The following is a 144,179-nucleotide window of genomic DNA, read 5'->3' as shown; positions in this document are numbered from 1 at the left end:
AACTTCCCATCAGCAGTACAGTACCTGATGTCTTTAAATAATTAATTTTGTTCTGAGAGGAAGGAGATGGGTGTGATCAAAAGCAGAAAACAGCTGAGCCATGTGAGCTAGGCCTGGGGAACTAGAAGGTCACCAAAGAGGGTGGTGAGTCCCCAGCTGGTGGTGATCCCTGCTTGCTGCCTGGCCCTATGTGTTACCTGGCTGCAGCAAACAGGTGAAGAGGAGGCAGGATGATCTGACTCCTACATTAGGGGATGCACAGCATAGTCTTGGCTATATTTTTGATGAGAAGGTTGATCAGCCATGCCATGGCACAACTTTAAGGGCACAGCTTTTTATATTTCTAGGAAATCAGAAGCATTGAGGTCTCCTGTTTTCTTTTACTTCTCTAAGACCAGGCTTTGAAGCTGCTGATGTCTGGATACATGTGGATCCCAGGTGAGCACCTTCTCCAGACCAGCCTGGGGCCGTGGTCCATGCCTGTGGATGCAGCATCCACCCTGCCCCTCTGCAGCTTCACTGTCACACTGTGCATGCCTGCTGCCTCTCCTGCACTGCCCACACCCTGCCAGTCTCGGGCAGGATGTTTAGAGAAAAGATTAGGCAAAGAGTAATCATAGTTCTTTCAAACTGGATGGATAAAATTAGACCTGTATAATTAGTGGTTAGGTGGCTAAAGGAAAGGAGTTTTGTTTGTGAGTGGTCAGCACCTGCCAACATTCAAACTCACAGCCTCAGTATTTGTGTGTTTGCCCTTAGGCACCTCAGCATGAAAACACTCACCCCAGGCTGGACACAGCACTGAGCCTCCCCTGGACCTGGAATCCCTCCTGTGTTTTCCATTTTTACCTGCCACCACTCACCCTATCAAGCCGTACATTTCTGGCAGGAAAACCAGAGCCTCTGCAGGTGGCCAGCTGCCAGGGACATTCATTTTTTCCAGTTAGTGGAAAACAGAGGGTGTTACCTCTACCCATGATTTAAAAACAGCACCAGAGCAGAAACCCATGGAGGACATCCAATATCCTGGTCAACATGCCACTTTTGGAAGCCAGCAGTGCTCTTCTCTGTGCAATAGAAGACACACCTTTCCCCAGGCCTTTTGGAAGAATTCTAGCAATGATGGTTTGAAAAAAGTGGGTGGGGGACCATGGAGCCCCTGAAATGTGACTGTCTTTGGCCCTCTCCAAGCAGAAGTAGGGATGCACCGAGCCCCTTGTGCAGCTGAAATGTTCAACCTGGTGCACTGACTGCCCCAAAAACTGCCCTGAGCTCTCCAACAGCCTAAAGATCTGTGTTCCTGTGCTCTCAGATTATGGTAAAAGATGATCTGGGAAAGCACATGAAATCATGATAGACCTCAAGGCACTCAGGAGACTCCCTTTTTCTTCTCTGATGGACTTCAGGAGTTCTTCCCTGCATTTTCCCCTGACTTTAGCTCTCCTGTTTGGCCCCTTTCTGTTACACAATTTGGCTTTTCAGATATTCCCTTTCAAAGCAGCAGTTTGGAACTGGAATTAAAGAGGGTGGCAAAAAGCCTTTATCAGAGACCTGGCTTTATAAATAAGACAAGTACTTATTTTATTTCACTGTTTAATAACATATTTCTTTTCTGTAGCTGCAGTGCTGAGGAGGCAGAGCAGCAGCAGGTAGGACTGTTGTTAATTCTACATATCACTATAACTTATTAACCCTGAAATGTGTAGAAATGAAATTGCACCTTACTTTAGCATTTATAGCAACATTTGATCAAGCGTAGTTTAAGCCTATATACAATTTCTGACACTAGAGGGAGTACATAATTTATTTTATGAAAATAAAAAAACAAGCCTTGTTTTTTTAATAGAAAATATATCAACAGGGGAAAAGCAAAAATATTCAAGGAGAACTTTATTCTCTCACTTCATGCTATACCCAAAAAAAAAACCAAGCTGAGAAGCTGCCTTATCTAGGGAGGTTATGCAACTGTGTCTGTGAAAGCCAGTGTGGGGCAGATAACCAGCCAGCCTGTGCTCAATTTGTGTGTTTGTGTCTATCGAGTCTGAACACATGGGGTGAGTAACTAACCCACGGGATAACACACACAGGCATCTCTGCCCACAGGTTTCTATCTCTGGTGCTGCTGTATTCCCACTGTTCCCCACAAGCACCGCAGTGCCTGAACAGCTATGATCTCTCTGATGTGTTTATCGTCTCAATATGCCTGGGAGGTAGGGAAGAAGTACTATCCTCTTGTATGGCTAGAAAGTCAGGTGCAGAGAGGGTGAAAGGTGCATCCACAGCCTGGTGGGAGGCTGTGGCAGAAATTAAGACCATGGCCTGTCTGTGCACCCTCGCTCAGGTTCCCAATTCATCTCTGGGTACAGCAGGTTGTTAAGTTACAAGGTGCCTTTGCCTGGCTGTTTCTTCCTGACCACAGCTACAAAAGTTGCCCAGTGAATTCTGTATTGTGTCTTTTGTGTAACTGGATAGACATGTCACTGTGACCCTCTCTCCAGTCCTGGTTAGCAGGAGGTGAGTCAGGCTCAGGCTGACATGGAGACCATGCCCTTTGCAGGGTGCTGTGGGGAGAAAGCAGCTCCCTCACTCCTGTGGGGGTGAGAGGCCATGCAGCACAGCCCCCACTGCTGCTCTGACAGTGGCTCTCACACAGGCTGAAGCAGATCATTCTGTCCTCATACTAAAATAGTCACAAAATTGAGAGGAATATACAAATGCAGTAATTCAGGACAACCTGGATGGTTTTGCAGCCCAGGCATCTTGATTATCATGTGAGACCAGTCTCAGCATGTGACAGTGTCTATATCCATTTACAATGTCAATATCTGATATAGAGATCTCTTAAAGGTCTCTTTATCCTGGGGAGGTTTTCTTTTAAGTGGGAGAAACAAGGTCAGTTCTGAAAATGCTATCACCTTGTTACCACTGTACATGCCAACAACATCTGAGAATCCCTTCTGAAGTCTTCCACTGAGGCCTCCTTCAGCCTGTCTAGCACTGCACTTGTTAAAGCAACAAGTAACTTCAGCAACTCATCCCATTAGGGCTTATTATGCAGTGAAATTGCACTGCTTTTAATAGAAGTTCTAATATCTTTAGCAAAGGGTTTGGATTGTTACGCAGTGGTTTGCAGACAGATATTCAAGTGTAAAATAGTGTAAGGTTTGTAGGTGGCTCTTATCTCCCACCAATCACAGACATCAAACACTAAAGCCATGGCAATGAAACGTGGTCTATCACGCTTTGGCTCATCCACAAACACACATGTCCAGGCTAAGAGAGCTCAGTGAATAAAAGCACCAAAACAGATCTTCTTCCCCTCTCCACATTTTTCTTTCAGAGCAGTTAGTGCTTCCATCCTTGCTAATGTTTGGTTCCTCAGGCTCCAGGGCTTCCTGAGAAACAAAGCTCAGCAGCATTCCACTGCTGGGAAGAACCCTATTTATGCCTAAGATTTAAGGAGCTGAGTCTCACTCCCACAAATGTTTTCTAGAAGCCGGGTAATGATTTGTTACTGAGAAAATGCCCCTTGGGATCCTGAAGAATCCATATAATGCAGTGCAGCTGCATTTGAAGATTTCTTTTGTTTGCATGCACAAAACTTATGGAGAGCTTTGTATGCCTAAGAAAGGCAAGAGCTATGCATGGGGCACCTATCGTTAAGCATCAGGACCTTCCTGTCTCCTTCACTCAGTTATGAAATATTTCTCTTCCTTTCAACTGCTACCCATTGAAAAGAAAGGTTTTTACTCCCTCCTGTGTACATATTCAGAAAGAACAACAAAAAATCGTAAGTAGGTGATAAAACACAGTATTCAGTGTCTACCCAAACACCAGAGCACACAAAGTCTATAATCTCCTGACTTACGTCAAAATTTTATGTGGAATAGAAACCACTGCAACCCAGGAATTCCAATGAAGGAATTGAGGCAGTTAACTCCTCACTGAATTCAGCTTTTTCTGCATCTAAACATCCAAGCCTCATCTGTCAAATGGGGGTGCTCAGCCCGGAGAAGAGATGGCTCTGGGGAGACCTTATAGCACCTTCCAGTACCTAAAGGGGACCTACAAGAAAGCTGGAGAGAGACTTTTTACAAGGGCCTGTAATAAAAGGACAAGGGGGAATGGCTTTAAACTGAGAGTGGATATTAGGAGATTAGATTAGGAGATTAAGATATTAGATATTAGGAAGAAATTCTAGTGTGAGGGTGGTGAAACACTGGAACAGGTCGCCCAGAGAAGCTGTGGATGCCACATCCCTGGAAGTGTCCAAGGCCAGGTTGGATGGGGCTTAGAGCAGCCTAATCTGTGGAAGGTGTCACTGCCCATGGCCAGGGGTTTGAAACTAAGTGACCTTTAAGGTCCCTTCTGAACCAAACCATTCTATGATTCAAACAGGGGAAATATCTCTACATGTTGTGAGAATAGACTTATCAAAAGACTGGGAGACACTTGGGTCAAACAGTATAGAAAGGGTCATGGAAACAAAACCCCATTCTTATTAAGAAGAGGGGCAGAGGATAGAGGAAGGAATAAAAAGCTGCGCAGAGGAATAGAAGGCCTAGACTAGTTTTAGAAAAAGATCGAGCAAATAAAAGCGTGGGAAGAGCCAAAGCCTCAGGGAAAAAGTGGTAAGTTTTTTTGTAAAACTGCATGTACAGAATATCATAATGAAAAATACAGCAGCACTGCCAAGGGACACAGCTGCTTGGGAAGCAGAAGCTGAGCATCCTGCCGGTGAGGAAATAGGACCAGTGTTCCATGTTCCTTATTCAAAGGCAGATATGTTCAGTTTTTACGTGAGGTTAGTACCACATAAGCAGAATTTTGCATGGCTTGATGCATTTTCATATGTGATTAGAAATATGTACAAGTTTGGTGTTCTGAGGCTGTGGTACACCTTTGCTGTGCCCATGAAGGCACATTCATAGCCTCTGTCTAGAAATCTCATATAAGACCACTGCATCTTCCAGCTTCCCCTTGTTGCAGCAGCTTCTCCCAGTGAAGGAGCCTACCTCCCACTTGTATACCTTGCACTGACATCTTCCCCTTAATTATGTTTAGCTATATGCAAATTCATGTGTCCATAGATGTCGTACCTATGTATATGTCTCTCATGGTTCCTGGTTTCGTTAATCTCTTCTAAATTCTTATTATGTTCTGTGCTTAATTCTGCTGATGAAATTGGTATTTTTATTGGCTCATACTGCATTACATGTGTGCACTGACTTTTAAAAAAATCAATTAACTCAAATGGGGGAATTTCAGAATGTTCTAGTCTGTACCACAGCTCAAACAAAGCTGCCAGCCCTGCCAGCAGCTTTCAGTGTTAGAAGTTGAGTAAATGGAATATTTAACTTTTACATTTTCCCCTAGGTACTTGATAGGGAAAGGATATCAATGATCCAAAGATATTCAACAGAGACTGATTCCAGACAGCTGTGGCTCTGCTCACCATGAGAAGTGTAAACATTGAGTGCTTTTCAGACTTGTTGCTGAATTTAGTGCTCACAGGAGGGTTGAACAGTTAGAGCAGTATCGAGTCAGACCCACCGTGGGGAGCATGTAACACCAACTCCTTTCCTGGGTCACTGCTAAAGCACTGCTTCTTGGCTAAGGTGCAACTTGCCTGCTATCCTGGTTGGCACCCTTTCAGTAGAAGAGTACACATAAATTTTAGTGCTTGGAGCACTTAGCATTTAGATTGAAATAGGAGAAAGCAATTTACCTTTGCCTGCTATTGCCACATGGTAAAATTACACTGACCTTGACAGCATCTTTTGTTTGCCTGGAGCACTCTGAATTCAGGGGGACGTTGGCTGCATGATGAACACAAATTAATCGCCATTGTGGTTAAAATGAAACACCTGAATGAAAGCTAAGAGAACATCTTTACCTCTAACTGGATTCCTCAGATCAGACTCACAAATCAAGCTCAGTATCTGAGAAAACCCTGGCTTTCAGATAAGACCATTTCAGATGAAAAAAACCCTCTTACTGGTCATGGGCTGGTCTTTATACAGCATCCAGAAGGACTCTTTTGCTCCAGAGGCAGAACAGCACAGATCTTTTCCTGATATAAAAGCAAAATAAGCCAACATATCCAGTGATGTGTGGAAATCTGTGTTGTAGAAAGCCAATTTCCAGATAAGAATTTCATTTCCTGTAGTCAGGAACTATTCAATAAGAAGTGGGGGTGAAAGAAATGGAAAGAATTAAAATAATTGCATTAAGCTACTTTATTCCTCTCCAGATACCCCATTATCTAATCTTTTGCATTTCTAATAAGCAGTGATCAGGCACCTAGTTTGTCCATGGCTGGTGTTCTATGGAAGAATTTCAACTAAAAAACCATGAAGTAAACCTTCTACCACAAATGCTTTCAAAATGCGATTCAATATGTGTGGCTGTAAAAGTCATTTGGTTTTTACAGAAAGGGATGATGAAAATGTGTGTATCATGCCTGAATTAACCCCCTTACAAATCAAAAATCAACCCACCCAAGTTCTTAGTCAAAGATTTTTGCCTGAAAGCTGATATTTCTAAGTTGCCCTTCTGGTAGAAGGAACAAAAGAAAGCCTGAAGTACCCAGCAGCCTCACCAAGGAAGAAAAGCACAAGCAGACGTTGTCGCCAATAGAATCATGAATGGCAGGAACACTCCTGGTTTCTGTCTTGGTTTGGCAGAACAGGGGTAAAAGCCTGAAGTATGAAGGAGCTTCACCAAGGAAAAAAGCAAGAGCGACTCTTGGAAGATCAGAGAATCATTAAAATTGGAAAAGAATTTTGGGATCATCAAGTCTAGCCATCAACCTAGCACCACCACCATGCTCATCATTAAATTATGTTCTCAGATGTAATATCTGCACGTTCTTTGAACGCTTCCAGGGATGGTGACTCCATCACTTCCCTGGATAGCCTGTTCTAATGATTTACAAACCTTTCCACAAAAATTTTTTTTCTAATATCCAATCTAAACCTCCCCTGACACAGCCTGAGGTAATTTCCTCTCATCCTGTCACTTGTTACCTGGAGAAGAGGCTGACCCCCACCTGGCTACAGCCTCCTTTCAGGTAGTTGTAGAGAGCGACAAGTTCTCCCTTGAACCTTCTCCAGCCACTCCCCATAAGTCTTGTGCTCCAGACCCTTCCCCAGCTCCAGTGCCCTTCTCTGGACACGCTCCAGCCCCTCAATGTCTTTCTTGCAGTGAAAAGGCCCAGAACTGAGCACAGGATTCAAGGTGTGGCCTCACCAGTGCTGAGTACCAGGGGACAATCCCTGCCCTGGTCCTGCTGGCCACACTATTGTTGATACAGGCCAGGATAACACTGGCCTTCTTGGCTACATGGACACTGCTGGCTCTTGTTCAGCTGCTGTCAACCAGCACCCCCAGATCCATTTCCTCCAGGCAGCTTTCCAGCCACTCTGCCCCCAGCCTGTAGCACTGCTTGGGGCTGTTGTGACTCAAGTGCAGGACTTGGCACTTTGAGATACTGCTGTGTTTTTGCTATTCAGGGAAAGAGAAGAATGCACACACTTTTCTCTCTGAAAGAACGATTTTCTTCTTTCCAGTCATTTAGAACTATGAATGCACTCCTAAGGAGGGGAAATGAAAGGAACATTAAATCTAAAGAGTGATTTAAGAAAAACATAACTTTCAGAAGGACAATTTTGGCATTACTAAGTTTATAACAGGCTTTTAAATGTAAGAATGGTTGATGAGAAGTTCTCCCTTCTCACTTTCTGAAGAGATGTAAAGGAGGTGTACTGTGAAAAGAAAAACCTCAGGAAGTTAGAGTCAGGTCAACATACAACCTGTTAAACTTGCATGAGCTTAAAGTTGTAGGTTTCCCCCATCATTTGAAGGAAAGGAGCAATTTTTAACTGAAACTCTGAACAGAGTTTGTATCTCATATGTTGTTTCATTTTTTTTTACACGCAAAACCTTAACTTTTCAACCAAGTAAAAAACAAAAAGAAATAACTGTTTTGTGGGTTTGTACTCTCAGAGTTTAATGAAATGTTTCACATTTCCATTGTGAGCCTATATTCCCTCACAAAACAAATGCAACTTTTTAGTTAAAAAAAAATACTGTTAAAATACAGACCCTTTAACATCACCACCACTTCCAGCAGCATCCACTGCTCTCTCCTTGGCTAAGGAAACCCCCGTCTAGGAGACTGTCTTCAACCTTAAGAGCAAGAACTCTTCTGCCCCCTCTGCCAGGCTTCTAGGAAGAAGAAAGGTAAACAGCTACCTCTGATCCATGGGACACGAAGGGATAGGAAGCTGCTATGGGTTCACAGAAATCAGTTCTGCTGTCACAAAGCCTCTTACTCAGCCCACTTGATTACTAACATGAAAAGAGAATGCTGCAACAGAAGAGAGTTCAAGAATACTTAGCTCAGGAGCCGGCTGCCATAATGGTTATTATTTAGCCTTTTGCAGGATGATTGCAGTTGATCACCTGCCCACAAATGTGAGGGAACGTAAATCTGGAATTTGTGAATTCATCTGTTGTGTTTTGACAGGAGAGACTCTTTTGGCAGACAGTTAGTGGAAATAAACTCTCTCTCCAGGGCTCAGAGCCATGTTGCAAGTGCTGGAGAGTATTTATGCCCTCTCATCCACTCTTTTCAGAGAGGCTGCAGTTCAACCAGCTGCAGGGCTCTGAATCAGAAGCATTGCTTAGCAAGAGGGAAAAGTCCATCCACCTGACAGACAGAACTGCCAAATGTTTTTTTGTTCTGAGAAATTTTGGGCATAGGCTCTTTGCAGGTACTTTAGGAGGGTGTAGAAACAAAACCTCAGTAATTGATGTTAGATCAATTCTAATCCTTGATGCCATCAGTTTTGTTTCTTTCATGGGAAGATTCCATCCTTTTGCAGAAAGAAAAACCAACATAAAAACTAAAGCACTTTTCAGTTTAATTAAATCTGTGATTACTGAGCTACATCCTTAGTACCACAGAGCAGTATCACTGATGAGGGAACATCAAAAGCTTGCCAAGCTTAGGTCAATTAGATAAGTACCCCAAGCACAGCTGCTAATCTGAATCACTTCATAACTAGTTTTAACCACTTGAGACTGAAAATGAAGCTCAGTATTTCATACAAACAGGCATTCCCATGTGATTTACCATACTTTTTTCTTCCAGGAAGAAAGGAAATTCCCTCTTCAGTATCTGTTTCCATTAAAATATGAATAATACCTTAAAAAATAAGAGAGAGAAAGGTTTGGTTCAATTTAAGTTTAAGTTTTAAATAAACTCTCTGTAGGGTGTGGAGCTCTGATATCCTCAGGAGTTGTTACAGTAAGATATAAGATAGTGCCAATAAAGAACTTCAAGTATTTGAACTGCACTCTCTATAAGCCCAAAGAGAAACAGAGTGGGAAGGTGGAGTGGATTCAAAAGGCTAAGACTGGGACTGGCCTAGCTGACCTTAAAACAAGATATCTAAGGAAAATTTCTAACGGTGGAGTTTGAGTAGTTGGTCTGGGCCCCTTAAAGGGGCTTAAGCCTGTATGCAAACATTATCTGTTACTGTTTTAAATCTTCTGATGGGATGAGCACACTGTGGATTGGTGTGTGACCAGTGGGCTGGCTTTCAAGGCTTAATGCTTGCCAGCAGCCTCTGGGTGAGGCCAGTTCAGCTTGCTGTAAGGAAAGGTTTCTTTACACTTGACAACAGTATGTTATTCCTGGGTTTTATTACATGTTTATCTTCCAGGCTCAGTAACCCCTGAGTGGACTCGTTGTGTCCCTGGGTGAGAAGGACCACCCTGCACTCCTACACATGTTAACTGCTGGCAGAAGAGAGGGACCCCCCAAGCCATCACCCACCTGGAGGAAGCTGCCAGCAGATCACAGCATCAGGCAGGGGGCTGGGGAAAGGAAAGACTGGGGAAGCGCATAGGCAGTGTTCTCCAGGCAGGCTTTGACATTTCAGCGACTCTACAGAGCAGCTGCCTCCTTCTTTTTGTTGTGCTTGCCCAACAGAGCTGCATCTCTCTCTCGTCTGGCTTAATACCCAGAGCCATCCTTTCTGTGTGGCAGTGGGAGAGTCAGACAGGGATGGAGGTGCAGTTGTGTGAACCTGTGTGTATGGTGCAGGTTACAGTCCTGCTGGTGGGGGAGCTCACACAGGAACACCCAGCCTAGCCTGGGACTAAACACCCTGACTGCACTTGACAGCACAAAAGCACACAAATGATCACACCCACTCAAGAGCCAAAAACTGAGCTAGCTCTGGATCGTCTTTCTGTAGAATGCCTAGTGAAGAGTAAGAGCAGGATGAACATACATGGCATTTCCTCCAGATACCCAAAATTGTAATTCTTCAATTTCAAGCTATTTTCTGTTAGGATCTTCCTGGGATAGATGTGTTTTTTGTATTCAGTAGCTTCCAAAGGCTTTCCCACCTGTGAGTGTCTCCAGTGTTCTCTGAACTTGTAAATGGCTCCTCATAGCTCTGCATTAACATCACTCCCCCCACCCCTTGTACTGGAGAAGACAGACAGTGACTGGTTTCTGAGCATCCTCACCACACTCTTCATACTGTAGACTGCTTTCAATGAATTGTGCCTCTTCCAGACTGGAACCTTCTGTCCTGGTAAAGGACAGAACTGCCTACACTGCCTACACTGAAGCTTTCTGTATCTAATCAGATATTGAAACTGATTGTACTTTTTACTTTCCCCTGAACCTTCTTTGGCTTTTGGGTCTTCTCATTTATGAGATGAGAAGACCCAAACTCCACAGACTAATCATAACATGGGTGAGTCATGAGTTTGCACACTAGCATAATGTTCTTCCTTCTTTTATTCTTTATTTCTATCCTACTATGCCCTAATACCTTATTCGAGGTTGGGTTTTTTGACCATTACTGAGTGCTGAGCTGGCATATTCATGGATCTGCACAATAGGTCCCAAGGTCTTGCTCCTGACTGCTGATGGTCATCTCACTGCATGCCATTTTGGCTGTGAAACTAGGATTGCTTTTTCTCCCCTATGTATCCCTTTATATTGATCTACTCTGCATCACATTTACCATGTTATTGTCTTGTCACTAACTCTCATTAAAGTACTACTAAAGCCTTACTCTTAAAATCAGCCCTTGTCCTTAACAGTATAAATATTTTGCTGTTGTTAACAAACTCTCCCCTCTGTTCACTACCTTTTTCAGGTTGCTTGTGAACACCCAGATAGCAAGGGCTGCAGTACACAGCACTGCATAATTATTCTGGTCCCCTCCTCTGCTTACTATCTTTTAAATATCTTTTTATTATGCCATGATTTTCTTTCTCATGATAGGGAAGTCCTTGGACTCCCTTAAAAGCCTGTAGTGGAGAATCAAGGAACAAGTTTGCTGAAAGCATTTAGATATCCAAGTAGACCGTATCAACTGAATTGCTCTTATCTGTATGTGCATTGATCTCATCAAACAACTCCAATCTGCAAAAATGGAAAAGGTCATGCTGACTCTTTCCAAGTAAATCAAATTTATTGAAGTGTCAATGAATTTTGTTCTTCATTACATTTTCTACTAATTTGCTTAGTGCAGATTTCAGATTTCCAAGTCTGTTCTTTCTCACATCTCCCCTGGAACCTTTGCTAAAAAAAGTTGGCCAGGCGTTTGATATTTGATAACAACTCTTTGGATATCAAGGGAGTTTTAAGCATAGAGTTATAATCTGCTACTAGTCATTTAGTCATTTCATCCCTGAGGTGTGTTGAAACTCCTGGGTGACATCATCTGGGTTTTGGCAACCTGTTGCTCTTCATTTTGTTTCAGTGTTCCCAGACCTGGTTCCTGGGTACAGCTATTTCAGACACACTTGCTAATGGAGTCACCCCATTCCTAAAAAGTTTCTGATGTGAGAATCTACTCTTCTACAGTGAATAAGGTGATGCAAAGGATTCATTTAGTTTCTCTAATGGCTTTATTTTCTCCGAGTGCTTCCTTCAAACTCTGGTAATCAATCGGCTCCACTGATTTTCTGGCAAGCTTCCTGATCCTGATGTTCAGGAAAAAGAGATTTATTGCTAGTTTTGATTCCTTTTGCTAGAAACTCATCAAACCCCTTTTTGGCTGTCAAATTGTCATTGTACATGTAATCTTCCAGAGTGTCTGTTACTTTCTAATTTATTCATTTGGATCCAACTTTAGCTGTTTGAAGGATTTGCAGTTATTCTTCTAATAACCTCCCTTATCTCGCTGTTTTCAGTTACCATGTACTGGCCATTTTCAAGCCTACTTGATGAATAATGTGCACTGGCCTTGTGCTTTCAGCACAGCATCCTTTAGCAGACTTCATGTCTTCAGGAAATAATTAATTTTCTTTGTTGTCCCATTTTGTTTCTTTTAAACAAAATTCCTCATTTACATAAGTTTCTCCTCCAAGCCAACTCCATAACTGCCTGTTTTCTGATCAATATCCTTAAGCAGTTCCTCCATGCAATAGTTATTGACTGTTCCATATTACATTCTTGCACAATATCTGGACCATTTGCATATAAATTATTGAAATCTGGTGTTTGTTACTGCCTTTCCTGCCTCTCCGGCATCTTGGAATCCCCCCGTACTCTGCAGCTGGTGTCAACATCCTGGTCACAGAGGCAGTATCATACACAATGTTCTTCCCCAGCTATAGTAACACCATATTAGGTTTGTAATTTCAATCCCCACAGATTTTGTGTTTCATACTGATGGGGTAATTTGTTAATTTTATTGATTCTAGCATGGCCTACTCCATATGCTGAATATTTGGTGTTACGATATCCCACTTACCATTCTCTTCCCACAAGTATTTCTGATGCCTGTTATGTTGATGCCTTCACTTAGACCACACATGCCTGTTCTTTAACCTTATTTCTTAACCAGGCATTAAATGTTCTGTCTTTCTGCCTCTCTTTCCCTGGCAGCACGTGGCTACCAGGAGCATTTCAGAGACAGCTATCACAGAAAACCTGATTGTCAGCACCTCAGAGCTTCAGCTTCACCTCTAGCACCTCTCATCACCTCTCTCCCACTCTCCCTTCTCCTTGCCCTTCCTTTCCTACAGTACTGCTATCCACATGGACCTCAACCATCTGGTGCTCTGCTGCACTTCTTAGGAGCTGGTCAAGGCTCCTCAAGTCCTCTCCTTTTCCACTGGATGCTACGTCCACACAGATGCTGTGGTTCTCTAAACAGGTTTCCTTGTCTGGATGATCCGACTGACCTTCCCTGGCTTTGTCCAAGCACTGTGTTGCACATCCTGTGACCACAGGTTGCGGGTGCTCTTTGTACAGCATTCCAACAGCTGCAGAAATAAATGGAGCCAAGTGCATCCCAGGTCGGAAACTTAGCTGCACCTGGGGCACTTTCAGGAGCCTGCAGGTGCTTCAGTGTGGATCTGTCAGTGGAGAACCTCGCTAACAACACAACTGGGTAGCTCTGACCCCTGAGGGGCTATTTGGGTGTAGAAAATTAAGCAGCTGCACAGGAATTTGCAGGATTTGGGTCTGGACGTGTGAATTTAAGGCAAGGCTTTGCCTTTCTCTCTTCTGTTAATTAAGCAGAACAACTCCAGCAGCTCAAATAAACATGTGGGCTTTTAATAAAATGCACAATTACAGAGCTGATTATTGGGATGCTAGCAAATACCATGTAAATCTTTTCAAACATTTCTCTGACTCAGTATTTTTTCCCTCATTCAGTTTTCCCTGGCAGAGGGATGGGATGTCTAGGCAGGCTGATCATAACGGAAACATTACTAAGAGAGACTGAATGCTTTGTGTAAATTTTTGTATGCAAACTCTGTGTAGAAGGGGGAGAGAGACATAAGGAAGTAGTAGTCAGTTTTGTTAGCACCTTTGCTCTATCTTACATGGAGCTGCTCATACTGGTAACATGTGAAATCAGTTTTAAACACGAGCTACCAGGCGAGTTGTTGATCCTGAAAGCTGTCGTAATTTGTGTTCGTTTAATTAGCTCAGCGTTGGTGTTGTGCTGTGTACGCTGCTGACCAAGCCACGTAATCTCCTCCGTAGGTGTGCCGTAGCACTCCTAAGTCCTGTGATGAGATTGTGCAGAAAGCATTAACCTTCTTTGTCTGACCCTTTTATTTGCACTCCCCCCGGCTTTCATTCATCTCCACTGCTAGATCAATTAAAAAAGGAGGGAAAAAAGCATTTCCATTGGCTAGTCCGCTGGCACATGTGTCTGAAGTGAGAATAAATGCTTAGAAATGCACAAGAGCTCAAATACCCTGAGTTACGTTTTAAAGACAGTGTTCAGGGTTTAGCAGCCTGATTCCCACTGACATTAATGGAAGGCATGAGGCTAAATCATAGTGCGTTGCTTTCAGATCTGACCCCAGAAGACATTTCCTGATGGGAAGGGGCATACCCTGAGAAATAAAAGTTTACAAAACCAGAGAGCTGAAATAATTGGAAAAAAACTAGGAGACAGAGGTGCGAAACTGAATGAATTACGATTCTGATAAGCTTGCGTGTAAGCAATAAATCCCTAAGACGAGAGAAGAAAAGAGGGAGTTTAATCACAGAGGCAACGTTTATGTATTTTTACTCAGTGGAAAATGTTATAGGTTTGACCTCATTTTCATTTACCAGATCCAAAGATGCTGATGTCCTCTGACAGCGAACACTGAGTGACAGCTCGCAGAGCCTACAAACTGCAGGGCACACAACTTCCCAGCAGGTGGCTTGGGCAGAGCAAACCAGGCTCGGGCTTTGGGGAAAAGGAACTTAAAACAGCTACGAAAGAGTATCAGACAGTTCATTCATGGCTTATTGATGCCACAGATCTTAGTTACGTTTCACTGTCTGAGGCATAAAGCGAAAGATCTTTCCCAACCCTGAGTCCTGACTCAATATTCCATGATGGTTCAGTTTAAAGTATTAGGACTCTTTGTCTTTTATGATTTTGAGTCAGCAGTGTGATGCCATTCTACATAGCTGGGCATATAGTCTGCAAGGTTTGGAAGATGAATTTGGCCTCCACTTGGGGATTGGTGAGCAGGAATGGATCCCACGGAGATAACAGGCAGCAGAGGCTGGATTTTTGTGGCATGCAGCTCAGCGAAATGCAAGGCATTAGCACACACCCACTGTAGGAGATCTCATGAGCTGACACGAGGACAGTTCTTTGAGGCTGACAGTAACATTTTCAAATTGCTGTTGGAAATTATTAGCTCAAGTTTCTCAAGTTCCTTAACTTCTGCTCCTGTGTCACTTGGGAAGTTTTTAAATAGAACGCCTTAGGTTTAGGGAGACAGCCTGATGGAAGAGTGAGACAGTCAAAGCAAGCAGGAGATTGGTTTTTCAAAACAAACACAACATCCTTTCTTCCCTCTCTTCTTCCCACACAGTTTTCTGAAATACTATATTGTTTTGATAATTTGTAATTTACAGCAAACCACAAGAAACATTGCCAGCATAAAGCAAGCGAAATCCTAGGATTCAAAATACGAGCAAGTCACCATAAAAGTGATGGAGCCAAGAAGAAAAATTGTATTTTGGAAAAGTAACAAAAGAATAATGAAGACCAGACCCAGACTGCTAACATTTGTGACACTGGCTTACAAAGAAAAAGTATCATCAACTGTAAAAGTCAGGAAGCCAGCAAGAAGTATCCAGAGAAGGATGTACAGAAGATTCCTCGAAATGGTAGAGTTTCTCTCTTCCAGCCAGAATAACAAATGTGACAATTTCCAGCAATCCTGAAATCCTGAAACACCCCAGCAATCCTGGGAAAGAGCAGTGCCTTGTATGAGCGCCGCATCAGAGCGAAGGCTGCATGACACGAAGTGGGCAAAATGCCTGCTAGATCATGAAACAAACAGTTGTTGCAGAGTTGAATGGTATGAGCAGGAAAATGAAGCTGTTTGATGAGCTTCCTCTTCAGCAAGGACCCATGCCACCCTGTCCTTCTCTGGTTATGTGCTTAGGTGGGAACACAGACAGGGTTTATCCATGGTTTCACCTGACACAAGCACTGAGCCTCAAGGACAATGTTGCTCACACTTAAAGCAGAATGTCTCTCATCAACTGTGGGAATGTTTAGTAGAATATCCTTTTAAGCTTCAGCCACACAGGCTTGATCATTATAATTATAATGGAATGGCTGTGGATCCTGCTCTATGTTTAGTAGTCAGAATAAGGGCATTAATGTTTTAGACAAAGATAGGATCTAATTTCTCTTCCCAGAGTGGCTCATCATTCCTCTCAACTGAGCAACCATAACATTCATATTCATATACTACATTTCTTCTCCAAAACACTGCCCTTGGTCTTGCTTATTTCTGTGTGAAAATTGCTTGCAGTCTCCTAACAGCGCCCCAAAATTTCCTACCCTAATTGCAAGTGTGATCTGGAAAGAAGCACTGCCACAGCAAATGTAAACAGGGTCAAGGCAGAGCTGAAAAGCAAAAGTAACGTACCTAATCAAAAGGGAGACCTTTCTGGTCATAAGCTGTTTGTGGAGGCTCTGCCAAATCCAAGAGCAGTGTCTGATTTGACCTCTTATGTTAACAGCCTTAGCATTTCCAGCCTTTTTCTGACACTTGTCTCTGGTACATCTGCTGTAAGTGGTTATCTATTTAAATGAGCATTTTTTACTTGGAGTGGATTTGGTTTTGTTCTTATATAAAAAAAGTAGCTCTTTCAAAACAACCAGGAAAAAACTCAGGAAAAAACCTCTGTGTGGCAGGAGTCCCAAAATTCATCTCTGAAAACACACAGAGCTGCACTCTTTTGAAAGTGCCAGTTCTGTGAAATCCTTGGCAGTCCCTGCAGGGCACCAAGTGCCCTCAGTTCTCAGGATAGTACTTGCAATTTAAAGCTGCTCAGGAGGCTGCAGGATCAAGCTACTAGTGCTAAAAAATATGCCCCGCTTCTTGCCCATGCACATACCCAATATGTCAATGCTGCAGTCATTAAAGAATTACATGCTCTCACAGAAGGCATGATCTTATATCCTTGGGATTAAAGCTGGTGCTTAGCCTTTTTTTTTCAAACAGAAAGATAAAACACATCCATAATAAAACAGATTAGCAGAGAAAATACGGAGTTTCTAAAATAAGTGACAACGTAAAGCAACAAGGGAGCAGTGCAGAGCTCACTGGTGGTTTCTCTGCTTCTACAGTGACACCAACCGAGAAATTGCATCTGGTGATGACATCTGTGTATGTTCAGTGGTTATTTATTCCACTGAAGAAAAATTAGCTGTGTAGTCACTCTGAAAACTCTTTCTTATAGAGCGGGAAGATGTTGCCTTGCTTTCGAGGGATGAAGAACTCAATATTGCAGGGGCTGAGTGACCTCCTTCCTCCATGAGTTTACCTGATGCCAGCCGAGGATGCTTAGCACATCACAGAAATGCATTTCGCTTCCAGGCAGTGAAATTCTGACTCTTTGGAAATTAATGGGAGTTCTGCCATCAATCTGGGTAAGATTTCTACCTATGTCTGTAAAACAGATCTGTCTGCTGTCTGCATACGTATTCTTTGACACTCTGCTGGCCTTGGCCACTGTCACGGTGTGGATAAAACCACAGGTCATGTCTTGGACATTACTGTATTTTATAATGATAACAAAGAACTCTTCTTTTTCTAGGACGTCCTATAAAATATAAACATGCAACAAGCCCAAGCTCATCTTCCATTCACAACCCCCTCTGAAGTGTGGAAAAATGGGGAGGAGAATGTTTGTGATGATTTAGGCATCTGCTGGCCAGCTCTGATGTGCCTTGCAGAAGGATTGGCCCAGCTGTAGAAGGGATCACATCCATCTGAATATGTATAAACGTAAACAGTGCTCAGAAGCTACTGCCCAGTTTCATATCCTGCCGTCCCCCTTCCACATATTGAATTAGTGCATTTATAATGGCATTGCTGTTCATTTAATAAATTTAAATTTCAATTACAGACCACTAACAATTAGTCATACAGACTAGATATGACAGATGGGCCTCATCCATGGTTAATTACACTAAAAAATGTTATGTGAGTCTATTTTTAAAATACTATCATTCTAATAACCTTGCTGCATGCAAATAGCTGAGAAGTTCGTAATATATTAACGAGAAATTTGGCTTCCTGATAATATTGCAATTTGCACAGAGTATGAAGTTTATATTATAAAAGGGTTCATTATTGTTTCCTATTATCTGGGGTTCTTCAGGAAAAATCGTGGAAGTGTTTGTGTAAAGACATGTAGCACAGCGTGATAATTTGGTTAGTCTTATTTCTCTACATGGGCTTGATTTAAAACATCAAACCAGAAAATGTATCCAAGATAGACAAATACTTGCATGGAACATGGCAAGGGTGTGCCTGAATCATGTAAGGGGTTTTACGTTTGCCTTTGACTCCCTTGGATATCTGATATTTTAAAATTCAGCCTTGAATGGACAGACATTAAAAATATATCTGGTGATGAAAACAAAGGCTCCTCCCTCCCTTCCTCACAGCATGAAATGAGTATGTTGTATATGTTGTTCTCTTTGAAATGCTCATGTAGACTCATGTGAAGTACGTAAATGGAGGATTTTATATTCCTTCAAAAGGACTTCAACTAAGATTTAGATATTCAATAGTATTTGTATACTCTGTCTATATTTTTAAGCCTCTGAGACTCCCATCTAGTTCAAACAGAGTAGGGAAAGTATCACCAAAATGTTATATAGAGGAGCATGTTTGAATGGCATTAGACTTCTGATTTCTACTTTCATGTCCTTTCATCCCTATTCACAAGTGCTTCTTTTTGTAGCTGGCTAGCAAACTGAATTATAATGCCATGCTATGAGGAATGATCCTCACAGAAAGCAATCTATCTCTGAAAAAAGCACCTTTTCAAAAAAGAGATTTATTTGCTTTTCATTACACAACTTCAGGAAAAGAATCCTGTATTAATGAAGACAAAAAGGAAGGAGAAAGTCTTTTTGAGGAACGCCAATGAGAAAATCAGGAAAGAGCATATCAGATAACACAAAACTACCTGAGAGAACCACTGACCTTGAAAGATTTAAGTTACAATCAGAAAAATTAAGGAGAAAGGCCAATTTTAATCTGAAATGTAAAAATAACCTAATTCAATTGGACCCTATGTTTCATATTTCTGGCACAAATCTTTGTCCTTTTCATTTTTTTTTACCAGTCACTCTAAACCTTTAGTATCTGGAGAGCCAGTTTGTCACTGATAGTTTCTGATGGCTATGAAAGATGAAATATATATGGAATACAAATATCAGACCAGAACTTCAGACTTATAATATATATAGCACTTCTGCAACTCCAGAGTAATAGCAAGGGCCATAAAGCAATTTAAATGATCTCCTGAGGAGCCTTTCCATCCCGGCAGGACCCTGGGTGACAGCTCCCGCCACAGAGCTGCTGGGTGAGGAGGAGGCAGCACGATGCAAATGTTACTCCAGGTCAGTGATCCCTTGCTGTCCAACAGCCCCCTTAGGTGTGACCACAGTTGAGGCTGTTCCTGGAGCCGCTGTCTTGATGATATCCCTTGGGAATATCAAAAGAAAGGAATAAAGAGGCAGTGGAAAGTCCCTCTCTCTTTTCTCTCTCTTGCATCTGGTACTGTGCCGAGTGCAGCTTAGCTGCAGGGGTGGTGACAGGCCAGCGTGTGTAACCCTATTCAGAAAAAATCATGGTTGGTAATTCTGTTAAATCACTTTATCCCTGAGTAAAGCAAACATCAGAGCAGATTTTTGTATTCTTATTTTTACAGTTTTCTTGCTTGGCTGACAAAATAAATAAAATTTATATGCCTGTCTGTCCATCGGAGTCTATGTGGGTTTTCATGTTTAAGCTGGCTGCATTCCCTAGAGTAAATGCCATGTTGCCATTAATCTCTATGTGATGATGTGCACTAAAAACAGTGTCTGTGTATGTGGCAAGAGAAGAGCTGCATACCACTCTGGAATTACATGCTGAATTCACTCATTTGCATGGCTTGCAAAAACCTCTGTTTCAGGACAGGGGAAAAAAAGCAGTGTATGAAGGGAGCTCCAGGAGTGTTTCCAGGGCAATGTTTAACCCATTATTTGCTCCAAATCCCTCAGAAATTCTTCATTCTGCGTCAGCGGAAGAATCTGTGCTGTCACATTACTGATTGCAGATTTTAGCAAGTTTGAACTGGGTCTCCATGGTCGAAGGTTAATGTTGAGGCAGCTCAGGGCTGATCTGGGGCTGACACGCTCCAGTTAGCTGGAGATCCAGTGCTGTGCCGAGGTCTTGGTAAACAGCTGTCAGCCAGTTCACAGGGCAGAAATCATCGGTCTCACTGCAAAGGGCAGAAAACACCCAGCTAAGGGGTCAGCTGCTTCTGGTTCCTCGACACCTCTTGGCTAACCCAGGTTCTGAGAAGGGCTCCTTTTTGCCATCTGAAATCCTATATTCCATATCCAACCTTGAGAAATGCTTGCCTGCTTGCACTCTGTTTGATGACAGACACCATGGACCAGCTGTCCTTGCCTGGGAGGAGGCCCTCATGCCCAGGAAGCCAGTGAGGTTGGGATGCCCTGTGTGCTGGGGTCCCTGTCACCCTGTGGGTCACCTGGGGTTCTGTGATGCTGCATAGGTGATCTGAGGAAATCCCAGGGGCTCCACACTGCAATTGTTACTCTCATGTCTTGGTGCAGAGTTTGGAGCGATTTCACATTATTCTAAATGTTCAAGTTCCTGTTACCATTATCCAGTGTACTGATTTGTGCATGATAAATTAGCCAATCCACGAAATACTGACTTGCACCTAAAAAGTAAGATGACAAAATGACTGAGGAGGAAATCATTGTAATGCTCTTGAGCAGTGCTAAATTGGTGATAACAGGTAAAATACTTGCTTCAGCTTGCAGTTATAAGAGAGACAGAAAGCAGTGCTACATACATGTTTGAAGTCTGAAAAAGTGGTGAAACACAAAGTTTATTTTCTAGTTTCAATCCAAATACACCAGCATGAAAGATGATACAGAACTCATGGTGCTTTTTGCTGCAGACCATTGTTATTCCTGTGGGCGAGATATGGGAGATATATGATATTTATATAATTTTAAACTATGGACTCTCCCTCAGCCTGTATCCTGTGGGGCTGCAAGATGGATCTTTTAAGGGATTCTTCTTTCACAATTCTCCTCTGTCTTTCTAGTCTTCCTCGCAGTACAACCCTGTGGGGAGCACACAACCCAACTCAGGGATTTTTTCTGTGGCAGCTCTGCAGAAGCAAAGAGGAGGCCCTGGGAGAGTTAATTCTGTGTCAAGCAGCATTAGCTGTAGCTCTGATTTCCAGTCGGAAATCCCTGGGGTTGGCTGAGGACAGTGCTACAGACAAGAGTTGGTCTCCTTATCCCTCTCCCGCCTCACTGATTACCCCAGGCCCACTGAAATACTTTGGGGCATCTTCTTTTTTATCCAGATGATGGAGGGACAGTGCTATGGAGGAATTGTGGTCCTGCAATTGCCCCTAGATTATGTCAGGCTTTCATCCCTCCCACTCAAAGTCAGAGGGAACAGCTTAATACTGAGACTCGTAGTACAGTACTTGTGGAAAAGAAATTACTTTTTTTTCTTCCACATACTTTTTCTAGTTGTCATGGTTTAACCCAAGCTGGCAACTAAACATCACACGACTCACTCACTCCCCCTTCCCAGTGGGATGGGGCAAAGACTCAGAAGAGTTAATGTGAGGAAACCCTTGGGTGGAGATAAAGACAATTTAATGGGACAGACTGAAAGAGAATAATAATAATAATGATAATAATGGTGATAATGATGATCATCATAGTAATTATAATAATAATGATGGTGATGATGATGATTATGATGATGGCAACAATAACAACAACAACATCAGAATAGTTAGGTTATACGAAACAAGTGATGCACAGTGCTATTGCTCACCGCCCACGGACTGATTCCCCGCTAGTTCCTGAGCAGAGGTCCCTGACCTACAGCTTGTATGCTAAGCATGTTGTCATACAGTATGGAATATCCCTTTGGCCAGTTTGGGTTGGATCTCCCAGCTGTGTCCCCTTCCAACCTCTTGTCTCCTCTCAGTGACAGAGTATGAGAAGCTGAAAAGTCCTTGACTTAGTATAAACACCACTTAGCAACAACTGAAACCATCAGTGTGTCATCAACATTATTTTCATACTAAATTCCAGACACTATACCAGCTACTAGGAAGAAACTTAACTCTATCCCAGCCAAAACCAGAACACTAATATTTCTTTGGGTTTTGTCAACATTATTAAATATATTGATATGTGCAACAATTGGAACACAAACGTTTCCCTGTATGAAGCTTTGTATCTGGTACCACATGAATGGAATGTCCCTCCTTCCCATGAAGCTGCACGGCTGCATTAAAGCTTTTCCTCCTGCAGCTCTCTTCTGTTAAAATAGGGACTCCTAAAGAACTATTCCAGCTGAAAAAACCCAAACAATATTTGCCACAGAAGCAGACAGGAATACAGCCATTTCTCTGCAGTCTGCACTGGGGAAGCTGCAGGGCTTTCCAAGCCCCTTCTCTGACCCAGCCTCCAAGAGTTTTGCCACTTTGAGAGCCTGAAGCTCTTGAAGCTCTCATTCACTGATGACAAAAGACATTTCATGGTCACCTGATAACCTTGTTTTTATATGCACATTGCTTTTAAAAGTGATTGACAGTTCAAGCTCAATCCAATGTTTCTAACAGCAGCCTCTTATGATTACTCTAACCACTCTGTTAAATCCCAGGCTTTTCTTAAATCCTGGGAATTGACAGCAATCTAAATACATGAATATTAACCTCGGGTCACTAGGGCTTAAGTTTTTGCAATGCACAAGTCTTGCATTAATGCATTGTTAATTTTACTGATAAATGGCAGCAAAACAATCTGATTCTGTTTCATTGTAGTTTTTATTCTTCTGGTTGGATATGGAACTTACACAGTACAAAAAATACCATTTATGACACTAGTTTTATTATTGCAAAGTGGAGCACCCCTATGTCCTAAAAATATGGTGTCTTGTGTGCAGTAGGAATTTCTCTACAGAAATTAATCTTTTTTTTCTGAGAAAAAATGGCCACATCCTCTGCTGGATTAACTCTGGTGGAGTCATATAGTGAGGAAACTGCTAACATTTTTCTTCTGAAGGTCATTATCCCCCCAGACCACAGAAATGCAATTTCAGACACTCATTCCTTCTGTTGTGCCAAGAATGGGCAATGGTTTTGAACCACAGTGATCAATGAGGTAAAATTTATGAGATATTCAAAACAGTCTCTGAAGCTCTGAAGTTCTCACATATATATATCTGTTTAACAAGAAACATTTTCTATCTCTCACGACAGGAATACAAAATGATTGAAGTAAACACTGCAGTTTTGATTTTATTATCAAATTAATTGGGAAATTGCTATTTTTCATTCCTTCACAGTTATCTTGTGTAGATAGGGAAGTTTTCAATGTGATATTTTATTTCCTCCTATAGTAAAGTCTGTTTCTGAGTTATCTCAGCAATATCCAATTCTATGGGAAAGATTTGTGATCTACATTGGTGGCACAAACAGAGCTCGGTAGTGTTTATTTCTTGCTATCTGCTAGAAATGGACAATTAAGTTGCCCTGACAATACCCAGGCGCTTCTTTTCAGGAGCAGAAAATTGTGCTCTTCCCAGGAACTACTCAGTTTACCTTTCATCAAATGAGAAGGATTTTCACTTTCATTCTCTATTTTAAAATTCACACAGGATTTATCCTGCAAATGTCAGGTGCTTGATAACAAAAGCACATATTTACTCTGAAGCCAGAAGCAGCTCATATTTTACGTAAGACTTGGAATTTCAAGGAAACTGTGGTTGCTCTTTGACTGAGCTGTAAGTCAACCGGTTAGTAGTAGTGTTTATATTTGTAAACAGTTTGGTATTTCCAGTAATTTATTTTGATCCTGGCTGTGTGTACATGAGAAGTATCACTGACTAAAGTCAGAGATTATGTGTCATGTTTTTCAGATTTCTTTCTTCTGGGTGATGAGAGGAGCATACCTGGTTGTGCCCTCTTGAGTAGCACTTTAAGTTTTGTACCTTACTGCACTGGCATCATGCCCTCCTAGCTGGTGATCAGGTCACTTGCTAATGTGCTCATTTGATTTGGCAGATGTAAAAAAAATCCTGAATAAACAGTTAAAGCAAATGTTGTCAAAAGCAGCCTCTGACCTTGGGGTATAGAGCAGGTGAGTGTGAGTTTGGGAACATGAGTATCTGGAGAAACTGCTCTTTAGGCACTGGAGCACAGGCAGTTGGAATCTCCACCACAACTTCTTGCTATCTCCATAGGTGCAGCTTGAACTAAACAATCCCTCTGTCTACTACCAACTGTTGATAAAAATATATTAGTGAGAGTTGAATCAGGACCACAACACCATCCAGACTTGTTCAGCTGTGGATACAGATTCCAGAGTCTCAGTGTCAAGCTGACATTACTCATATGCACACTCTCACACACCTTCTTGTTAACAGAAGCTAGGAAGAAATATTCTATATGATTATATATTCAATTGCATATAAGATGCCATTCATCAGCTGGCTGACTCATTGTCTTTGTTTCAAAATCCTTGCTTGCACTCTGCTACTGCTATTGGGGTATTGTCAACAAACTCAATTAAAACTTCAGATTTGACATACACTCTTACTTCCTCATTAAAATACTTTCCTTGATAGGAATGTAAACTTAAATGAAATTTCAAAGAGATTTACAGAGTTCTTAAGGTTTTATTTAACAGCTTAAACTAATAACTTGTGTACGAATCTCCATTTCTCTTTAGATAATTACAATTGTTTGAATAAAAATAATAAATAGAGCATAAGTCTACTATCACCAAAATGAATTTCATTAGCATGTTCAGTATTTACTGGAAATTTGGGTTTCATTAACATTAAATGATAAAAACTCTCTTGCTAGTTAGAGTTAGGTCCATGTTCTTTGAGGCGCTGATCACCTTTTTTGAAGTGCTGAGGGCTCTGACGTTCTGAAATTATTCAGCAGTAGAAGCACACCGCCCACAATGCACTTAGACTTTTAGTTAAAAAAAATGCTTTTAAATTAAATGTAGAGCCACCCTCAACTTTCTATTTAGAATTTGACTTGGGGCTCTTAGTGGGTTTGCACATTGCTGTGAATGTAGCCAAATGACTCTATTAATGAATTTAATTCTATTTATGATTCTTGTACATATAAACTGTAAATTAAATTATTTACATCTTCATACACTTTTCAGTATAGAACTGTTTTTTAAGGTCCCTGAACTATCACACCAGGAAATAAGACCAGTTCTACCAGCTACACAGCATGCAACACCAGTCTGATTCAACTGAGATCAGAGAAAGACATTTAGCAGCAAGCTGCGTTGTTCCTTTCTCTAGTGAATCGTGCAGTGAATTGGCGTGTTTCTAGGCATGCATTGAAAGAGGCATATTTTAAACATTGTAGCCTGGTGGTGAGAGTGCTAAGGAGTGTGATATTACTTAAATCTATCTGTGATTAGGAAAAAAAGTGAAATTTTGCTAGAGGTCTCCTGGGTACCTTTTGTTCTGCAAACTTAAATCATTGCGTAAGAGTCCAGATCTGTGAGTTCTTCTGCTTCACTCAAATCCTGCACAGTGATTTTAACGGCCTTGATACAGATCATCAAACCCTTTCACAAAGACTAATGTGCTCAAAAAACAGACATGTTACAGATATTTGCATGTTATGCCCTCACTAGTAGAATAATTTTAAACATATTGTTTGTAATGATTAAACTGTTAAACTTAATGTTTGCATTGGGTTATCTGGTGAAAGTCAGTGATGTCCACAAATGGCAAATACATGCAAATATCCATGTTTGGTATGAGAAATGGGGGAATACTGCAGCAGTCAAATCAAAAGCAGATAACCTCCAGCTATATCACTGGTGAATCCTGATTTCACTGAAGTCAGTAGCAAAACTCCCATTGCTCTCACCAGAGACAGCACTTTAGTGACCCTGCTGTAATAGCAAATTCATGTAGCACAGGGATCAAGCATTTGAAAATAACATGGAGTGTCAGAGCAATCTTCTGAAACAGGCTGATTAAAATCAGGCAGATCGGTATATTCTCTGCCTCTTAAATCAGTCTGATTTTAATCAGCTGCTTTTGGGAGTTGTTCTGAGGATCTTTTTGTACATGTGTAAATGCTTTGCAGACTTCAGCCCCTACACCAAAGACAGTGAAACACAATGAGTTTTATAGAGGCAGAAGAATAATACTACTCCTCTATTGACTTTGGGAGAAAGAGAAATGACAATTTATGGAAAAAAATGTAAGAATGTTTAATAGCCACATAGCATATCAGCTGAAAAATGTGATCCTGGCAGCACTGGATGATTTTCAGCTTTATTTTACTTCTTATTTCAGTGTAAGAATTAAAACTAATTTAAGTCCATAAACTCAAGCAGCATAAAAATGTAATTTGAATAGAACAGTTTATACTAATAAGACTTCTTTGTTTGAACTAACAGAAGAGGTACAGGAGGTAGCACATTTTTAGAAGCTAAGCCAGCCACATTCCCCTTACAATAGAGTGGGCAGGAATCTCTCAAAGATCAGTGGTAGAGCAAGCACAAACAAACAAATACTTGTAAAGGAAACAGACAGAGCATCCAAAATAGAAAGAATGCTGTTGTTCTCTACAGGAGTGTTTTCACTCTTATCTGTACTACATAACCAACCTAAAACTATTCAGCTAGCAAATAGTCAGAGCTTTAGAGGGACTTGGATGGCTTAGGGGATTGCTTTTGGGATACAGAAGCTTTCATCTCTACGTCATTGCTTCTGGCTTTCATCCAAAGGGGGTAGTGATCAAAAGCTGCTGTATGATGAGCCCTTCAATACTCTGCATGAAAGAGGCGGAGGGCATCGTGTCTGCTAACCTGCACCCCCAGTCCCCAGCTGAGACCCCTGTCAGCCCTTGCTTGTGACACAGGCTTGGGGTCACCAGGGACCTGGGGTTCCTGTCCCCACCACCTCTCCACTAAGGATTTTTGCAGCCCTGCTAAAGAGAGCTGCATCCACAGGGTTCATGGCACAGGAGTACTGCAGGAGGGTGTGCACCACCACACTGCATCGCTGCCAGCCCCAGTCTGGTAAGGGTAGGAGGAAAAACATCCAGAAACATGTCCAGATGGATGGGGCTTCAGGCAGCAATGTGCAGGGCTTCAGGCAGCAGTGTGTGGAAGGCTGTCCTTCCTCTCACAAGTGCAAGCAATAGCATCAGTTTCACTTCTCATTAGGCAGAAATTGCAAAGAGGGAAGGGGAGGAGAGGGGACACAAACCATTCGGGTTAATACTAGTGCTAACTGCAGTTACGGCTGAACTCCTGGCAGCCCTCAGGAATGGGGTTCTTGGATGACATGGTAGGTTTCAGAGGCTATGCAATATTTTCTAAATCAGATATAATATTCTCAGCTTTTTTTTTCTTGTGTCAGAAAAGAGATTTGAAAGAGCAGACCTACCTGCTAACTTCTTCAGGCTGTGTGGAAATAAAACTTTGCTTGGGAAGAGAATGCAAAAATTTGAAGGAACGGGCTGGGCTGGACAAGGAAATTGAGTTACTCTGATCAAAAGAGAAGTGAAACTCCTGGTGTGATCACCCAGAAAACTTACTGCTGGCAACTGTGAAATTGGTGCTATATCAATAGACATCAGAGACACAAATACACGGTTTTAAAAGGAGTTACTATTTTAAGTACCAGAAAGTCTTGGGGAAAAAAAAAAAAAGGTGCAGGTTTTAGTCACATATCTTCAAAGCTGTAAATCATCATTGTTTACATGTGTTAAAAAAATAGTTCTCAGAATTATGATCTTATGAAATGACAGAAATGTTTGGTATTAATTACCTCATGAAGGAGATGTAATTTATGCTAATGAAATCTACCATGTATGCATGCATTTGTTACAGGCTGTCACCCACTAATACGGATGAACAAGAAGTGGAAGAGAAAAATCACCTGAATTACTGCCACTTAATAGGTACAAGAATTCCATGCAGGCCAATGGTTTTTAAGTCTCACATGGAATTCATATGACTGATGAAACTGATGTATGGGAAGAAGACAGTTCCTTCTTGACTAGAAAAGTGTGTGAGGACACACTGCCTCTGAGGATTATGAGACAGAAAAACAGAGCAGGAGTTAACTGTAAGAGCTGGAAGGGAGTCATGCAAAATAGCAACTTTCAGGTGGCAGATGCTTCCCTCTCCCAGTCAGAAAACACAGTGTTGAGGGATGTGCTTGTATCAGACATGGAACTAAAATTGTAGCATCCCCAGGGCGTCAGGCAGCTGCACAAACCCAGCTCCTTCATTTGTGCCCTTGCTCCTGCTGTATGTACCTCAGAGCCTCAGCAATGCGTTTGCAGTGTGCGCCTGGCTTGCAAGACCACATCATCCACTACATTTTACCTGTCAAATAGGGCGTGTTGCTTCTCTTCCCATGACATTTTAGCTCTTCTGGAAAGGGCAGAGTGGTGGCAAGAACTTGGCTCTTCACCTTTACAAGCTGGTGTGCGCACATAATCACTTGACTCAAGGAGCTGAGACTTTGGGAAAAGCACCAAATGTTTATGTGCCCTGAGATAAAACTGTGAGATTCAGCAATGCTGTTTGGAGTGCCAGGAGCTGGTGGGTTGGGCACAACTAGGTTTCTATTGACGTAGATTAGTGTAATTAAGATGACAAGTCTGATACAGCCCCAAATTTAAGCTTCTAACCCAGAACACCCTCAAACCCCTTGTGACATTATGCTGAGGAAAGGGGAGTATGGAGCCGCTGGGCCGGCTCCAAGAGGAGTTCTCCTGGGAGCCAGATTTGTGGCAGAGCCAATGTACACAGAGCAACGTACAGGAGTGAAATCAGCCTCATGGTTTTGCTTGGATATCCTCCTGACAGGATGAAAGCGCATTGCTTTTCAGACACCAATGGCTTTTGGTGCTCCAGTTAAAAATTTTCGTATGAAAACAGCAGATGGAAATGAATGATTGTCATCAAATGGCACAGTCATAGGTGGGAATTAGTCACAGGCCTTCAGAGTGGCTTTGGGAAGTGCCTCTGATCAGGACAAGGCTCTCTGCTGCAGGTCCTGTCCAGGGGGCTCAGGAACAGTTTAGCATCAAAGAGCTCTGCTTGGAGTAGAGCTGTATAGCTCTTGAATTATAAATGCATTAAAAATACCAAGCATTTTTCAGAGTCATATTTCAAAATTTTTCAATCTATCAGCAGAGTAGAAGAGGTGAAGAAAGATTTTGCAAGTTGTAGGGTAAAACAGAGCAGAGAGTAATAAAATACTACTTGTAAACGAGCCCAGTTGGAAAGAGAGGCTCTTTATGACAGTTTGCTGAGGCTGTAGTGTTTTGCAAAACTGTGTGATAAACTCCAAATAGCTTCTCCGCAAATCTCTGGAGGCAGAACTGAGCTAAGGCTGGCTGCTGTTGCTGCCACAGCTTTCAATGAATGAGCTCAAAATGGACCCTCTAGTGATAGCTCTGTCAAAGAATAACAATCAGATGCTCTCAACAACAACAGCTTCAACATATATATTTTTGTAAGTATAAATGAACCTTAATGTGCTGGCTTCAAACAAAATGAAATGCTCAAAGTTTTTAAGATGTGTGGTTGGACTGTGAACAAAATAAAAACGTGCTGCATTTCCCCCTATGTTTAGACTGCAAAGCACGATTCTCACTAGAATTGTGATGAGAACAGAATACAAAAATAGTTGGTGTTGGTGGGGAAAAGACTAGAAAGGTAGCTCTGCCATCACCTTCAGAAGGAAAATGTCAGGGGACTCACCATCACCCAACAGTTCAGGTGCACTGACTCAGAAAGGGAGGGCCTGAATGATTTTGCAAGCTCATAGCTTTGGGAAGCAGAACAAAAATCATGTTATGGGGGACACCCTTTGGACTTCAGAAATTATTAGTCTAGAAATGGGTTTAATCTGAGTCAAATTAAGTCAAATTATTACCTCATTATATTATCAATGTCTCTACAAATACCTGATTTCATAGCACCACTAAAATCTGCATTTGGAGATTGCACTGTGTCTTCTTTCCCAGCAGAATAAACCGGGAACATCTGCCTCTGCAAAGCACGAGGAGCTTTTCAACAATGGCATGTGGTGCAGGTAAGGGGAATCTTCACACCGAGTTATGTTGAGTAAAATAAGGGTTGTACTGCGAGTGACAGTCAGTTTTGCCTGTGTGACTGTCCAGAGGACTGCCCTGCCACCAAAGCACTGGGAGCGCTCTCACAGCCACTATGCAAGAGTTAACATTTCTGTGGTGGAGGCAAGGTGTCCTTTTTGGATTCTGCTCAGGTGTAGCTGCTTGTGCTGTCTCAAGGAGCTACTGCTATTGCCAAAGGAAAATTAAAACAAATCTGGCTTGGCTAATAAAAGGCTATGAGTATTAATGGCTTTTCCTCAAATTGCCAGGAAGTTTCAATCTCTGATGTGATAAAGATAGATTATGTACAGACTGGTCTTATCATGCTATTTTTAAATTTTGATATGCTAGAAATTGCAGTCATTTGCCCCAGTCTTTTGGCAGGGGGTGTAAGAGTCACAGTAAGAACGTGAAGAGAGGAAAGAACAATTCTTCGGCATTAAGGCTATTAGTTTGGACAGTAATAAAAACAACACCACTTTACAGACCCAGGTCTCAGAAGTGCTCAACATTCACGGATCAGTAAAATCAATAGCCTCTACTCAGGATTACTTAAATCTAGAGCTTACCAATATCCAGTGCAATTTAATACCGGTTACCTATCAGCTTTTAATGATTGTATGTATTTTGACAAAACTGCTAAGATATGTTGTTACAAATAAGAAATTCCTAACTGTGCTACACAGTGAAAAATAATCCACCCATACAAGGAAAATTATATTAACAAATGCTGCTAAGAGCAAACATATTTACAAACCAAAGCTGAGCAACAAATACATATACCAGATGTTACTGAGATATAGATAGTCTGAATTGCTCAGCTAAAGGAGCTGAAATTCTGCAGAGGACTTTTTTTAGAGCATGTATTTCATGATGGATATCCTAGTTCTTGAGCAAGTTGTCATGGAAGTCGGAACACAGCAGTTTTGAAGTTGTCTGTAAGATTCAGTGGTAAATAAAACTTCAACAACTCCAGATAAATTTTCTCCTTCTTCTTCCACATTTGTAGGTAAGAAAGACTCTTCAGCCATACAGATAATAAAATGGAAATGTTGGAAGGCACTTCCACCGTCAAATAACCACTTTCATCAAGAGGCAGGATTTTCTGTGAAGTGACAGAGGAAGGCCCTTCTTCCCCATTTTTCAGTCCAAGACTAACTGGCTGTTTCCCTTACCCCCTTATCTTTTCTACAGATCCCATGTTTCACAGCAGTTGAGGTAGCTGGAAGGTGCAACCCACACAGTCATTTACATTTATTGTTGCTGCACTTTCACTCCCTGACATTCCCTGCTTACCTACAGTTGTCAGCAATTTTGTCTCATCCTCTGCCTCCAGCTTGGAGGAAGCATCCTGGTTTCCTGGCAGGAAAATCCAATCACCAAAGCAAGCCCAAGCTTTGCCCTCACAGTCCATCCAGTTCCACCAAGCTCAAGGCATTTGGCTCTGGAGGCTCAGCTCTGAAGTGGCACAATCATTTGCAGGGGTATTTTGTTGCCTGTATCAGGCAACTTCTATAAATCCTCCTTGGTCAGCTTTCCTTCTCATGGGCTGTTTCTGAGACTATCTCAATACTTCTTGTTGATGTTTCTTTCAATTCTTCGATAACCAAAATGAAAAATACCGCTTTTTATTAGAAACAGTCAAATCGGAGAAAGTGAGTCCCCAGACAATTCCTGCAGCATGGAAGGTGTTTTTTCTGAGACAGGAAGTGTTACTTCAGACCAGCATAAATGCTTTGCATGTGCTCAGCAGCTGGGAGCCTGCTGATCTGTCCCTCGACATTGTACATTTCAGTGAACATGCACAACTCTTCCAGGCTTTTCACTTAACCAGAAAACAACTAAAATTGTAAATTTTTATAATGGTGTTCCACATGAGCTGGCAATGAGTCAGCATCAGTTTGTCTAGATCAGCAATACATCCAGACCCCTTGTTTTTTTGTCCTCTGATAGATTTTACCTTGCATCAAATGTTGTCTTGTTATATTTAAAAGTCCTATCAAAGCAAGTAGTGATATTTCTCACAGAAAAGACCTGGTTTTTACTTATGAGGGGAAGGTCTGTTAATAGGATAAGTTCACAACTATTTCTACTGTTCTCCTTTGGCAAATCAATGAAATTCAGTATATTTGCAGAATGCTCCTGGCATGAATCAAGCACCACTCCAGCAAGACAGGCATTCCTGGGGATGTCCCTTCCCTGCTCAGCAGAGATTGGCCGCAAAAAGTCACTGCCCCCTGATCACTGGGAGGCAGAGCATGGAGATAGGGAAGGTGGAAAGTGCAGCAGGTGCTGTGGAGCTGATACAAGTTAACCAGTGGAGTTATAACAACCCTTGAGAGTGGCTATGAAAAGCTGGATTGAAAAGAGGATCACTTGTAAAAACTGGGACAAGGCTGATATTGGCAGACACAGGAACGTGTTATTTAAGAACAGAGCTGTCAAGGAAGTCAGTTGGCAGCTTTCTTCTCTGACCCTCCTGCACAAATACAGAGGTGGTTTTGGATGACTTGCCAGCTAGGTAATAAAAGCTGTCACTATTAAAAATACACTAATATTCCTGCTGTATCTTATCATAAGATGTTTCTTCAAGGATTCAGCAGATTCTGCCAGAACAGAAATACACCAAAAGAGCAGAGGATCTCAGTGTTGGTAATTTGATACCCTTGAGCTGCAGAGGTGTGAGGGTGGAGAAGTGAGGTTGTACTGACATCATAACCAAATTCTGAAGGAGTTGGGTTGTTTCTTACCCAGCTCTCACCACTACTGACTGCCAGCCTTAGTGGGGAGAGCAGCTCAGCAGGGAGTGACTCAGCCATGCTGCTTGGAGCAGCGAGCACAGGGGCTCAAGTTCACTGTGCCAATTGGCTTCATACAGTTGTGTCCACACTGCAGTGCCTTTGGGCTCAGCTTTCTTCAGGCCCACATCAAGTGTGCCGCTTCCCATGCCCCTTTGCACTACCACAAAGGTATTTGAGGTCATTTGTCTCCTGATTTATCTGCACCATACACTTCTAGTCAGCCTTCAGTATGCTCAAGTGAGTTCTCTGCATTGCATTCACTCTGCAAACACGTTGCATGTTACCGGTTGCCACTGCTGCTGACACGACATGTGATACTACGCCAGGACTCAGGATAGTTTTCTCTCTGCCTGACACTTCCACCAGCAGCTGTTAGAGTCCTGCAAGGAAAGGGGAGACTGTGGTGTGGAGTATGTCTCCATAGGTCAATGTTAGAGGGTACTTCATGCATACATTGTAGTCTCTACATTCTCAAGCATTGCTTTTTTCCAGATACCTCAACCATCTCTTGCCCCACCTGCTCCTAATTTCTCTTTCAGAGTCAACCATTCCCCTGAGACTGTATCACATGAAGTCTGCCTTCTTAAGCAGCTGTCCCACCTTCCATGCTCCCTTGCCCAGTATAATATATACTGGGCTTTACAGTCCTCCATATGTCCTGTCCTAAACCTTAAAAAAACATTTCCATGTCATGGAGAGCTACTGCAGTCTGGCAGTTTCCTTCTCCCTGTGCCCTACAGCTGGACAGGCTTTTCTTTCCACTCTGAGGTACCCCTGTAATGTAAGTGCAAGCTCCCAGGCGTGGACCCTGCATGTAGTCATCAGAAATCCAATAAAAGCAGATTGCACGACACCCCAGCTGGTGGCTGGGATAAATTGTAAGAAAACCTTTAAGAATCCAGATAGCATTCAGCTTCAACAGGCTGAATATATTTATTCCTTTAGGACCATTATAAAATATGGCTAGTCTTGGCTTCCAGTAAGAACACAAGTAATTAGGAAATCTAGTGCCCGTAGGTACATTACATGCCAGCAGAGAAAGCGGCAGCAGCAGCAAGATGTAACCAGTGGAGGCTAACTAGGCTCTCTCAGCAGTCCAGAGAATATAATGAATCACTGTGTGTTTGGAGCCAATATAGATCAGCCCCTGGAACTGATATAGATCAGCCCTTTCCACCCAGGCGTCCAGGAAACACATTTAATTTTTTGGCCAAATTTAGCACAAAATACATTCTGGTTTATAGCAGAACAACTTGATTAATAGAATGTAAGGAAGTGCTCTTCCTCCTCCTCCCCAACACACCCATGCAGACAGCACTCCAAAATACATTCCTTGAGGTTTCTTATCTTCAAGTAGATGTCATTCTGAAGTGAACATGTCAGGCATTCTCATCCTCCTGAGCAAAGCAAGAGATGGCTGGCTGTCACATTTATATCTCCAGGAGTTCAGTTTACAATTCAAACACTCAAACAAACAGCCTCACTACATTACAGCAATGTTGTTAGTAAGACTGGGAGGACCTATAGCCCTGTCAAGCTGTACCTACCCTGGAATTGCTTCCCATATTTCCATGTGTGCTCTTCCATGCACTGCCTGCCTGAAGAAAAGCTGGGCAAAGGCAGATGGGGGGATGATTTTGTGTCTTTGCACTTGCTGCTTTTACTCCTTAGGGAGGTAGCTGAGGCAGGAGAGCATCCAGCAGGTAAGTGCAGGAGACAGACAGGGGAATACAGTTGTCAGACTGTGGCTACGGGTGCTCCTGGGAGGCTTCTCTCCCAAATGCTAATCTGCCATCTCCATTCCCTGAGGTCTGATGAGCTCAAAACTCACAGCTGTATTCTCATTGCTGTTTTGTGCCTCAGGAAAGCAAGTTGTAATTCTCTGGAAGTATCAGTGGTAAATCTGCCCCATTACTTCCATTTACTCTGGTCTTCCTGATGCTTCTCAGCTGGTACAGCTCAGAAATGCCATCTCATCAGAGCTCTGCCAGCAGAAGCGGGGAGAGGGACTGTGAGCACAAGCACCGAGCCTGGCAAAGAGCACACTCTGTAACAGATGACTATGGGTTCTTTTACTTTGATGATCATCATAATACATTTTATTTATATGGCACCTATTTGCATGGCAATAGGAGCAATATGTGTGTTTCAGTGAAATGAGACATGACAGCAAACAGATTAAAAACTACGATTCATCTTGAAATGAGGGAAAACAATCAAATGAATCACAGAGCCCAGCAATGGCAAATCATTCTTAAAAGAGCGTAATAGCAAAACAAATGAAAAAGACAGTGTACAGCGCTTTTTTCCTTGTCTGATGGCAAATACTGAGTGACATTGCCAAGCCTATTCAGAAACAGAGCCCAGTTTACCATTAAATTTCATGGAAACCCCTAAAGAGGGAATTATGTAAGTAGAACTTCAGTTGTGCATTAGCTATGTGCTAACCCCAGTATACACATGGGTTTGGACCCTTGCAAAAACTATTACCTTCTAATCCTTGCATTGTTCATCACGTCGCAAGAATAAGGAAATGTGTTTTCCCAAACTTTAAGCCCCTTCAAATTGAATGGATTTAAAATTGAAAAATAATAGAACAGACCCTATTAATATTCAAACTCCATTTTCTCATATGGAATTCTTCAGCTTCCTCAGCCCTAATTAGTTTTTCTGAGGCTGTCAGTTGTAGGCAATATCAACTCTCTAGTCATCTCTTCTGCCTTCTCCTCCCATGTCCTCACCCATATTCATTATTCCTATTCTCCTCATGCCAGAGCATCAAGCCTTCTCCATGTGCATTTCTCCTAATGACTTATCTTCCTGTAAGGCACCAAAAAATGATACAGCAGTCTATGTACAAATGAAAGAATCTTAATACAGGACATGGAAGAATCTGATTTTTTTTCCAGTGGGAGGGTCATGCATCTAATGCCCCATAAGATGCTGGCTGGGTTGCAGAACCAGAGCAAGAGAAACTCTTCATTCATTCATTCAAATTTCTAACAATTTGACTTCAGCTGCTCTGTGCTGATCACTTCAGAAGAAAACTAGGCTTTTCCCTAGAATCTGGATTTTAGACTTGTATGTTCCTACTTATTATGTTTGTCTACTGAGAAAGCTCTTCCCTACTTATTATGATACATAAATATTTCAATAAGCAGTGGAGTATAGGACTAGATGTCCTCCTGGCAAGTGACTGGATCTGCCACACAGAAAAGAGCAGCAGATAGAGAAACATTTCTGTCAATTTAGAAAAGACATTTTACAACTCAAATTAGCAAGGCTGCCCTTTCCTGGGCTTGTAAATGTACACATCTGGATGTCATGAAAATGTATTAACACATGGCCAGCTTTTTACCCTGTTAGCAGCTGTCCAGCTATGGTTTAATCATGCTGCATTAAGCTGATGGAAAAACTCTCCTGACTTTGTGTGTCAAAATGTTTAGTTCTGATTTTAGTGTATATTCTCCAATTCCTTAGAGAGAAGAGAAAATATCAGCATGATTCAGGATATTTTAGGAAAACAATGCAAGTGCCTTAAGCCCCTGGGTACCCTCTGTTCCTTCTCACTCCACTACTGTTAAATTAGGTTCTGACATAACAATCAATGGAAAGATGTGGGAGCCAATAAATAATGTGTGTAATTAAGCTGAGGCATTGAAATGTCTGTCTCTCCTGAACTTGGCCCAGAGAGTGGGAGGCTGTGCTCTGTGATAAGCACTGTGCTCTGTGATAAACACCTGAGCTCCTAAAGTCAGTGTGGGGGCAGAGATGGCTTGCTAGGAAAGGATTAGCAGCAGTAAACAGAGAGCAGGAAGGCACCTGATGGGAAATGCTCTGGCCACGCACAAGTCTTTCTCACCACGTACATGCATCCCTTGCCCAGATGTCTCTGGCTGTTTTATGGTGACATGAGCAGCACTTGGTATCTTCCCTTAAAGCAAGAGAGAGGCACCAGGAGGAAAACAATTTGTGGAGAGGAAAGTCTCAGTTGAAAGAACCCAGCTAAAGAAGCTCACTGGAAACTGTTGTTGATGGAAGTTCTCAGGATGTAGGAATGGTCACTTTCAGCAAAACTGAATCAAAGCCCTGAGCTCAGGGGTGCAGTCATAGAGCTGTCAGCTGGTACCTACTCCCTCAGGGGCACAGAATGATGTATTGTTGTCTGCAGATGTTTGTAAGGACCAGGGACCTGCAAAATGTCAAATGCAAATAGATGTTTGCAGTGCTCCTGCACAAACATGACTGCAGTGCTTCTCCCTCTCCAGCCCTACGAGCACAGTGCTGCTGCCATCTTATCTGGGAAGAATACTCTGGTGCAATCACCTTTGTTCCAGCATTTTGCAAACCCAGTAGACCCATTTCCTGACAATGTTCAGCAGACCCCCAGTTTGGAAAATATTGTTGAAGAATCCTGTAAGAAATATGGTGTGACTAAGGTGGAATCTTAGTTTAAGCATTCTGTTTTGTGACTTTTTTCAAGCATTTTCCAGCATAAAAGCTCTCACCATCTGCCTGTAAGCTCCTGCTGAGCCTCAAAGGGCTGTGCTTTGAGGTGTCTTTCAGTAAGGAGCTGCCGGGTTAAAGCAAGGGTTAACTGTTTAAAAGATCAACTTAAGCAAGACACAATTCAAGCTAACCTAATGATCATGCCTGGGTCAACACCATCATATGTAGTAGGGCTGAAGAAGCAAAAGGAAGAGCATAGTGTATGGAGATATTTATAACTCTTCTTTTTGACTGACATTAATTAACTTGCCAACTGGACTAGCTCACAATGAATCAACATCCTGCAGAATTGCAATGTTCCACCCAAAGTGGGAATATACTTTGCTACTGAGCTGTCAAACACATATTTATAAAACACCATGATGCTGGAAAGTGGTTCTGCAGTGTGAAGCAGTGCAGATATGAGCTATACATCTCAGCTGCAGTATCCTTTTTTTTTTTAAGTAACTTGGTTATGTTTACATTGACCACTTTTTACCTTTGTATTTGTCCTTCAAAAAGTAGTAAGACACAAAAAAGCCCACATATTAGAAAAAAATGTGAGGGTCATCTCGGTGCATGTGTTTGTCACAGTAATGCTATTTGGTGCTACTGAAATGTATAGAGGATAAGTAATGTTACTACACAAATTTACATACTAGGGAATTAAAAGATAATGTTTTGACCACAAGAAGCATTCTATATTTTCCTATTAAAACAACAGAAACCTTTTGAAAAACTTTAACACGTAATTTGAAAATAAAATATAGGCATTGTCCATTCTGTACTTTGCCCATCTTCTATTACCTGCCAGAATCTACACACATACTTGTTTTATTGGAATGTCTGTCTTAATCATCAGTATTTTGATTCCTGAAAGAGAGCAGCCAATTGTATGTTATTAAGATTCAGATTATTTTGGAATGAGCAAGATAATTACAGGCCAATCCTGCCTTCAGTTTCCTATCATAATTAAAAAGTGCTAATTCTGATTTCCATCAATGCAAAGCAGTTTAAAAAATTCTGGAGTAAAGTACTTCTTAAATAGGAAAGATTTTTTCAGAGACGATATATTTTACATATAATATTTCTGGTAGAAATTAATTTCCTGATCCTGAAAAATGGATGGAGTTTGAATCTCCTACCGAATTTAATGAAAGGTGATGGAAATTTTGTGACTGTGATTCTGTGAGTCTGTGGGTTAGGCCACTAGCAGAATTAGAAGGGGGACACAGGCTGTAGAAGCTTTTGGATGCTGTTCATTTCATCATCTACCTTGAATATTGCCAGTTTCCAAGACTTCATAACAGTTGTTGTAAAATCAGACGGATCAGAACCATGTTTTGGCTGCCAAAGTTATTGGTGAAATTTGATAAAAAAAATTTGAAACACAGTAAAAACTATTGCATATTATTAACAAAAAAAGGCAAGAAACAGATAATGTCCATGCGCCATGTTCTTCATGTCTCTAAAGCTGCTAAGTACTCTTCTCTCCCTCTTAGGGTAGCTTTAGCTCTCTAGAGTATAAATGAAGCATCCTCTTGCTGAGAACAGTGTACTATTTTGTCAGTTAATAACATCTGTAAACACCCACATTTAATGACAACTGCAATTCATTTTCAGCTTCAAAACAGAATTTGTGATTTTCACTGTGAGAACAATGACAAGAATGTGAAGACGATGAAAAATGCAATCTATTTTGCCCATACATTTTTAATAAATGAAGCACATATTACAGTGAGCTATTTTTAAAGCTTTTTTGTCTGTGATGTTAAAGTGTGTAGGTACAAAATCCATCAAGATAATACATTAATGTTTAACAGTTAGCACATCAAACTCTGTTCTGAATAAACAGAGATGCTCTTTTACTAACTAGATTCTATTCTTTCCAACATTTCTTTAGACTGTCAGAGCTTATTTACTTCACTCTATTTTTGAAGCACTAATGTAATCTTTTTTTAATGCACTAGAAAACTCAAAAGCCTTGCCATACTTTTAAGTTATCACAGCATACAAGTTTGGGATAATTTATTGTTATATGCTCATTAAGATCTGATAAAGTACTAGACACAAATATAAACATGTAAAAGTTTATACACTAAACCAAAAAAATATGTGTTGAGACCAATAGAGTAATGGGCACATTTAGAACATTTCTAAATTAATCTGTTCTGGCTTAATAACTAGTTTTTCCCTTCTTTCCAGTGTCTGCAGCACTTAATTCTGAGCAGCGTAATTCTGATCTCTGGTAAGACTGACGGAATCATGACTGGATGAGGAAACCTCAACGTTTGGGTTGAAACTGCTGCCATTGTTAGATATCCACAGAGAGGACACTTGAGATACTTGACAAACTTTGTGAGGTGTTAATTGGCAATTGTCCTTAGTTCAGCCCCTTCTGAAGAAGAGCCAAAGAGCTCAGGGAGAAGGCCTTGCAGGAATTAGTCTTTGAAGCAGCAGAAGCTCTTGGTGAGAAGTGCATCAGCTGGCTCAGCTGACTCAACTGCACCGAGAGCAACTCTGTTACTTATTTCCTACCATCTTGGAAGAACGAGAATACCTCAATGGCAAAGCTCCATGGAAAGTCTGGAGACAGCTTACCCATCCACCTGTCTATCCAAATGCCTCTCTATCCCTAGCTAATGGCTGAAGTATTTATGTGCTAGTCTAGCTGGTTTATTATGGGAGGCAGAGGTTGCAATGATAGTTGTTCAGATGCCAACAAGTAGGCATATGAAGTCCATCAGATGATATAAAGTATGTAAGACATCTGTGTAGAAATGACAGTGAAGATGAAGGAAGATCTAGAAGAGTCTGGCACCTTCTGGAGAGACAGCTGGACACCACGCAGGCTGCCTGCAGTCAAAAATGTCTTTTAGGCAACAGATTCCTACCTCGCATGACTCACAACTTTCCATGAAGCTCTGTGTCATCAGGGACAAATGCCACAATTTGCCGGTTCTCCCGACATGTATGGAACACAGCGCTCTCATCCACTTTTTAGGTCAAAAGCAGTCGATATGTTCTCAGTGAAATGCAGCTTGTTTCACTCCGTAATATACTGCAGAAAGACACAAGATGCCATGTTTTAATGACCTATTAAAATGCACCTACTGTGCTTTAAAAAGCTTCAGTTTGGGAAACTTTAGCTACCCAAAACTGTACTAATAGTCAAGTAATACATGCTTTACTGTGTGCTGTTCCTATAGTAATTTGGTTCTGTAATATTTATCAGTAAACATCCATTTTAATGAAATCTATTTCAATGAGTTCATACCCCTATTTATGGAAAAAATAGATTGCTATAGAAGGAGAGGGCTTCTAGTGCACTCTATAAAGATATTTTAAAGCTGTTATTTTAATATAGTACCCTGGAAATGTAAGTGATAATCACAAATCCTATTTGCTGGGCTAAGATTTCTGTTAAATAGAAATCAAACTCAAGTATTTAGTTTAGTTGATTGCAAATTTGCACTCGGTGATTAATACAGCACTAAAAAGGTAGGATTTTCTCAACATTCCTTTTCCCTTATAAAGAGGCAAAAAGGTCATGCCACAGAAGATAAATGTATAAAACCATATGCTCCCTTCTGCTTTTCTGAGTGGAAGAGAGCAGACAGCTGCATACTGTGGCAAGAGGATGGATCCCCAGTAGGGACTGACAGCTCTGTGTTGGCTTTTGGTTCAACACAGAAACACTTCTCTTACCCTGGAAGGGCTAATTTATGCCATATTCCCTATGATGATCCCTTTCTTTCTAAGGTTGGTCTTACTCCTGAGACTGTTGTGAAGGGCACAGCAAAGGGCTGTGTTTGCTCTAAGTGGCAGAGGTCAGCCTTCACCATTGGGGAATGTGAACTTTGGGTGGATTCAAACTTCTAAAAATTTATTTCAATTTTTTCAAGAGCTGATACCTGCATTTGGGGTTTGGTATTGTAATTGTAACTGATTTTGACATTGACTGCTTTGCATTTAATAAAATGCAATTAATTTCCAGCTTGAGGAACGAGCATATTAGATGTCACACAACCTCCACTGCTGGCCTTACCAGTAGCAGTGTGTGTAAACATGAGCTCTTGCACAATGGCACTGGTGATTTGAGAGTGGATGCATCTGTAGAATGGTTGTACCTGGCCCTGCTGTAAGTCACTTTTGCCCTGCCTTTGAGCCCTGTCTTGCATTCTTCAGACACAGATAGGAATCTAGATAAGACATAAATTCAGAAACCTGAATCAACAATCAGATTGAGACTAGAAGAAATCACACGGCCTTGTGACCTGGCCAAATTCTGTGTACACCCCCTTCAAAAATTCAGCCTAGAGCTGAATACTTTCTTTACTTCTTGTCTTAATTTTTTTTTCTGAAACAGCTGTGCACTCTTCAATATCAATGGCATGTCCTCTTTCCTTCTCCCTTCCCCCCTCCAGATTCCAGTGTTTGACTAATAGACAAATAGACAGTGTCTGCAGAACATGTATGAGTTTATAAAGTAATTTGGTCCCTAGTAGGTTGAAGTCCAATACACTACTAGGTTGCAGGTAGCTACCACTACTATTTACCTTTGTTCTGAGTAATCTTATGCCCAGGAAACTACTGCTACCAGCTTCCAATTTTGATAGAAGACTTATTTAATTTTTGTTTGGTTTGGGGTTTTTTCTTTAATGAAAAGAAGCCAGATAGGAAAGAACTGCTGTTAAAAATCCCTAGCAGTCTGTTAACAGAAAGAAAAAGGATTTTTTACCCTTCTCTGATAGGACTAACTCAGCTGTGTATTCCAGGTATTGCTGCTTCTAAATTTTGCTTTAAAAAAGAGTCCTGAATGTCACATAATTTGATTTTTAGTAAAATAGTAAAGAAGTAGAGAAGCAGCCCTGTGATGTGTACACAGCTTTTGAAAGGCATAATAATGCTCCAGAACACCTAGGAGAGGGTCTACTAAAATCTGAAGTCAAAACAAAAATGAGGACTCCATATGTAATGTTGCTAAAACCAAGAAATCATAATTTACTATTTTTGCTAGTTTTATTCATAGAAGTGCCTAGGGGCCAACAAGAAGTGGAATTTTAAAAGATTAGGCACTGTTCAGACACAGAATGGAGATAATCCTTCCTTTATGGATCTTAAAAGTAACTAGATGAGTCTGAAAAGAAGGAAAAGGGTATATAGTTGATAAATACTGTAAAAAGGATAGTACTTTTATATATTACAGCTTGTTTTAAATATATATTTATTTTGTATAGAAGAACATAGAAGATAGTTTAATTATCCAGTGCAATGTAAAACACTGCACAAATACAATTTCCATTTGGTCTATAATTATTCTCTATAAATGACAGAAAACTAGGAATGCAAAGGACCAAACAGTCAAACAGTCCCTGTCCCTATTCTCAAGGCAAGATGAACCGTACCTTTGAGAGTCTGAAGGTTCTCAAAGACTGATGATGATGGAAATTCTGCTATATTTCCTAGGTAATGTGCAAAACCAATATCTTGCATGAGACAGTTTAGTCAACGAACAGAAATTCAGCCATGCCAACAGCCCTGTGTCCTGTGAGAAACATAAAGTAACTAGCCTGTACCTCCCCTTTAGCAGATGCTGCCCCAAATTAGTCAGCTTGCTCTCAGTTGCCTCCCCTGGCAGAAATTTGTCTGAGGCAAAGGAAATGAGAGTTTTGTGTGTAGCTCCCACAGACAGATTTGTATTGTATAACTCCATACATCTGTATTGTAACCATCCCCATTCACCAAAAGAAACCTCTTGCACAAAGAGGTTCAGGAGGCCATATTTTCCTTTGGCTTTTCAAAATGCACTCCACAGCAAAAATGGTGTTTTGACTGGACATAAAACTCTGAACAAAAGGATATCATTAGTCCTACAAGCCAACTTTTCTCAAATGATAAGCAATTTTGTGAAAGAAATTAACTGCAGGAACAAAAAGTACGAATTTGGGGTCTGTTCAGACTATGCAGAATAAGTAACTAGTCTTTAAATGGAGATATTTTGTTACATGTGCCTGCAGTAAATTATTTTTTTTTGAGCCTGGTTTGCTGTAGTGGCCATAATTAGATTTCTTTCAAATACTTTTAAGACTTTTGGGATGGGCTCAATTCTTAAAATTACATATTATAGTCTTACAAGTATTTGAAAATTAAAGAGGAAAAGGAAGTTATGTAAGATCAATACTGGCGGAATAATTCCTGAGCTACTCTTCCCATGGTATGGTATTTGTTATAAGAATTTGATCCGTAAATATGGTTGTTAGTAAAATGAGTCCTTTCTAAAAAGTAAAATACCTAATCAGCAGTTATTTTTCTCTTTGTTCTCCTTTCCAATCCATGTGCCTTTTAAAACCACCTCATATTTTGTCTTCAGTACTTGGTCTTTATTTCCTCACTCAGACAGCAAAATGTCTTCTGATGCTCTGTCATCTTTTCCAGACTGACTTGTGGGTTTCTTTAAATGAATTTTCTATGGCAGATAGCAGGAAACAGGCAGCAGTGCTTCCTACTGACACTGTTTATCTTCTACTAGATTTTCACTGGGGATTCAATTTTTTTGCTGGCATTCCATTGAGCTGGAGACATGAATGGCAATGTATTTTGCCTTGAGAAGATTTACAGGCAAAGAGCTTGGGGAAGGAGCTGTCTTTTGTAGCCAGAGCTACAACAACAATTTAGGGAAGAGGACCTTGCAGTAGAAGCTGCTAATTTAAAGTTCATTTCTCTGTTGTAAGGGATGGTTCTTCCTGCCCTCAGCTGAGTATTAATTTGGCCTTGAAGCATGAGGATACACAACCTCTCTGGCAACACTTTCTGAAAGGAGAACACTGCTAGGAAATGAGCTGAGCCTACTCATGTAGGCTGCTGAGCTGTGGCTTTTCTGATATGCTTAGGTTCACAAATGATTTGATTCCCTGGAGTTTATTTGAAGTTTTTAATTAAAATTCTCTCCATTGGTACTCTGATTTTATTGAATGTGACAAAGATTTCTTGGGACTTGATTTTTCTTTAAACTACAGTCCCTTTACAGTCATCACATAGTGTAAAAGAATTTTTAAGTGTGTGTAAATGACATCATTTTAGCAATGTAAAGGAAACCTTTGGGAAAACGAGAATGTCTGTATTCTGTTTTTCTGGAATTTCATCTTTGTGTGCCTGGACTGAAGACAAGACAGTGAAATAGGAGAATTTCTACATTTTCTTTCAAGAAATTACTTTCAGATATGAGTATCTTGTCAAGACATCTCATAAGCATTATTGTCACTATCTTGTAATTCTTCTCTTTCACTTTGAGGTCCCCCTTCTCTGGGAAGGAGGTTATGGAAAGGGTAAAAATTAGGACATTTTTTGGTAGCCAAAAAAGACTCTAAATATGCAAGCTTTCTTCCTAGAGCAGAGCAACCAAAAGTTCACAGCTGGTGAGGCCAGGAGGAGAGCAAACAATGGGGAGCATGGAACTACAGCCGGCTTGTTACTGCACAGCTGGGCAGTTGTGGCTTGGATTCTGGTCCACGCTCCCAGTATAATTTAAGCTTTATCATTGTATTGAATAAACCATACATATTAGAACTTTATTCCCTGTAGATACAGTTCCTGTGAACTCATTGAGTAACTGTGTAATTGAGTAATTCAGCTAAGAAGGGAACCCAGGGGGTCTCTAGTTCAAGATGGTCCTGATGGTCCAAGAAAGCATAACTGGGAGAGCATACCATGCTGCTCCAGACTTTATCCATCTGAGTCTTGAAAACCTCCAAGTATGGAGAATGTATGACGTATTTTGGCAAACACTTCTACTGCTTCCTGTTATGAAACAGGTTTTCTTTATCTACAGACTGAATTTCTCTTGGTTTCATTTATATCTATTTTTTCTTATCCTTCAGTCATGCACCACTGAGGAGCCTGGCTCCATCGCCCCAGTAATCTCCTTGTAGGCACTGCCAGACTAGTGTTATGTCCCTCTCAAAGCCATTCCTTCTCCAGACTGAACAAGCCCAGTTCTCTCAACTTTTCCCCACTGACCAAGTGCTCTAGCCTCCAACAATCTTGGTGGCCCTCTGCTGAACTCAGTTCACTTTATTCAGTGTATTTCCTGTAGTGGGGGACCCAAAACTGGGGGCAGTATTTATACGTAGTCTAACAAAAGTAATGGGGCACTAATATACTGACTTCCCTCTATAATAATAAAGCCTTGGTTTCTGTTGATCTTTTTTTTCTGCCAGAGGACACCCCTGGCTCATGTTCAGCTTGCTGTCTATCAACACCCCCTGGGCTTTTTCAGAACAGCTGCTGCCCAGCCACGCAGACACTCTTCCCCCCAGCCTGAATCAGTGCAAGGAGTTGGTCTACCTCTGGTGCAGGACTTGGCATTTGTCCATGCTGAATTTCATGAGGTTTGTGTTGGCCCATTCCTTCAGCATGCAAAGGTCTTCCTGGTGGGCAGCCCTCCCCACCAGCATTTTAACTGTATCCCAACCTGCTCTCATGTGTAAATCCATTGAGCAACCATCACTTTGTCATCTCCTCCAGGTCATTGCTAATGATGCAAAACAGGACATGTTCCAGGACAGACTCATGTGGTGCTCCACTCGTTACTCTTGCTACTGTCCTCATGGTCCATTGCCCTGACCATCCAATCCATCTGATTGTCTGGTCATCCAGACTGAAACCTCTGAACTTGGGTAAAAGGGCATAGTCAGACCCAGCATCAGAAACCTTGGTATAGTCTGTCAAGGGTCTTTTCTGCTTTGCTTAAGTCTTGACATCCACACATCCAGCCACAGAAATATTTTCAGGCTGGTTAGACATGATTTACTCTTTGTAAATCCATACTGACTGTTTTCAGTCATCTTCTCCATATGTTTAGAAATGTGTTCCGAGAGGACTTGCTCCAGGACTTTCCCAGGAACCTGAATGAGTCTGGCCCTTCTGTAGTTTCCCAAATCATCCTGTTGGCCTTTTCTGAAGATGGGTGCAAATTTGCCTTTCTTCTGTTGTCAAGGGCCTTCTTTGATCTCTATTATTTTACAAACATTGCCGAGAGCAGCCTTGTAAAGACACCAGCCAGCCCACTCAGCTCTTTCAGGTTTAAACCATCTGGGTTGCATGAGCTGAGTTCTTGCAAGTAATCCCTGTCATGATTTTCTGATCTACTGCTGGTACTTCTCTTCCCCCTTGCATGGAAACCTGGGAGACCTTGCTAGTGAAGAATGGAGGAAAAAAGGCATTGAGCACCTAAAACAGCTGTGTCTGTCGTCACTAAATCACCCCACCTCTTTAGCAACAGAATATTTTCATGGTTCAGCTCTATGGATTTTTTGTGCCTAGCTGTATTCAGGAGGATACTGTAGACAGTAGATCTTTTAGTGAACTTGTTACTGAGACTCAAGGAGTAAACAAAAAATTTGTTTTTTATTCAATTCCATTTAGCTGAAGCTTCTACAGCTCATGGCCACACAGTCTAGTGAAAGAAAGGGGTTGGATATGATTTATATAAGACAGATAAGCACTTTTGCACCTGTGAAGAAGTCTTGAAATGGTCTTTATATAATCTCTTCTTACATTTTTAGATTTTCTTGTCATTTAGCCCAAATTTCAAGATGGGGATGAGGTTGTGTTTTGGTGGTTTTTTTCCCTGCTCTGAACAGTGTGTGGGCTGAGAGTTGAGGATGCATATAGGTTGTGCACAGGGAAAAAGTATAGGTCACCTGAAAATAATTAGCACTTTTAAAATAACTGTGTTTGAGGTACAGCTCATAAAAAGAGACTTGTTTTCACAATATGGGTTTTTAAAGAATGTTGTTCTGCTGTCATGTTTCCTCCATCTTGTAAGGAAAAACCCCACTAACTCATAAAGAGTATCACATTCACATAAAGAACATAAATTTTGCAGAAAAAATAGCTAAATATTTTCAATTGCATCAAATATAATTTCTCTGATGCACATATTGATGGAAAATAAAATACAAGTATACACACAGAACACCTACAACAATATGTTCAGGCAATTAAAAAGAATATGAATGGTGCTTCCCAAACTAAATATTCCAAAAACATGTCATTTCAGATCCTAGCTAAGAGCTCATCATTTGGGACTCTCTTTTTGCCTCCACTGCTGCAAAGATGCAAATTCTGTAACATTACTGACCTAATGAGAGGGAAATGCGCACTTTCAACCTCCAACGGCTAATCAATGCAATTCCCGTGTCCAGTCAGTGACAGCTATTTTTGAATTGGGCTAGCAGGCACAGGTGGAAGAGTTTTTGATGGATTTCAGACAGTAATGCACATAGGTAATCATGTTCTAGGTTTTTTGTTTTGTTTTGTTTTGTTTTGTTTTTTAAAAACCCAAGAATTGTAATTCTAAAATTCTGACAAGTATAGAGAAGCAGAAGTGGTACAAGAAAATAATGGTCTTTTCTCTGTTGGGCCAAGTATAGCCTCTGTTCTCAGATAATGGCAAAAGCTTGCTGCTTTAGAAGGCTGCACCTCTGCTCCCCAATAATAACCTTGCTAATTGTATAGTGTTGTATACAGTGGAAAGATTTTTCCTGATCCCGCAGGGAACAAGGGCTGTGAAGCATGAGATTTGATTAGCCTTATTATCTTAGCTTGCCCAGTTACCAATGTTGTAAGCTGCCATGAAATTATCCACCCCTTTTAAAAATAAAGCCATACTATTTGTCTTCATTATCTCCTTCTATGGAGTTGAATTCCACACGCAAACAGACCTCAGTGATGAAAATAGCACAGGAATTACACATGTAGACTTTTAACTCTGTAGGTACTGTTCCCTTTTATTCTTTCATACTACCTTTCCATGTAAATCAACATTCTCGTAAATATTGTGGGTTTGATCACTCGGTCCTGAAGGAAAACTGGTTTTATTTTACCGTCTATATTTGTAATTATCTATGTTATCTCTTAATGAGTTGCTCTGGAGCAACTCATAGCTAGGAAAATGGCGTGATTTCTTAGAAATTTTGCTGTATTTGCTGGATCTTTTTTTAAAATGTTCAATGTTGTCTTTTGTACAGAAATGAAATCAAACTACACACCAAAAATAAATTAAAATAATAATAATGATAATTAAAAATCCCCTAGCTGATTTCTTTGGCACAAAGAACTTAGTAAAACATATCTTGGATGATATGTCAATGGATACATAAGTAAGTTATCATCATAAGATCTCCAAATAGTGATAAACACAGCAAGGATACTGACACTTCATTGTCGTAATTTTTTCAGGTCATAAAGACAACATATTTTAGGGGTTATCAAATAAAGAAGTAGTCTAAAGTTCCATCTGACTTAAGACTGATCATGATAAATGATTATACAAATTAGACATGGGTTAACGAAAGTGCGTGGAACACTGGACTTGCTGAGTAGGCCAGCAATCAGCTTAAAACCTCCTTTAAAAAAAATACTCCATCCCAAAGTCCTTCATTCAACACAAGTTTGCCACAACAAGTATGGAAAGCAGAACTAACTCAAAGAAGTACCTCCTCTGGTACAACTGATCAGTGGGTACAACTGATCATTTTGTCATTAAAATAGCCATCAGAACAGTGACAGAGAATTCAGAATTCAGACCCAGAATTCTGCAGAGAATAAGATAAAGAAAATTTTGGCACAGTTCACACCAGCCAGTAGATAATTTCTCCACTATTGTGGCACTGCTGGTGGTAATTACAGGTTTTGTTTTCCATGTGTACACCCAGAACTGTAATGGGACTGAAAACCACATCCTCCTTTCCACATTCTGTATACTGGAATGTCTGCTACTCTAATTCCTCTAACATCAGGGTAGGAGTCCTAGCACAACCAGAAGACCCTGGAGAACGACCTCTACCTTGTTACTTGTAGCATCAGCATAGAACTGTCACAACGTCAGCCACCCTTGTCCCTGCAGTTTTAGAGAAAGGAGCAGAAGACTGTAGTGAAAGCACTCAAGTGAGATCTGTATCATCAAAGGCTGAGTTCAAAGCTCTGTAGAGTCATAAACTCCAGTTCTAGTGAATGTGAATCCATCAGCCCAAAAGTATGAGGGCTGGGGCTGCCCTACGTACAGTCCTTATGTTGCTTGAATCCTGTGGCTAGACAGAGACTGAGATAATCCCTGGCATAAAGCAAATCGGTTTTGGCACTCTTCTAACTTATGCGTGGCTGACCATGATCACTAGCCAGAAATTGCTGGGACATAAGTCAGCCCTGGCCAGGTCCTGTCTTCTCTGCCACAAACTGGGAACAGGGTGAGGCTTGGCTAAAGCACAGTAATTACCCATTAAATGGATAAAAGAGATTTACAGTCGTTTTTTTGCACTGCGGGAATGGTTCAAAGCTCTCAGATAGAACAGCACCAGCAGGGTCCTAAGGACCATCCTTGGATGGGGGATTTCTGCTATGAGCAGCATGGGAACGTAAGTAGCAAAAAGCCCAAAGGATATGATAATTCCTGACAGAGGGTAAACATCAGTTTTTAAGTTCTTCTCTAATACAATACACCTCTATTTCTTCCTTGACCCTAATGGATCAAACTGATTAAATAGTGGGCAAAAAATGGTGTGTGAGCATTTGGGACACATTCTCTAGAGGGCTTTAATAGCCAAATAGCAGCTGCAGAGGCCAGAATGGAAGACATTCAAAAGACTGTGGAGCAGTCAAAGTACTTCGTGTTCAGATATTTCTGTTGCAGCCAAAAGTGCGCTCTTGTGTTTCACAGGTTTGGATTCAAGCTTTGAGCTGAACTGTAATAAGGAACCTCTAAGTTTTTCAGTGAAGCAATTTTCTTTCATTGGCCACGCAGGTAAAGTCAGGATATCATGAAAGATGTCAGCGTAAATTGCTACAACCCTTTGTCCTTAACAGAATAATGTTTAGTTTTCAGAAATGCAGAAACTGTAAGAGAAGAAGTCAACAAGATGTTGAAATACAGGATGAGAAGGCATTTATGCATTTTGCGGCTCTGGTTCAGAAGGTTTTCCACTAGAACATCACAAAAAATAAACAAAGGGCAAAGGAGAGAAAACGATCTAAAGTTATTTTTTGGGGAGTGAGGATTTTTTATGCCTGTCAGTTTTTCCATAGTAGCTGCAGGGGTTCAAACACCGAAAGGGTGGTATAGGTCATTATGTTGCTTAGAATCCCTCATGCCATTTTAAGTTTCCTTTCAGTTTAACAAGAAAAAGATAACTGCTTGTGAAGCAATTTACCAAGAATATGTTCAATTTGGACTTTTTTACTGAGAAATTGCAGGAGGGCTGTAAACGCTTTGGACCTGTGGATGTATAATTCTGCATGCCTATGATGCTCTCAGCACAGGGTAGCTACTGTAATTTGAAGAGTTAGTAAAAATAATTCCTAAAGGAATTTTACATGCTGTTTTTCTAAGATGAGGTGCACAGGATCTCATTTACTTGATGCAACTTTATTGGACAATCTGAGAGAGGTTTTTCACCTGCTGGCTGCCGTTCCACAGTTTATGTAATTATGCCCATCATAAATATCAGCTGCTTTTTCGGATATTTTTGGTGGCATAGAAATCAGTTTAGTTGTTATCTGGTAGGAAAGCAGAATCTGAACCCGTTAAAATGAAAATGGGTAACTAGTGGATTTTCTGTTAGAACTCTGCCCTCACGTAACTCTGGCTTTCCCTTTTCCTCAATGGCTCCCAAAGAAAAAGCCAGTGTGAATTGCAGACAGCTTGTTGTGAAGGGTTACCTTATGTCACACGGGGCTACCAGGTATTCTTAAATCAGCATAATTATGCAGATTGCAGTTAAACTGTATGCTTGCATTCAAAAATTTCCAGGAAAGTCGGTATGAAGAGGGAAAAGTGAATGAAAACAAGCTGAGTAATGATGGATTGTTTTGGATATGAGCATTTCGTTTCTGGGGCAAATTTTGCCCTTAGGTGAAAACAAAAAAAATCCAGCTTTAGTTAGTGAGAATTCTGCATGCAGGACTGACCACGTGCAAACAAATTTCCCTCTTGGACAAAAGTCCAAGAGTATCCAAAGGTGAGAGCCTCCCCTGAAACAAAAAGCGAGAGCTGCTGTACCATGACTGTTCAAAACACATGGAATGTTTAAAGTGACCAGAAGTATGGGGAAATCGCTTTCCCAGTGTTATTTCCATTTAGGTGGTCTTGCAGGTTATTAGCATCAAGGGAAACTCCCCGCTTTTCCTCTCCCCTGTGAAATGTGTGACTTCTCTGCTAGCATTTCTCGCACTCGGCGACTGAGCAGGCAGCGCCACGTGTCCCCTCCGGACTCGGACCGGGGAGAGCCCGAACCCCGTCCGGGAGCACCGGTGAGGGCACGGCGACAGGACACGGGCACGCTCGGACACGGGCACGCTCGGACACGGGCACGCTCGCTCCCTCCTCACTCGCCAGCGCTCAGCGCACTCGGCGGCCCTCACACACGCGTGCTTTGACACGAACACACGCGTGTCCCCACACGGCCCCGCGCCTCCCCCGCCCGCCTCACAGCCACGCGCTCACACACACGCACCCGCACCCTGTGACGCGCAGTCACACACGCGCACGCTGAGACACGCGCAGTCACGCGCACTCCCGCGCGCTCGGTGTCTCACACTCCCGACCCCTCTCGCCCCCTCACCCGCACACGGCGGGAGAGGGGGCGAGGCAAAGGCGCGCGCGCTCCCTCCGGCCGGGAGCCAGGGAGGCGCTCGCGCGCCACTGCCGCGGAGGCTGCGCGCGCGCGCGCGCTCGCCGGGGGTGGGCGGGGCAGAGGAGCGGCGGCGGGAGCGCGTGCCACAGCCACGCCGGCGGCGCGCGCCGAGGCGGGCGCAGAGCGGCGGCGGCACCTCCGGCTCGCGGCGTCCCTCCGGCAGCCCCGCGCGCCCGGGATCGTCCATGGGGCCGAGCGGCGCCCGCTGAGGGAGGAGGGGACGGGGAGCGGCGGGAGTCGGTGCCGGCCGGTGAGTTCCCGTACCGGCGGGGAGGTCGCGTGCTCGGGCGGGGAGGGAGGGAGGGAGGGAGGGTTCGCCCGCCCGGCTGCTCCCTTCTCCCGTCCCTCCGAGCCGGCGGGGAAATGGTGGTGGGAGGCGGGGTCCCTTAGCCATCCCGGCCGATCCCCTTGACCCGGCGGCGGGAGCGGAGGCGCCCCGTGTGCGTGTGGCGTGAGGCGGGAAGAGACGTCCGCAGGTAGCGGGGCCGGGCCGGCCTGCAGGGGAGCGAACATGGCAGCGCCGGAGTCCGGGAAGAGGGATTTTTGCCCCCAGAGCGGGGATTAACCCTCCTCCTCCCGCCTCCGGATGCGTCCCTGGGAGACTCGCGCTTCATCTGCCGCTCCGGATTATCCACCCGCCCACCCTTCTTCCCCCACCCCCTTTCCCGGTATTTTCTCTCCTCCTGGAGATTATCAGGTTTCCCGCCCCTCCCTCTCCGGGATCCTCCGCCTCCCCCCTCCGAGGGGATTATCTCCCCCCTTCTCTGCCGGATTATCCCCCCAGTTCGCTGTCCCTGTCCCTCCCTCCGCGTTTATGCTCCTCCGCAGCCTCGCCTCTCGGGGATTACCTCCTCTCCCTTTGGGGTGATTCCTCCTCTCTTGATCTTTGTCCCGGCCTTTCCCTGCCTATTTTCTACCCGAGGAAGTCAGCCCTCCCCTTCCGTCTGCCTCTGACTGGGGAAAGGGGTGAAAATGTGGTTGTGATCGGGTGGGCAGGAGTTTCCAGCAGTGCTGTCATCTCCTCGGCCGTTGTACGAGTACTACAGGCAAGTGGATGTACGTGGAGGAGAGGTACAACCAGGGATGGATGTGCGGAGCTTGTACCAGAGTTCATTCAGCCTGTGGCGTTGTGCTCCGCATGCGGGAAAATATCTGCACCCTTCCTGCGATGTTACATCTGATGGAGATGGAGGAGAGCCCACCTGGATCAGTGCTTTATAAAACGTGCATGGCTGGGTGGTAGAGACTGCATGGAAAAAAAGCCAGCGAGCCTTTGAGTTTCTTTGGGGAAGGTGCAATGTACAGTAGTAGCTTTAAGTGGGAAGGTGCTTGGATGACATTGCTGCTGTCCGGCGGTCAAAGCTGGCTTGGATAGCTTCTGTCTTGGCTTGCAAGGCAGCTGGCTTAGGCTGTTGATCAGTGTTGAGGAGGAAGCAGACAGGTATCTTTTGCTGAAGCTCTGATGCTGATGTGTCAGCTTCAGACTGTCAACTTGCTGGCAGAGGAAAAATGTGTGTGTTCCTAAAACATAGAGGGAACGTTTATCCCATGTATTTGGCTCCTGTGTAGGTTTGACCAGTCTGTTCTCCTAACACCTGGTCTCCCTGCACATGGGTTTGCTGGAGGAGAGTTGCAGATCTTCTGGCCATCTTGCGGCACAAGGCTCAGGATTAAATCCATTAAACTTCTCTCACTTGGCTTTGAGAGGAGGAGAGGCTGCTAGAAATTGTACAGAGACTGAGCAGCTATAAATAGATGTCGGACTAGAGGAGGCTTTGAAATCTTAGCATGTTGCTTCTGAACAGATAGTGTCTGTTAAACTGGTGGGGTTGACACTAGCATCATAATGTTTCCTTTTATTTCTGCTGAGGTGGTTGGCTTTTAACACTTTGACATGTGGTTGGACCATACAGCATCTGCCAAAAAATTCTTTTTAAAAAGGACACAGAGAAAATTCTCATTTAAATAAAGTGCTGACAATTGGAGTCTAGTTTGAGCTCATTTAAATGTGATTTTTAAAGGACCCTTGAGAGAAATCTTTAGTTTTTTCTTCCCTCCCTTGAAATGTTTGGAACTGATGATCTTGTGTCTTTAATTTGTTCTCAAAGTATTGCACTAGATAGATTACCTGAGATCTATGTTGCTGTGAAAAATCTGCAGTTCTGAGGTATGGTATCACAATGCTGGTAGCATTGCTGGGTTTTTATTTTGTTCTTTAGGTTTTGGAGTTTTTGCTTGTTTGTTTGTTTTTTTAATGGAATCTTTGACATCTAACCAAAAGGGTGTATATTCAGTTTCCTTGAATTCAGGGTGCTTGCATTTGTTTTAGATCTTATGGATCACTGCTCTTTCAGCTTGTCTTGTTGAGAACTAATTAATATGGAAATTATTGACAAATATACTGTACTAGCTCTGTGGAATGGTATCTGTTCTGCTGCTCTATTAGTGGGCTAACTGCATACTCTAAGTCTTTAAAATTATTGCAAAGCTGTTGCAACATACGTGCAGTTGGACCTTTTTTGAAATACCTCTTTTTTGTGCCTTTTTTTTTCTTTAAAAAATAGTGGAAGCTGTTAAATCATGATGGTTGGTTTTTTTTTTTAATAAAAGAAAAATAAGAAAGGGAGTAATGAAAATATGCCTGGATAATATGAAAGAGTTTTAACAAAGGCTAATAGAGAGGATGAATATCTGCAAGAACCCTGACTTTCAGGACATTTCTTATTTAGATCATAAAATTTTAATCTGATCTTTTTTTTCCTTTTTCTGAATTTGTGTATATGTAAACCTCAGGGAGGTAGAAAGGAATGGAAATCTTGGCAGTATGACTTCCTAGTTGTGGCATTTTTAGTTGGTATTTAACCATAGTAAAAGCAGGGAAACCAAGTAATCTATCAAATAATTTGGCTTCATTTTGAGCTGTTAAGGATGTGATCAGAGCATTATCCTCAACACTGGGTATCTTTGGTCAGCATCAAGCTCCAGTTTGCTATTAGGTCCATGTGTTGGGTATTTCTCTGTGCAGAGACAGGGGTCAGTGATCTGGAGAAAACTTCAGAGTACCAAAATGACAAGCAAAAGACTCTTTAGTATGAGTCTCTTTGTACAGTGACTCATTCTGAATCCTTGTGTTGTTCTAAATGTATTTGTTTGTAGAAATTGTAGTTTGAATGCCATTTTCTAAAAGTTCAGTGTCCTGCTTTAAACCCATACTTTCTGCCAAGTGATTTAAAGTTCTCATTGGGTGTGACTGTCTCAGGCTTGTGAGTGCCCTTTGATCCTCTGTGCAGATCACTGGTCAGTGAATCTTTTCTCATGCTGTAGAAAAAGTGGGAAGAATTTCTTTTTACTTAAGAGACAGGTATGCACCTGGGATTGTGACAGTCTCCATGCAGATGTGGAAGGAATAATAGTCTCAAGACATGAAAGGATGAAAAGCTTACATATATTAAAATAAAACGCCCTGTCGTATTCTGTGTTTAAGCTAAAAATGGGTAAAACCTGGATGAGTTGGCCTTGCACATGTGGTAAAAACCTGACTTTTTAGAAGCATCCTGCAACTGGAGGGGTACAGACACTATTGGACTTAATTGTGTGGAAATATGACACAGAATATGATGGCAGGGTTAAGAGCAAGTCGGTGAGAGGGAGAAGTGGTTTTACTGTCCCCCCCACAAGAGAGGAAGCTCATAAAGGGTGCTGGAGAAGAGAAAGTTTAGTTCAGTGTGACGTGAGAGGCTGAAATACAGATGTGGTCACAAATACTGTTAGAGGGCTTTTATGATGCCATGGTCGTTATAAGCATCTGCAGTTGGATCTCAGGCTATACTACAGCAAAACTAGCACAACAAAGCATGGCGATGATAACGTACTATCCTGTGGCTTAAAATTGCTTTTTTTCAGAATAAAGCAGGCATGAATTATGTAGTTATGGCTGATGTCATTCTTAGAAGAATAATGGAGACCAAAAAAAAGATAAAAAGAGAGATTAGGACAGGGGTTTTTCCATATATAAACATTTACTTCCCTATTTTGGGTTACTTAGAGCCTTTGAAGTTACAGTAATTTCACAACTCATGTTAAATAATAACAATAAAAATTGAAAAATGGGATGTTATCTACTCTTACCATCATGTTTTAATTATTTTCAAGGTCTGTGGCTTAAAAGAAAAAAGTGTTTCATACTACAAATGTTTCATATTAGCAACCATTCTTTGGGTTTTACACATCAGTTATTTAAAGAACTTATTCTAGTGTCCAGGTCTCATGAAACCATGGTGGAAATGAGAAAGATACTGAAATCAGGTGGCATTTCAGATTTACTAGCAACAAATGTTACTTAATAAATTATATATACATGTTTTTTAAGAGTATTGACTAGTTTTACATTCTGACAAGCAGCTGTTTGAGAGTAGGGACTCCGTGAAATCCATGCTTACTGCAGAGAATGAGAGTTTCTATAAACTTGTTTTTGGGGCAGGGGGACATGAAACATGATGACACATGAGACACACAAATTCTTTGTATCTTACACAAAAAGATTGCTCCTCATGCAGCTTCTCATTACCCAAATCCCAAAGGATCAAATTACTGGTTCAGTTAAATTCATTTTTCCAGTAGGTGGAGACACAACTGTTGATTTCAAATAAGCTTAAGCCTTTACATTTTGATTGCAAACATTTCGTCAGGATACTGTTGAAATAATGAAAATTAGGATGCTAGAAGGAGTTTAAATTTTTATTTTAAGGTAGATTACTTCAGCCTCTTTTATTGAAAGAGTTCTGGCATTCAAATATTGCTTCTGTAGTAAAGAGTGGCTACTCAAATAGTTTGGGTTTAATTTTCTAATTATCTCCACCGACTGGTCAAATATGCATTAATGAAAAGTTTAAGTGATACCTTTTAAAATATCCAAACACAGGATGGAGGAAAGTAGACTGAGGATAAGTAGACTGAGGGTAAAAAGACTGGGTAAAGTTTTTTCTTAACACTAGTAATGCAAGGTAGGGGACCCCTCAAGTAAATCAGCAGGGGCATAAAAGAAAGAGGAATCAGCCATTTTGACTGTGTTATTCCATTCCTTGATAATTTTTTTTAAAAAATATTTTATTCCATGTTCATTCATTAGTTGTTCAGAGATCTGACTGCAGGTATCATGTCAGAGGTTTTGTATATAAAACATGTCAGCAACTTTTTATGTGATGTTGATTTATTTTTTTAACAAGTCAGTGGGCCAGTTGGTAAGTCAGCCTTTACGTATCTTATTAAAATTCCACCCCATGCCTTTCCTGATCCTCTGTTGAAGTTTACAGAAGTTGTTTTGGCAAGATGAAACTGCTTATGCAGCAGAAGTTCTCAAACTGGGAAGACAAACTGTATTCTAGTGAATTAAGTGAGAGAAAAGTTTGTTTCTCCTTTGCAAGCCATTCTGGCTTACTGTACTGTGAGCTGTTGTGCTGAAGCAAAGGACAGGGTTGCTGGACAGAAATTGCTTGAACATTATTAAGTTTGCTGTAGTCATACTGCTGCTTACAGCTTCTCATGCATTCTTCAGATCATTAGAAGGAGGTGTAATTAACAATTGAAAGTTCAGTTTACGCATTCTTTGGTAAAGAACATGCAGACAAGGGAGAAGTTGGTAAATGAAACTTAATGTTCATGGAGTGTGTGACAGTAGGGCATTCAGTCATCTGAATTCAAATCAGGCAGACAGTCCCTCTTCCCAGATCTACTGGCATGTCTCTGCTGCTTACAGTAGATTTGGTACGGAACAGCAAAATGCGATGAGCAGTGCTTGATTCGATCACTTCTGACCAGTGAAGCTCCTTTATACAGATTAAATCTTTGTAGTATTTTAGCAACTTCTAGGAGCTTGTTGCTTGATGTAGTTGGCATTTGCCTTATGTGATCCTCCCTGAGGACAAACTCTGGGTGTACACTGCTATGTGTGGTATTTAAAGCAGTGTTCAACTGAGGCTTATTTATCAAGTGAAACACTGGTTTCAGCTCTGTGAATTTTGTTTCATTCTTTCATAGCTTTATGTGGAGTGGCCCACTTGCTGCTGGATAAAATTCAACCTTGGTGTGATCCTGTTGTGTGAGAGAAGTTGTCCATCATTAGCTCTGCAATAATCTCACAGGTGTCTTGTCTCAAGAGGGATCAAATGGACACACTACCTTTGAGTCATTGTGCTTTGGGAAGCAAGATAAACTGGTAACCAGTGTTGCTGGGTTTTAATAAGCACTTCTGTAACATTACCTGGTCACAGAGATGTAATGACTGTGCTTGAATTGCTCTGACTGACGGTTGAGAACCCTCACATCTGCTTTGAGTTCCCATTGCTGGGGGGGAGAAACGTTTGGGCAGTTTTGAGGACAGGCCATAAATACACGAAGAGAAAGAAGTATGAGAGCACTGAAGAGTTGGCACTTGAAATGTTTTTTGAGTTTGACACATAATTTGATAGGAAAAAAAATCCATCCATGCATCCGTCTGTCCTTGTGTCTGCCACGCTCACACCACTGGCTCCCAACGGGTAAGTCTTAGGGATCCAGACATTGTTAGAAATTGGGCTATTGGTATGGGAGATTAAGTGGGTGTGTACACTGGTGAGAAGGTAAGAGGCTTTGTATGTTGTTAAAAAGGTGCAGAAAAGCGATTTTTATTGAATGATTTCCAAGTTCGAGTGCGGAGTCCGAACGTGCCGGGTCTGCTCGGAAAGGTGGCTCAAGCGCGCTCTCCAGTGGCCACACCGGGACAGCGGCGCTGGGATGGGCTCGGGGCCGTCGGGGCCACGGCTCCGGGTGAGTGACAGAAGCCAGCTCCAGTCGTGCGGATGCCTGCTTGCTTAGCTGAGTACACTGATAAATAAGCTGGTGCTTCTTAACAAATAAGTAGCTAAATTTGTTAAAAAAAAAAAAATCCGCTGTTGCCAAAAATTGATTCAGTTAGAAATCTTGCTCTTGTAGTTGGATCAAAAAATGACTCTCCCATCCAGCAGTCTGTTAGCTGGGGAGATTGGTGCAATCTCTGTTGGGACTGTTTGTACTGTCCCCTGGAACAGGCAGGTTTACTGCTGAACAGAATTTATTAGCTATGAATTGAAGCGTGCACATTTAACTGTGTCAAATCTTGGCAAATAGCTCTGCAAACAGCACAGACTAACTAAACAGCAGCAGAAAGAAATGTGTAGTTCTTACCAAGTTTACCACACAGTTCTCAGTCTTACATCAGATTCCATGCTGTTCAGGAAGCACTGGGGGCCTTTAGAAGGAAGAACTTTGTTGGTACTAATGAATAGGAAATGGAAAAGAGAAGGGCAGACTGTTCAGCAGGTGGATTCCTCATAAAGTGGAAGGTCTCAAGGCGCATTGTTGTAATTTGGGATTTCTGAGATAACTGAATGCTTCATAGATTATTTCAAGTTTCTGGTATTGTTTTACTTTGTCTCTTTTTAACTGTTCAAACCTTGAGCTTCTGGCTTCTGGTAGAGTTCTCTTTTGTAGACAAGACCTAAGTTAGGCCTTGTTGACCACACACCTTGTTTCTCCAAAAACTACAACTGTTTTGAGAGTTTTGTATGACAGTGAGGCTGTCAGAATGGTACTGTTAGGTGTTGCTGTTAATTGGAGTTGTTGCACTAAGACACTTTAAGTATGAGCTTGTAAGAATATAGTGTTTGGTTGGTAATTTTATTAGTAAGGTACTAGCAAAAAACCTACATAGAGGAACATCCAGGGAAACCATTAAGAATTCTTTCTTTAGAATTTTAAGAATTAGTCTAATTACAAATTTGGCAAGAAATGCTTGTGTAATTAGTTTCAGAACAGTCTACTACTTAGCTTCGAATGTATGGGCCCTATAGGGAAAAGTGCAACTGTATGTCCATTCATATGTGACATCTGGTGTGATACAGTTTTACTAGTTACACTTACCTGTTTACCACTTCTGATAAAGGCCATTACACAGAATATGTACTTTTGTGCACAAAGCTCTTTCCTCACTATGGATGTCATGATAAAGCTTTTACACATTTCAAATAATAATAAAAAAATAAAATCCCTTGGGCTTCTGTACCCTAGGCATAAATGATTTTACTTTACAAATATAATTACTGCACTTCCAGGAGGTAATCTCTCTGGACAGCCATAGATGAGTTTGAATTAGATTACTCTGTTTTTTCCTCCAGGGTGAGTTAATACATTGAGTTTTATTTTTCTGTAATTACTTCAAAATTTAGATCACTTTTAATGCTTACTATTCTTCCTTATAACTAGACTGGGAAAGCTAAGAATACTTGCATTTGAAAGGTTAACATGAACTTTTTTTCACCCATAACTTTATTTCTGTCAGGTAGGTATCTGTTCTGCTCCTCAACTTCATACATCTCATGCTGTATTCAGTTAGTCTCAGTTGTAGAGTTTCTTAATTTGGAAATACTGGAAATATTTCCTTAATAAGCAGAGAGTAGGCACACTAAATCTTCCGACTGTGACATTTAACCAAGTCTAGCTAGAGCAATGTTTTTGTTAAATCTGTATTTCCAGAATTCTGGGTTTGAAAGCTTTCCACTAGTTTGGCAGTAAGCTTCATGAATAAAGCAAGTTACTACTTTTACCGCTGTTACAAAATCCTTGGACAGAAAGCCAGTCAGTGTGAAATAAACAGAGGAGCAGAGTTAGTCAGGGGAGACAGTCAGGAAAATGTTTTTCCTGGTTTTTTTCATGAACTTCAGCAGGAAGGGCAAATCTGTGGATAGATGATTGTGAACCACGATGGGATGCATATGCATTTATATAAATGACCTGTTTGTGTTTGGATTTCACTTACTTTAAGAAGCAGCAATGCGCTTAAGCACTAGATGAGAGAAGACTACGGAGATGAATTTGTAAATTAACTTTATAATAATACAGTTCTGTTTTGAAGTAGAAGGAAATCTTTGGTGTTTTGAGATCTCAGAATATGACTTCCTGTTTGTGTTGAATACAGGATATCTGTAGAGGCAGTCACTTTAGTTCTGTAGTTGGCATCTGGTATCAAAGTGCAGGAGTATTATGTACTAATGCAAAACTAAATACAATGTTAAAGGGTAAAACTTGTTACTTGTGTTGCATATGAAGTCCTACAGCCTAGGTGTGTAACACGTAAGTCTGTTGCAAACCTGAAAGTACTTTGGTCCCCTTTAATATAGCAGGTTTTCAAATATTAAGAACTGTCATTGGGTCAGACTGAAGGTCCATCTAACTCCTTTTTCTAACATGCAGTGCAGCTTCTGAAACCATGCCGAATCTATCAGGAGCTCCTGTTAATATTATCTCTGGGCAGATTTTCAAGAAGATAGAAGACATGGATGTCTCCTGATGAGAAGAAGCTGGGGCCAGAAAATTTCGTGTCTGGATAGCCTTAAATTCAGTTCCAGATAGGGAAAAAAGAGCATAATGTGGTCCCCAAGTGCCTAGATGTCATTATCCAAAAACCGGTGAAGAATTCATTGTGCTAATGTGCAACAGCGGCAGAATCCAAAATTTAATGCATTGTCCATGACTAAAATAACATCTTATGTAATTGCCCTGGGCCTGCAAATTAGCAGTTTCCAAAAAGATCTGATAGCTTTGCAGAGGGGATTGAAAAATAAGGCAGCAGAATGACTGATAATGCTAAAGACATAAGACTTGAAGGTCTCCAGGAAGTCCATCCCTTAGTAGAGAATAGATTATGCATTTGCCACTCTTCTTTCCCTGCTCTTCTGCAAGTCTTTAGGGAGCCAGTATAAATGCAAGAGGATGACCTGAAATACCAGGCACAGGTTAGCAGCTGTGGGTGTGGCTACCTGTAAGAAAAAGATTCCTACTTCCTAATATTGCACTGAAGAAAGACCCTGCATCAGGAACTTTCTCTTGTTTGATGTGGTCTTTATGTTAGGATATTACCCATTTGAACTGAACAGGGTTATTCCTGTAATTGTTCCAATTCAGTAATGGATTGGAAGTCACAATCTGTCTTTTAAACGCCCTTTAAAAATACGTATATTTCACTTTGTTTGTATGTGTGCACATGACTGCATACATATATGGAAACATACAGAAAAAGAAGGAATTTTTAATAAAGTGTAGTATTTTTTATATATGTGTGTTAAGATGTGTGTGGGTATATATATACACATACATTTGTATCTTAAAAAAAAGAATGCTTATCTGTAAACAGAAAGCCCAGCATCCATAAACTGTCTAGGAAAGCATAAAAACAAAGTAAGCATACATGACATTTTCCCTAGGTAATCTCACAGAATCTGGCTAATGTTTAAGCTGAAGATTTTTTGAATTAAATTAGGTTGTGGATTGTTTATGTAATTTGTATTGGTTGCTTCTACTGTTCAGAATGCTTCTATTTCAAAACTGGTCTCAACTTCTTAATGGACCAGTATTCATATATAAATTGCTACTGTGCACTGGAGATCTGTTTGATTAAACATGAGAAACTCTTATCCTTGGATTGGATTACTGTTTAGTTTCTTTAAATAATTGATAATGGATTTTTGCTGAAGTGCTTGATAACTGAGATGTGATATGTGCAGCATTGTAGCCTTCTGTGAAGATTGAGCCCAGTACTAGTTCTTGTTTTGGCAACAGAGCTGGTGGCAAGTTTGCAGCAGATTAATGATTACCCATATCTTAGCATGTCAGACTGACCAGGATACCCACAGGTTGTTCTTTGGTGGGCCATTGCTCCGTTCTGCCTAATGATATGTCCAGGTGAAACAGCAGAAATAGATGTTTAGCCTCCAAACACTGGAGCTATGCCTGTTTATTTACCTGCTCTCCAGAAATCTGACTGCTGCTATGTGACATGTTCCATCTGATCCTGTCTTCCACAGAGGCACTCTGTATGAAGTGGACCCTAGCCTTGGCCAAGATCTTGGTGTGGCTTTAAAGGTTCTTCTGCCTTCAGTATGGGGTTTTGATAAACGCAGAAAGATAAAGTGTGTTGGGATTAAAGGAAGAACATTCTAATAGCTTGAATTTTGGGTTGTTGAGTCGTTTGAACTTACATGTCTGTGCTGGTAACAGGTGGTTGTCTGGAGCTAAAGGGAAGACTTCTTGACTAGCAATAGAAATGCTCTTTCAAGTTAGTCTGACAGTATGGTATCCTGTGCCTGAAAGCAAGTTCAACTATCTGTGGAAATGCACAGATAATAAGGAAACATCACTGTCTCAATTGCTGTGATTAAAAAACATCCTTCCTAACATCCCTCACATTGTCCTGTATCTATACCCAGAATTGGGAACAACTGGCTCATCTTTCTCTCACTCACTTCAGTCCTTCTACAGGTAGTTCTTTGTATTCTGTATCACTTGGAAAACACTTCCAATTTTACAGCAATAAGCAATGACTTTAAAACTTCTAGGTTCAGTCTTCTGATGTAAGGAAGAAGGATGGAGTCAGGAGTTCGAGATCAGCCTGTGTTAACAATGAACTGGAGACGTGTTTTCAAGTGAAATCATCTTGATACAAGATCTTAAAATCCCAGCAGTGATTTCCATACAGAATAAAGGCTTAGTGTTATAGAAATAGTTTCTACAACCTGTTGGAAATGTGGTGTCAGGGATTCAGAGAGATGGAAAGAGCTCTTCCCCTTTACTTTCCAGTCTATTATCTTCTCACTTGTTGATAGAAGTCACAGTTCTCATGTTTGATCCTTTCATCAGTCGGTTAAAGAGACAATGAAGAGGCAATGCCCCAATACAGTTCTCTAAAAAGATTTTTAAAAAACACCTTTTTAAGGTGACTTTCCTATTATCTTTTAATAGGAAGTGTAATCATTGACAAACCCCTAGTCGACCTGAGTAGAATGTGGAAGCTCTGAGGCTTGACAGCAGCTGGGAAGTGTATAAAAAAATAAGAGCAGTTCCATTACCAAGAACTTGACCTATTTTATAGGTGCTCTTTCTTTTTGGGACAAGAGATTTCGATAGTGGTAGGTAAAACAAATAATTATGGGTTGATTTTTTTTTAGGTATTTAGTTAAGAAATAATGCAACAGAAATGAAACAGAAATAACACAACATATGTGGAGTTCAGAAAAAATTGACTGACCTTTCTTATCCCAAGTTGCATCAAGAGGGCAGGTCTTCCCCTAATTATTGGTACATCTTGCTCAGAGAAGTGACAAAGGTTTATATAACTTCTAAATTTGATCGTCTCATCCCTTGAAAGTGGGGCTTGACCAGACTTGTGTTTCCTCTTGCTGAAGAAATAGATCCTTTGGGAAAAAAATTGAGAAAGTGCAGCATGAATATGCTTCTTGTATAGAAATAGGAGAAAAAAAGGGAGTAAAATTTACCAGCTGTACATTGGATATTGTCTTTCCAAGTGATGCCCAAAAATACTCTTGTACATCTGAAGATGTTGAATGCATCATAAATCTCAGCTAATATTATCTAGAATTGCTCTACTTAGTTATCTGTGACCAAAATTAGAATCCTTCTAAAGCTTCTGTTACGTAGCTTTTAGAGTTCATTGACAGCTTCTGAGTGAATTAAAAGGATGAAGAAAGGCAAAAGAAGTGAAGAGTCATAAGGACTTGAGATCTTGGCCATCCTATTTTAAATTGGAATTTGAACATGAAAGATCTCTGAATGTCTATAGCACAGGTTGCTTTTATTCAAATTACTCATTGTTCTTTCACAGCTAACCTGCCATTTTGGTTTTAGTCTCTACTCTGATTCTTAAGCATTTGGTTGTACTTAGGAAACAGGAGGAGTACTTTCTCGTGTGAACAGAAATAGGCAGTGAATAGAAAGATAGTGGAAAAAATCTTGAGTCTATATGAACCTAATGGATTAATCAAGAGTTATACTGTGTGACATTTCACAGTTTGTACTTAAGGAAATATATGCAAATACCTCTTGTCAGCCTGTTTTGAGGGGATCTGAACATGTAAACCTCTGAATGAGTCTTTCATTCAAGTAGGTCACTTCCTTCCTGTTCTTTTTTTTTTCTGACATAATTCCCAAACCAACTTTAACAGATGCATTAACTTTGAAATCCCTGGGAATGGTTACCTGCTTGCAGCTGAACTTACACTTAAATCCTTTTCAGTAATATTTTAGCGAATTCTACTTCTCTGGTACGTTGTCTAACCAACTTTTTTAAACATAGCAGGCTGAAAGAGGAGCACAGTGAGAGACTCAGCGTTGGGAACCTCCCTCTCTTTCCCATCAGTCAGGAAGCATAGTGTCATCTTCCAGGCAGAAGTGCCAGTATGTGTACATGAAGACAGGTGGAGCAGGTGACAGTTCCATTTAAACACTGCCCCTTCTAGCATGGTGTCAGCACTATGCGGTAGTGCTAGACTGTGTACAAAAATGACAGGAGGTGTGGTTTCCTGGGCCATCAGCTGGAATATGTAAGACATTTCATGTTTTTTCCTTTTTCGTACTGAGCTGCTCCTTTTGCTGTATCTAGGTTTTCTAAGTTCATCTTAATGTGTTGCCTACTTTCCAGCCTTTTTTTTTCCCCTTTTATTCAATAAATTTTCAAATAATTATTAAATAGGTGTTCAGGACTTTCAGCTCTTGAACAAAATTTTATATCTGTGTTGGAGAGATGCCCAGCTTCTCTGTGTATGGTAGGGTATTTGGCTAAATGATTTGAACACTGATTTTGGGGTATGTGCGCAGGCCTGTGTTCTGATGACTGGTAAGATGACTGCAAAAAAACCCATGAGAGATAATCTGACACTAAGATCTTGAATTTGTGCATCTTGGTGGTGATTAAACTCACTGAAATATATTTACCCTCCCAAAATATAATCCAACAAAAGCCTTCAAATGGTTAAAGTCAGTGAGTTTTTATAGAGGATTATTTGTACAAGGTGTTGGGAGGGCTGTGTCCGTGAATTTGTTTAGGATGCTGTTACGTTATGTGTGTGTCTTTTATGGAATCTATTTTCCTTCCTCAGAAGTCATAGGACACTGTGTGTTGCATGGCTTTGGTCTGCTGTTAGCATAGTAGATTCAAGTAAAGATGTTTGGCAAAAGCAAGAATGTCTGGGATGCAGTTGCAGTGGTACTTCCATGCTTCAAATTTATGGTGGAGCCTTGCAGCTCTGCTGCACTAAGCAGATTTGTGCTGTGCTGTAAATGTCTCATTTTGTCAGTCTTTGCATTGTTTTTCTGTATCTGTCATACAGAAAAATCTGTATCCACCTGTTCTTGGAAAGCCCTGTAACTGAAGAGCAAGGCTGGTAAAATTACTATATGATTTATTCATTTTACAAAGTCTTGAACTTAAGATTGTCTTCTTCCTAATTTAAAATGAGAGATCTGATGTGTGCACATACAGCACTGTGTAAGTATTTCTTTCTGTCAAAAAGGTACCTGAACCCATTCAGGGTATCTCTCTGGAACAAGAACTGCCTGCAGAGTGATGGACTTTAAAGAATTAGGAAAACTGATGAACAGTGTAAGTCTTTGGTAAAAATCCTTTACAGTATCCTGTTGTTATTCAGCATGGATGAGAATCTTTTTCTGTTCATGTTTTAAGTTTCTGGTTGGCGCATGAGACCAGGAAATTACAGGGCTTCTTGGTGTCCTCTTGTCAAACAGGTTTTAACTTGTTTGACATGCTAGCAATTCATTTATTAAGCACAGGAAGAGCACATGTGAAATTTATGTAACTGCATAGTGAGTTTCAAGTACTTAGGGTGTATATAAAAGAATTATCATGGGACTATTTAATTCTCTACCCTTCAGCCATAATTTAATCTTATGTTGAGCCAATGTAATGCATGCCTGATTGAATCTTTATCCTTCATAGCCCTTGATGTCCATTGTTCTGGACAGAGGCATGGTAATTAATTTGTGAAAAGAATTTTTCAATACAGAGACTTGGCTTCTCTTTTAAGTACTGGCAGGAGCTCATTCAAAGCAGTCTCTCCAGTATTAAAAAACAAGTGTTGATTCCTTCTGTGTGAAAGTTGGCTTGTCTGGGTCTGAAAACTTAAGCTGAGAAGTGATGTGGTATTTAAATCCTGACACTGTTTGGAAAAACAGAATCTCTGCCAGATTTTCTGCAGCTGAGAAAGCTTCTTTCATGTTTCAAATACTTCAGTCATTGAACACAAATTCCTTTTTACAGGATCAAATGTGATTGCTATAACCATGGCAAGTTACTGTAGAGGAATACTCGGTGCCATCTGTAAGCTTGATTTATGGAAAGGATATTAATGAAAATAAAAAGGTCCCTTTCCAAGCAATATGGTGTTAGTACAGCTGAGGTTTCTTCCAAACTGAGTATTCCAAAGGAAGTTTTGACACAAAGATCTGATGTTTCTAATGGATCTCTCAATGTGCAGACTAATGCCAGTAGGTTGGACCAGCAATCCAGCAAGTGCTTACCAGGCTGCTGGGCTTATGCCTTTTTTAGTGTGCCACTGGATCTGCCCAGGGACAGGTGTTCAGGAGTCTACCTGCATGTGGTTTACTTTATTAGACCTGTTTCTTCACGCTGTTTTCCCCTCCTGACTGGACCAAAAAGCAAGCTGAAGTCCAGCATGTGTCCTTGCAGTCCTGCAGTCCTTACAACTTTGCACGCATGTGTAGCTGACTCTTAGGATGGATGTAGCTGAAGTATCAGGATCTGTTGACTTAGGGAAGTGCAAGTCTGGGCTGCTTAAAAGTATCAGCTGCTCTTTGAGTAGAGACAGTCAACCAGGTTCTGTCCTGAGTCTAGGACTTTTTCTATACCACATGACAAGTGGAATATGTGCAGGTCTCCTGGGAGCCATATTAACAGGCAGGGTTTCTGAGAAGTTGAAACAGAATTAAGATTCCATTTGGGTGTTGAGCATGTCTTCAAGAAAAGTGTAGTGAAAAGTGAAAGAAATGGAGCTGATTGTTTGAAAAATAACGTAACAGGTTGATTTCCTTTCTGCAAACAGGAGTTTATACTTCTGAAAAGGCATTCTTAGACTATGTTTTGTTTCAGATCTTTCAAAATCCTGAGGAAGAATGGGACCATTTAACTTCAATGTCAAGTTTGTATGAGACAATGACTACTCACTCTATCTATTTCTTACTACCTTGTGTGCTCTCTAACCTGTCTGCTGAAATAGGACTTGTTTTTTTTTTAATGACATTCCTAAGTACTGGCAACAATGTGGTTTTGAGCTTGTAACGCCCAGGAAGTTATAGAAAAATACATCATTGCCCTTTCAAGTTTTCTTGGGAGCTTGAAGGTAATTTCATGTTAAATTATTCCACAATCTTAAAACTAGTTGTGTCTGAAGAACCAATTTATCCGTAGGAGGTTACACTGTTCTCTTTTATATTGTTCTCAGGCCCAATATTCTTCAGGGAAAGAGGAATTTAATGGGGAGTAAAATAAGCAGAAACAACCATGGATGGGACTGACTGCTCTGAGAACTCCTTTGGCATGATGAGACAGTCCTCTCAACTGCCATGCTGAAGGTGGTTGGCAAAGCAATTACTCTCTTCCAGGTCAGAACCTGGACTTCATAAAACCTTCTTGTGGAAAAGCTGAAACACGGAACTATTATTTATCTGTTGTGGTGAAATTCCAAGGCTGGGGACAGAGACTCATGGTCCCCAACCTACCATTTCTCATTGTACATGGGAGGACTTCAGTAGGCTATTTTGGGAATCCTCTCCAGATCTTTTCTGTGGATGGCATTAGAAGTGGTTCTGGCTACTGATAGCCAGGTAACTGGGCCTCAAAAATTGTGCAAATCTGAGAGGTTTTATAGTCAAAACCCAACAAGGTTCTTGCTTGCACTAGTATCTTTCTTCTCCCACCTTGTTTCTCTGAGACCCCTAAGCAGTGTGGGAAACAACAGAACAAAGGACTTGAGTGAAAACTAAGATGTGTATGAGGATGTGTATGAACTGCTTTTAAGAAACACCAATTGCAGTTTGAAGTCGAGAAAGACATTATCTTAGAACTTTATTTTTCCCCCCCTCTGTTGACTTTATCACGGCTCAGATGCAGTCAAAAAGCCAAGTTCCATCATGATCTTATTTTTATAAGAAAAGCCATTATAAAAGAGATGATGTCATATCAGTAAAAGTTGTAGTTTCAAACATCACTACTTTCATATTTAGAGCCATTTGCCTGTCTCAGAAAATGATGAAAAGCCTCAACAGACATTATTCTTCCCTGAGTTTTGCAGTGGTTTGAACTGTTCAACAAGAAAAGTTCGGCTGTCTTTGCATTTGCTAGTGCTTCTTTTGAAAAAAAAAAAAAACAAACCAAAAAACCCCCCAAAACCAAAACAAAAAACCCCCACAAAAAATCAACAACAAAAAAACCAAAACAAAAAAACCCACCCCAAACCCCTTGAATTGAAAAATGTGCAAAATTTACTTAAAAGTTCTTTGGTTTTGCTTTAGTTGGAGTGATGGGATATGTGACTGAGAATTCAGAAGTTCTTAGCAAAACTGAACGAAACCCAACTTGGTTTTCTGAGTAAATGGAGTAGAAAATTTCAAATATGTCAGGATGCATCACATACAGTTTTGGAGATACCCTTTGCTGTTTCACTGCCTGTGCCCACCTTACACAACACAGAACACTGTCATTCAGGGTTTACAGCAGTAACTTGGAAATGGACTTTAAAGTGAAAGTGGCAAACATTGAAAGAGTGCATTCAAAGCGGGAGTTTCCTTAAAAACATGAAGTTATTAATCCAAGCTGCCCCAAGACCACTAGAAATAAATTTTTCCTGATGTTACTGTGCCTAGATATTCTTAAATTGAAATTAGATTTCCCACTTTTCATTAAACGTTTGCAATCATAAATAAATCCTGATAACATAATGTGGGGAAGTAGTCCAGGAGGTAAAACACAACTAAGGGCAGTGTGACTTACTCCGTAAAGTTTTTCGGTTCCCTTCAAAATACAAGTGTCAAGCTGATCTTTTTATTCCTTTTCCAGGGTTCTTGGACATACCCTTCAAAGGACTAAAGGAACATATCTGTTGAGGCTAATGAATAGGCAATTGTGTAAATCTTGGCTGCATTGAACTGAAAGAAAGGTTTAGAATAGTCTCTTCACTAGGGAAGTGACAGAGGTGTATTTTGAGGATTCCTGAAGGTCAAGTAAGCTTTTAACATGCTGTGTTTTGCCATCTCTTTATTAGAGCACAAAGGTTTTATGTGGTATTTTTTGCTATTTAGAAACATAAGCAGTGTTATTTGGCAAACAAATTTGGAAAAGACTTTTTCTATCCACTACATCACTTCTAACATTCCAACTGTGTTTTGGAAATTTTCTTTGTGGGTAAAGCTTTAGCTGTGTCCTTAAAATAAGTAAGAACTATATCATGTGACAAAGGTAGTGAAGTAAACATATTTTTATTTTCTTGTTGCAAGTCACCCTGAGCTAGAATATCATTAATTTAGTGAATTGCTTTTACTGCTTCCTAATAAGTTTGTTTGGGCAGAAATGAGGGGTGTGTGCATGAGAGAGATTAGTTTAGTGGAAGTAGGAGCATTAGAGTTTAGGGATGAACTTCTAGTGAAATTTTTGGAAAATGTACTAGGTGATCACGTAAAATTGAAAACTGAGGTCCTGGGACTGAGATAATTTCATTTAAATGTTATAAATTTTGCAGATTCACTCTTGTCCTAAATTTTTTGCCTTCAGGCTGGGATGCAGTAGAAAATTAAGTGAAATTAAGTAGACTCTGAATTAACTGAACACATCCCTATGGAAGCATTTCGTGGTGGGTCTTTTCCTTTCTATAGAAAAATGGGCTAGATATAATAATAGTGTAATTGAATATATTTTTCCTTTTTTATTAAAGAATATGTTGACATAGTCTAAATACATTCTAAAATGCTTTAACTTACTTTGTGCTCCAAAAAGCTGTCTTACTTTTCTGTTTTCTGCATATAATTTTATTGAGCAATTTTCAAATGCTTGTGTAGCATCTATAGTGGAACCTCAAAATATTTTTAGGCCTGCATTGGTACAGCTCTAATTTAAATACTCAAGTGTTTTAGCTTGGAAGGGATAATTCAATAAATACTTCATGGTAGCAGAGGCCTGAAACAGTGCATGCATGAAATGTTAGCATATGGGTGTGATTGTTTAAAGGGCAGAGGTGTAGTTTTTTAAGTGGCTGCATCATAATGGAGCAATCAGATTTTGAAAGTGCTGTGTTTGGATGCTTTCATTTGGAAACGCATTCTGCTGTTGTTATAAAATAACTCTGAGAATGTATTATGATACAGCCTTATTTCACTTGATATCAAAACTCTTCATCATAAAATTCTTAATTGTTAGAATTCCTCAGTGTCTCCTACACTTGAAGATGTAAAAGGAAGTAGTGTTAAAAGCGACAGTAGTATCTGGATGATATGTGGTTTCTGGTGGATTTCCTTGTCTAAGCATTTTCACTAAAGCAAAAGAGAACCAAAAACAAAGTGCCAAAAACTAATTTGAAACCTAGAGTAATAGCAGTGGATAAAATATGTAGTGTTTTCACTAAAGAAAGAGGACTCTTTGTTCAGTTATAGATTTAAATTTTGGAGGAGGATGAGGTTTAAAGTGATCCTTTGTACTGTTTTGTGACAGACCAGTAGACTGAGCTGACAGTATGACGTAACTGTAAGAAGGTCAAAATAGATCTCATTATCTCTCCATATCAGTGGAGAGGGAAGTATTAATGGTGTCGTGCAAGGCACTCACGAGACTCTCATCCGATTTATTTTCCACAGTTCTGACTGACTGTATTGAAAAAAGGTGCAGACTGGAAGAGATACATGGGAGTTATGCCAAGCTTGCTTCTTTCCCAGTCAATATAGGAGAGGAGAAGCCTTCTGAAGGGCAGAAAATTGCCCTCTTTGTCTTAGAATAATGAAAACTGAGACATTGTTTGCTAGATGTAAAAAAATTGGGTTAAGAACAGGGACCAGAAAGAATTGGTTAAGCTAGATTTCCTGTCAGCCAAGATTAAGGAAATGCCCAGGTATCTGAAGTGTGGAATGTTTTTAATGATATCCTCCTGATATTCTGTTGAGGGATCAGGTGCCTTCAGATAAAGGATGCAGACAGCCCTGAGATGCAAATTGCAGTGGAACCAACATCATCTCTGGTGATCAGATTCATCATGGGTCTCTGGAGGTGCAGTGTTGTTACTTTGCCACACAGTGGAATATCTAATTTTGTTTATTAAAAATACCTTGTCTTTTTTGCAGATGTGCACAAAGCATGCTACAGAACAGCTCTGTAACTATTGTTCTGAACCATGACATTTACACTGACAGTAGAGTATGTAACAATCCTTGTGAATTTTAGCTTTCTTCTTTGAGAAAATCCCTATCCAGTGTTCCTAGATGAAAGTGCAAATGGTTAAAAAAGATGTTGATGGCTGAGCTTGGACCAGTTGCTGCTGGGGTGCCTGGTCTCTGAAGTGGGGCACAACATGCAGCTTGCCTTATCCACTATAGCAGTGTTGATTTGAGCCCAGCAACAGGATGCAAGCATGTAACACTTGGACTGGAAGTCTGCTTTCCCTTTGGAAGGGTGTTCATTATTTTCCCTTCAGGTCTATTCTTTTTACTTGTGTAAAGAAGGGATTTAATTGAGGAAGAAATCTTAATTGATTTCCAGCTGCCCTTAGGCTGAATTTGAGAATGGGATAAAACTATAGATGGTTCTGTGTGGCTTCCCCTCAAGTGTTTCACCAAGAAAAGTGGTACAGTAAACCAATTCTTGCATTTGTTTGGGTTTGTTTGTTTGTTACACATAACGTGTTCCTGTGGTATATAACTGTGATCTTTACTTATGTTAGCATTTTTTCAGTCCTGTTTTCTTCAGGCTCTGTTGTACTGCAACAGATAAATAATACTGAGTCCTGTGGCAGAAAAGCAGGTACAAAGCTTTGATTCATTTGGAAGAGTGCACATTAGAGAAAGCAATACTTCAAAAGGTGCACTTAGGTTGTTGCATCTCTTTTATTGGCATTTTAGACTTCATAAAAAACTGGCATTGCTTACCAGAGGTACTGCAGAGAACGCAAGTTTCATCCAGCTACTGTTTGCAAAATACCCGGGAGAATGATGGATGTGTGCAGTAAGCTCAGCCTATTGTATAAATTGAGTGCAGTGCAGGATATGTTCTGAAACTTTGTTGACTTTCTGCTGTAACTTTTGAGTTTAAAGTAGTATCTTAGACTGCCTATTCACTGAATGTTTTGTCTTAATTTTAAAATCTGTTTTAATATATTCTCCAGTACCTGAACTACTAAAATAGTTGAAGAACTAAGGGTAGTACAGTCTTTCTTCACCAAAATTGAAATTTCTCCTGGGGCATGTCCTAGTATTCATTTAGAGTACAGTAGTCTTTACGTGACATTAGTATATACTTTCCTAACACCTGTAGCTGAAAGGTAAGAACACACACAAAAAAAAATTAAAAATTCAGCCTTTTAAAAAACTTCTGGTTGACTTGCTTGTACATGCTCTGGTTTGTGCTGTATAGTGCTTGAAGAATTTTTTTCTGTGTACTTGTCTGGAGTGTGCTTGTATGTCCTTCTTCAGTTAATCATTTCTGTGCCTGAATCTTGCATCATTCTTCCTCTAATTAAAAAAGGTCAGAAAACTTGGTAATACCTAACACCTATATAGGCTTATCTTTAAAGCATCAAGCTTAGTGAGCATCAAGTTTAAGTTAATCGCCTATTTTTCTTTGCAATCCTTTAAGAAAGAGAAGTATGCCTTAATACTAGATTTTAGTGTATCTGTTTTCAATATCTTACTGGTGGTCATGATATATGTTTTTAAATAAGATTTAACCTTTTAATTCTGCTGGTTTTGGAGTTTTGATGTTTTGTTCCCTTTTTATCTTTGCTGAGATAATTTTTAAATAGTGCTTTTTTTTCCAAAAGATGCAGCTGTGAGGTCCATCTGTTCAGAAAATTTGTGCTTCATCTTTTTTTAGACAAACTTCACAGCCTGAAAGAAGCATGTCTGCAGTGTTCGAGCTGGGAAAGAGTTGTTGGCTCTTCCCTATAGCTTTCATGACCTTCACAGTCATGAAAAATGAGCATGTAAGACATGGTTGAGCCAGGTTTGATAAGGCTAGGGACTGCTTGAGCTTCTATTTATAGGTATGCTAAAATAGCTCCATCTTGGCTTGCCAGTAGACTTACAGAAAATGAAGTAAAGAAAATTAATAAACTTTTCTAAGCATTTATGTTATTTCTTTTCAACATGCAGAAATTCAGTGGGCAGAATTTGGATATCCAGAGGAACATTCATTCTTATCAATTAGACTTTTCCATCTTCCTTTAAAAATTCATTGCCATAGGTGTTTCTGCAGTCAGTAAAGTGTTCATGCTGCGGACAACACCTTTCTTCATTAAGTAATCTTACTGTCTTTTTAGAGGAGGTCTGCTGGGTTTACTGCTTGAGTAAGGGGTTGCGTTTAGAAAAGGTGGCTGAGTATGTTACAATGGAATGCTGCCCAGGAATGTCTGAGTTAAGGTGGCTGTCCAGGGCTGTAGCTGCACTGGCCCAGCACTCCCTGCTTGGCAGTGTCTGTCAAATAAGAGGTGCAAAGTGTTTGGGTGGTTGTTTAAAGGCCCAAGTGTCATTGCACCCTGCTACGGTCAGCAGCATGTGTGGAGTAGGTGACTGATTTGTAGAGGAGCAGGGGGCTGAACTGCAGAGCTCCATCATTCAGAGCTTGCTGCTCTGGAGCTGTGGCTGAGAGTGATCCTGCTCAGTGCCTGCAGCTGCTGGCTCTGAAAACACAAACATGATGTTGTATGTGCTCACTGCATAGTGCTATCCCAGAGACTTTCGTCTTGAAATATGGCTTCTGAAACTTACTCTACCAGTAGTAAGACAGCTTTGTCAGTCTTTCATATATTCTTGGTCAATAGCCTGTTTATGAATGAACTTGTGAAATATTCTCAGAATGTGAACTTGTTCCTAGGTACTCCTTTTCTCTGTTCTAGACTGCCAAAACTGCTATAATTTGTGACTGGGGAGAGAAGTGGCCAACACAAAATAACTTTTTTTTTTCCTTTGCCTTATATTTAAGCGTATTGATCATTAATTAAAAACATGAACACAAATGGGAAAAAATTACAGAGTTGTCATTGGTTAAGGGCTGGCGAAGTTACAAATTAATCTTCTTTTGTCTGAGCTTATTGTGTGTCTTGTGAAAGCTTTCCATATGTCCCTCTTGAAAAGGTTTTAAATTACACAAGAAATTATTTCTGAAGTTTATGTATGTGACAAGACTTTAATCTAACTTTCTAGACTTTGTATGGAGCACCTGCCTTGCCAGTAGTCCTTGAGGTATTTATTATAACTTCCTATCCAGATGAGTAGGCCATGTGGAAATAAATATGCATGTTTATTTAAATATATTATACATAATTTTCTTTTCATTCCTGTTATTTTGTAAGCTTGGAGACTAATAAAATGAAACCAAGCTAAAAAAATCTGTGCGAGGTATTCACTCTGAAAAGGTTTAATTTTCCCCAGTGAGTGACACATTTGTCTTCTGTCTGCAAATCTGGAAAATTTATTTAAATGTATGCTTCCTCTTTCCTCTACATAGAATTAATGTAGACAAGAATTAGGCACTGAAAGAAAGAATAAAATCAAATTTGGTAGAAGAGTCACAGCTGAGAGCTTGGTGAAAACCTGTCTTTTTCTTAAAATTACAAGAAGAAAAGAGTTATCGGGGTATCTTTTACTTCTGTTTGGTCTGAATTTACTATTGTAAGGTACAGTGTGTAGATTAAACCTTTGAAGCATCCTTTGGTTGTCTGAAGAACTCTGTGGGAATTAGGAGGATTTAATTCTGGTTAGTAAATTGTGCATTAGGAAGTGGGATTTCTGTGTTCCCACACCTCAGGATGCGTGCTGTTTGCCACAGAGATCAATTAACATCTCTTTCCCCCTTTTCCCTTTTTGAAATGGGATTCAAATGGCAAACTAGTTTCCATGAATGTAGGGTCATATGTATAGTAGGATTAAATTGTTCAGTTCATGTACACAGCAGACCAGTGTGTTCCTGCTGAGTCTTGCTTCAGGCTTTAAACTTGGCTGCAGTTATGAAGATGTCCTTTGAAAATTGACTGTGGAAATTAATTCTGTGTGTATTCCCTGTCACGAAAGCCGGGGGCTGGAGTGAAGAGTGGCCTGTTGTAATCTCATTTTCTCTTAGGAGTCCCAGCTCAGACTCAGTTCTGTTGTCACTTTTTCCTAAGAATCCCTTTATTTTAACACTTTGCCTCAACTGAGAGTCTGTTTCTGTTGCCCAGTTCCTCCTGGTGTGTCTGAAGGCTGTTGTCTGTGTGTGTTTCTTGTGATATGTGCGTGTTCCTAGGTGGTTTTGTTAACCACTGTAGTCAGCCATGCCTATCTCATGGTGTCCTCACAAAAGCAAATCCTTATGTGTTGTAATGAGAGTTTAAAGTTTTTCCCAGATGGGTCTTTGAATATAGAAACAGGCTTGCCTTCAGAGAGAGAGAGGGAGGTGAATAGTAGAGCTCTCAAAGTCAGTATATTCTTATTATTTTCTTGTAAAAGATGGGACAAGAGTGGGAAGAGAGACCCAATTAGTTTTCCACTGAAGGAAAAGCACGAATTTCCTTTTCATTGTACACCAAAGTACTCAACAATAAGGAGCACTTCTGACAACCTGGTTTATGCAGTTTATTCATGTAGTCCTTAGTTCTTCAGTATGCCTGACTTAAATGTAAGTTCTGCAGGGCTTTCTACCCCACAGTGAGTAACTTCTGTCAACATTTCAAGGGCAGATTCACCACAAAAGAGATGTGCGGCTCAAAAGGCAATTTTTGATGGGATATTTAGATGTGGTAGTGTTAAAACTCCTCAGTTCCATCTGTTTCTTGCTTGGTAGGACCTGATCTTTTAAGTAAAACTTTCCTGCATAAGTACTTTCATCTTCAGCTTTCATTCCCGCTGCTCAGGAACAAGGTAAGATACTTTTCTAAAAGTGCTAAGGTGGCTTTACCCCAGGAAAGGAAAAAGTGAAATTGTTTAAAAGAGTGCTACTTGAAGTTCCATGTGTGTCTACATTATTCTGAAAGATCAGTGTAATTAAGCCTGGAAACAAAGTATCTCCTGTTGTTTGTTGTCTAATAGAATATTTCTTCCCTAGAAATGAATAAACAAAAGCCTGTTGAATAGATACAGAAGAAGAGGTTCTATAATACATTTCCCAAAGTGTCTTCCCCTCCTCCCACCTCTGCCCTTAAATAGTCTTTTGAGAAATCAAATTGCTTGAAAGTACATGTATGAATATCTAAGGCATATATAGTCAGTATATTGCTTAGACTTTCAAAGCTATTTTCACATGTGAGCAAATATCAGTGTTTCACATTAAACAGGAGCTATATTTGAAAGTGTCCCATGACTTGTAAAACACACGTAAGACACTGAGATTAAAATGCTTTGTCTAGTCCATCAAAAACGTACCCATGTATTTGTGGTCTATTCTTTTTAAATAAACCAGCAGACATAGTTCCTGTTGGAAGATGCTCTTGATGATTTTTTGGCAAATAACATTTGATCATGTTCCGAATTTTTTGCCAGGTGAGTGTAAAGCAGTGAAACACGGTGAAGCATATAAATGTTCCTCTGACTACCATGTGCTGGGTAACAGGTGCAAAGACTGTTGAAGCTTAAACTTTCGCTCATGCTAAAATTTTTTTGCTTAACATTGTAACTGGTTAAAATAAAGGTACTTAAAGGTATTATTTTTTAAGTAGTTCTGATGCTAGATGTCTGTGAAACCTTTATTAAATAAAATATTAATTTGAAAATTAATACTGTCTACTTGCACAAAGTTTGAAAGACATTCTTCTGAAGCTTAACACTGCCCTTAACAGTTTCTCATTGATGATAAAGTTTCTGTGTAGGGACTGTATTTTTTAATTTGATCTAAGGCAGAGTTCTGAAAGGCTTAAGTAAGAAACAGGATATTTTAATGGAGATAATATGAAGAATGTCTTTATTCTAGATGTTTTTGTCATCATCAAGTGCTGGAATTGTAGCTGTTAGTTGAGATGCATACTTTGACATGAAGGAAGCTTTACATTTTCTCTGATTATTTATAGGAGCAAAAGTGCTAACCTGAAATCCCTTGAAAAGAATTTACATAACTGTTAAAAATGTAAAGAAAGCTTATATTCTAACACTTGAGTTATTATGCAGCACCTATGATGTAATTGTCCAGAAACATCTGTCCGCTTCTCCAGATATTGCAGCTTGCATGACTACATTAAAAGCCATGAGTCTGAAACTGGGAATTGAGTAAATGTGAAAGAAGGCAATTTCATCTGCAGCTGAAGTAGTCAGGAGGCCCTGGAACTAGGACATACTTAGTCTGGGGCAGTTGTGGACTGTTTACATGGTGTAATTTCGTGACTTTACATAATTTGTGATTGCTGGCAGCACTTTGTCTGTTACAAAGTAGAAATAATACTGCTTCAAAATCTGAAAGCATAAAGTGTCATTTCCCTCCTACTCGTGGTTTCACAGAAAATTCACTTTTTTCAAAACAAAGAGTGTAGTTAAAACATTTAAAATAATGCAGGGCTTTTGACATGCACTGCTGTAGTTAAAATATGGCACATGAGTTGATTTGCTTGTTGAAAAGTCAGTTCCACTTAAAGAATGGCCAGAAATTTTTTTCTTGGGATGGAATTTTCTAGGAAGAATTGAAATCAGAAAGTAGGTGTTGAGAAATGCAGTTTGTTCTGTTACTGTGCAGTGTTTCATAATAGCTTTCATTATAAAGCAGTGAGGAAAGTTAAGGGTAAATTCCTGTGTGGGAGAAGGGGCATATAGGCTTTTCTAATTCTTTTGATATATACCACTCTGCAATATGCAGAGCCTTACAAAACACTGTGGTTATTCCAAGGCTTCTCAGCTTACTGGGGATCTCAAGAGGAGATTTTGTTAGTACACCTGGACGTGTGTCTATTTAAGCATGCATATATAACTTGGCAGGAGTTAAAAGAATACAGTTAAGAACAGGAACAAACTCTCTTCACTCACCTTGATGAGACCAGAGACCGGGATGGTGGCATTTTCTGACATTTTCTTGGGCAGCATTGTTCACTCTCAGCCAAGAGCAGTTCTCTCAGCAAGTCTGAGGGTCCTGGGCAGGCATGATGCATTTCTCGTTGTAGGATGTAATTCCCACTGCAGTGTGTTATGGAACCGGGTTGGTCTTCGCATCTGCACCATGTGCACTTAATCCCAGAGTGCAGTGGGTCAGGTCTGGCTGTAAAGGACTGCTGGGGATGTGAGTGTCCCTGTGCTAAGAGCTGCCTTGGAAGCAAATTTTTGGTTTAAAAAAATTGGTTTGGAACTATGTGTTCATTTTAAAAACAGTGAATCTGCCTCTACAAGCATTGTAAAACTTGTGGGTGTATGTAAAACTTGTATGTATGAGGGCTGGAAACTTCTGAAAAAGATGAAAAGAAAAGAGTACTGAATGAGTTGCTTTTATTGTGTTTGGAAGATTATGCATACCTTGTACATAAAAAACTTGTTTGTTTTTTCAATCCTTAGCAGCAAATCTTGATAGGAATGTGCTGGGCATGGTTTTAATTGCTTACAACCTTTATTCCATTTTTCAGGCACACACACAAAAAAAGCTTCTTTTCTGTTCTGTCCTCTTGCTCTCAGTAGATGTATTTGACTGTGTAACATCTCTAAAGTTAACATTGTGGTGTTCCCCAAAGCTTTTGCTCCTTATGGAAGCCTGTTTTGGTCAGTACTTACTTTATGTTTTTGTTTTGTCAGCAGCCATGCAGCAGGTCTTAGACAACCTTACTGATCTGCCGACATCGACAGGCGCTGAAGAAATAGACCTGATTTTTCTTAAAGGAATTATGGAAAACCCTATCGTAAGATCACTTGCTAAGGTATTTAAATTTGCTGCTTTGAGTAGAATCGGGAAATGTTTTACATTATTGTGTGGACATTGAGTATGGATTGAGGTAATAACAGCATGTTATTGGCACATCTTATTAAAAGTCTTGAAAGCCAGCTCGAAGGTGAAGATTTAGTAGAGTGTAATTTCTGTGCACTCTGGTTAATTGTTACATAGAGGAATCTAGAGGAAGAATAAAATTCAGAGACTACAGAAATAATGTGGTTACATTATTTATGAAGAAAAAATTAAAATACTTGAAATTAGAAGCAGTTGATTTTAATGTAGTCTTGTAACCACTGTTGTGTGCAAAAACCATATGCCTTCTGACTTTCAGTGTTTTTGCCAGAGATGAAAAGTGAGAGCAGTAACCTTCATTACCCCATGGTATAAACAAGTTTTCTTTTCGTCTTTAGCTCAAAACTACTTTCTTATATGCCCAGGAAAATATTCTCTCCATGCTCTTTCCTGGATCTCAAGAGTAATGCCATTAGCTTTGATTGTCAGCTCTCTAAAACATGGATTATCCTAAGTTTTTGTTCTTGGGTTACAAAAATCTTTTATGTATAGGTGGTAGCAATCAATTATAAATATGTAAGGTGATATTTGCAAAAAAATCTTTGGACTCTGTAAATAAAATGTTGCTGGTCTTACCAGTAGGAAATGCAGTCAAATATAGTACATCACTTATATTTGTTCTTAATCTTCTTCATAAAAATAAGCTGCTTTCATGAGGAAAACCCAGTTAAATACAGCTGTCTCTTTAATAGGAATAGACATCTGAAAGCAGTGCCCTTTGGGCAGGTGTGAAATCCTCTGTAAAGCTAAAGGATTGTTGTTCAGGGATTTTGTTCAGTATAAAAATCTGCAAAGGAAAACTTCTCATGAGAATTCATATGAGAATTTACTTCTGTTTAGCTGTTCAAAAAATTGTTAAGTTGAAGACATGGCATAGTAATAAACTTAGAAGTAATGGAAATGTCTCATCTGCTGGTGAGATGACTGCAGAGGGAAGGACTTGTGTACTAGATTTACTAGAGTAAGTAAAAGCTTTTTTTTACTGATGATGGAAACAATGTTAAGTATCTGCTGCATAGGCCATCTTTAATATTCATCATGAAGAAAATGTTCATGGCAAAGCCTTTTTTTCTTATCAAGAATTTGTGCTTTGATGGCCAATTACAATTAGGTGGAATTTAGTGACTAGCAGATGTAAAAAAAAGTGCTGTAATGGAAACAGATTCTTAACTGTGTACCCATGCTTTGTCTAGAATGCTTAAAGGTTTTAATTGTGTTCACATGGCATGACTGCACTCATATTTCTTTGTAATTATTTTGGAAAAATCCTCAGTCTTAACCAGCAGTGCTAAATAAGGATAAGATAAAAACACATTTGGTGAAGTGTATGTAGTTCACATATATATCTTATTTGTCCCTAAAAATACATAAACTTGCTTTTCTATTAGAAGAGCTGGTTTTACCAGAATTAGCAGTTCTCTGAGATGGTTACATTATTTAAACAGAATCATTTCAAAGCAGGCCAGAAATGCAAAAACTTTTTCATTTTCCTTTATTCACCACTTACTAAAGACTAATCATTATGTAAAGTATGCCAAAAAGAACAAAAAGAAACTTAGGGAAAGGTGCTGCAAGCCACACAAACTTATTTTCTCCTTTCGGTCCTTAAATAAATGAAGGCAAACAATAAGCATAGTAGTTAAATTATAGTATTTTACAGTGCAAAGTTTCGCTGATGTTTTAAAACTGGGTTACGTTAATTTCACACTTTTCCTGTATAAAGGCAACAAGGTAGAAATTACAGTTTTATTTGGGATAGGATTCTTTCACTGAACCTTTTCACTTTTCAGTAGGTGGTAGAGGAAGGGAGAACTAACTATTACCATTGTAAAATGTTTTTTCCTGTCACTGATGTTTATAGACTCATAGAGTAGTTTTGGTTGGAATGGACCTTTAAAGGTCACCTTGTCTAACCCCCTTGCAATGAGGAGGGACATCTTCAACTAGATCAGGTTGCTCAGGGCCCCATCCAGCCTGACTTTGATTGTTTCCAGGGGTGGAGTGTCTACAACCTTTCTGGGCAACCTATTTCAGTGTTTCACCACACCCATCCTAAAACCTTTTTTCCTTATATCTAGTCTCAATCTACTGTCTTTTAGTTTAAAATCATTATGCCCTGTCCTATCGCTAAAAGCCCTACTAAAAAGTTTGTTCCCATCTTTCTTGTAAGCCCCCTTTAAGTATTGAAAGATTGCTGTAAGGTCTTCCCAGAGTCTTCTCTCTCCCAGACTTAACACCCCCAATTCCATATCTTTCCTGTGCTGATGTTTGTGTTCAATCCTAACTAGTCTTCAGAATTATTATGCTTTTTGGAAAATAGTTGTTGAACTTGGAACATGCATGAATTCTCCTCAGTTTTGCTACTGAACTGTAGTATCAAAATTCTCTTCTTCTGGATTGTTAACTATTCTTTCAGACCTCAAAACTTTATCTTCTTTCTGCTGTCACACTACTGCTTTTAGCATTGTAGTACAGCCTACAGCAGACCAGGTGAATACCCAACCCAGGCCAAGGAAACATCTTGGGAGTAATCTATGAGCGTTTAGTCCAGTATTTAAGATGTCAGATTGTTGGAGGTAAAAGCCTTATATTTGAACATTTGGCGAGTATGATACAATACTGAATGCACAGAGAGGCCCAATTCAGTATCAATGATTTATTGATATTTATTTATTTATTTATTTCTGAAATGTTGACGTGAAATTAAAAAAAGAATTGCAATATCTAAATTAGGTATTCTTGTTTGTTTGTTTGTTTTTAACCTTATTCATACCATTCAATATCCTGCTACTCCTCAACATATTACAGGATCAGAGATTTTTCACTGATAAAACTTTCTGTTCCCCAGTATATACACGGCCTTGATTTTTGGCGTGAAGGGTAAGGATGTTTGTATTTAGATTATATCATTCAGTGTTAGTGGTGGTATTTTAAAAACAACGAATGAGAAAAAAGGTAACCCATATTCACTAATCTTACAAAGGTTTTGCAGTTGGATTATGTTTAAAATCTAAGGACTCTTAGATTTGTGTTTTTACTTGCTGTAAAAGAAGTAAACTTTAAAAGAAGGATATTGTTTACTGTATGCATTATGTACAAAATAGCATTCCCTTATTAAGGAAAATGTGTGTAGGTGCCGAGCTTCCTATAACTTTGTAATCACAGTTGTTTGGTTTGTGTGTGTTGGTGTTGGAGAATGTTTGAAATGCCTTTATGTTAAATTTGCCTTTCCAGAGTTTGGTCATCAGTCCTGCAGAAATAGCATTTTATAGTTATGAAGTACAATGTAATACTCAGATGATTTCAGGAAGCAAGGTTTTCTGCTTTTAGCAAAATTTTGTTTTATTGTCTGTTTTAAAGCACTAATAAAGAGAGTAGAAGTGCTCACATACCTTCAAATTATATCTATGGGAAGCATATATAGATGACTCTGAATTTTACCTATTATATATTTGTTTTTATATGCCAAAGAAATTGCTCTTTTGTAAATTTCTTGTTGCTACAGTGTTGAAACTAACTTCCAGTTGAGAATCTGAGTTATTTTTGGCCTCCTCTTATTCCTTAATTGTATGATAGAGCACTGTCTGTAATAAACAAGTGACATCTTCAGAGATGCTTCTCTTTCTGCTCAAAGTATGTACCTTTCAATGAATTTCAGTATCTGCAGAGTTCAGGAAAGGATTATGTCTGCAGGAGTAGCTCTAGAAATAGATTAAATGTTATCAAAGAATCACGGGATGGTTGAGTCTGGAAGGGACCTGTGGAGGGCATCTAGTTCAACTCTCCCTGCTCAAGCTGGGCCACTTGGAGGTGGTTGCCAAGGACCACATCTAGATAGCTTTTGAGTATCTCCAAGGAGGGGGACTCCCATCTTCTCTGGGTGACCTGTGCCAGTGCTCATTCACCCTCACACTGGAAGAAGTGTTTCGTGATGTTCAGACAGAGCTTCCTGTGTTTCATGTTATGCCCACTGCCTCCTGTCCTGTCACCAGCCAGGAAACCAGTCACCACTGGAAACAGGCCGTCTCTGTCCTCTTTGCATAGTACACTTTTTATACACATTGATGAGAATGCCAGGAGCCTTCTCTTTTCCAGGCAGAACAGTCCCAGGTCAATCAGCCTTTCCTCATATGTGAAGTGCTCCAGACCCTTCATCATGTTTGTGGCCCTCACTGGGCTCTTTCCAGTAGTGTTCCAGGTGCGGCCTCACTAGTGCTAAGTAACACTCACTCTTCTAGTAACACTTTTAATGCAGCCCAGGATACTGTTAGCTGCCTTTGACTCTGACTTTTCTTTAGCATTTCCTTCAGTTATGCAGATTTTTCTGTAGAACGTGCTGTTCAAAAGGTGTTTGAATGGGAGGAGTCTGAGGTAAATGTTTTTCTTGAAGACTCTGGAAAGATCCCATAGTTCCTTTTTTGCCCTTCTTCTAGAAAGTGTACTTGTCCAGGATTCTGAAGAAGGAAAGGTCCTGAGGTGCTGTACTGTTGATAGAGCAGTGTTTGATGTGTACAGCATAGAGGAGGTGCAGACTTAAAGCTTCTCTGGCATGTGTTGCTTATAAAGTTTTTTGGGTCATGTAGTTGAGCATGCAAAATCCTTCAGCAGTTAAATCAGATTATCCTATATACAATTTTTCTGGCTTTCCTGCTGAAGATTGCGCTGAAAAATTACTTTAAATGCTTATAAATTTGAACCACTTGAAACTTATTTACATTATAGTCTCATATATTTAATCTTACAGGCTCATGAACGACTGGAAGATTCTAAACTTGAGGCTGTCAGTGACAACAACCTGGAGCTGGTGAATGAAATTCTTGAAGACATCAGTCCCTTAGTAAATAAGGATGAAAATATTGCAGAATTGGTTGGAATACTCAAGGAGCCTCATTTTCAGGTACCACCTTTTTACTGTATGTTACCAGCTTACTGTATCAGTGTCCACGTACGGATCTAGGAATAATAATGAAACAAAACCTGAACTATAGCAAACTGTAATATGTGGGATTTTACTCCAAATGAAAGGTAAAGCAGAACGTGGGGTTACATACAAATAAGTATGATTTTATTCTTTGATATCATTTCAAAAATACCTTTACTCACTGTATTAAATTCTGCTGCAGTTTCTGTTATAAATCTTGGACAAGCTTTTACTTCCTATATGACTGGAGTTTCCACAACAATTCTCTGAAGGTGGCTTGATGAAGGCAGATGAAGGCTTGCTTCATCTGTAACATTTCCAGATGATCTCAGTTCCTGATCAGGAGCATGGTGCATTTCAGTTCAGCTGTTGGAATTTGTACTTGCGTGCAAGACGTACAGTTTGCAGAGTGAATGAACGTGATTCTTTTGTGATCTGATCTGCACTGCAGCTGAAGCTGAGACTCTGCATCCCTCTCACTGTTGCTCTGCTTAAATGAAGTGTTGACATACGCTTGTCGAAAGCAGATGTTTTTCCATTTTGCTGTTTCTATGAGCAGCTTCTGTACTGAGCCTTGAAGATCAAGGTTTGAAAATCCTTGGTAGATTCTGGCCTTTCTAGGCAGGGTTCAGTGGACTTCACTACTTAGCTGAAGGTATCCTGTAGAAGAACATAAACAACCTTTTGCCACAGTATAAGTGGGCTTCTTTTGGCAGATGGGTATGGAGTCATAGGCATTTCAGGGGTAGATGAGTTTAAACACACTTTTTTCCCAAGTTTTCCATTACATGTTATACAAACGTAGCAGTGAGTTTAACATGGATAAACACTGGAAATGCTGTATTGTGGCCTGTTGGAAGAGGGATCACTTCAAGAACTCAGCTTTTGGGGCAGTAGCTCTTCTGAGTACTGACAGTTCCTCTGCCTCTCCTGTGTTGGCCTCCCTTACTTGTCCAGAAAGGCATCATAACTAAGTGATCAAAAACTATGATTCAGAGACTTACTGATGCATAAACCTGCAAATCAATCTTTGATCCTGTAGAAGATATTGGGACTTTAAAAGGACCGGATGAGTTTGGAGGAATTGGTAGTTAAAATGCAAAAGGATTAGAAGTGGGGGCAGCTGGTGCCGTGACAGACCTGACAATGATCCACTGTGTTAGATAGAGAAAATAAAGCTGAAAGTCAGGACGATGAATCAAAAGATGAAAAGGACATAACAATTGAAGTGCTGCTCTTTGAAAGGCATGGTAGCAATCATCTCTGGAGGGAGATGGCAAAGGCCAGAGAGAAGCTTGGGCAAAGGATCTTTGGGGTGGAAACTGGAAATGGCCTGTAGGAGGCTAGATCAAGAATTTTATTTTGGGTGAATAGCCAGTACTAAGGCAAACCCACCATTTATTCCTGTTCAGTGGTCAGATCTACAGAGAGGCAGAATGCGTTGCTGGTGTCAGATACTTCATTAGTTCAGGCTTAAGCAACTTAAACATGTAATTTAAAAGTTCCAAAATAGATGGTAAACTAGAATGTCAGTATTCATGCTCTTTCTTTTACCTTTTTTGTTGCTTGATATATAAGGAGCAGACATGAAACTGCATATATGCTACCTTAACTTCACAGTTTTGCTCTGTGAATTAGTGCTTCCTAACTGCATATTAGGTAAATTTAGCAAACATCTCTTCTGTTTTCCTTCCCTGTCCCAGCAGTAGGCATCTAGGGAAGACTGTAAGTCTAGAACAAGCCAACAGTGATACCTTCCAAAACATGTTGTGAAGATTTAGTGATTTTTTGCTCAGACTTCTGAGTGAGAAGTAGTATCATCCACCTGTAGTTCTATTCCATGAGCTTTTTCAGTTGTTTTTTGAACCTGTGTGAAAATCTATCATTCACAGCATCCCCCATCTGAGTGGAGACTCTGCTCTTTTGGTTTTGAGACTGTCTCCTGTCAATTTCACTTAATATACCTGTCCTCTTATGTAGGAAGAAAGTGAACATTTTTTCTTAATCAGCTTTTCCATGTTACTTGTGGTAAGAGAGACCTCATTGTGTCTGTCTGTGTCAAGTAAATAAAATGAAGCAAAGCTGTATATAGCATGGATTTATGAAGTGGTGTCTTAATTTCTATTGCATTTCTTACTTATGGCCTAAGAGTTCCTAGTATTTGGTTTGCCTATTTAACAGCTGGTGAATAGAATAGAACAGAACAGTTCAGTTAGAAGGGACCTACAGGGATCACTCTCTCCAACTGCCTGACCAGTTCAGAGCTGACTGAAAATTAGAGCCTGTTATTAAGGATGTTGTCCAAACGCCTGTTAAACACTGACAGACGTGTTTAGGAGCCAATTCCAGTGTCTGACCACCCTTTCAGTAAAGAAGAGGTACCTCTAGGCTTAATGAGTGTAGAGGTGGATTGTTTGTTAGGCTCGGTTTGGTTTTGTATTATTTACATTTCCCAGATACCATTTCTGAGTCTCTCAGTTAGCATATTAAACTAGGATTATGTTTTCCCTTGCAGTCTGTGTTGAATTTCATTTGCCTTGTTCTCAGTCTGTTGCTCATGAGGTGCCTCTGAAGGTTACAGTCAGTTCTTTTAGTCCTTGAATAGTTCATCAGCATCAGCAAACTCAGTAGTTTCACTTCTCATCCCTATTTCCTAGGTCATTTATCTGACATGTCAGTGTATTGACAGGTGTAGAACTGAGCCCAGATGCCTGTGGAAATCACCTGATAATGTGAATTCTGAAAACAAATAATACTGTATTCCTGGCACCAATTATCTGTCTTTTAACCAATATTTTCTTCTTCTTGAAAGCCTTACTGCTTATCCTGTTGTAGTTTTGTTTCTTTAAAAGACTTCTACCAAAGGCCTTATGGAAATTGATCTATATGAACAACTCTTAACTGCCTTGTTGCCACGCTTGGTGACCCTTCGAAGGAATCTGACTAGATTTGAGAAGCCTTACTTCCTTATTAAAGCATGTTGATGCTTTCCCGTGATCTGTTTTGTCCAGTCATTCTGGGTTTTGTGGAAACTTCTAATTTGTTTAGTGTCAGCATCACACTTACTGTTTTGCAGTTTTTTGACTCTTCCTTGGAGCTCAGTTTAAAAATTCATGTCATGATTTTTGCAGGCTGCTTCTTTCCCCATAGTGTTGGGTGAGTCATGAGCGTGTAAGAAAAATACAGTGCAACTTTGCTGCAAAACCTGGATTGCACAAAAAGGACAAAATAGTGTGAAAGGAAGAGAATAGAGATGGTTAAGACAGTTAAATGCTACCCTGGAGAATGAGCCTATTCATCACTCTGTCAGAACTAGAATTCATTTTTAAAGAATGTCTGAAGAAGCTTTAACTTGTATTTTTAAAATTTATTTTCTAAGTGCCTGTTGGAGGCATTCAGTCTCATTTGCAGAAACAATGAGAAGTTTTGGCTGCTGCATACAGGTAAAAGTGCCCATCTACTTGCTTCATTGAAGTGTATCTGTTGGGATTCAATTCTGAAGCCTAAAATTAGGGAGAATTTTCAGCCCTTAATTTTGTGCTTCCATTACCCCTGTGGAGGCAAGCAACAAAATCATTGCTTCTGCTTTTTACCCTCTTTAGTTTTAACTTTTCAGAGGTCAAAGTGTGAAAGTTCTAATGAGTTTCACAGTATTGATGGCTGCCCAGTAGGTCAGTATGTGTTGGAGAGCCAGCTGGCAGAGGCAGTGCATGGAAAAGCCTGTAGCAAATCTTACCAGACAGTAGCTGGAGAGCAGAGCACAGAAGTGGTAAGAGAGGTTGCCTTGAGGGAAGAAGAAACAGTTAAAAATTTTCACACTGTTGGAGTGGTTAAACATGCAGAAGAATCACTTCTGCTTCTTCTTCTTCAATGGAAGAGCTTGTTCTGTTACTTTCACCTGTCCAAGAATTAGCCAAAGCATTCATCCTAAATAGATTCTGCTGGCAATAAAATACTTAATCTGAAAAGCAGCCAGTATTGTCTTATAATAGTCAGGTTTGTAAGGGCTAATCATACCTTTAAAAGGTTTCATTTAGAAAAAGTGATCTTAAGTTCCATTCTAGACAGGTATTAATAAATAGGGTTATTTTCCCCACATACTCCTGTGTTCTTACCACCCCTCCTGATTTTTCTGAGGTCATAAATGATTTCCTCACTTTTCCAGAAGAGCCTTTAAAATGTGTTCTTTTCACATGACCATTAGGAGCCTCTAGTCCATTTATTAAGTTCTAATATTTAAACAATGTTATCAGGAAAGACTAGCACACATTTAGTGCATAAAGAGGAAAGGAAATATTTTAAGTACTTCCAGGCCCAAAGTGTTAGGAAAGGAGTCCTGAATTCCAGATTATAAGTCATTCTGCTCTTCTGTATTCCCTCCCACCACAGCCCCCAGTTTGTAATATAATTGTTCCTTTGGATCAGAATTGGGGAAATAGTTATTACATTATTTAGGGCAATGCTTCATAACATGTGCTTAGAAGTTTTTTAGGAAAAACAAATGTTGAGTTTGATGGTGGCTTCAGCACTGTAGAGAGCCTTTAATGTTTCATGTTTCTCTGTTTACTGAATTTTTAATTACATTTTAAATTATTTTTTTACCTGTCAAATATATGCAGCCTCAGAAAACTACTGTAAAGAGGTCAATATCTTCTAAGTTTATGGATTGTTTTTTGATAGTATCTTACATGAAGAGATCATAGTGTCTGTCACAGGACTGTTTATCCATTGTATGTTATCTCTTCTGCTTTGTAGGAGTTCTTCAAAATGCCTTATATTCTGTCAATATTGTCATTTTTTCATGAGAACCTTTCTGCAGCTATCCAGTCTTGGATAGTCAGCTGATCCTGACTGGAGGAAATTACAGGAGGAAATTTTGTATGGAGGAAACTTTGAACCATTTTATGACTGTTGATCAGTCCATGTTGTTTTGCAGACTTTGGCGGTGGTTTTATAAGTGTTCCAGCACCAGTATGGAAAGGTCAGATTCCAGCGGAGCTCTGGAGTTGCAGGAGCACAGGATATCACTTTTTCCAATATCACAAGAAAGAAACAAGTTCATGCAACTGAATTTCTCAGCTCACTCAGCCATGTTCCCGAAATAAGAAGGAACTTAGTGACATAAAATGTTGGCGAGTAGTCCGGCAGTGGTACAGACACATGGTCCCCGTTGCCAGGTGCCTGTGCTTAAGTGTTCTTCAGAACTGTAGGTCATGACCTGGCTAGCTGGAAACAGGCTCATAAAACTGGAACATATTCTTGAGTTTCAGAAGTGAGAGTTAGGTGTGGGACAGGAATAAGTTAACTGCCTTAAGGAAACCAATGAACTACTTTTCTCAAAGAAACCACTTTATAGTTGTGGGCAGCAGTGTACAGTTCCTCATAGTCCTTCTGCGACTCAGGCATTGTGTAAATAGCAGGAAAAAAGATCCTGTGATTGAGAGATGGTTAAGTAGTAGTTGTATGAATTCATGCTTGTCAATAAAACTGAGTGATTAAAAAGGATCAGAATGTGGAATGGGATCAGATTTAAGAACTGAAGAATTTTACAGAGCGTGTTAATTTGAAAAGGATGACACAGACTCTTATCTTAGTAGGCTTTTTTGACTGTGGATCAAGTTATAATCTGTAAATTGCATTACTGTTAATGGGCAGGGAGATGTACAGGCAGCTGTGTGAGGCTCTGCCACAAGGCTCCATGAGAAGTATAGTGGGTTGTGGTCAGAAACTTCAGAGACAATTTGTTCTAGTGTGTGACCAGAAGAAAACTGGAAGTTTCATACCGCTGTATCTACCTGACTTTATGAGTGTTAATCTGTTAAAATGTGTAGCTGATGCAAATCAGTTTCATTTTGGAAATGCAGAAAGATCCAAAAATATGTTGCTTGCAAACATTGGCAGAGAGATCTATTCTCCTGGTTTCTGGATTGGATGTGTCTTGGATAGAGAAGAATTAGAAATTGCTACCATCTGACAGCTGCTTGATTTAAATAAATGATTGTTTTTCCTATTTAATTTGATTTGGTTTGTGTCCACAGTATCAGAGCAGCCACAATAAGCAGCTGTCTTTACAGTCTTAATGGAAGGGGCAAAATCGGTGAATTAATACTTCCTTCTAACCTCAAGTTGAAATATCAGCAGGTTTGTTGTGTAATGGGCAGATGAAAATGACTGTTCAGGTGTGTGACACTTTGAGCTGAGCTTAGCATGCTGAGCTTAGCACTAACCCCTAATGTGGCTGCACAGCCTTTAGCTTAGAGGTGGCTTACAGAAGGATGGAGCAGACTGCATAGCAAATCATTGCTGTTACCTGCTCGCCTGCTCTGCTTTCTGGTAGTTTGCTGTCTTCTTCAGGCATTTGCATGTCAGTATCAGCGACAGTCCCCATGGTGTCTTCTCTTTTTAGCTACTTCCATGACACCATCAGCAATCTGGTTTAAGACCATATCTGACCAGTCACGGTTTGAAACAAAGCTGTGTAGTTGGAGGCCCAGTAGGTATCTCCTCTGCTTGCTACTTCTCCTCTCTGTATCTGTCAGTGTGACTCCTTGTGCTGTAGGATGCTTTATCTTGGACTATGATGGCTATAGGGTGTCCCTTTTCCTCTCATAGAATCACAGAATTGTTTGGGTTGGAAGGGACCTTAAAGATCATCTTGTTTCAGATCCCCCACCACAGGCAGGGACACCTTACACTAGAAGGTGGCAGAAAGACAGAAAGTCCCCACTGTTTTAATGCACAAGTTTGCTCTTGGTTTACCTGTATGTATTGTCTTATATCTTAAGAAAAATTTGTCTTTTATGAGAAAATCATGCCTAAATTGCATTGTCTTCCAAACATGATTATATTCGTTTGGATCTCCTCCTTCCACCTTGTATTTATGTCTCTGGACTGGTGAAAACAGCGCTAACTCTGAGGTCTGAGCTCTTGTCTTCCAGAAAGTAAATTCTGTCAGCTTGGATTCATTTGGTGCTAGAATTCTTCCTTGGCTTTATGCAAGCAGGAAGCACTCATTCTGCAGATGGCTAGAAATCCTTGCATACCTGTCATTATCCAAATTACTGTAGAGGAAAATTTTATTGCATTAAACACAAGTATCTAATGATGAGTTGTCTTCATTTTTTGCAGTGGGTTGTTCGTTTACTGTAACCATTTGCTCAGATACTGTCTCATTAGGTGAAAGACTATTTTAGGTACTCCTTTTTCTGTCTTCTTCCCTTGTAACATCACACATTCCTCCGCAATTGAATTACATTTCTCCTATATTTCCTTAAAAACCAGCATTTTTATTTACAAGACAGCATATTTGCTAAGGCAGTGGGCTTATCAGTTCATGTGAGCACTTGTATGTCTATTTTTGCTTTATTTCATGTGAAGTTAAGAGTATTATGATGTGGTCCCAAAAGGACAGATTCAGTGTTTATTCAGCACTAAATCCTTTCACAAATGGTTATTTCATGATTTTAAAAAATACTTTTTCTGTTCCTTTGCAGTCACTCTTGGAAGCACATGATATTGTGGCTTCAAAATGTTACGATTCCCCTCCTTCTAGCCCTGAAGTCAATAACTCTTCAGTGAACAACCAGGTTGTTCCGGTAGATGCTATTCGTATCCTTGGAATTCACAAAAGAGCAGGAGAGCCACTGGTAAGTAATTGGGGATGAATGTGTCTTTACTATAAAGTGCTAGTGAAAATGTTTGCATGTACCCCATTTCTTGCATTATGTTTTATTTCCATTATGTTGTCTAATTTAATGGGTGATAAGCTCAGTACTGAGAGGTTGAAGTAAGAAGATACTTTCATGTACTCCATCCCACTCTCTCCAAGAAGTAATGGGACAGTGAATAGGCAGTCACTGGGCTAGCATAATTGATTAACACAACATCTGTTTGGGCCTGATATGAGATGACAGGATTGCATGCAATCAGGAACAACACAGTCATTTTTTAGTCATATGAAAACCTTGTCTGAAAGCACTGCTGTGTCACCTGATGCTTCTCTGTATGGGGAGCTCTTACACTGTAGTAGCTGTGACTGACTGTTTTCTTTGGAGGAGGTATCATTTTGGAATATCCCACAGCTGAGTATTGGTGCTTGAGATAATGGTAAAACGAAACTGACATTCAAACAGTGGTAAACTGGGTGTCATTACCTCTTTCAGGGTGTCACATTTAGAGTTGAGAACAACGATCTGGTAATAGCCCGAATTCTTCATGGAGGAATGATAGATCGGCAAGGTCTTCTGCATGTAGGTGACGTCATTAAAGAGGTGAACGGCCATGAGGTTGGAAACAATCCAAAAGAATTGCAGGAACTGCTGAAAAACATCAGTGGAAGTGTCACTTTGAAGATTCTCCCCAGCTACAGAGACACTGTCATTCCTCAACAGGTCAGTAGCACATTTCTGATCATTCTGTGAAAAGAACTTCTGCGTAGTACTTCATTGTATATTCTGGATTAGACATATTTTGTTTATTTTGTGAATATAATGTTAGGATGAAAACTAAAATGTAGATACCTGTATTTTGCTTCAATTACATTTTAGAAATGGGTTTATTCACCTAATACGCCTGCCTAAGAAACTCGAATTAGTGTCTAAAATTGTTAAGCATTTGTATGCTACATACAAAGCACATTTCTTTGACCTCAAGTGACCTCTGATAACCTGACAACAATCACACTACATGCAGTGAACTGTGCATGTTTATGACATGGTTGGTGTCCAAATAATCTGTTTCATAGAATTCAGAAACATACTAAATTCAACAGATGAGCTTGAACTTACTGACTTCAGTGGGAACTTGGATGGTGGCTATTCCTATCCTTTTGTTGTTGCTGTAAGCTGTCAGTTTCTCCATGGCAGAAGTAACTTCTTGAGCTAAATCAGTGCCTTTGAAACACCGTGTAAGGTGCTCCTTCAGGTAGCGGGTCTTATACCTGTGACTATAACAGGCAGTGCTTCCAGTGAGTGGAGGCTGAGGGAATGTGCTCTATTGAGACAGGTGCAGTGCTTCTTCTGCTCCCCAGCCTGGTACAAAGAGAGTCAAAGATGTTTTCAGTTCAGTCATACAACCTACTGTTTCTTCCCCTGTATGAAATTTGAGTCTTAAGCAGTTGCATATCCCGTTACTTTTAAAACATTGAGTTCATGGCAAAAATAGTTAAGATTCCACAGGCCTTAAACACAGTGCTCACATTCCAAGAATTTTTTGTGTTTTTAAGTAATTAAAAGTCAGAATTCTAATTGAGTTGTATACACTGAAATACAAAAATGAGCGTTTTGTAATGCACTGTCCAAATGGAACAGATTTTTTTATTTTTATCATGAAGCTACTTCAGCCAGGGTTTACACTGCTGATTATTCTGTCCCAGTTGGTGTATAACTTCTTTCCCTCTAGATTGTATTTTACATGCCAAATGCAGCTTGGATCATGTCAAGCTTTTTATGCTGTAGGTAAAGACATTACTTCAGTTTGACAGACAGATTAGTCAGAATGTATTTTATAATGCTTAAGCTTTGTTAATTTTTACACATTTCAGGTTTTTGTGAAGTGTCATTTTGATTATAATCCATATAATGACAACCTCATCCCATGCAAAGAAGCAGGTTTGAAATTTTCTAAAGGAGAAATTCTTCAGATTGTAAACCGGGAAGATCCGAATTGGTGGCAGGTTGGTAAAAAGATTAAAAGAAGTAAAATAAAAAACTGAAAAGCATCAGTAGTTGCCTTAATAATAAACTCTTTAAATTATGATCTACTATCATTTTACAGTAGATACATGAAAAATATATTTACACTGCAATCCAATTTCAAGCTAATAGAAAGATATGCAGTTGAAACACTAAATTGTATACGTAACGCTCATTTTACTCTCAGTGCTGTTTATTTGTCTTTGTTCTTGTATCATAAGCCTGGACATTCCCAAATCAGTTTGAGGTGGACAATTTCTAGCAAAAAAGTCTTAAGTTGACTATAATTGTGGTAAGCCTTCCCTGATGGCAACTGTGGAAGAAGTGGACCCCTTCCTGAGTGCTCAAAGTTGAGGAGAGGGAAATTAACCTTGTGGATTTGAATAGAATAGCTCTTTGGAGAGGCTGTATGTTTTATTTCTACAGTGGTGGTCAGTGTCTGTGAGCTGTATCATGCATGCTCACAGTCACAGTGTTTGGCACTATTTCAAATATTAACAGTTCATCCTGGTTTAAGGTGGCATTTCTACATTCAGTCCTTCAGTAGAAATGTAATCCAGTGCTTATGCTATGTTTATTTTTTCCAAGACACTATACACAGAATTAAACATTATCAGTGCCTTTGAAAATGGGACAAGTGAACCTTTAAGACAGTTTTCTCAACCGAAATCCTCAAAACTGGTGAAGAGTTTGGCATTATTAATTTCCCTTTCTACCCCTGTGTTGCTCACCCTTTGCAAGGTAACAAGCAGAAGAGAGCCAGACACTGCCTGAGAACAAGATACATGACTTCTTTAAAAGCAACAAAAATATTCCAATATACATCAACAGCTGCTGAATTTTGTTGCTTCTCAGTGACAGTAATAACAGAAAGAAAGACAATAAAAAGTGTCGGGAAGGCTGAAAATTTATTGCTGCCAACTTAATTAGTTTCAGAAGTAGACACTCCAGAACTCCAGAGGAGTTTGATGTTTAGCTCCCATGCTGACTTCTGTATTGCTTTTCAAACTCTCTAGTTGTAACTTGTGGGAGTCCAGGAGAAATAAATCTTCAACACTCAATCTGGCAAAATTGAAATGTGTTAAATCAGTATAGTGTATTGCTATGCAGATCATGCCCCAGGAAAGAAAAGTTTAGTTCCTCATGCTTTCTAGAAATGCTAGACTGTTAATGAAAACTTCATACTGTAAAAAATCAGTTAGTCATAGATAAAAGTATAGAAGTTGAAAAGCAAACATCTCCTGTTAGCAAAAGAAGGATTTATTGCAAGCAAAAGATTTATGGAGAATTACACACTTCATAACTGTGTTTACGTGTGCTAAGCTTGCTGAAAATTGAGCTTGCCATTAAATTATTTTATAGAGAATTTTAGCCAAATTTTCATTACTAGGAATACTTCAGTTACTAAGATTTTAAATCTGTAGTTGCTTAGTGCAAAAAGCTTGAAGGCAGGATTAGGATGTGTTAACGGCATTCACTGGGAAATGACAGTTAATAAGCTGCACTGGAACCTGTTTGGAGCAGCTCAAGAATGTAAAATAAGTATACTGTATACTAGAAAACCTTGAGTTTTGTCACCTGAGCCTTCAATGTCTGGAGCCAGAGAATTCCACTTTGGAATTTTATGCCCAAGTTTTATGGCTATGGGACCTTACCAATGTAATGGCAACTAGTAATGAAACTTGGATTTATTTTATTTTTCTGAATTTTAATACTCAATGGCAAGACACACTATTATTGTAAAGGAGAATTTTAATATTTACATCTGACTTTGAATTTCTAAGTATCAGCAGTAAATGTATAAACACTCACCAGTGAGAAACTGGCAGTGAGGAAGTCAGTAACACCATGTTGATGAGAAAAATGCTTCTCACAGGTTAATTATAATCATTTGTATTGGTTTTTTTCCCCAGGCTAGTCATGTCAAAGAAGGAGGAAGTGCAGGTCTAATTCCTAGCCAGTTCCTGGAAGAGAAGAGAAAGGCTTTTGTTAGGAGGGACTGGGACAACTCAGGTGAGATTGAGTGAATTTCAGGAGTAGATTTTGCTCTGACTCCATTTTTTTTTTGCTTTTCCTGCCTTCATAAATAATAGAAAAACTGCTGTGTGAGATTATACAGATTATTGTGAAAAGCTGAATATTGTATTTTGGCTTTGGCTGAAGGACAAAGGGTGAAGTCTCTGTTTAGTGTTCAAAGATACATGAATCATTTTTGCCACCTGCTGATGAAAAGCTGAATGAGGTGGAACAGGCATTGTGCACTTTTTAAAATTTTTTTTTTCTATAGTATGGACTAAAAGTTAATAAGCTAAACATGAATTTTACTGCTGCCTTCTCCAAAGCTTTCTAGAAAAATACTTTTTTCTCTGTATGCAGTTCTTCCAGTACTATTTGATGGCCATGTAAATAGATGTAATATCTTGCCCTAGGATATATACAATTCTAGAGTAGTCCTTATAAATTTAATTAATCTAAAAATTCATATATTCATGTAAATAAGCTTTGGAATTTAACAGAAATTGTGAGTTCATTTAGTTTTTTATTTCTAGGGCCTTTCTGTGGAACAATAAGCAGCAAAAAAAAGAAAAAGATGATGTATCTCACTACAAGAAATGCAGGTATCTCTTAATATTACATGAAAGTCGAAGTTCTTTATGTTTCAAAACTCTCAGAGTCTAGTGTATCCAGAGGTAAAGATTTGCAGTAAAATATTTGATTATAAGTTTGATAGATCAGATAGTTTTTATCATTTAAAAGCAATAGTGACCAGTGCCGACGTGGTTGTGCTGAGTACATCATTTGGTGTGTGGAAATCAGATTAAAACTGGGTGTTAAGAAAAATGAAATGTTTGTTGCCAGTGGGGTGAGGGGATGTGATTTTTCCCTTCTGTTCAGCATTGGTGAGGCCACATCTAAGTGTACTGGGCACCTCCCTAGTGCAAGAGAGATGTGGACATACAAAGGTGTTAAAGGGACTGGAGCATCTCACCCATGAGAAAAAGCTAAGACAGCTGGGAATGTTCAATCTGGAGAAGAGGAGGCTCAGGACAGGTCTCATCAATGTGTACAAATACCTGAAGGGAGGGTGCAAAGAGTTTGGAGCTGGGTGGGCTCTTTGGAGAGTAGCCCAGTGACAGGGCAAGAGCCGAGCAACACAGGAGGCTCTGTCTGAACACCAGAAAACGCCTTTTCCACTGTGAGGGCGACTGAGCACTAGCACGGGTTTTCCAGAGAGGCTGTGGAGTTGTCCTCCTTGGAGATACTCAACAATGTCTGGATGTGGTCCTGGGCATTGGGGTGGACCAGATGCCTTCCAGAGGTACCTTCCAACCTCAACCATCCCATGATTCTGTGAAAGCTCACTAATTGTTAGTCACAGTTTTCTCCTTCTGATCAAACACAGACTTTCTCCTTCAAAGTAAAAGTGAGAATCTGACCTTATGCTGTAATGGAGGGATAACTATTCTATTCCCAAACCAATTCAAAGCAAGAAGTCTTGTATCAGACTTACTGCCCTCTGAGTACTGTTTATATTCACATGGGATCTGTTGATAAATAGCAGGACTACTTAATTTTTTTTCTTACAGCACTGAGTGTATATTAAAGTGTTTTTGTACATTTCTCAATGTAGAATTTGATCGCCATGAAATCCAGATATATGAGGAAGTAGCCAAAATGCCTCCTTTTCAGAGGAAAACACTGGTCTTGATTGGGGCCCAAGGAGTGGGGCGAAGGAGTTTGAAGAACAGGTTTATTGTATTGAATCCTACTAGATTTGGAACTACAGTGCCATGTAAGTTGTCAGCATTCCTGTCATAATACCATACTTTGAGTCTGATTAACTGGAAAGTACCTGATGTTTATCCTAGTGATTTGGTGTAGGAGTGATTTCGTCAGAGCATAAAAATTATAGAGTGGGAAAACAAAAGGCTCTTCCTGTTTTCAGACAACTGAACTAACATATGACCATGAAAATATTTGTAACTAGCACTTAAATGATGCTGCAGAAAACAGTTTTTGTCTGCACAATATTTCAGTCTGTGGGTTTCTTCGTTGTCAGTCACCGTCCATTACTGAGGGGATTCCATAAGTTCCCAGTAGCCTTCTGTAATGAACAGCCAGTGGAGTTTCTCAGGTCTGCCTTGTAGTTTTCCACCTGTGGACTAGGCATTATAAATTGTTGCTTTTGTATTAAAAATGTAGGGAAAAGCAACAAACTTCCAGTAAAACTGAAGTAAGTGTTTGTGATCTCCAAGATTTGTATAACTGTCTGATGTTTTAATATATCTAGCCTTAAGCACATGGTCTTTCATATTTTCCCCTATAAACAGCAGAAAAAAGCTGCCTTTACCTAAGTATGTTTTCTTGCCTTTCTTTCTGATACTTTGCTCATTCACCTTTGTTTTTGTAACTCCTCCCTCCTGTTAGACTGCTGACCAGAGAAGCCCACTCTAGCTACGTTATTATTCTCCTGCCATGTGCTTTTCAGAATTTCAAAGCCAGCCTGTTCCCTTCTGTTTCCAGGGGGCAAGGAATAGATCTGATAGTAATGGGAGGAAGGACAGGTCTGAAAGATGAATTGTGCAAGATGAGAGAACCAGTCTCTTTCATTTGCTAAATCTCTAGCATCAAAACTGGCCAGGACATTTAGAACTGGGTTGTGGACCTGATAATGAGGTTGACTTCTCAGTGTTACTTTTTTAAAGAAATCTTCTCCTGGGAATTTCATTATTTTATATTGGCAAAATAGTAAGAGACCTTTTATTTCTTCTAAAATTCTTATTCTATTTCAAAAAAAACTTCAGAATTACTTATTTCTCTAAAATGCTATATAGACGCTTGAATATATATATATAAGTAATGCAACACAGTGTTAAAATGCTTTTACTTGGAGTTCTTGCACATTCTTTAAAGGTATAAAAGTAAACTTTTCCCAATCTGATAGTCTAATCATGCACATGCAATACCCAGTTTACTGTATAAAGAATCTCTTCTCTAGTTCAGATTTTAAGTGGGATAATCAGTAAACTTAGTTGGTCTCAGTGTCTTTGATTAGAAGGGAGTTCTCCCAGTTATTCACAAACAAATTTGTGTAGGATGTGTTTTAGGAGGTGGGAAATGGGTAAAATAGATCCGCTGTGCTACGGGGAGAAGCATGTTCTTGGTGTTGAGTTCTAATCCACCACATTGCTGTGGTGCCATGGTTTTTCTTCAGAGTGGACAACTGAACTGTTAAATCATCTCCTACCTGTAAAATGTTAAAGCTCACTCTCCAAAATTCATTGCAAACTGATGTATGATTTTTAAAAATGTGTTGTATTAAGCAGTATAGTTTTAATCTTTCCGTAGAATCTTGACTAAAACTAGATGTTCTAGAAATATATTTATTCTTAACCACTTCAGATAATTGTTTTTCTTGGAACTTGTGTTTTCTATAATATTGAAGTGGATAGGAATTACTGGAAGGGGAAGATTGCTTTTCACTTGTATCACCAAGTTGCACCAAGCGATGACACAAGTATTGGTGTCAATGCAAAGGAATGCATTGACTGTTAGGTTTAATATGTTCTAGAGTTCAAATCTAATTAACTGTAAGTAGCAGGTAGTTAATATGGTGATAGGATAGCAAAGTCAATAATAATATGATATTATATTTTATTTTATTCTTTTAAAATTTTATTTTTACTTTCTTGTTTAAGTAATGTCTGCACTGCACAGTGTAGCCAACACCCAAGACAGCTGATAATGATTTACTTAAGTACTGGCTTTAATCTTTCTACAGGGAATTTACCCTGATTTAAAAGGGAAGTTGTCCTGGAAAGCAGCATTAGCTGGCCTCCACTAAGATTCTGCTACGGTGGCTGGGCTGCTTCTGATATTTAAGCTAACTTTCTTTATAGCTAGCTCAGGTAATTTTACCCTGAATAACAGGGCAAATACAGAGAGCAAAAGTTTTGGGGGTGGGATGGGGCTGATCTTGTTGTACTCAGCTATTTTCAGAAGTACATTTGGCATTTGAGAGTTAAACGTCCACTTGATTTCCAAGTCACTTAAATAAATATTTTATTAAGTAGATAATTAAAAAGATGACATAAATGAGTATTGTATATGGTGTGAAGGAGTAAGACAAAGGAAATAGGCAAATGGGTGGGTAAGCAACATACAGGAAGGAATATAAATAAAGGGAACAGGAGGGGCCATGCTCAGTTTTAAAATTTATCTGGAATAATGAATAAACCTGTACATGGAGCAATTACAGTTGTATAATGTGTATTATGGTCTCCCTAACTTAATAGGCAGTCCAGTCTCATAATTATATTCCAAATATAGAAAGCAGACATTCAATTTATATTTTACGTTTTTTGTTTAGTTACTTCACGAAAGCCAAGGGATGATGAAAAAGATGGGCAAGCATACAGATTTGTGTCACGAGGCGAAATGGAGACAGATATTAAAGCTGGCAGATACTTAGAGCATGGAGAGTATGAAGGAAACCTTTATGGCACCAAAATTGATTCCATCCTTGAAGTTGTTCAGACAGGAAGGACCTGCATCTTGGACGTAAATCCACAGGTATATGATTTATAATGTTACACTACAAGTGTGGGAGTATAGTGCTGAAGAGGTGAAGAGATATGCCTTCAAATTTGAAGGCTTCTTATCTGGTTTCAAGGTTATGGTTACCTACTGGATTCTTGTGTTTGTGGCACTTACTTGGAATGAGTTAGAAAGATGGAAAAAAACCAGCTTAAATTCTGCATGAAAGAGGAGTCTTGCAGAGTAGTAAATAATCTTTTTAGTCAAAGAAAGAATGATGCTGAGCATTTCAAAAGGCAATGTAGGAATTTCTAAAATAGAAATAAGAATCTTCACTTATGTGTTCCTGCCCATTTTATCAGGTGAGTTTTGTGGTGTCCCTTAAGTAATGGGGAGATGTGGTGAGTCATTCCCAAACTTTGGTGTTTTTTTTTTTCTTCTTCTCTGCTTCTAGGCCCTGAAAATACTGAGGACTTCAGAATTCATGCCCTATGTGGTGTTTATTGCTGCTCCAGAGTTGGAGACTTTGCGAGCTATGCACAAGGCTGTGGTAGATGCTGGAATTACAACCAAACTTCTCACTGTAAGCAGATCATTTCTTACTTAGTTTGCTTTGAACAAGATGTTCTTAGATTTTTAAAAAATTCTTTACCTTTCATTTTAGATGGAATTTGTTCTGAAATTAATGCCTCTAAGAAAAGTTAGGCAAGACTTCTGCTGATTACCTAACAGAAGTTAATCAAATACTATGTATAAGGAAGATTGCTTCTTTCTTAAAAATAGACCCTTACAGAGAAATGTTGATTACAAAAATGACTTGTAATGTGTACTTTGGGAAGTGTCACCTTTGATTATTTGCAGCAAATGGTAGATATTTCAGAATGGCAGAAATTGTTCTTTTATGCAGATGTCTTCCCTTGACTTTCCCATCTCCCTCCCCACCCAAATTTTTGTTCCAGTTTGTCTTGTAATACATGTGTGTTTTAAAATGGAATCTGTAATGCTTGGGAAAGATATTGCAGCTTGTGTCAAAAAAAAAGAAAAGAAAACCCCCGCTAACCAACAAACCAACCAAAAAAAACCCCAAACCAAAAGACAAAACCAACCAAGAGTGCAGGTAGTCCTTGTTTTCACTGCTGCAGCAGCACATGCTGCACTGAGAATGGCTTAGAGCTGCCAGAATAGGAAGTGTTGAACAGCTTCCCCTGAAGTTCCTTGGATTTGTCATATAAAGTGAAGTGGCATGTTTTGTTCATTAGATCTTCCCTCCCTTTCTGAGACACAGTGTGTAGCAGAGGGAAATGAGACATTTCCTCCAATGCAGCAAATTATAGATATTCTGTATGGGCATGAACTTTCCCAGCTGCAGGAGCAAAGCAAAAAAAACCAGATTGAGCAGTTCAATTTCCCCAACGGAGAAAAGCCATGTTTTCCTGATGGCTCATAACAATAGCATTGCAGCTTAGTAGGAACATCTTGAAAAAATGCTGACAGGGCATTCAAAGCTATAAAATGGGTGGGTGGGTTAGTATTTCCACTAAATGAGTATGTGATTTTTAGTCATGGATTCTGGTTTATTATGCATTCTAGTATATCTGTGGATGCTCAACCATTCCTCTTTCCTGCCCCAATGAACCCTGAATTTTGTGGTGCATATACAAGAAGGCAAGGTTAAAACTGTCCAGACAAGTATAAAAATAATTTCCTGCACTTCCTAATATTTGATTCCCTAAGGGACATCCTTTCCTCTATATTACTTTTTATGAATAATAAAGAGCATCATTAAATTTCAAATATGCATTTATGCGTCTTTACGGATTCTGAATCGCATCCATGCAGGTATAAAGAGTATGACTTGCTATTTCACATTCTTGTGCTTCCTGAACAAATGAAAAATAAATGTCATTTAAAGTATTATGGTTTGCTTGTTAGTGGATCTGGCTGTATTATTTCTAGCATCCTAACACATTCCATTACAAAAATTCTGGCTCTTGTGGTCATACATTTACTTGTCTCCTTCATTCACTGTGAAGAAAAGGCCATTGACAAACCTAGTTTTTCATTTCGGCTTTTATATTGACAGCTGTATCAGGACTTGAAAATATTGAAATAAATACTGTAAAGGGGGACAAATCTCATAACTGCTTACAAAAAAATTGCTGTTGTGCAAAAATGGAGAGGAATTTTAAAACAATGTAGGACTAGCAAAACACAAAAACGTGCTCAGACACCCTTTATAAAGGTTTCATAATGTAGGAATACAAATTTCCTGCATATTTTTCAGCTCATGTCAGGACTACAGTAATGCAGCAGTAGTTTACAAATGAGGGACTGGTGTCAGGTGAGCAAGGCTGAAATGTTGTCTCTAAGAGCCGTAAGGTATTCTAGAGCTGTGTTCTGCTAGAAATTGTCTTTCATTTCGTACTAATTTAAAATGTTGGATTTTTGGTGCCTTCTGTGGAAATAAAAGGGGCACAAATAAATTTACAAAACTGATTGACTCAGTCATTCCTCAAGTATTAATTTTGCTCTGATTGTATCATCAATTGCCCTACAGTGATTGACTGCTCATTGTGCACACCAGCCCAAGTTCACCTGCTTCTATTGATTCTCTTCAAAATTGCAAGATTTGCTTGCCATATTTAACATTATTGACACAGCTCCAAACTTTTTTAGCCCTTTCAACGTGTTTTAGCTAAATTTCTGTGTGAATTTACTATAAATGAAAACCTTCCTTATTTTTAAAATATATTCAGTATCTAGCTTTAAACAGTCAGTTGCAGTACGTACCGAAGGGATTTTCTGCATCTATAAGGATTTGCCAAGTCTTATCTTCAGATCTTTAGTAACATTTAGATTCACTAATCCTTAAAAATCTCTTCCACAGGACACTGATCTGAAAAAAACAGTGGATGAGAGTGCCCGGATCCAGCGAGCCTACAACCACTACTTTGACCTGACCATTGTAAATGACAACCTGGACAAAGCCTTCGAGAAGCTGCAGACGGCCATCGAGAGACTGAGGCTGGAGCCGCAGTGGGTCCCCATCAGCTGGGTCTATTGAGGGGTTCCAGTGGGAGCTTAAGTAACAAATAAAGCCAATGGCAGCAAATGTGATGTGTAGATACTGATGATAACCTACAGCACCTGTGCATTTTTACTCTGTGTATATTCAAAAGTACACTGTTCTGAATTTTTATAAAAATGTTGAAGAGAAAGTGTACTTAAATATGTAATTTATTTTAATTTTTCTAACTTTTTACAGATAACCTTTCTATTCATATCACATGAAGGAAATGCGTTTAAGCATTTTTCTATGTTTTGATTTAGTACCTTTGCCTTTTTCATCTAAGAAACTTTCATTCACTTCAACATTTACATCTTGGTCTTACATTTTCACTGTGATTAAAAAAAGGATACTTGAAACAATTTTTGTAAAATTTGTTTAATGTCAGTGTTTGACTGATCAAAAGTCTATAGCTCTTACTAGGAAAGAACACTAATTTCTTCGTTTTTTTTTCTTCTTTAAAAACTAATTTCATGGGAGCAGAATTTTAAATATTAAAAGCAGTAACAAAAACACAGGTCCGTTGCTCCAGCTTTCAGCTTCATGTTGGTGCATTCCTGATGTTTCACAAGTTCTTGATATCTCTTGATTTAGGTAACTTTTGTGTAGGTTCCCTTATATCTGTCTCCTAAAATAATACAGAGCAATACCTTGCAAGCTGCTTATTAGGCTTTCTTAGGAGCCAACCTGTTAGCCCATTACAGTTGAAGTACTGACATTAGAAAGTCATGCGCAAGGTAATTCAGTGCAATTTGAATAATGGTGAAGTAGCTTGAGAGAGAACCTGACAATGTGGAGCCTTGTAGGTGACACTTAATGCTTAGGACTATTTGTTCATGCTTGTGAAAACACATTGCTTTTAAAAAAAAAAAAAAAAAGGCATTTTCTTTTCTTAGGACATTGTTCTGTGTGTGTATAGTGATCTGTGGCTTCATTTCCTGTGACGTCTAGCTGGGTTCTAAATTATCTTTTAAATATTCGTGTGTGATCAACTGCTGTATTTTATGAGTGTTGTGTAATGGCATTTCTGTGCTTTTCCTTACATTGTTTTTAATTGCATTTTTCATTAGCTAGCTTGTGAATTGGAAGCTTACTGCTAAAAAGCAATGTTGTTTATAAGTTTTTTGGTTTGCAATGTATTTCCTTTTTAGTGACAATTTTCCCCTCAGTAGGCTCATTGATATAATTCGTATTAGGTTCAGGTTGATTGATCAAAACTTAAGCTGATGTAAATTTCTGCTTAATGAGAACAGAAGGAAAATACAGCTTGTTGCTCAGATGAGCTCTTTTTGTGACCATGTTTTAAATGACACTGTCAGCTGTTGTATATAGTCACATTCCCCATCACATTCTGGGTTAGGTGTCTAAACTGAAGTCATCTGTTTAATTCCTCTTCCATCTGGTGACAGGCACCTGGCTTCTGGATTCTTTTTCAACACCAAAGTGTGACATGGAATGCTATCAAAAGGCATCTTTCTCAGAACTATTTCTGGAGGAAGACAGGCTTAGACACTGTAAAACAGCATTGCTTCCTGGGGGTCTCAAAAGACTTTCATGTGCACAAGGAAAAGAAAAAATGGAGTCGATGCAGTAGAGGAAACTGTGTTTAAAAAAAACCTCAAAACACCCATATACAACAGATGGTTTTTACACAGCCTGTAAAGTTGGGTGTTGTGGGGGAAGAGGGGCAGAGGAGACTTGAAATCCCAGTGTGCGTGGAAAATGTTAGTTCAACTTGTGTATAGCACAGGAGATCTTCGTGGCTCTTAATACTGAGATTTCAGTCTTTTAGAAGGAATATGAAATTCTCTAAGGAAAAGTTTTACCACTGCTTTTTTATTGCTATGCTTTCTAGGATGTGTTTTCTCTGGTTTTGTTTCAGTTTGGCAGAACTCTTAAATGTGGCGCCAGCATGGGACTTGCAGTTTTCTTCCCCAGGAGACACGTTCCGTGATCCTATTGCTCAGAGGCTGCTGTGAGAAGCGAATGGAGTGTTGTGTGTAGCAGCAAATGATAGTAGGGCTGTTGCTTGGCTATTTTAGTGGTTTGCTTTTGGCACTCTGTGCTGAACATGACTGAACTGTGTGTGTGTACTGTGTCATGGGAGACCTCCATATGCTGTAAATAAGATGTGCTGTCTGGACAGATAAGATGCCTTTTCATTATGAGTTAGAAATATACTCTTATTTGTGATGCCAAAAGTGGGCTGAGTTCACTCTTCCCCAGTGAAAGGAATGAGAAGACTCTTCAGTTTACACACCACAGTACTTCATAGTGCAAACATCACTTATTTTCATCTTTTTTCCATAAATTTACTGGACCAAACACATGAAACACAGACATCAGGGTTTAGTCAGGAGAGCCTTTCTCATTCTGTTTCCATCCCAGGGAAAATACTGTCAAGAGAGTCTCCCTAGTTAGCAATCTCCAGAATAGCCACGTATTTGCTAAAGACTAAAGCTTTAGTGTTTGCTATTGGTTCACACAGTGTGCTTAAATCAGGCTGTGGAGCGTCGTGGCTGACCTTTGGGGGGTGGTGGTGTAGATGGCAGTGAGCAATTCTGCAGTGCAGTTCTGAAGCAAGAAGAGAAGGTGGCTTGCTTGGGTTGGCACAAAGATTGTGTGGAAGTATCTGCAGGTTTGATCTGGATGTCTGTGTGTCAGGTTGTGGGGGGAAAACAACCTAAACCCAAACAGCACACCCCTTGCATCTGTTTGCTAAATCTTGAGGGTTCACATTGGTGTGTTTAATGGTGAGAGGGAGTGAGAGGTTGGTTTCTTTCTTTGTGTCGTTTTGGCAAAGTCAGATTTTCATCAGCTACTCTGCTTAGTTTGTCCCTACCTGGTGAATGACCGGAATGAGAATAACAGTTACTAGTTTTTAAGAAGAATGTTCTTGGAGGTTCTTGAAATGCTGGTGCCATTTCAGTCACATCCACAGCAGTGGCAGCCCCCACCTGCCAGGGTGTGCTACATCAGCTGTCAGACAGGGGCCTGTGCGTTGTGCAATTAGCGGAGAAAGACGCTATGAAAGGCTCATTTTGAGCAAGTGAAAACATTTCATAGAACACCTGTTCAGAGTGTTTTGGAGGAGTTAAAATAACTGGCATTTCATGTTATTTCATCCTGTACTAAACATTGATTTTCCAGATACTAACAGGAAAACTTTACATTGACTGTTAAGGATTACAATAGGTGTGTCTGAGCGAGGTGAAGATGCTGCTAAATGTTTAAGATATGTGGTGTGTATCACAAGATAAATATTTAAGTAGTTTAGAAAAGTAAATTATCAAATAGTTGTCTGTGTATATGTATGTATGTGGATGGTAAAACAAAAAAATGCTCATGTTGGTTATCACATTACTAAGATACCATGACTTAATCCAGAAATGTACCTGCATGTGAGACTTTAGAACTGGTACACTTCTCTACCTGGTTTATTGTGTTTACTAATGTATATTTTTCTAAATATACAGATATTTCAATCTAAAAAGAATCTATATTTATCTGTAATTTCTATCTGTTTTGGACAGTGCATGAGGTGCTGTAAAATTCTGTACATATAGAGACTTATAGAACACTGTAGTTGCCCTGTGAATGAAAAGTTATACATAGAAGTACAGTCAGTATGCCAAGATCTATAAGTTATTTCCCTGAATTCACCAAAAATTCACTTAAGTGCGCACCAATCTCAACTTTCCTGTAAATATTGTGGTGCATGTGTACCCAGGCAATTACCTTGCTCTCTCTAAATGTTAGCAGGTCTGCTTTAGGTTCTGCATCACATGCCAAGATGCAGTCCAAGTTTAGTGGGATAATTATAATGGAATATGTCATCTTGCATAGATTTATAAAGGTCTTTCAAAATGTTCTGCAAATCTACAACGAAGGTAAACATGGAGCAGAATCACAGATCTTTGTAGGCAAGGAAAAGGGAGTTCATAACCAATGCAGTATCCGTGACTTGTGCTGTGTTCTCAGGTCAGGGCAGCTCTGTGTACTTAGTTGTACAAAAGCTTTGTGGAGCAGGATGGCAGATCAGCTCATTGCTTCTGAATTTGTGTTTATATAAACTTGTCACATCTTGGCTAAGCTCAAATTGTGACATTTATTTCCTCATCCTCTGTACTCACTGCATCTTCTAAAATCATACCTAAGTGACTTGCTGTACAAATTGCCTGCAGCTCAGTGCTCAGGAAGTCATCTGGGTTTGGTTTTGGTTTTTGAAGAGGGTGATTCAGCTAAGAAATAGGAAACTTCTCTTTGAAACACAGAAAATCCCTGGCTAGGTACCCCCTTGAGCCCAGCTGGCCTCTGCTGAGCTCAAGGACCAGTGCAGAACGATCAAGCAGAGCATTGCAGAGATCAGGAACTGGGTTCTTACCTGTCCTTACGCATGAGCCAATATTGTGAACATAAACTCCCTTCGCCTTTCCCGTGGTTTCCCATCCAGGCTTCCTGTAGCTTGCTTCTCCACTCACACTGAACCTTGAGGCCTTGTCCCAGTGCATGGACAGTGCCTCCTGCAGCAGCTGCTCCCTTGCCCATTGCGCCTGTGGGTGCAGCTCTCAGACAACCAGCAGCTGGAGCTCTGTCGCATGTCGTGCACATCTGTACAGGCTGTTTGCTTCATGTGAGGTTTCCTGCCTCATCCAAATTCCAAAGAGTTCAAGGACCACATGGTTATTGCCAAACTTCATGATGCTACTTTTGCAAAAGTGGTGAGATCATTTTATTGGTGTCTGTGTAGTGGGTACTGGATCAAAGACTCATAGTCTGCTGGGCCTCTTGCCTTAAATACCCCTCAGCTCCCAGCGCCCTTCTCTCCCTGCAATAGAAACCTCTCCGGGGTCACTGAAAGGGTTTCTATCCTTCAAGGTACTTTAATTTACTTTCTCTGGTGGACTGTTGTGACTGACAGTGCTGAAGTGAAGTTCTGGCCCTTCTCTTTTTTCCCTGCATTTCTTCTTTTTTGGCCTGTCCTTCTTAGTTTTCACATGTTTAACAGGCTTACTAATGGGAATTGTCTGGGATTCCCAACTTGTGTCTTGTAGAGGAAATAGTAGTTAACATGAACGTCAGTATTTAGGACTGGTATAACTTACTGTTTTTATGCCCAAGACAGATCCTAAAAATAAAAATTCAGAGAAAAGACTTGTAAATTAACCAGTTTTGGTTATTTTTACAGGCAGCTTTGCCTTCTAATCATACTAAAAATGTGCTCATGCACACACACATACACACATACATATACATAAATAAAACTTAGGGGCAAGTGCTGCAAGTAATTCAGGCACTGTCTACTAATTTACCTGAATTCTCTGCACTATTCCACAGTCGCATTTTCAACTGCTGAATTCTCAGTTCTTCTGCTGGTACTGCAGCTGGGATTTACTGGTACAGGCTTAAAAACAAACCCCAGCTTGGTGAAGGCCATTAGGCAGTTTCACCTACAAATGGAATTTATTCAGCAGGGGTTCAGTAATATTTATAGAATAAATGACACTTGAAGTAAATGAATTTTATTCTTGGTATTTGGAACTGTTCCTTATGCTCACTGGATATGGAGTTCCTTTTGCTGCTAGGACAGTGGTCGGGTAACACAGTTAAGGTAGTCCTGAAAACACTTCTCCCATTTAGCCTTTTCCCTTTTATGTCAGTAGCTCCATGCTACTGCTTCTCCCTGCAATTTTGGTTGTTCCCATGGCTGAGCCAACTGTTGGTTACTCCACAAGCAGCCAACATTTACCTGAATACAGTAGAGCCTCTTCCAAAAACCCAACCTCTCCATTACCTGACCTCTCACATGATCCATAGCATAAAGCAAAATGAACAGCGTTGCTTTGTACAGGCAAAAAAGGTTTTGACTGATTTTTGTTGGTTTAGGTCTTGTACACAATTATGTATGGAGAGAACTGTTCAAATATATTTTTCCCCCTAGGAAAATGCATGTTAAGCATCCCTTCCCTACCCCCCATATGTTGCCCACGTGTAACATTTGTGCACTGTGGTGTAAGGAGGGGAACTGCTTCCGTGGGGTTTAAAACACCAGAAAGTTTGCTGCTCTCCGACCCCACACCAGGCTAAGAACTGTAGGATCGTGGTTGTGTTTGGGTTTAAATGTGTACTAGAACTCTGTCACCGTGCGTTTCCTTACCTTGCGTCTTCTCACAACTGGTTTTGCCAGTTGGAAGCTCTCATGGTTTTGTTTTCTTTTATTATTTCTACAGTATATTAAATTAACCTGGATTTGACATTTGTAAAACTTTCAAAACTGCTCTCCTGTAAAAAAAATAGTTTCTTTAGCTGAAAACTTCCTACAAGAAAAATCTTAACTATTAGATAAATTTTTTAATGTGAACCTGGAAATTATTTAGTACCTAATTGTTTGAATACAGTACTGTAGAGCAGGCCTAGGATATGGGACTTGTTAGCATTGTGACTTCATACTGATAAAGTCAGCTACTATGTGGGACATTTTTAAATTGTGACTTGTTTTCTAAGAATCCCCCCCTTTGTCTTTTTCACAGCTAATATTTTCACAATAAACACAGCCAGACATAAAAATGTTAATGTAGAAATGATGAAATTCTGTTAATTCCCAACAAAATATTTTTGTATATAATAAAAATTTAATATTGAAAAAATGTAATTGGCTATTTTTCTGATTTTTTTTTTTTGTTGTAGTCTGCATTTGAGCCACATAATGTATGAAGGACCAGTCTTTGCAGCTGCCTTTCATCTTTGGATCTTGGTGCTCCACCTACATAAAAGCAGCTTTTCAGTTGGTCTTGTTTATCTTGATGTTCATGAATGTGCCACGTGCACAGGGAGACCTTGGGGGCTCTTCAGCCACCCTGGGCATATCATTGCAGAATCTGGGCGCCTCATTTCCTGAGCACTGCAGCACCAAGGGAGTCGCTCTCCTGCGCCTGCACTGGAATGAGCCAGGGGACAAAGCCCAGGGGACTGGGATTGAGCAGCTGGAAGGAGGCAAGTGCTGGTACTGGCTGCAAGGCAGAGCCTGCTGGCCTCTAGAGGTAGCACATACTCCTTGAAAGGCTGCTGACCTCCTCCTGCATCACGAACGTATGAATTCTCCAACTGTCCTCCTGGCGAATGCAAAGGGAAGCAGTATTTTGGGAAGGTTGTCAGGGTGTGAAATCACACCTTTTATGAGACAAGCTTCAGCCTCCTCTGAAGCACCCTACAGGTCTTTCACCACCTCCTTTCCTAGGGAAGACCACATCTAAGCTTGAAAATGGATTTTCCATGTGAGGCCAGCCCAGAATCTCGTTCGTCTCAGGTAGTGGATGCACATTCAGCTCTTCCAGTGTGGATTCTAAATTAATTTGCATCAGCTAGGCTGGGTCCCTGAAGAGGCCAAGCTCTTAGCCTAGGGAAAGGCAGGATTAGAGAAATACTGCTTCTGCTGCTCCCTTGGATCTTCATATCCCCACTCTGAGCTAGTTTTAAAATTAATGTGCATAAGGATCCTGTTTTCAAGTGCATGAAAGAATCAGCTATAGTGAAAATTGTGTACATATAACCTGCTGTAGTGCTTCTGTCCAGCTGTGCTGCTCACTCAGTTCTCTGAAGGCCATTCTACCCTACCTGGTCTAGAGGTGCTTCTGTAGTCACGGGAGTGCTGCCAAATGGAGAAAAACTGGGAAACCCCTCCACAAAGAGCATCTACAATAAAGCCAAGACTGAAGTGCAACCAATGTCTTCTGCAGACACACTGACGAATCCTAAAAACAGGGCAGCAGATGAGGCGAGGAGCCAAGAAACCCCAGCAATCCTCATGAGCAGCGGGGAGCCTGGCGTCCCTGGGGCCTTGTGACTGCTCTGTGGTGCTTGTGTCTCTCCTGTTGCACAGGCCCAAGGCTGCCCATTCAGTGCACTGAGCTGAAGCTGAAGCAGCAGGAAACAAGCAAAACATTTCTTTCTTAAGGGTGTGTCCACAGAATACCCAGCATTTGGGAGGGTTTCTGCCTCTGTAAACAAGTTCCCTCTCCTACATCTGTGACACAACATGCACACCCTGAAAGCAGCGACACAGTGTAGTGCTCACAAGGCTCACACCACAGCTCTGCAAGGAAGATCAGAGCATGTGGACAGTGGCCCCACATGGATGCCCACACAGCCATTTGCCATCCGTGTGCACCACTTTTCAAGGCAAAGGGCATTACAGGAATGCCCAAAAGAAAAACAGTGGAAATTACATGCATAAGTTATTCTATTGTTTTGACATAGCATTTAATAGAAAGTTTTGGTAAGCTCATTACAGAGGCAACTTTTGAGTAGCGATGGGCAAAGAAGACTTTCCCACTTAAAAACACACACCCCTCCCAGAAGCAGAGTTATGTGCTTCCATCCTCCTGAAGGATCTCTCCTTCTACACCAGCACGAAGTTCAGGCAACACCATCAGCTTCACTTAACAGATGAGATGCAGCAACGCCCACAGCCCAGCATGCAGAGCTATCCTGAGCTCTCAGGGAATGAAAGGCACCGTGGGGCTTTCCTGCAAAGCCCATGTCCTCAGGGAATGCTGAACTGATGCGACTTTTTAAAGGCTTCTTAGACGATCTGCTCAAGGCCATGTGGGAATAGAGCAGGAAACTGAGCAGAACTCCTACCCACCAGCTATGCTGCAGGGCCTGGTTACTGATCACCCCCACACAGGTGCCTGCTTGCTTGTCTGTCAGCCATCTCACAACCTCATCTGCAAACACTGATGATGTTCCACCTACCTGGAACATCATCTTCCCAAGCCCACATTTACAGTGATCTCTGCTGCATTTCTGTTCAATCCACAATTACAAAAAAAAATATGATGAAAAAGCAGGCAAAATAGTTCAAGCACACAGTGCTTTACTAATACTTTGCTGTTAGTCAAAGAAACAAGCAAAATATCTACACTGAAAATGTCATATGGGGTAAAATTATCGTTTTTGTGGTGTGCAGCAGGGACCCTTCATGTGCACACATCAAAAGGCATTGCCATACCTCAAAGTTCAGAATGCAGTTTAAACAGCTGAAACTTGCAAAGGTGAGTAAAAACATACCAGAAAACAGAAATGCTGTACAGAGGTATAAATCCCAAAAGTGGTCTTGATTTTTGAAAAAGAGGCTTTGTTATTTCCCACAGTGTGCAGTTCACATCCGTAAAGCTAAACAATAATTAATAAGAGAATCTAATCAAGTACCTTTCTAAGAGCCCTCCATTGCACTTGCTCCAGAGTGAAGGCATTCCGCACACTCAGTCTCAAAGGAGCAAAACAGTTGCTGCATTGCAGAACCCTGGGTTTCCAGGGCCTGGTTGTTTGCTTGCTTACAAAAAGCAGTTTGTACTTTGCTGTTTTCTCCCGTGCATATTAATGCAAGCAATCCAGCTTCCACTGCCCTGCAGATCTGACACCTACCACAGCAGCTATATTCCATTTCTCTTCCATGGTTCTCTTTTAATTTCTCCCCTTTATCCCTTAAATAGGTATTTTCCACTGAAACTGCAGAGTCCCCTGATGGCCCTAATTCCTGCCTGTGCTGCCTGAAGTACCAATGCAGCAGCTCTACTGCTGATCCCAAACACACCAACACTACAGAGCTACAGAAGAAACAACAGGCTAGAGCAAAAACAGGATACTCAGTACAGCTCCTACACATTCCCACCTAAAGCATGAAATCCAAACAGTGCAACATAAAGAACAAGTGGGAAGAATCTCGGTTCTTTCATAGTTACAGCTTTTACAGAAGACTCTGTCATTTCCAGGTTAATGTTTGATGAAGCAAACAGCCTTTGCACGACCTCAAATCTTCCTCTGTCAGCGAGAGTGGCCACCAAAGGACTGCTCAGTGCCACAGTGCCATCAGCTGAAGCGATGTTAGGCTGCATCCATGAGAGAGAGCAAAAGACAGAGACATTAAAACATTTTCCAAGCACTGCTGCTCCTGCCATCGCACAGCTCAGCTCTTTCATACAAAACCGCTGGAGAGCTTACAAGGCAGCAACAAAAGGTCAAGATTCCCTTTACTATTAGCCCTGACAAGTATGATGTACTGATCCAGAACCAAAGCTCTATGGCACACTTTAAGGAGGAAAGTCTCTCCTACTGTGCCATTCCCCGAGTTCAACTTCTCTCACTGCACGTCACACTTAACTATCACTCTGAGCAAACAGTAGAACTCCCCTTGCTCCTACATATTAAAAGGATTTTACTATTGTTTTTGTCAGTGACTTTAAAAAGCTAAAAGTAATCACAGAATCATAGAATGTTCTGGGTTGGAAGGGACCTTAAAGATCATTCAGTTCCAATCCCCCTGCCACAGGCAAGGACACTTTTCACTAGACCAGGTTATTCAAAGCCCCATCCAACCTGGCCTTGAACATTTCCAGGAATGGGGCATCCACAACTTCTCTGGGCAACCTGTTCCAGTGCCTCACCACTCTCATAGTAAAAAGTTTCTTCCTAGTATGTGATCTAAACCTACCCTCCTCCAGTTTGAATCCAGTCCTCCTTGTCCTGTCACTACATGCTCTTGTAAAAAGTCTCTCTCCATCTTTTTTGTAAGCTTCCTTCAGGTACTGGGAGGCTGCATTTAGGTTACCCTGAAGCCTTCTCTTCTCCAGGCTGAACAAACCCAATTCTCTTACCGTTTCCTCACAGGAGAGGTGCTCCATTACTCTAATGCCCTGCACCATTCCTTCAGCAGTTTCAATAAATGGCCTCAGAGTTTTGGGACCTCAGGGTTTGCCAAGGCTCAAGCACTGTTGCTATCAAAGCGAAATTTCTGTTTCCCAAGGAGAGGTGATTACTGAGATTTTAAAACAGTGGGACTATTAGAAAAATAAAACTGGAGCTTAAGTTACAATTTTCTTTTGCTCACAAGCCATGAAATCTCCCAAATACAGCAATGTTCAGAAGTTAGGTAGCACCTGCAGCTTCGTTTGCCATGTCAGACTCTGACCTTAGCTAAGCGCTGCCTACAGCTGAAATTCCCACTGCAGCTTGACATCTCCTCCTTTATTGGGGAGAAACGTGGCTGAGGACACGGCCACTGCTGCTGCTGTGCCCATGAGCCACGCTCCCATCTCCATTACTCACCAAACAGCACAACGCCGGAACAACCTGAAGATCACAGCAGGCACGCAGCAGGACCAGAGTGTCATCAGGCAGCTCTGTGAAGGAAACATTCCCAGGGGAAGATCATTTCCAGTGAACCCTGCACCAGGCTGGCTGCTGGAACAGGGGCTTTAACAGGGAGCTAACAGGTTCTCCTCAGCTGGTTGTGTGGAAGAGGTTGATCCAGCCCCTTCCTGCCTGCAGAATAGAATGGGATGGGCAAAGGGTCTGACTATCTCTGTGCTTGAGAAAAGGCACTAGTAGAAAAGAGGGTTTCCTACCCATCATCCTTGCCTCCTCCCTAAGTATCTCCTCAGTGTTTCACTCCAAGTCTGCAGACTGGATGAATGACCTAGGCCTTGAATAAATCAGACTCTATGCTCCCAAACTCTATACGAGATGCTAACTTCAGCAAAGCACAGTTTGAGAGGAATGGCATAGCTGAGACTGCCTTGGGGCTGGGAGATGGACTAACTGATCTCTGTGGTGCTCTTCAACTCTGTAACAAGGCTATAATTCCTACCACAAGAAACAGGCATAAAACAGCTTTTGAATCTGGATCCAGGTACACTTATGCCTGGACTTCAGCAGTAGACATTATGTCCAAAGCCAGGTGATAATGCAACACACTCAATTAACTGCGCCCTGCTGTTAATGGCATCTGACAAGTGTTACCACATCAGCAGGTTTTTGTTTTCTATTTCTTTGTCTCCACAAATGAGTTGAGCTCTCCCACCTAGGGCCTGTGCATATATGGATGCACACTGACATTTTGCTGCACAGTGCCACAATTTACACCGGACTTCCCTTCGTTATCTTAATGTCAGGGAATTCTTTAGATACAAGAAAGAAGAGAAAAATCCAGGCAAGTCTGTCTTGGACTTTGCAGGTAGCTTTTAATTAACACTGTGGTGCCAACTAGATTGTGAGGGTGGCATTTATTTGACATTTATGTTTCATCTCCTGTTTCGGCAGCTGCAAAACAACCCTCTAATTGCAGAGTCTCTATGTTAAACTCATTTTTGCTAAATTTAGTTTGCACTTGAACAATATACGCTTTTACACAGGAGACAACACCTAATTTGTAATTCTCAGCATTTAGGCGGGAAGGACTCTGGCATGTAATAAGTACAGAAATTAGCTTGCCAAACTGCAAATGCTCACACTCAGCAGAAGCAAAGTTGAGCAGTCTTGGGGGAATGTGTAATTTACACACAAAATCTGTCAGTGATTGAGGGCTGAATTTAACTCACAACCAGGAATGCTAAGCATAGTATACCAAACTCATAAAAAGGGAACAGAACAATTTATGTTCACTCAGCTCACCAACTGCTCAAAGAGAGCCATAAATGCTTTAACATGGAGGGAGCTTCTAAAAGGAAAATAAAATTTTTAAAAAGGGCTTTTCACAACATACCAGACATAGCACTGATAAGAAGGTGAGCAGCTGAGAAAAGTTCTTCATCCTGAGGCTGGTATTTCTGCAACAACAGCTCACTCTGTAAACTGCACCCTAAGAGCTGCAAGAAACGAAGGAGGTCTCCTTGTTGTTCAAGTTTTAACTCCTCCAGATCTGGCTTGTCTCCTGTGCAGATATCATCGAACTGAAAGGAAAAGAATAAGCAAAACTACTTGAAAAAATTCAAGCAAAAGAGAATGCTAGTACTATTCCGAAATTACTTTGAGGAAGCAAGCCAAAGGTTCTTCATCTTACCATGTCCCCCAGGGCAGTCACCATTTCTTCATGGAGCAGGAGCTCACAAAGGGTTTTATATAAAGCTCTTTGCTTGTCTTCCGGAAGCTTCACAAAGGGCTGAAACTGGGTCTTCAACCGTGACAGATCTTTCCCAAGAAAGCAAAGGAAAGCAAAACTAAGTATTTCTACAAAAATGCCAGTTAAAACCAGGTAACATTTTGCTATGTGTTTCATAAGCTCATTTATCATCACACCTTGATATCCTGATTTCCATCAGCACAAGTTAAAATGCAAGGCTGGAACAGATCTGATTTTATTTCCTAAGGAGCCACTGAAGTTTCAGTGCAAAAATTAAGAAAGAGGAACAGCTATCAAGAATCAACATTTTGGTGTACAGTATTTTTAATATTTTAAAAGTCAGCTCCTTAGTGTTAACCAACTAACTGCATCTTAAGTCTCTCGCTTCAAAGTTTATCTCCAGAGAATGTTCATTTATATGGCAGAATGAAGAGTACTCATTAAGTACAAGGGAGTGCTCTGCATTCACCTTCTCACAATTCAACTATGATACTGAAATTAGGTCTTTTGTGACATCGAATTACCACTTTGCTAAAAAAAATTGAAGCTTTCAAATCAATAATGCCAACTGGAAGGATGGAATGTTTTTTTTCCACATTCCAGAAACGTGGGCATGCAAGTGTTCTCAAATTTGTTTAAAAGAAATTTTCCTTCATGTCACTCCAGTCAAGAAACACGCTCTCTTTAAAGACATCCTTTATAACCAAAAAATTACTTCACTAGGGAAAAAAAAACATCCAGCCACAGGCAGATATTTTGTTTATCTGATGCAATCGTATGACTGTCTATACAAATAACAGAAAATGAAATGTACTTTCAAATTCTTTAGTAAAAACAATTTTTTTTAGCTTTTTTATTTTCCAAGAGACAGTGGAAGTTAAAACTAATTAAAGAAATCTCTGTGCTTTTTAAACAAGAAAAGCACAAAGGTATGTCAAGCTAAAACAAAAACCACAACAGTGGCATACCATTCTTCCACAAGTAAGTGTTTTTTATATATTGTTTACTGAACAACCATTAACCAAGGGTGAAACTTACAGACAAGAAGTGATATTCATCAGTAGAACCAGCTGTAAGAACTCTACCAAGAACTGATGAAAAGCACAGTGTGTTCTGAGTCCTTGACTGGTTTTCCATTTTTTCATTCCTCCAGTAACATTCCTGCCTCCTCTTTCCAAATTCCTACAATAAAAACTTGTACCTGGGCCATTATACCAATTTGCAAACTTCCATTTAAACCCCATTTTAGTTTTCTCAATTATAAAGCTCCTCAGAAAATAAAGAGGCTAAGTGAAGGCAAGGGAGATGTCTAATTCTGTTACTTAACCTGTAACTGAGGAGCTTTATTGAGAGTTTTTCAAATAATGAGAAAGTATTTTCAGTGACTCTTTCTCACAGAAAGCATGTATCATCACTAATCTTGCAGAGGTTATCTGGAATGCAACAGAGCTGTCATAAACACCTGACTTTATAAGATTATATTTATGACAGATTGATTCAGAATGTTGATAGGAAAGAGTCCACTGCACACACTTACTGCAAACTGATTTTTTATATTCCTTCAGTGCATTCCCCCAAGAGTTCCTGATAAGAGCTATTAAAATGAACTAACAAGATTTCTTACTTACTATTGTACCAGATTATTTCTGCCTATCACGATGTTTAATTCACTGTAATATAATCATGTCAAGCATTTTTGGTAATACCTTGTTTCAATATACTTATAGAAGCATCACTGGGAACGAGGTTTTTAGCCCCAGAGTACATCTCATTATCAACAGCATCTGGCTGACAGAGGAATGAAGCATCTCTGAATTGAACTGAATGGGGATAAGTTGAGCCTTCTGTGCTTTCTTTTTCAAAACCTCCCTGCTGTTCATCTAGCAGACAGAATTCTGTAATTAGAAATTCAATCAAAAACAATAATTAATAAAATACACAAGCAATTACTGAATGAGATGATAGCTTGTATTTCCTAGTGCTCTTGCATGTGATTTCTCCATGTGTCGTCTCTTCCAGATGGAAAGAATGCCAGCAGTTGCTGTGTGTGTGAATTATTGAGCATTCCTGCAGCCCTGATGTTTGGTACAGTGCGTACAGACAGAAGACCTGTGGTGCAGCTGCCTCCTACAGAATGTGACACCAGCTCCTGTGAACTAAATTAGTGTAGACAGGAAATAACATGAAAACTTCCCTCTGACACTGTAAACCAGAATGCTGCATACAGGAGATGCACGTAGGAATTCTCGATGTTTTCAGAGAATAAGTTTGAGTTGGAAGGGGCTCTCAAGGATCATCACACTCAACTCCTGGCCCTGCACAGGACACCCCAGGAGTCACACCATGCGCCTGAGAGCATTGTCCAAACACTTCTTGAACTCTGTCAGGCTGGTGCTGTGACCACTTCCCTGGGGAGCCTGTTCCAGTGCCCACCCACCCTCTGGTGAAGAACCTTTTCCTGATACCTAAACCTAAACCTGCCCTGACACAACTTCAGGCCATTCCCTTGGGTCCTGTCATTGATCACCAAAGAGAAGAGATCAGTGCCTGCCCCTCCTCTTCCCCTCACAATGAAGTTGTTACTGCAATGAGGTTTCCCCTCAGTCTCCTCCAGGCTGAACAGACCAAATGACCTCAGCTGCTCCTCATATGGGTTCCCCTCAAGGCTCTTCACCTTCCCTCCTTTCCTAAGAGTTTTCTTACATTGTGGCACCCAGAACTGCAGACAGAACTTTAGGTGAGGCTGCCCCAGTGCAGAGCAGAGCGGTTCAATCCCCTCCCTTGCCTGGCTGGTGATGCTGTGCCTGCTGCCCCCCAGGACACGCTTGGCCCTCCTGGCTGCCAGGGCACTGCTGACCATATTCAATTTGTCATCACCCAGGACCCCCAGGGCCCTTTCCATGGCACTGCTCTCCAGTTTCTCCTTCCCCAGTCTGTACATTTTCTACCTACTAAGAGACGTGCTGTAATGCAGGCAACAGGATCCACTCATGAAGGAGACACATGAAAGTACTCTCTGAGATCTGTAACTACTCTTGAGAGTCCTTTACAGAGCTTCTGCTGGTCACGGCACTGACAGACTCCTCTTTCTCAGCCAAGCCACAGGTCCATCCTCACGTCCTCCAGGTAAGCAGAAAGCTGGAGGCTTCTGAGAGTCTCTAAAGGACATCACCCAGGGATGTTTCCTAAGAGAATCACTCTGCAATAACTGTCTCTCTTCAGTAACTTCATGGAGGAAATAACACACCCTGGCTGCATTGCCCTTTCTGCCTCATCTTCGTGACAAGCACGGGCCAACCTCACCCAAACAGGACTGTCCTTGTCACCATCCCAGTACCCCCAGCCTGATGAAGTTAAGGGCCTCCTGGAAGGTACAGGGACCCTTTGTAAGAGTTATGCTGAAAAATCTGGCATATCAAGTTCTGTGCTCGTGTCCAACACTGTGCCCTAACGATGCAGAATACACTCAAAGCCCTATGCATATTCTGATCATCTTTTATTGGGTCAAATGCAAGATTTGAATGTGTATCCATTGCACTCTGCAGCCTGTCTAAGGAGAGAGAACACAGGCAGGCTAGCAAGAGAAACTCAATTTTAAAGTAATACCTGACAGCAAAGGAAAAAAATGTAACTAATCAAGCACAGTGCTCACATGTACCAGGCACAAAACCCAAATATAACCTTTCTGCAGTTGTAAGAGTCTGTCTCACTAAATTAAGGACATTCAAAGCAGATGAGAAAGCATGGAGAGCACTCCATCAGCAAAAAGCCTTTTCAAAGGGAAAGCAGACAAAGAAATCCCTGCCATAGAGAAAGAAAGACGACAGACCTTTATGCTTGCATAACCCTTCACGGAGAAGAATGAGCTACAGAAGAGCAGAAAGTGATTAACATAAGCTAAGAACTTCCCAAAGCAACAAGACTCTGGACAGCAGCTGAGGCACCACAAGGCCAACTCACTCATGTTGCTGTCATTGCAAATAACAAGGCTTTCACATGAACCCTGAGGAGGAAGACTGTGCTAATAAAACTGCCTCCCCTCCTGAGGCAAAATGATGCTAATAAGGGAAATCAAACTTTTCAGATGATGTTGTTAAATCTTGTAATAGGACTTGATCCACAGGAAAACACAGGACTCAAAATTCCTTATTAATAGGACTGTTAATTAATTCTGTATTGAATTCTATTACATTCATCGATGACAAACCTCCAACAATGCAGTTAGAGCTTGTTAGTTACTCAGAAATGTTAACAAAAATGCAAGAAACACAGAGGTGATCAGTGAAAACAATCAAAGGGACTCCTTTATGTAGAAAAGTAGATATATTGAGACTGTTTAATTTACAGACATTTAAGAAAAAGCACACCACACACATATAGCAATGAACAGAACAAAGCAAATCAGCTGGGTGCTGTTATATCCCCTGCTTTGTAAAGCAAGAACAAGAGGCATTTCAGCACAACTTTAGAGACACGAAACTGCAAGGCCTTTAGCAGAAACAGCTTTTACATGGAGTGGAAAATTAGCCTGTAGAAATCAAACAGAATGATTACAGGAAAGCACAATGGTAAATGGATCAGAAAAGGATTAGATCCTTTTTCTTTTTTCTAGTTTATTTTATTTATTTATAAAAATATCCAAGTATGTCCAGTCACATTAGTCAGAACATTTAAAAGAAAATTTATATACCATTCTTCCTAACAGAATAACTCAAGTACTGTCAGTGGCAAAGAAAAATAAACAATAAAAAGCTTACATGCATCTTACTCCGTAATTATTTGTGAAGAGAATCCCATTAGGTTACACCCGCTACTGGTCACTTTCAGTCTCATGAGAAAGGACTACATTAGTCCCTGGATTTAACTTCAAAGGCTATTTTGATTTCCATAAACAGACACTGATCCCTGCTGCTCAGACATTAACAAGTTCAAGTTCAGGCTCCACTATACTTATTCTTGCAGGCAAAGCCCTAATTTTGCTGTTAGTTCCTCCCCTTTACCTTCTCAATGACACTCAGGCAAAGGAAAATAGCACAAATTAAAAAAGAAAAGAGGCAAGACGTAAGTTGTTTAAGATAAAACATGAAACAAGCTGTGCTGGTTCTGAAGCTTCAAAGATCTTAACACGAAATGTGAAAAAAAAGAGCGGAAAAAGAAGCAGAAGTGGAAAAAGAGCCGAGAAATACAGATCATTAACAAGGCCCATGCGTTCTCAGCTAGCAGGACATCATAATTTCATGTAGTAATCACCTAAGTAGACAACCAGCTATATACTACCTATGTAGTCAGACGGCCTTAATTACACCTCATTACTCTGAATTACAGATCTATTATAACCATGACGTCAACATCCTCTGCTATTATTGCTGTGTTCCATCTACGTCAGAGCAGTTCCACTTTTCAGAAACTTTTTACAGGTTAAATAATATTTACTTCTATTCCTGAGCCTACAGACTTCCTTCATACCAGAAGGACTATGATGGAGAGTTAATCTTCTGCATTTCTCATCCAAGTAAAGCGCATCCTGGATTCAAATCTCAGCTGTACTCCAAGTATTTCTTCAATGTATCTTCTGTTTCTCTCCACATCAGTCCTTCCCAGCTTCCAGCTCTACTATCTGATTTTATTTCTCCTTGCAAAACATCCCCTGAAACCTCCTCTAGGTCAGTGAGTTTAAATGAGGATAGACAAGAAAGAAAAACCCAAGTGATTGTGCAGAGCAGAGATACGACTTCCCCCAAAGCCAATTTCAACATTTTTTTTAACCTGAGAAATATTCAACCTGACATAAGTAAAGCACGACCAGAAAACATGACAAGGGCATTTCTGCAACCACTCCGAGGGCAATCTTTAAATGAAAGTGTAGGCTAGAAAAGTTTAAATTCCAGTCCTGTACGAATGATTATTTTCCTAAGATGACTGTTGTCTAAACATTCCTGGTTGACAGCTGATTTACATTCAAGTCACTCTCTGCAACAGGTGAAGGGAATAGCCTGGGCCAAGGGCCAGCTGGCTGGAAGCAAAATTGCAGAAAAAGACCTGGGCAACAAATCCAAGAGGATCACCAGCAAGCCCTTGCAGTTATTGAAGTTTGCTGCATACTGGGCTGTACTGACAAGACTGTAGCTGGCAGATTGATGGAATGGAATTTTCAATTTGGGAAAGTGCATTCAGAGTGCTGGGTCCAGTTTTGGACTCCCAAGTACCAGCCCCACATTCACAGACTGGAGCAATTTAGCAAACAGCAGATATTAAGGAAAAAAAGTTCACCACCACGGTCGTCAAACATGGTAACAGGCTGCCCGGAGGAGTGATGGAATCTCCGTCTCTGGAGAGGAATCACAACTTCAGAATAGACAAGGATATGAGCAATCTGATCTAACGCCAAACTTAGATCAAAGTTCAAAAGTTGGCCCTGCCTTGAGCAGAGGCTCCAGCTACATGATCTCCTGTGGTTCCCTGAAACCTAAGTTATTCTGAGTTTACAGTGTATTCAAGCAAGTGAAAAAGCATTACTAAATCAGAGTTTTAAAATTACTAAATCAGCATTTCTAGCACAAATAACTATCAAGGCAAAGGAGACCATACAACATAATCACCTTCATGCACAGGGAAACATAAAAATCAGTCTGACAAACAACTTTGTCCATAGTTGAACTGTGTGCCACAAAAAACAAGCTTTTCACTTACCAAACTGGCCATTGTGCCTTATAAACAGTTCAATTACACCGTAGGCAATAGCAGTTGCAGGAGGAATTTCAAGGATCACACTAGAATCCTTCATCAAACTTCCATTTTCACTTACTGAAACCTACAAGACAGATTTATTTACCATTTATCTGATTCAGCTACTATACAGCTTAAACACCTAACTAAGGTGAAAAATACAGAGGGAGAATGTGCTTTATTCTCCATGATGTCTCATCAAAGCACACGTTACATCTGACTTCTAGGAAAGGAACTAGATGAAGAGTGAGGTAGAAACACAATGCCAAGAGCAGCTCTCTCACTCTTAGCTACCCTGTCCTAGCACGAAGTTGAGCTCCAGGAGCAGCTTTTGCCACACATGAAGCACCATGTCAATAGGAAGTGGGCACCCACTTCAGTACTCTGCCTCGCCCAATTCTACTGTGACATTGGTTTTGCCCAGCTGGAAGGCTGGTACCAGGAACTCGCAACTCCCAGATTTCTTCAACTGGAGACACACTGTACACAGAAGTGATTCATCTCCAGCTTAAAAAAACCCAAACTTTCAATGAATGAGCATATTTTGACTTTGGTAATTCCTTCTCAATTCATAGGCAATTTTTCAGATAGCCTCATAATGCAGTTAATCTCTACTCCCATGATCGAAAACAAAGAGCTTCCCAATAAATATGAAAACTCAGTAGGCACTACAACCATTTGTGATGAATGATTACTTGGCTGTTCAGATAAATTTGATTCAGCAATACATTTTGCTATTCAACTTGCAATGAATTGTTTTAAGTTTGCTTCATGTTCTGCTGCAGGCAGGAATCTACACAGAAATGGAAACACAATGTGATAATACTGATGGAAACTACATTCCAGGCTCATACAAAAAGACAGCATCTTTTCCCAGAAAGGCAGTGGAAAAAACATTTTACCATACAAAATTTTCACAACCAAGCAGTGCAGTTTGTTCAGCACATTAAGAAAGCACGAAAAATATGCTGAAGTCTATTTGGAGAAACTGTAATTTCTTCCCAGATAATGTGCAAATGTTCTATTCCTTGCAGATTTTTAGTAACTTTTACCTTTATTGTTTTTGCAGTGCATCCCATTGCACCCCTGACTTTTTCTTCTGTCTGGATATGTTCGGATATTGTACACTTCTGAGTTGTGATTATCTTTTCTCTCAAGATGCACAGCACTTCACGTTTTCTTTCTATTACTTGTTGCAGTAAACTACTGTTTAGATCTATTGTTCTGAAAAAGAAAATACACCATAGCAATACCAGAATTGTGGGAAAAAAAACTAACCACATTTTCTTAACTGCTTGAAGAAGCTCTTATTGTAAAAATGACAATGGTTTCTGTATGAGCAGCCTCCTCAAAATTATGATGTCCTCTTTTGCTATTTGGCAGCAGTAAATACCTGCATTCCACAGTAAGCCCTCACATATATATTGAATTCTTGATTCCCTACTCTGAGCAAAAATGGCAGTTTGTCCAGATACTTGCTAAGAAAAAAGAAAAAAAAAAAAAAAAAAAAAAAAAAAAGAGAACTAATGGCAACTTTAAGCTTCCTGGGTAATACAAAACCAACAAGTCAGGCTCCTGGACACTGGACTAAATCCTCTCCTACTGTGAGCTCACACTGACATTTCCATGGCCATGGCAGTGGGTGCTGGCTGGGGGACACAAAGACAGCAATGACTCAGTGGCAACCCTCACTGCTTGCTATGGATCTGTTTCAGTGTTCACCTAAACCTGGAACAGGCAGAGTGGGATCAGCACTGACCAAGTACTTCAAAGGGCTGAATGAGAAAACATGGAAGATTTCACTGATTTTGAGACTGTACATTACTGAAAAAATCCACCTGCTTCAAGGTCCTGTGTTATTCATTGGTATAGACTCAAAATTTAAAATTGGTGACAAGGACTATCACAGTCAAAAGAAAAACTAACTGTGGGAGGGAGCTCTAAACTCTAGCCCAGGCACCAACTTCATAAGCCATCCTTACTTCACAGCACAATTCAGCATCTGTTTAAATGCTGCTGAAAATAATTCTAACGTTAAGTTCTTCTGAGAATGACGAGAAGACTGAAAGTGAACTCCCAGAAACAATACAGAAGATTTATTATCTAAGAAAATATTACAAAATCCACTACCTTGTCTTTGGGGTGTTAACAGACTTTCTGGTAACAGTTAAAGCAACTTCCTAATTTTATTTAATTGATTAAAATGTGTCAACTATATTATACTTTTGCAAAATATTCACTGGAGGTGAATCAGAGGAGATGTTCTATTTTTTATGAACAGGTAATCTAGCAAAACTGTTGGAAGATTAAAGGATTGCTATCCCTGACTCAAATTATTCCGTCTTTTCTCCTCCCTCTCACTGTAAATGGCTATTCATGGAGCTAAATGGCAATATCCCAAAAATGTGACAGAAAGACATGTCTGACTCCAATTCATTTAAATCGAGATATCTCCACTTTTAATTTAAAAGTTTTAGATTTATTAGATTCTGGAGTTTTGAATTTATGCAGTCTATATAAGTCTGAACTCAGCTGGGGTTTTTATTGAATTAAAAATATCCTCAGGCAATTTTTGATCTTTGGAGAGTTACATGCCTATATGAAAGTTCAATCAGTTGGAATGAACTGTCTGAAAACCTTAAAGTTGATTGTTTAGACAAGGGAAAGAAAATACCTCTGAAGCAATGCAGCAGCCACCAGAAAAGCACCCCCAAACATTCCTGAGATTATTAATATAACTTTTTTTCCTTTGGTGCAAAGTCATGCTTTATGCTTGGAATCCAATGAACCTTTGGATTAAGCAAAAACTGAAGAAATGTCAAGCAATCACAAACATCACCGCTCTCAGAAGTGTCTGCCAAACCAGAGCCATTAGTCACAGTCTATCAAGCCTATCCTATACTTCACAATAATTATTTATGTTTCTAAAGTGGTGTGCTAAGCATCTTGAAAATACAAATTATTGCACTAAGAACTTGCAGTTTTAACATGTCACCTAGGGAGCCACAAGGGAAAAATACAATGAAGACGCACAAAAGCAATTTGCAATTTGCTTTTATTTTCTGACTGTTTAAGAGGATGACAAGCTTGCTGAATGTCCCCAAAATTTAGCGGAAAAAATTCCCTCAAACAATCCAAGATAGAAAAATACACATTAAATAAAGATTTGCTGTTTCTGAATGAGTGCTAAATGAAGACGCATATAGAATATGACCTAAGCCTATGCAAATGAATTACCAAAATAATTCAAGAGACTTTTTCTTCCATCTGCTTCTACAGTATTCTGCCCAAGGCAGAACTGGCTTTGAGGCCCAGATGCAGAAGTATCAGCAGAGTAGCAGAGCAGAAGAGTCAGAAGACATAGTTAACTTGCAAAGAGGGGCAGTGAACAAATCTTGGAGGCAGCACTGGAGGAGCTGCTGCAGCACTGGGGGCTATAGAGAGACACTGACACACAGGGACACGGAGCTACCTGCTGCAGCAGCACTCCCCAGGCAGCGCCCAGAGGCGACCTGGGATCTCCAGCACAGAGCAGAGCGCATGCCAGAGACAGCCGCTGCCACAGCCCCAAGGTTTGAGTGCCTTCAGTGGGATGTGTCCCGTTGTAAAGCCATCAGAAATGTTCTCCTCTGCCCAGTAAGTTTAGTGAGCACCAAATTCAGAGCTTTCACACACATACCCTTACTCACAGCTACAAAAACCTTTTCTTCCAGCACAGCACAGTTAAGTGCTCTCCAGTAGACTTCTGGCACCGAACTGTCTATCATAAAACAGAACTTTAGGGCTGCACGTGGGCACATCATGAGTTATTACTGGGGCACAGCCTGTTGAAGGTAAAACATTCTGCTCTCCTCAGCAACTCAAACAGGAGATGACACGAGGTAAGCAAGTACCCAGTTTATCTAAATTATGACTGAAAACAGTCATCAAGAGCAAAACACAACAGGGTTAAAGTTTGACAATCAGAGCAGGGCTTCAAGTATCGCAGGGTAATGGCCGCTGTGTCTATGACTATTTTTGCAAGAACTGAACTTACTTGCCAACATAGCATTGAATATAAGAAAATATCTGAAAAACACAAGATAGCCGAATTAAATCCCTGAGAATACATGCATGCAAGGCACACGAATTGCATTGCATTTTTTTTATTTTACAGGTCATGTTTCAGAGCTTTTACTTCTGTTCTACAACCATGGCTCTTACCATCTCTTTTACTCTGTACTGTACAAGAGCCACCACTAACCTTGTGCCATTTGCACTATATCACCATGACCCATCCCAGCCTGAGGAGCTGAGCTGAAGCCCTCAGAAACAACGCTATATAAAATATAATGAGATGTTGGTTTGCCAAGTCCCATTATCACCACACAGAGTATAAGCCTGGATAAACAAAAATTATTTAAAAGATACAAATTATGAGGTTTTGCTTGATTGATTGTTCTGCTTAAACAACCTTCCTGAGGTCAATGATTTACTATGCTGGGAGCCTTACAGGTCAAACATGTACATAAAATAATTTCTTTGAGTTTTGGTCTCAGTCCACATTTAACTAGATTAAACACTTCTACGCTCCTATAACACAGACTTCTTTCACCTTCATCCAGTATTTTTCTTCTTGCATTAGGAAAGCAGTAGACAACAGAGGCACAAAGGCAATTTGCTGCAGACTGGAGTCAGAAAAGAAGAGACAAAGGCAGAAACTAAATAAAGACAAGAAAAAACAGACAACACCTGGCAACAGATCAGGCTCTCACAGTTAAAACAGAGAGCAGGTGCCTGCTCTAAACCTCACTGCTGAGAACGAGGGTCTTTGCTTTAGGCACAGAATTTGACCAAATTGCCCACAAAGGAGACACCTTAGGACCATTTTTCCATCAAATCCTGCCTAACCTTCTCAGTAATCCACCCACAAATCCTCAAAGCAAGGTGCTTGTCAATTTCCTACAAATACCAAGAAGATGGGCATTGCTGTGAGTACTCTCCATACTCACATTGAAATCAGCACTGCTGCTTGTCTGCACAAATTTTCACTGCTCCAAACTACTCACAAGTGAAAAACCTTTTCAGTCCTGTGCTGGGCAATGCCACCTCAATACACCTCCTCCCCCAGCTGTAGAGACACAAGCAGCCTGTGCTCATTGCCTCTTCTCCACTTCATTTATAATGTGCAATAGTCTGATGTCTTCTATACAAATACTGCTTGTTCCAAGTGAGAGCCTTCACCCAGCTTTGATCCTGCTCTAACAGAGACCTCTAGATGGGTGCCAAGGAGTAAAATCCACCAGACCTCACTCTGCCATTTTCCACCAAGCACAGATGCATATTTCTTTTGTTAATCCATTTCAAATATAACCTCTCTGACCTACTTCTTACAGAACACAGCATCTGCAATCATCAGCTTATTGACAGCATTTCACTATTTTCCCTACAGAATAACCTGACACGTACTTCATAGAACATCTTCCCTAAGAATACCAGAGACTTCTTAGACTGCGAGTGACAGGTAGTTTCTCTATTTTCTATTTGACATGCTCCTTATTTTTTAAATCAAAGGCACACACAATTGCTTTTATTCAATCCTGTCTCACAACACTTTGTGACTTCGTATTACCTCATGTAGCAGCTTAGGTAGAAAACTGAATGGTTTTCTCACCATACTCATAAATGCTCAAGGAATTTTAAACAATAAATCACAAAATGGTCTGAATTTCCACTGTACTCAGATTAAGAATAGGAATTTATTTTTGTCTCAGTATGGACAATAATATGCCCTTCCATTAGTTCACCTAAAGTGCAATATGCAATAATATAAAAGTATCTTTCAACCATGCCAGAGTATGCTGCTAAAAACACTTAAAACCTTTTTCCTAACATGCTAATCATAGAGTTAGGAATCATTCACGTGAAACGATGGAAGCATGACAGGCAATTTTTTCTGCAGCTGATGTGAACTCACTGACTGCTATCACTGTCCTCTCAGAACTTCTCTTTCAATCACCTTCCATGACTTTTAGTGAAATGGTGAAAACAAACAAGCAAATTGGTAACACATGAGAAGTACAGAGATTATAATCTCCTCATGATCTTTTTTACTGCAGGGAAGAAGACAGAATGGTTGAGGTTGGACAGTCATCTGCTTTAGCAGGGTCACCTAGAGCAGTCTGCCTAGGTTCATGCCTCCAAAGAAGGTAACTACACAGCCTCCCCAGGCAACCTGTGCCAGTGCTCAGTCACTGTCACAGTGGAAAAGAGTTTCCTGATGTTCAGACAGAGCCTCCTGTATCTCATATTGTGCCTATTGCTTTCTGCTCTGTCTCTGGGCACCACTGAAAAGTGGCTCATCCAACCCACACTTCATCAACTTCTCTGTGAGGACCTCATGGAAGACAATACTGAAAACAGAAAATGGAATACACTCTTTAATCCATAGCAATCCAAGTGAGCTAAAGGCATCGGACTCTGCCCCAAATCTGCATGTTGCAGTGCTCTCTGAGCTAGCAAGCATTATGTAATGCAAAATCAAAAATAATGTAAAGTGAAATATACCAAGTTTGCATACCTAAAACTATTGTTTAACTTTATTTTAGTATTGTATATTATAAGTGTGTTGTGCATTTACAATGTCACTGCTTCTGCAAACTAGGAAGGATCTCCTCCCACATCCTTCAGCTGTCATCCTCTTTCAGAAAAAGGAGCCAGTGCAGCACCTGGAATCTAATTAAAAGATCAGTAGGATTCTCCTTCAGAAGGTTCACCTAAGAAGTGACAGGAAACCAATTTGCTGCCACTGAGCACTCTAAGCTTGCTGAACTCTGAAGACTCACATGACTTAGTTAAAAGGCATATCAGCTTTGACATTTTAGAGTTTTCTGCTACTAATCTGCAACTTCAACTTAATCAGCCTAATACAAGAACATTTTAAAAATGCAACTTAACTAGGTTATACATGTAGAAATAATAAATGAAGCAATGATTGATCAAACAAGCACAAGCACCACATGTCATTAAATGACATCAGGAACAGTTTGCTGCCTCTCATTTCACACGGCCTGACAGGTAAACATGCTCCTATAAGTACCGTAACGCTTTGCATCCAAAAATCACTAACCTGGAGGCATCAGCACTCCTGAATTCCACACAATACTCATGAATGAGTTGAAAGCTTGAAGCTTGGACACAATCAATCATAAATCATAAAATATTTATGAACAAGTAAGTAGAATTCCATCTATAAGGCACTGCCAACAATTTCCAGTGAGTCTTCACATTATGCTGGAGAAAAAAATAAATATTCTGCTATCCTCATCATTTTCAGTGACCTGGCAGAAGGTCACTGACCTTCTCGATATCAATTATACACGGTGCATCATAAACTTTAATAAGCTATGAGCATCTTTTTTATGAACTAAGAACTAGTTCCTTGCATAAAGTGGGACACACATCAACTTCAGTCACAGTTGCACATACATCGGAGTAATGCTGCAGATTTTCAACACTCAAAAGAAGGTAACATATTTCTGAGTATTTAGTTACATAAAGGATTGTAACTCCAAGATGTGCTGATTTGCTGTGGGAGGATTATCTTTGCGAACAGAGTAGGCAACTTTAAGTAAAAGATTACTGACCTAAATCAAAGTTACTCTAGTTTGTTTCTCCATAGGACTCTGTCTAGTGCTAGAAACAAGATTCTAGATCTTGACTGACACTATTTCCTCATACTAGATGCACATTAATTTTACAGACTTGGTACACACATTTAGCCCAGTATTTTCTGCTTTAAATAAGGCATTTAGTACAAAGAGAGCAAGGTCCCTTATTAGAATAAATTTGTTGACTTGTGAATGCTCACAATAAAAAAAACACCAGACATTTGTTCCCATGAAAATGGAGAATTAATTATTTCTAGAACATCAGTGTATCTAAAGCAAATTTACGTTGCTTCTGACAACTTCTGCACTGATAGCAAAAACCTATCATCTTTATCTTCAGAGCATCAGCAAAGGCTATTAAAATTCATTACAGCCCCTGCTACAAATCTAGAGTACAATGCTGTCACAAACAAACCACCCTCATCTCCCATGAGTCACGACCTGCAATAGAGAGTAGACCCCTGACTTGTCTGCTGGTTGCCAAACAGGCTTTGGTCCACGACTCTCTTACAGCAACATTAAATAGATCCAATGTCAGAGTAGGACAGGAAGTGAGGAAGTATCTCTTGCATATCTTGTAAAATAAAGAATATGGTTCCCCTCAGTTAATACAGTGTATAACAGGAAGTAACAGATCTATATTTTGTTCAGCTAGTAGAGCATGCCTTGACCATGCTTGCTCACCTTTGCTACTCCTTCAACTTCAAATAATCCAATTTTCTAGCATGGTCACTCACACACACGAAATTACAAAGCCTGCTTACAAGAACATTAGCATTTCTGAACTCAATTTCCATATTCAATGTCCCAGTAACATAGAGAACTAATTATTTTTTTTTCCAGATTGTTACCTCAGTACAGTCCCCCAAAGAAGGGAGGATTTGGCTCTTGTCCCAGGTGGTAATTCATGCAAAAACGTAAAATGAAATTACAGACAGATGTTTTTTAAAACTTGAAAGGGAGAAGTCTGACTAACAAGATTTCAAAATGCACAAAATTTCATTTTTGTATATATGATTCATCATGGATATGAAAGCTTACAATGAAAATAATTTTCAAACTGTGGCAACACTACAAAATCAATTGCTCAGTGATCACAGCTGGTCCAAGCCTTTTCAACGGCTCAGTAATCTCTCCTGGCCACCACATTAGAAACATACCTGTCTTTGACATCTTTCATAAGCTGCTGCAAGTCAATCTCCTGCTTCCTCAGGTTTCCAAATGAGGACTGGTTTTCCACATAGCCCTTCCCTCCAGCTCCCAGGCTGATCTTCACAAACGATGTTTCAATACTTCCTTGAAGGAAATCTTCAAACTTCCCCATGTATTTTGCAAAGTCAGACTCCACAATCACTAGGAGAGCAATAAAACTAATTTCTATCTGTGAAGAAAAGTGCTGAAACGGTCCTTAAGTGATTGGAGGAACAGATACTTAGAGAAAATACGAAGAGTTAGTGAAGGCAATGAACAGTATGGAGAGGTAAATAATGAAATTTACAGCTCTACAACTCTTGCTTCTGCTCTTTTCATATTTTCATCATCTTTGCTCTACTATCTTTTGTATTTTGCCATTTTAGGAAAATGTAAGGTGACTGAAGTGCTGAACTCAGATGCTATAAAGTATTTATAAAGAATAATTGAAAGTTATTTCAGCTACAAAGAAAATTACAAAGCAGACCTGCTTGTACAATAGTGCTAGTATTTTAGCATTATTTTGACAAATCTCATCACAGGCTGTCCCAAAGCTCACTGAAAACCAATGGAAAAATCTAACTGGTTTAAAACAACTCTGAATTCTTTTACACCTAAAAACCAGAGAACTGACTCAGAATCAGCTACTTTTCCAAGACAGCTACAGTTAACATCTTAGGTTAGGGACTTATCTATTTTCCTGTGTGGAATTGTGACATGTCCAGAAATATGCGATTCCATGTCATTTATCTGAAAACATGGGTGGGACTGCTATAGTTGGCTAAGTCCAAGCATCAACCTTTTTTAACACTCTGTGCAAGACAAACAGAATCAGGGGTAAAACTCGCTTGGCCTGGCCTGGACAAGCATTCCCTGGGCTACCAACACCAACAAGACAATGCTTATTCACTGCTTTTGACTTGGAGCACAGTACAGTTTCACACTACTATCACATACAACCCCCCCAAATATTCTAGGGATATTCCTGTGGCTGCAGACAGCGCTGTTATCAAACAGTAGGACTGTCCAGCCTGATAACCTTCAGCACTCTATTTAATACTCTACCCAGGCAAAACTTTCTTCTTTTTTTAACCAACATTTATTATTACCAGTTTTAGTTATATAAATGGTCAAGTGAGAAAAGATCCATTCATCTCATTCCCATGGATGGTGGATTCCTTCAGAGCATTTCTCTGAGAGGAGCCCAATTGAGTAACACAATTGAGAATAAAAACGACAGATTAGGGTTTGTACCGTTTTTATCTGCAATAATACTGCTGCCCAACTATGGCTTTACCTGGTTTTATTGGTTTGTCTTCAGTAAGCACATCACTCAGCGTGACTGTCAAGAAATGATACTTGGGCTTCTGCCAGCACCAGAATTTCCTCCTCTTCGTAACTAAGCTCAAAAGCTGCAGCTTGTCTGAGGCATTCAGGTGGGAGACAGGGATCAAGTCACCTCCACTGTCAGTTTCTCTCACAAAATTCTTCGTTGCTTTTGCAAACATCGTGGGGAATCAATTAAAGCCTGAAAGAATACACCTGTTTTCAAACAACTACATTCGTAAAGTACAAACATTTACATTGTCATTTTAAGAAGTTCTTCCCAGAATTGGTATTAATGAAGGAACACATAGTGTTTTCATCCTATCTTCTCCACTCTGAGCTGGGAAGGAGTTCAAATCACTTGCCCCAATATAAGTTTTCTCAGTAACTAATAAAAGAATTTTAGTTAAGAGGAACATTCACAGGTTATTAATCTGTCAGGGAGGAAAAACATACACAGCTTACCTGAAATTCTATGAAAAAGCATCTACTAAATGAACACTGCAGAGACCAGCTGGGATGAGGAGAGCACTGGGGCAATGGCAGAGGATTTCTGCCTCCCCACAGGATCCTTCTTTTATTACCTAACATAAAACTTACTCCATATAAGGCAATTAGGTATTACTCACCAAATTATATGGATCTTTTTAACAGGCAGTAAACACATGCAGAGATAATAACAACTGTTCTATAAAAAGCACCAAATACATGAGCTGGCATCTTTGTTACTAAGTTTTGTTTCTGAACGACACCCCTGGAAAGTTCCAACTAATTTTTTTATTTATGAACTCTTTTTTACCTTTACTGTTTTCCAATTTTCTGTTTTTCATTTGCATAACTACAGCTAAATTGAACATACATTATTTGCAACTGTTATTCACAACTGTTATTCATATCCCCTACACAACTACATACATTATCTTACTGTTGCTTTGCAATGATTTTAATTAAAAATTATCAGCATCTCTTGGGATGTGAGCTTTTCTTTATCCCCAGGAATGCATTTTGCTGTATTTACAAGGAACATCTTCCAGTAAGGGAAACTGGCTAAACTCACAGAAGAAATGGTAAAAATGACCATTCATGGGAGCTAAATGCACAATTCTAATAAATTAATATTTGATATTTCTAGTTTTTACAACTCTGTGTTATCTGAGCTAATGATATCTCCAGAATTAAATCAGTTTTTTTTAATCTGGCAGCATTTCTTTAAGTCCCCCAGCTGACGCTGACTGGAAAGTTCAACTAAGATCATAAGACGTCTCAGCTGGGTATCCACACTTTAATGATTAATTACCTGTCTTGCTCCACAGAGATCTTAGATTTGTCATTTCCAAACACAGGCCAGAGTAAAATAGAACAGACTTCAAACAAAAACTGATATTGCAGTGAGCACTCAGGATTATTGACAGAAAATGGAAACCTGAATACAGATATTAGTGCCTGGACCACAGGCTCCATATTTTAGTATTAGGGGGAAAAAAAAGCATTTCTGCAGATGCAAACTTACCTCTCCATTAGTTTTTCCCAAATCCCACTTCAGACATTCCACACAGTATTTACCAATTCATCTTGAGGTATTTACCACCCCATGAATCCTCTATGGTCTAGTCTGTGTAACAAATAAAGGGTGTTTTCCAACAACACTTGCATCAAAAGGATTTGAGCAATGTCAAAGTCGCATAACATTTTATTGGAGAGTCTTCCAGGGCTTTCATTGTAACTGCAGCTGCAGCAAACCCTGCAGTACCACCTCAGCTGTGGGCTCTGATAACACTTCCACTGAATTTCTTGTTCTCTTATCTTTTCCTAAACTGAACTGAGACTGATTTTTTGCATCCTTTATTTCTCCTCCTTAATTCTCCTGGTTTTAATCTCAGTGAGAACACTTTAACAGAATAAAGCAATGCAGATCCGCTGCAGCAGAAAAGAAAAAAAACCCAAATCAAACTGAAACTAGTTTCCTTTATCCATAGGACTTCTTTTGCAGGAGTCTGTATTTTGCAAACAGCTGGACTGATTTGTAATGTAGGGGACCACCAAGAAAATTCTCATTGCTTGCATCAGCTGCCTTTGCCCAGCATAACCTTCTTCAAACATTTCTGTACTTTACATGACTGCTCACTCATCCTGATGCCCTTGCTGCATAGCCAGCTCACATGGGCTCACATAATCTCTGAAAAAAAAGAAGGCCAGCAATTTCTGAGTTTATCATAAAACAAATTGCAAATCCAGGTCCTAATAATTGGCATTCTTACAAACTCACTAAATCTCACGAGAGGAACCACTGTACCAGTCTGCAAACCTTCCAATTCAGTGTGTTTTGCCATCACTCTCCATCACCACGCTCCTGACTAAAAAGGAACATCCAGGGAAGAGGACAGAGTGCTTGTGAGGACTAACAAGACTCACCACACAGGAGAGATGGGGCAGTTTTCAGCCTCAAAATGTCAGTATCTCCCACACTTTGCTGTGCTGGTAATGTCTTTGCAGGGAGCATATTTTGCTGGTGTAGGTGTACCTGCAAAGCAAGAATATTCTATCCAAACTCCTGCTTATTTCTCTTTGGATATAGCACCTTTAACACAAATTTGCCAAATACCTTGCTTCACTACTTCCCACAACGAAGACATAGAGCAATTATGCCCCTAGCCAGCATCAGGGGGTTAGTACAGCCATGAGGCTCAACAGCATCCTGACTGAATGGACATGGAGTGGTTACAGACCCAGCATTATGAAAACTGCTTTGGGAGCTTTTTCCTCTGGATATTTTAATAGAGCTGTGCATGGTTTGACAGAAATAAAAGGGAAGGTATCAAGCTTGTAGGAAACGCCTGTCAGAGTGAATTCACTCTTGCAAATTGATAGCTAAGCATGCATGCAGAAAAGGAAGGAGGAGTACCTTCCTTGCCTACCGAAAAATCTAAAATTAGCCTGAACCTGGGCTACAGGAAGATTATTTAATGGCAAGGATGAGATCAAATTTAGATAATAGCACAAATTTCATTGTTTACTTAAACAAACAAATCTCATCCTGCTTCTTTGCTTTGTAGCTCCCTAACTCAGTATAGTGGGACATTAAATCCAAAACAACATTTTATGAGCAATCGGTGGTTGCCTCTGTCAGTACAAAAAGAAAAAACCAACAGTTGCCTAATATTTCTTACATTCTGTATCTTTCACATAAAATACAAAAATGCCTTTTTTTCTCCCCGTTTAACACAACATTACACAACACACTGGGCACAGTACACAGGAAATTTGGTAGCAGGGTGACAACTGGATTGCCAAATGCCAACACATCCCCTTCCTACAATCCAAGTTGTAAGGAAACACAACGCCTGAAGGCCAAAGAGGACCAGGCCTCAGTGTTGGAAGAGCTGTTAGGCATTAACTACTGCGTAGGAGTGGTAGTGGCCTTGGAATCCTAAAGGACTGCGAGTCTGTATCGGAAGGGAACTGGAGCATGGAAGTGACAACACGCATGTTTTGTGTTTTATTAAAGAACATTATAGTTATTTTCACCTCCTTTCTGGATAATCTAAACGAAAAAAAGAGCATCCATAAAAGCTAATACACAAAGCCTAGGAAGGCTGTCCACACTATGCATTACAGTCTTTGAACGCATGTGGTCCCCAAAAACACATCCAAAGGCTTTTAGCCTGGGTGAAGCCCTCTTTCTGCTCCTCGAACACTCTGCATCACGTGTCTCCGCAGAGCGGTGCCGCAGGCTCAGGCACCCGGAGAGATGCGGCGCCTTTCCCTGGCCGTGGGCGCCGTCCTGCGGGGTGCGAGGGCTGTGGGAAGCCCCGCGCTGCCCCGGCGCTGGGTGCGCAGTCCCGCCCGCCTTGCCGGGAGCGGCTCGGGCAGGCGAGCATCGCCCCGCCGTGCCACCGCTCAGAGCACCGCACGGGCACTGCGGCCATTCCGCTCCCCCCGCGGCGGGAACGCCAGCGGGGCGCGGCCCGGCGGCCGCAGCAGCTCCCCGTGCCCCCGGGAAGGGCGGAGTGGCGGCGGCTGGGGGGAGACGGGCACGGTCGGGCCGCACCGCCACCCCGGGCCCGCTCCCGTACTCACAGCATTCCCGGCGCTCCCCGCCGCCGCCACCGGGGATGCGGCGCGCTCCGCCCGCGGGGCGTGCCGAGCCGTGCCGCGCCCCAGGCGAGGGGCCGCGGGCGAAGCTCTGCGAGCAGCTGCCGTAGCAGCGGGGGCTCCGTGCCGGGAGCGGCGCGGCGGGGAGAGCGCAGGCCCCGCCCGGGTGCCCGGGCCGTGCGGGCGGGCGGCAGCGGCCCCCGGCACGCCTCCGCCATGTTGAGGCGCGGAGCCGCCGCCCAGCCCCGGGCAGCGGGCGGGGGCCGGGGCGCTGCCCGCGTCCCTGCGAACCCCCGGGGCGGTTCTGCGTCCCTCGCCATCCCGCCCACCTGCCCGAGCTGCCTCGCGGCCTGACTTTTCTGTCGTGAGGGTTGGAACCGAGGGCTGCAAGTGTCCGTGTGCGTGGGGCGGCGTCCCGGCACAGGCAGCCCGCGGCAGGTCGCGGGGGTGAGGCAGCCCTGTGAGTGGGACGGTGGAGAATTCCCACTGGGATGGCTGCACCCGAGCAGATAACGCTGGCAGCTGTCTTTCCCTCCAGGTATTTGCCTGATAGCGATGATCTATGACACGATTGATAAGGATGTCTTTGTGACAGCCTCTCAAGCTCGGCCCGGATCGCCCTTGGTCAGAAACGCACGGGGCCAGTGCGAAGTCTGATGGAAGCAAGAGGCCTGCTACGATTTTGGCTGCGAGTTTGCAGCTCTGGGTTGGCACTGCGGGCCTTGCGAAGCCGCCGTGGACCGAACGGGAGCCCCCAAGCCAAGGTCCCCAGTCCAGGGACCTTGAACAGCTGTACTTGGAAAATGAGAAGTGTGGTCAATGGAGCCTGGGGGCAGGTTCATGAACCACAGTGTGAAATGCTGAGCTCCGTCACAGTATCCCCTCTGAAAACACCACAAAAAAGAAAAAAAAAAACCAACAAAAAAACCCCACTTGGTTGTTTATGATGCCAAAGGAGTGATCCAGTGAGAAACAGATGAATCTGCAGAAACCCAAAGAGCAGTTTTCTCACGATAATAAAAATGAAATAAATTTTTTTCAAGTGTATCATGCTAGAGGCTGGGTACTCCCCTTATGGTTTGAACAGAGCATTTGAGGCTGGGGGTAAAGTCAGAAATGTCACATCAACAGATCTTAAGGGACTAACACCCAGTCTTTGGAACAAAGGGAAGGTAAAAGCTTAATGTCTTTAAATGGGCAGTCCTGGGTGAAAGGTATCAGTAAATGCATATAGCTAAAGTAGATCTGTTTCTTCCGTTGAGCTATGTGCAGTATCCAAACCTTCCAATGAACTTCAGCTGATTTTAATCTGTCACCCCTTTCTGATTTCACCAGGTGACATCCTTATTGATTCAATGATAAACCAGATTTCCCTTCTGGGGTTTCATCTGTTTACAGAAATTTGAACAGCCAGCCAGAATGGAACTAAGTACCTGTATTTGGGATGATTTAATTTTTATGAACTAATAAAAATTATAAAGCTCCTTTCTTAGAGCCTCTCCCTGGGAAAAAGTACCCACACATCCTCGGGAGATCTCTTTTTAGGATCAGCACCAAGCTGCAGAATTACTAGCTCCAATAATAATCTGGCCAGTAATAGCACACGTTTCATAAGCTATCGTGTTTTTCCAGGGAGTGGCAATGTGTGATCCATTTCAAGTGCAAAAGTCTACTAAAGCATATTTTGAGAAATCGAGGCAGGAAGTTGCACTGAACCACATTGCCATGGAAATACTCACTGGGGAAGGAGGACTTAAATAAAACTAGTGAAACTTGCTGGTAATTTAAGGACACTACCAGCAGTTGCATGGTACACCAAATAGAGGGTACCCACACCAGGAATATTTCCATGTTTTCAAGAAGAAGTCTTCAACAGAAATCTCCTATCCATCTGAATGGCACCAGCTAACACAGGATAATTTTCAGATGCTTCTCATTAACTAGAAGAGACAGAATCATAGGTTGTTAGCAAACAGTTTTGGGGCTATGCAGCAATTAATTTTGAGGTTTCAGTCTGTCACAGAAACTGGCTGCAAATAAGAAACATTTAGGACTGAACATGCTCCTTGAGCTTTCAGTCTTCGTGGAAATGCTCTTCAGGTGCACTGCACAGTCAAAAGTCACAGCCTGTGATTACTCCACGACCAGCTGGGATGTCAGCAGGAACAATGTCTTATCAGAGAAATACAGAATCTCTGTGTGGTCTGTCAGCCACAGACTCCATCTCCTGAGCTGAAGCATGAAGTGCATCACTGCTGCGTTTGAAGATCCTTCTCCATTGCTCCTCCATGAGAAGATTGTCTTGCAGAAGGAGCAGAGCAAGAAAACGAGAAACTCTTGCCTCTGGGACAAATTGCTCTTGGTATAGGGCAAGTTCTGGCTGCCTTTTAAATAAGTGAAGTGAGGCAAGTGACTTCACAGCCACAACTTAAAAAATGAGGAATGCACATAATAAGTGAATAATAACACAGAAGATAGTAATCTGAAAGGGAAAAAAGACCCCAGCAAAATAGTTGTATGCTTTTTGAGTATGGCTGTGTGAAATTCCTCAGGTATGACATTGAAGAAACCACTGAGCATGCCACCACAAGATGTCAGCATTGCAGAATGGTTATTCCTACCAGAAACAGAAAAGGCTTTCGCATCCTATAAGCATTTGGTATTATATTTTTTTTTTTTTTGTATGCTGGCATAATCTGGCCTTATTTTTTTCAGCCATTGACATTATGATGTCAGTACAAATTTAGTTGCAAGGGGGATTTCTTAAACAGCTTTTTTTTTTTTAATCTCAAATCTTTTTAAATTGCTTTCACAGCATGAACAGCAGTACTAATGGCAAATAATACCTTGTAGCCATCAATATGTTTTTGCAATCCAACCTGGCTAGAAAGTGCTCACTAAAATTGTGCCTGTTTGTTGAGGTGTCCAGAGGTCATCCAAAGGTCTCTGCTGCTGCACACTAGGCTTTTTTAAAACCCTCACGCTGGCTGGAGAAGGCTCTGCTGGCCTCATTTCTGTGGAGGAAGTAGGAAGAAAGCGTGAAGCTATTTTGGGCTTCTATTTAGAAGAGAAGGATATTTGGGGTAGCAAATCTCTTTAAAGGTGTCCAGCAACATAAGCCAAATCACCAGCAAAAGAATTAATTTCTTTTTTTTCCTCCATTTTGAGCAGCAGTTTTTGTTTGTTCCTTTATTTCTTTCAGATCAACTAACCAGCCTCATTTTTCTTCCACATTAAAATTCATGTCCTGTTTTGCTGGGATGCTCTGTACTTTTCGCCTATACCATTCTGTCCTCCGAAACATTTCCTGTTGCACACAACAGCTTTCTCACTCTCCTGCTGTTACAGCTGTCATCAGCCCTGCCACCGTGCCAGCAGCGACAGGCTTAGCAAGGGACTGTGTCCTGAGAAGGGGAGATGAGTGGGAGGGTGCAGTGAGCCAGGAGGGGCTATGTGAGTTTGAAGCAACCAGAAAACCATTCTGCTGTGTTTCTCTACCTGTTCATGTGAGCTTCTGTCCATTCTGCTCTTGACGATGGGAAGGTGACATCTTTAGCCCTCTGAATATTTTGCTCTAAGATGAGTTTGGCCACTCTTTAGAGGCTATCTTGTATTGCCAGGTTCAACTGTGCTACCTTTATGGACCAATATGAGGAAAACAGAGTTCACTTCTGGACCTTGTAGTCCCTTGGAAGGACCACTGGAGAGAGCCATGCTGAGATGCAGAGGGAGGCAGATGTGTTCAGTATAACCTATTTGCTGTAACTCAGTCAGAGCTCTTTGCCGTGATCACTGATGCTGGCATGGGGGAAGCAGTGCTACGTCTGCCTTTCTGTAGTGTACATGTTGTGGCACAGGGCTCCCGTCTGTCATTCTCTCCAACCATGCCATGATTCTATGATGTGGCCCATCATATGGAGAACAGTTTGCAGGAATTTGCATGAACTTGGTGCTTCTAACTTTAAAATTTATTGTAGACTAGATGGAAGCCACAGAACTTTATTTCTTTTACAATATTGATATATGAAGCCTTAGGAGAAGATAACATTTCTTGCATGTCTCAAAAGCCTTCCATAACAGTTTATTAGAAACCATCTGGTTTCATTAATGTTTTATCAAAAACCATCTGGCTGCTATATTGTTCAATCTATTTAGCAGTAAAACTTCCTCAATAATTAGCCAAAAGGAATGGCTCTCAAACTGTTGTGTAGGAGCCCTAAACAACTTTCATGTAGGTCCTGTATAAACAGTTATTTTTAAAGTATTTGACTACACTAAACCTTCAACATTTAACTTCCAAAGTCTAAAAAATGTATCAGTAATAAAATCTGAAATTTAGCTTACACCTCATGCTTCTTAATTTTTCTTCTTTTTTCTAAATGTTCAATTCTTGGCCAGTTGGAACAGAAGCTACAAAGTCAAAATGACCAAATGTATTTAAATAAAAAATACTAGGATTTTGTTTTTCAATGAAACCTTGCAAACAGAGGATACCTGTCACTATGCCTCCTAAAAATGAAGCCCTTCATATTTGCATCTCTGCACATGTACAGTTTTCAGACTGTAAGCACTCTGGCAGGGTTTCTGGCACTGCTCTGAAATCTAACTGTACAGCCCATGGCACCACATAGAGCTGTACAGTGCCTACTACTATGGGCAGCTAGGTAACTGATTGTAAATGCTCACATAATATACATTGTTTTAATAAATCCTACTTCCATTCATAATTATTCTACTGTTACATCTTCAGATCAGTAAAAAATGTCACCCTAAAATTAGGGCAGTTCATCGTGATTTTGCTATTTATAGACAACCTTAAAGTTACAGTGAATGGAAGAACTAAGGAAACTATATCTAAAGAACACATAGAAAATTTAGGACAAAATTGGCAAAGCAACAGGAGTTAAAAGATCCCTGGGAAAGAACCCAAGGCTGAAGCCGCCTGTAGAGAGAAAAGCTGGGTGTAAGTTTTCTTTGATCAGCTCTCCAGATTTGTTCTGTTCCATGCAATTCCTTTTGCAGCCTCTGAATGTGCATACACAAGCATCCTCAAAAAAACTCACTATCCACCTGTGGGAGCAAATGATCTGGGCAGAATTTTCTGAAGAATGGGCAGTATGTGATTGCAGTCCCCCACGGGGCAGCCAGCCGGGTGGTGTTTGTGTTGCGCTGCTGCAGAACTGGAGCATGGCCATAGTCAAACCTTACAAAGTGTTCAGAAGCTAACATTAATATTTCATTGAGTAACACCAGATGCATATTTTAATTTACTACATCTGTAGCAATAGCTTTATGATGATTTTAAACATATTTTCTCTCTCCCTTTTGGTTTTTGTGCCTCCTTTGTTTTCATTTCTAGTTGTTTTTCCACTCCATAACCCCCCTTCTCATTACCTGTTAATTGCCAGCTCAGTCTCTTTTGTGGGAACAACAGCAGAAATTCCTGTTCCAGGGCAATCTGAAAGGGGTTTCTCCAGAACAAAAAAAGAATTACAGTTTTAAGTGCCCACAAAGATAGAAATTGAGATTTTTGTTTAGCAATCTTTGAAGCAAGCCATGGCCCATAAAAGTAGCAGATGCATTGAGGAGAAGACCACAAACAGGAAAGAAGTCAGTGGCTACGGAGGGTCCTGAGGATCAGTGAGGCTGCATTGCTCCTACAAGTGAGTCAGGATTCCTGCAGCTTCCCAGGGGCTCTGCAGCAGGAACTGCCAGGAGCTGTTTACACCTTCTGCTGTAGAGGACAAAAGTTAAAACCCCACCCCATTTCACACAGGGATGATAGTTCAGCCCCGTTGGGTACCAAGAGGAAGGCCGCGTGTTTCTT

At 40.5% G+C, this 144,179-nt stretch overlaps 2 protein-coding genes and 1 long non-coding RNA gene across 6 annotated transcripts; 2 read left to right on the top strand and 1 right to left on the bottom strand.

Annotated features, from left to right (window-relative positions):
• The first annotated feature begins 30,117 nt into the window (after positions 1-30,117).
• On the top strand, positions 30,118-40,790 carry LOC109144476. Its single transcript, XR_002045276.1, has 2 exons — positions 30,118-30,201; positions 39,736-40,790. It is a non-coding gene; the product is annotated as an uncharacterized LOC109144476 (long non-coding RNA).
• An 11,544-nt stretch (positions 40,791-52,334) lies between these two features.
• PALS2 (protein associated with LIN7 2, MAGUK family member) lies at positions 52,335-111,117 on the top strand. Of its 2 annotated transcripts, none has more exons than XM_039550224.1 (12): positions 52,335-52,473; positions 80,049-80,167; positions 84,998-85,150; positions 92,668-92,820; positions 93,337-93,564; positions 94,716-94,847; positions 96,780-96,879; positions 97,416-97,484; positions 98,498-98,659; positions 101,237-101,439; positions 101,858-101,986; positions 104,291-111,117. In XM_039550224.1, the coding sequence occupies exons 2-12, from the start codon at positions 80,051-80,053 to the stop codon at positions 104,465-104,467; spliced, it is 1,623 nt and encodes a 540-aa protein (XP_039406158.1). In that variant the 5' UTR covers positions 52,335-52,473; positions 80,049-80,050; the 3' UTR covers positions 104,468-111,117. The 2 variants fall into 2 exon arrangements, with proteins under 2 accessions (XP_039406158.1, XP_039406159.1); XM_039550225.1 differs by having other exon boundaries at positions 80,046-80,167.
• A 1,583-nt stretch (positions 111,118-112,700) lies between these two features.
• On the bottom strand, positions 112,701-138,699 carry GSDME (gasdermin E). Of its 3 annotated transcripts, XM_039550228.1 has the most exons (12): positions 138,338-138,430; positions 136,673-136,781; positions 135,771-135,872; positions 134,232-134,462; positions 132,904-133,096; positions 125,147-125,318; positions 124,059-124,179; positions 119,075-119,263; positions 117,309-117,436; positions 117,012-117,198; positions 115,577-115,650; positions 112,701-114,360 (listed from the first exon to the last, which is right to left on the bottom strand). In XM_039550228.1, exons 4-12 carry the CDS (start codon positions 134,440-134,442, stop codon positions 114,130-114,132), a joined length of 1,506 nt encoding a protein of 501 aa, XP_039406162.1. In that variant the 5' UTR covers positions 134,443-134,462; positions 135,771-135,872; positions 136,673-136,781; positions 138,338-138,430; the 3' UTR covers positions 112,701-114,129. The 3 variants fall into 3 exon arrangements, with proteins under 3 accessions (XP_039406162.1, XP_039406161.1, XP_039406160.1); XM_039550227.1 differs by lacking the exons at positions 135,771-135,872; positions 138,338-138,430 and adding an exon at positions 138,682-138,699; XM_039550226.1 differs by lacking the exon at positions 135,771-135,872.
• Positions 138,700-144,179: the final 5,480 nt, after the last annotated feature.

This window comes from Corvus cornix, chromosome 2 (assembly GCF_000738735.6).
Source record: "Corvus cornix cornix isolate S_Up_H32 chromosome 2, ASM73873v5, whole genome shotgun sequence".
NCBI lineage: Eukaryota > Metazoa > Chordata > Aves > Passeriformes > Corvidae > Corvus > Corvus cornix.
The sequence above is the reverse complement of the archived record's forward strand: the minus strand, read 5'-3'. Positions and strand labels throughout refer to the sequence as shown.

Excerpts from the sequence above, each read along its gene's own strand:
- PALS2 (XM_039550224.1), top strand. The coding sequence starts at position 80,051 with ATGCAGCAGGTCTTAGACAACCTTACTGATCTGCCGACATCGACAGGC. Across the intron at positions 92,821-93,336 it reads AAAGAGCAGGAGAGCCACTG|GGTGTCACATTTAGAGTTGA; the intron begins GTAAGTAATTGG and ends TACCTCTTTCAG. Across the intron at positions 93,565-94,715 it reads ACACTGTCATTCCTCAACAG|GTTTTTGTGAAGTGTCATTT; the intron begins GTCAGTAGCACA and ends TACACATTTCAG.
- GSDME (XM_039550227.1), bottom strand. The coding sequence starts at position 134,442 with ATGTTTGCAAAAGCAACGAAGAATTTTGTGAGAGAAACTGACAGTGGA. Across the intron at positions 119,264-124,058 it reads AAGGCACAATGGCCAGTTTG|AATTCTGTCTGCTAGATGAA; the intron begins GTAAGTGAAAAG and ends TTCTAATTACAG. Across the intron at positions 117,437-119,074 it reads TATAAGTATATTGAAACAAG|ATCTGTCACGGTTGAAGACC; the intron begins GTATTACCAAAA and ends TTCTTGGGAAAG.